Source organism: Desmodus rotundus, chromosome 1, assembly GCF_022682495.2.
Source record: "Desmodus rotundus isolate HL8 chromosome 1, HLdesRot8A.1, whole genome shotgun sequence".
Lineage (NCBI taxonomy): Eukaryota > Metazoa > Chordata > Mammalia > Chiroptera > Phyllostomidae > Desmodus > Desmodus rotundus.
The window spans coordinates 153754514-153898692 of NC_071387.1; the positions used below are offsets into that span (position 1 = coordinate 153754514).

The 144179-nt window shown below is 37.9% G+C and overlaps 1 protein-coding gene, 1 long non-coding RNA gene and 3 pseudogenes across 3 annotated transcripts; 2 read left to right on the plus strand and 3 right to left on the minus strand.

Moving 5' to 3' along the window:
* Window positions 1-1101: 1101 nt before the first annotated feature.
* LOC112307436 (RWD domain-containing protein 1-like) lies at window positions 1102-1946 on the minus strand (annotated as a pseudogene).
* A 23414-nt stretch (window positions 1947-25360) lies between these two features.
* LOC112307570 (SNW domain-containing protein 1-like) lies at window positions 25361-27093 on the plus strand (annotated as a pseudogene).
* A 1345-nt stretch (window positions 27094-28438) lies between these two features.
* Window positions 28439-51860, minus strand: LOC123480096 (uncharacterized). The gene is made up of 7 exons (XR_006655960.2): window positions 51811-51860; window positions 48694-48777; window positions 48404-48477; window positions 46193-46303; window positions 36393-36462; window positions 30744-30930; window positions 28439-29445 (listed from the first exon to the last, which is right to left on the minus strand). It is a non-coding gene; the product is annotated as an uncharacterized lncRNA (long non-coding RNA).
* A 50-nt stretch (window positions 51861-51910) lies between these two features.
* Window positions 51911-66199, plus strand: ARRDC3 (arrestin domain containing 3). 2 transcript variants are annotated; one of them, XR_008425199.1, is made up of 8 exons: window positions 51911-52429; window positions 56238-56319; window positions 58156-58303; window positions 59305-59407; window positions 59986-60242; window positions 60572-60734; window positions 60968-61160; window positions 63532-66199. XR_008425199.1 is itself a non-coding variant. In XM_024563518.3 (8 exons), the coding sequence occupies exons 1-8, from the start codon at window positions 52150-52152 to the stop codon at window positions 63586-63588; spliced, it is 1245 nt and encodes a 414-aa protein (XP_024419286.1). In that variant the 5' UTR covers window positions 51912-52149; the 3' UTR covers window positions 63589-66199. The 2 variants fall into 2 exon arrangements, 1 of the variants encoding a protein (XP_024419286.1); XM_024563518.3 differs by having other exon boundaries at window positions 51912-52429; window positions 61006-61160.
* Window positions 66200-96339: 30140 nt separating this feature from the next.
* On the minus strand, window positions 96340-96459 carry LOC112307583 (small nucleolar RNA SNORA66; annotated as a pseudogene).
* Window positions 96460-144179: the final 47720 nt, after the last annotated feature.

Below are 144179 nucleotides of genomic sequence, written 5' to 3' on the forward strand. Positions count from 1 at the left end.
TCTTTCTCTGACTTATTTCACTTAGCATAATACCCTCAAGATCCAGGCATGCTGTCACAAATGTTATGATTTCATTCTTTTTATGGCCAAGTAAAGTATGCGTATTTATAACATATATATTGTATATATATTTATATATTGTATATTGTATATTTTATTAATATAATATAATATAATCTATACCCCACCACTTTTTCATCCTCTGATCAATTGATGGACACTTGGGTTGCTTCCATACCTTGGCTATTGTAAATAATGCTGTAGTGAACATAGGGGTGCATGTATTCTTTTGAATTAGTGTCTTTGGTTTCTTAGAATATATACCCAGAAGTGGAATCACTGGGTCATAAGGCCATTCCATTGTTAATTTTTGAGGACCCTCCATACTGTCTTCCATAGTAGCTGCACCAATCTGCATTCCCAGCAACAGTGCACTAGGGTTCCCTTTTCTCCACATCCTTGAGAGCATTGTTATTTGTTGATTTATTGATGACAGCTATACTGACAGCTGTAAGGTGACATCTCATTGTGGTTTTAATTTACATTTCTGTAATGATTAATGGTGTTGAGCATCGCATCTTTTCATGTGTCTATGGGCCCTCTGTATGTCTGCTTTGTGACTATTCAGGTCTTCTGCTCATTTTTAATAGGATTGTTTGAGAGATTTTTTGATGTTGTCTTGTATGAGTTGTTTATAAACATTAATCCCTTATCAAGTGAATCATTGACAAATATCTTCTCCCACTCTGTAGGTTGTCTTTCTATTTTGTTGATGGTTTTCTTTGCTGTGCAAAAAAATTTTAGTTTAATGTAGTCCCATTTGGTTATTCTTTCTTTAGTCCCATTATTTATTTTCTCCCTTGCCAATGGGGATATATTAGAAAAAAATATTGCCAAGGAAAATGTTGGAGATTTTTCTGCCTATATTTTTAATATATTTGAAATTTTTAGGTCAGTTTTTAAGTTCATTGATGAAAGCTTTCAGAATACTGTTTTCCTGGAAACTATTTTTTCTTAGGGAAAAAAAGGAAAATCAACACCCTTTCAGCATAGCCACAGATGCTGTGGTCATCAAGCCTCTCTGCAGAAGGGGCTGGTCCATCAGTCAGTCAAGTCACCCTCTGGGTCAGCAGGATTGTAGTCTGGATCATCATCATCACCCTCCAGCTCCAAGCCACCCATTCCTGAATCAAAGACTCACCTCCCTCCCCAGTGTTTAGAGTATCCTCCAAGAACTGGATATCAGAGGTGTCAAGGTTATGATCTGTTTCAAATAGCTGTTTCCCACTTAATTTATTTTTTCCTGTTTGTTCTTCTCTCATTCATTTATTTTTAATTTCCAAGAGTTCTGCATTAAACTCAGCTTCCCAACTTAAGAAACTCTCAATTGCAACAGGAGTGCTATGAAATAGTTGCTTTTCTGTTTCTTCTGCTTCTTGTTCTTTGTGTTTCTTCTCTTCTAGTTTTTATTAGATTCACTATATGAGTTAGTTTTTCTTGAACAGCTGTCACTAAAGTAACAATCATCACCATACCAAGGTTTTCTTCTGCCTGTAATGCTAATAATTTTAAAATGCCTGAGACACCATTATCATCTCGATTTTCAGGGAGAATATTTCACAAGCAGGGGCATCATCTAGGTATTACTCACTTTATGTAAACTTGAAGATAGTCTGGACACTTTAATCATTTCCTTCACCCTCAGATGTCACTGGAATGGTGAAGCTTGGAAGATTTTCTGGTAGTACCAGTTATTGACACTCTCAAACCCTCTTCACTCATCCCCATCACATCCTCAAAGGACAGCTGTACTGCTAGTAAGAGAGAACATGAACAGGACTGGGTCTGCAGATGGGCAGCTGAGAGACATCTGCCTGTAAAGGAGATGGGTAGATGGACTCCAGGGCCTCCAGCTCACTGTGCTGTTCCCCGCCATAATCTGTCATCCTGGCCCTTGCTGCTGCCCATGGATCATCCAGACACCCAGGTGGTGCGCTGCAGCCAGGACCACAGCCATGCTGGGAGAATGGGCAGTAGCCAGGTGGGCACAGGTGCAGAGCCCCCATCTGGGATACCCAGGGCCCAAAGCCAGGCTGGGCATTCTGAGTAACAGCCCTGTGTTGGCCTTAGTTCCTATGTTTTCTTCTAGGTGTTTTATGGTTTCAAGTCTTACATTTAGGTCTTTAATCCATTTTTTTTCTTTTTTACAGTACTTTTCCAATTTTTTTAAAGTCTTTAATCCATTTTCAGTTTATCTTGTGTATGGTGTAAGAACATGGTCTAGTTTCATTTTTTCGCATCTATCTGTCCAATTTTCCCAACACAGTTTATTGAATAGGCTGCCTTTACCCCATTGTATGTTCTTGACTCCTTTGTCATATATTAATTGACCTTATAAGCATGGGTTTATTTCTGGGCTCTGTATTCTATTCCATTGATCTATGTGTCTGTTTTTATGCTAGTACCATGCTGTTTTGATTACCATAGCATTATAGTATAGTTTAATATCAGGCAGTGTGATACCTCCAACTTTGTTCTTCTTTCTCAAGATAGCTGTGGCTATTCCAAGTCTTGTGATTCTGGATACCTTTTTGGATTTGTTCTAGTTTTGAGAAAAATGCCATTGGTATTTAGATAGGAAATGCGTTAAATCTATAGGTTGTTTTGGATAGTACAGACATTGTAATGAGGTTAATTCTTCCTATCCATGAGCACAAATATGCTTCTATTTATGTGTATCTTCTCCAATTTCTTTCTTCAGTGTGTTATAATTTTACAAATACAGATCTTTTACCTCCTTAGTTAAATTTATTTCTAGATATTTTTGATACAATTTAAACAGGATTGTTTTCTTAGTTTCCCTTCCTACTAGTGTATAAAAATGCACCTAATTTCTGTATATTTATTTTGTATCCTGCTACTGTACAGAATTCAGTTATCAGTTCTAATAGTTTTTTTGGTGTGGTTTTGAGCTGTTTTTAACTGTCTAGCTCTCTGCGGCTTTGAGTTTGCAACCCCTTGGCTAGAGTTCACTGTTGTAGGCCTGGAACCACTCACAGTTAAGGTGGCTATGTACCTATCTGAAATGTCCTTTTTGTATTGTTCAACATTTAACTCTCAAATAATAAATTTTATTTCAAACTTCTTAAAGGATGTTACCTCATAGTTACTGTCACACAATAACAACATGAGCTTTGTGTTGCTCTCTAGACTGACACATAAGGAATGGTTGGTTCAGTGGGTCAGAGTTAGTAGAGATGCAGATTTTACTACTTGTGGCACAAATATCTAAACATTAAAGTATTCTGAAAATGGAATGAAAACCAGTCTAGAGTAGTGGTTCTGCCCCACAGGAGTTTTTTCAGAGGACCAAGAGTGTTGTGTCAAAGACTATAGATTAGAGAGTGCACAGTGACCAGCACATAGTAAGTGCTCAAAAAATAACAACTGAAGCAGTGATAGAGAGAAGGTTCCTCTAAGGTCTCATCCAAATCTCGGAGTCTGGAATTTCACCAAGGGACCATTCAGAGTAAAGTCATTTAGTATACCTAACATTTAAATACTTATTATTTTTATTAATATTACTAGTAACAATAATTGCTGCCAACCATTGAAAACTAATATTTCTAAAGCTTTATGCTAAATACCTTACTGTTGCCTCATATAAGTACTTATATGAGGTATGTATCAGCATTCCCACTTTAAAGGTGAGAAAACTGAGGTCCACCCTGTTCACTTGACAAACACAGGATCACACAACTAACTAGTAAGATACAAGGTTCATTCCAAATCTTCCTGGCTCCAAAGTCATACTTATCACCCATTATGCCATTTAAAAGAACAAAATAGCTGATTACCTTTGGGAGAGAAAATGCCAGATGGACAATTTTGAAGTAAGGCAGAGACACAGATGTCCTCAAAGATATACACTTGCACTTGAATGAGGAGGCAGGTACTATTGTTCTTCCTTGATAAGTTCTCATGAAGGGAAGAGATTGCATAGCTAGATCAGAAGGAAATTTTACCCTTGCTGAGCTTCATCCTTGGAAATAAATCACCAAGAGAAAACCCCACTGAGGCTTCCAGCTACCATTTTAAAAGGGAGTTTGGGACTGTGAACCAGAGATCACTGTTAGGAGAATTTGCAAAGTTTGGAACTTTCTTAAGTATATTTATCTCATTAAATTCATTTTTCCAAAGTGATCAGTTGAAAACCCACAAAGAGAAAAGGACCTGGATGCTTGTCTTCAGGTGCAGTAAAGAAAAGGAGAGTTACTCTTTTTAATAACCAGGCTTCATGGGAGGATAAAGAAAACCTTTAATGACACAATTTGCAGTGGAAGCATCCAAAAGAGAGAAACTTAAGTGGCCAAGCTCTGTAGCTTAAAAAAAAAAAAAGGATAACTTTGGCAACTTGGAGCTGCCTGGGGCCTAGCTCAATAAGCAGAACATTTCACTGTCCCCCTGGGACACAGAGGAGACTGACCACAGCCAGGCATGGACACTCAGAGTTGTGCTATCTATAAGGGTCATTCTCAACATGTGGATCCCAGACCAGTACATCATCTTCACCTGGGAACTCACTTGATGTGCGAATGATATGACCCCACTCCTGACCAACTGAATCAAGAACTTGGGGGATGAGGCCCAGCAATTTGTATTTTAACAAGCCTCCAGGTGATTCTGATATATGCTAAAGTTTATAAACTATTGCACTACGTAGCAGAATTTGGCTCATTACAGCATTTCATCTCGGGAGGTACTCTTCCCCCGATAAAAAATGAAAACAAAAGCAAGAAAGTAATTGTGCTGGGAAGGCTACAGAAAACGATTCATGTCACCAACAGGGAGAAAGGGGCTGATCTCCCCATCTCAGGCTGGGCAACAACAGCTTGGGTGTGCGCTCCGGGCTGAAGGGGAAGGGGTCAGCAGCATTAGTGCCCCCTCGCCCTTGTCCCCACGCACTACCCCACCTGCCCCAGACATGTCGCCCACTGTGTTGCAGCCCAGACTGCCCTGGAGAACATCATGTCCTCAACAGAACCAGTCTCCAGAGCACCTGATCAATCACAGGCATTCTCAACAGAAACTATCACAAAAGATGCAAGGTGAACAATCCATTGAGTGATCATGAGTCATCACTCTCAATAGCATCCATCTTCTATATGTACTGCTGTACAACCCGCATTTGTTTGCTGACAGTTTTAGTTGTTACCCAAAACCATGAATACTCACTATAAATGATACAAAAATAGACTTAAAAATAGTGAAACTTACCATATCAGCAATGAGTTTGGCGGAAAACAACATATGCCTAAGATAAACACATAATATTCATTCTAGTTAGGCACTTTAAAGAAAAAAATCAAATTAAAAAAAGTCCAAACTCTGGTTATCAATGGAATATAAGGCACTGGTGTCCTAAAACAAAAGGTCCATTATTCAAATATACTCATGAGTTTGTCTAAAATGTAACAAATCCAGCTACCCTTAGTATACTGGTAAATGTTTGTACATTTTAATGACTTATTAAAAATGGTATAAAATTCACACCCCAAAACATCTGAAACCATGATGTTTTGTTTTCCAGATTTCAATACATGAATTTTAAAATTTAAATTTCTCATAACAAATAACCAGTGTTTTATCATTAAATCATATGGAATCTATTTTCAAACTTTTTCTTCAGTGATTGAGTACACTAAAACAGGAAGAAATATGTTAAAACAAACACTTTTATTGAAGAAAAAAATACCAGGCCTCTCACCATTAGCAGAAGATAATCCATGAGGTGGCAGGAAGCCAAGTCGCAGATAAAAGCAGACTTCCAGCTACAGAACATGACACGAACGTCAATGATGCTGGAATGATGTCAAAGTCCTCAGTGAGAGGCTGGGAATCTGACTCACATTGGTTTACCCAGTGAAAGGGAAGGGGAGCAGTCCTGGAATTCTATAGCCATAGGGAAGATAGGTAGCAGCAGATGTTTCTCATTCTCAGATGCTTAAGATTTTTCCTTTGTTAAAACAATGATAACTCAGAGAAGATACTGATATGGGAAGGGTGAGGCACCAGAGAAGCAAGCAAATTGTTTCAGTTTAGTTCAAACAGTTCTCTTTCCAACCTTGCTGTATTCAGACACCTAATTATAACACCATATGCTTTGAAAAGAACATTTTTTCACTGCATCTAAAACAAGCATATGGTGAAATATTTTTTCAGTGTTATCTTTTAAATGAAGTGAAGAAGAATTGATGTAGTATATAATACTTGTAATATGTAAGGGGCTTAAAGACCTTTGAAATATCACATCAGAATAGATGGATTCATAATTTTCTTGACATATTTTTGCATATTTGATTAATTAATTGGTGTCTTGAGACTATGTCATTTTATATCAAGATTTGAATGTACATGGGTTAATTTACTAGTGAATACCATCTTAATTGGATTCAAAATTGGGGTATATATCTCTAAGGATCATAACTGGTCAGAGTAGTCAAAAGTATTAATTAATACACTTCAGAATATTAATTTATTTTCCAAATGCCTTATGATCCCCCCGAGTTCATAGATTTATGAAAGTTTTCCTCTCAGCACAAAATCGTGCCCGTACATTTGGATTTTATAAAAGATTAGTCAAATGTAAAGTTATGAAAAGTAAAAAAATATTAACATAGGCCTTCTGTTACTGATTTTTAAGTAAGTTTACCAAAAATGCACATATAGTATCTAGGAAAAATTCAACTGTGTGTTTCTTGGATAGATGTCTACACCTATTTTCTACCAAAGAGAAATACATCTACTGGTGTTATCAAATTAAACTATTTAAACAATGATTTTTGTCAATCTGTTTTAGAAATATGGTGTCAAAATATGCATCAAGTAGGTTGGAGGTCAGAAAATGAGCATTAACCTTGACTGTTCATTCGTTACTTTTGCAGCCCTGGCCAAGTTAACCTAACCTCTATAAAATCATTCTGCACTCTCACATTGTCAAAGGTTCATTTAAGTCTGGGTCTATGAAGCCTGCAGGGAGAAGAGACTGTGTCTGTTTGCCAACTTTGTTGTGTTTATTAAGATACCTATCAATCACTCAAGGACACCAAGTACAAAGTACCGCACACCCTGCAGTTTACAGATGTGAGGTCTGAGGAAATTCTGTAACAGTTTTGGACCTAACAATGAGCAGAAGCCAGCCTCACAGTGCTCCAGTGCTCATCAGAGAATCCCAATCTATTTTCAAAACTTCTTGAGGTAAAAAAAAAAAAAAAAAAAGTGGCCCAGGAGTACCTTCCAGGCAACATGCAAGAGATCCTGGACCCATTACCTTCCCATTATGAGTCCTGCCTCCTGAAAAAACAAAGCATAGTCCTGTTTTATTTTCTAGCTTTGTGTCAGTGAGTAAAGACTCTTCAGTGGTATCTAGAACCAGAGAGAGGCAAAGCCTCCAAGTACTGGAGGTGGCCTACAAGGTCCTGTATAATTTGGCCACCTGCCTACCTCCAACTTCACCTCCCGTGGCTAGCAGTGAGGCTCCCCCTGACTCTCCATGCTCCAGTTAGAGAGGCCATCTTGTCCCCTGCTTCAGGACCTCGGCACGTGTGGCTTTCCCTGGAAGGCTCCACTTGCATGGTCCCCAGACCCACACAGTCTTGATCTAGTAACGTGCTCTGACCTCTGTTAAAGTATCACTTTCCCAGGGAAACTTCCCATGACCTGCAGTCTAGATCAGGTATGTATATAATGAACTCTAAAGGACAGTGATCTTTACTTCACTTACCTACGTTTTTAATTATGAATTCATTGGTGGCATTTTTCAATTATGTCTATTTCTCCAATTCATTGGTAACACGCATGAGAGTGTATACTTTGAAACTTTGCCCATCAGTTCTATTATTCAAGTTCATAAATTGCAAGCAAGAGAAACCAATTCTGGCTGATTTACAGAACAGTATAGATAGGAGTTAAAAACCTCTGTCTGGTACCAAGAATTCTGACTCTGCCACTTACCATCTCTATGGCCTTGGACAGGTTCCTTAACATCTGTATGTCTCAGCTTTCTCATTTGTAAATGGGGGTGGTAAGGGGATCTGCCTATTGCAACTGTAGGGAGGACTGAATGAAGTTTTCCATGTAACTTAGTAAGAACAAAACAAAGCAAATGTTAAACATCCAAAAAATGTAGCTATTAGTTAAGCAGAAAATAAATGTATTAGCATTTATTTTAAAGGTTATTAATATTATTACAATAAAATATTATTAAAAGGTTATTTGATAATAGTCTGATTCTGGAAAAGAGAAATAATAGGGACAGGAAACAGATTAGAGTAGATGGGTGTAAATACAAAGAAAAAGCCTGAGAGAACCTGAGGCATGATGAAACTCTTCATTATCATCACTTCATATATTGTCAAAATCGATAGAACTGTCTTCCACCAAGAATGAGTTTACTGTATGCAAGTTTTAAAATGAAGGGTTACTTTATAGTTCATACAATCACTGTAATGTTGGAGAGCGAGGCCTAGACAGTGAGCAGGAACCACGAAGGCCAGTCAATATCGAAGACCACAGCCCAAATCAGTTCAGTGGGGACAAGACACCACCACTGTTGGACACTGAGTCACAGAAGACCACACCACTGTCATCATCCATAACACAGAGTATGCAAAACTGCCATTGGCATTTAGTGCCCTTGCTGTCCCTACTGCTCCAACAGAGTGGATTCTGACACTTCCATAGCAACCAACCACCTGTCAGCAGAGAGGATTTTCTGCCCCTACTTCTTGGGCTACTTACTAGCTACCAATTTAAAGTCTAATGTAGGTGCAAAAGACTGGCCAAGGCTGTATCTTGATTGTCTGTTTCAGCTTTATAATTATAGGTAAATGATTCCTCCAACAACTTAGTAAAATGAAAAATTATCCTGAATATAGAGATGGATTCAGATGATGGAAATCAAAAACTATTACAAAGTAAACATGTCAATGGTAGTTTTCAGTAAATACTTGTTGAATCAGATTGACAACAGAAAGGCAAAATTAGGCCTTTCAGAAATGGGTTCTTGTTAACAACTGTAATGGTAGCTAACTATTTAATCTAAATACGAGATAAATTAGCACTTAACAAGAAGCAGCATGTTATAGTAGAAATGAACCAGGAACCCACTGATCTTGAATTCACAGTCCCCCTTAGGGCTTTACCCCCATGGGCATCAGCAAAGCCCTACACAGGGTTGCTGTGAGAGTGAAATGAGGAGGAAGTTATGAAAGAATTTTTAAAACTCCAAAATCCTATGTAAATGTAAGTTACATAGAATAATATAATACTTTTAAATGAATTCAATCTCCGTGTCCAGAAATAGTAAGATCTCCATGATATGGTTGCTGGAGAAGCAACTGATATCCGTCGACCTCATCTTTCAACATCAGGCCATGAGAGAGGGCATATTCCCACTCATGGTCCCAGGCCATTTCTCCAACCACCTCCCACCTATTCTTCTGCCTCCTATGAGAACTGCTAGTGTCATTAGCCTCATTATCGAATAGAACAGTGACCGAGCTACTGTTCCTTAAAGGCAAGAGTAGGTTGCACAGATTCTCTATTGTCCTTGTTCCTGTCCTGTCTTGTTCTACAGCAGAGCATGGCCTCAAAGGAGGACAGCCATGCTTATCCACAGGCTGACTTGTTAACTGGAGTTAGGAAGGCAGGAGCAAGAAGCCCTGGTGAGACTTCTAGGCCTCTTCCTCGTAGTAGTAGTAGTAGTAGTAGTAGTAGTAGTAGTAGTAGTAAACTGCTACTTCATAGGGAAACCTTCCTTCTCACATGGGCACTTGCCTATCTGTTCTATTTTAGAAGTCATCACTTACACTTTGCCCTCCCCCCTCCAACTGGGTTGTTCCTTAAGTCAAGAGTACTGGAGAGAAGATGGGTCAGTAGTAGGATTTAGTATTAAAATTCTACCCAAACACAGTATTTTTAGTGGAAGAAAGAAAAGCCTTAGAATAATATCTATAATTTTGTTTCAGTCCAAACAAAATGTCCCCAAATTCTGTGTATGTTCTTCTATCATTATGAAAATAATATTTAAAGGTCAGAAAAAATGCAAACCAAACTTTCTTAATCCACACTGAAGATATGTTTGATTTTTTTTATTGTTGTTCAATTACAGTTGTCCCCATTTTCCCCCATTGTTCTCCCCTGCCCATCCAATCCCTGCTCCCAAAGACAATCCTCTCCCCATTGTCCATGTCCATGGGTCCTTTGTACATGTTCTCCTTCTTTCCCCCATGATGCCCCTCTCCCCACCCCCTCTGGTCACTGTCAGTTCGTCCTTTATTTCCATGTCTCTGGTTCTTTTGGGCTCATTTGTTTGTTTTGTTGATTAGGTTCCATTTATAGGTGAGATCATATAGTGTTTGTCTTTCACCACCTGGCTTATTTCACTTAGCAGAACGCTCTCCAGTCCTATCCATGCTGTCATGAAAGGCCGGAGTTCTTTCTGTTACATAGTCTTCCATTGTGTAAATGTACCACAGTTTTTTGATCCACTCATTTACTGATGGGCACTTAGGGTGTTTCCAGCACTTGGCTATTGTAAATAACACTGCTATGAAAACTAGGGTTCATAGGTTCTTTTGAATTGGTGTCTCAGGATTCTTAGAGTATATTCCCAGCAGTGGAATTGCTGGATCAAAAGGCAGTTCCATTTTTAGTCTTTTGAGGACATTCCATACTGTTTTCCACAGTGGTTGCACCAGTCTGCATTCCCACCAACAGTGCACTAGGGTTCCCTTTTCTCCACAACCTCTCCAGCACTTGTTGTTTATTGATTTGTTTATGTTGGCCATTCTGACTGGTGTGAAGTGGTAACTCACTGTGGTTTTAATTTGCATCTCTCTGATGGCTAGTGATGCTGCACATCCTTTCATATACCTACGGGCCCTCTGTATGTACTCCTTGGAGAAGTGTCTGTTCAGGACCTTTGCCCATTTTTTAATTGGATTGCTTGTCTTCCTGCAAACCAAACTCTTTAACTATGCCTGTCATTCAAGTAGAAAATGGGATGGTGGGGGTTAAAAAAGAAGAATGTGAACAGAGACGTTGACTTTTTCCTCTATGTAGTTCTGTATATTGTTTTAATTTTTACAATGAAAATGTATTAATATATTATGTATAAATGTTTTAAAGATCAGGCTTACTAGTTTTTAATACAAAGAAGAACAACTTGCCGAATATCTGAAATCTAAGGAATTACTAATCTCATACACAAAAGATCTCCCTAAGCAGATTTATGATCTTATCTAAAACAAAATCTTCCCTCCCACAAAAAAAATATCTGTAAGAGCTATGAGACTCCATGAACAAAAGTCATTAGAATAGATAATAAAAGGTAATATACAAAGTAATTCCTATTTTAAGTTTTACTCTTGGATTCCTTGGCTTGCTGTCAATTCTGGGCCTTTCCTAGAACTAGACTATTAATCAATAGATATTTCAAGGGATGGAAGAATGGATGAAGGATTATGAATTTCCCCAGAACAAAAGAGAGGGCACAGTTTGCCAAACCAGAACTGATGTTTGTCTTCTGAAGTCAGTATTACCAAGTGCTACACAGTTTTTTGTTCTTTTAGACATTTTTATGTTTTTATTTACTGAATTTATTGGGGTGACACTGGTTAATAAACTTATATAGATTTCAGGTGTACAATTTTATAATACATCATCTGTATACTGAATTGTGCATTCATTACCCCAAGTCATCTACTTCCATCAACATTTACCCCCCCTTTACCCTCTTCCACCCCATCCCTCTGGTAATCACCATACTGTTGTCTGCAATGGCTATATATTATATGTAGACAGACAGTACATATGTGTGTTACATGTGTGTTTATTAATATGATTCACTCAAAATATTACTGAGCTTCCTAAAAGCAAGAACCATGATTTAGCCCTCTGTATCAGAGTACCCAGTACAACAAATTGACATTTTGTTGTCAACTCAAATGTTGTAGACTACAAACAATATTTTAGCTACCACTGATTGAAGAGCACTGTGCTGGCCACTTAAATACATTGTTTTTTAACCTAAAATTTACTAGTTCAGTATTATAGCCTGAATTTTTCCCCCAAAATTCATATTTTGAAATCCTAACCCCCAGTTCCTCTGTACTTTACTACATTTGAAGGCAGGGTCTTTAAGTGGTAATTAAAGTAAAATGAGGTCATATGGCCCTAAGGCAATATGGCTGGCATCCTAATAAATAAAAAGATTTAGACATAGACACACACGGAAGAAAGACCACGTGAAGACATTAGAGGAAGAGAGCCATCTACAAAGCAAGACTCTAGAGATGCTTTACTCCATCTCCAGAATCATGAGGAAAATAAATTTCTGTTGTTTAAACCACCCAGTTTGTGGTAGTTTGTTATGGCAGCCCTAGACAACTATTACAATAGGTAAGTTATTTTACCCTATTATCTGTGCCCCAGTGGACTTGTAATGAATATCTGTTATTTATCTTGCCTTTCATCCCTTTCACTTTATTTTGTTTGTCCTGTTCTTTCTAAACCTTTCATTCCATGGAGTCCTAATAGGTCTACCAACAAGGGTGAACACATGATCAAGACTATGCCGTCCTAAAATTCCTTCCCACTGCATTTGGCCCAGGGGAGACTTCTGGCCCCAGCTTGCAATCAGTCTGTTTCTCTTAGGACCTGAAATCTCAGTACAGTCACACAGGATAGAAGGAATTTGAAGCCGAGGCATTTCATGTCTCTACCCTTAAGAGATTCTCCACAAGTTCTCACCACAAAGATCCCTGGAGCCACCCCAGCTGTTGACCTCCCCAAGGCTTTGAATTTCACCTCTTCCTCTGCTTCTGAACCAATCCATTCCCTTTTTCAGTGTAAGTTCACTAGAGACAGTCTGTTCCTTGAAGCCTCAGTTATACACATATTCTTTTGCACACTTGGGTCTCTCCCATGATAGTTTCTTAATAAATGAGTTAATTACATATTATTGGGTCTATTAAGGAAATGTTTGAGAATGCCTTGCTCAGCAAAACTTTCCATCACACCTATCCAGTGTAGGTAGGTGACAATACCATTTCACAAGTGAAAAAGGTCAAAGAACAGATGCTAACATATAAATAAACTTTTGCAACACATCAAACAGAACTTACTAAGAAAATCTGGGACAGGAGAAAACAGTACATGGAAAATTCAAACTGCAGAAGTAGAGAACGTGCTCAATAACCAGGCTGAAGTGTGCACCTGCAGAGCACAATGACACACAGGTAACAAGGGCCGGGAAGTGACTGCGTGCAGCCATTTTGCAACAGTAACTTGGCCCTACTCTCACACCCCCAAACCAGAAGGTTTCTAAAGAGAGAATCTGCCTCATTAGCCATGTGAATTAATATCATGCCTTGATAAAAGAATTTTAAGATCACTTTCAATAGTAGTGCTTCCTAATAATCCTATACACATGATATGCAAAGAATTTCTTTCCTATTTACCAAAACAGTGAGTTCCCACAATGAAAATTACTTATTCTGCATTTATTATTTACATCACTTGCACTTTGTTGACATTAAATTTATTTTAAAAAATATATTCTCTTAATGCCATATCATTCACAATTTAAAAATTGCCTAGAGCCAGATAATACAATTAAATCTCTGAATTAACATAACCTCTTTCTACTTAATTTCTTTTTAATTTTTATTGCATCTATTGGGGTGACACTGGTTAATCTAATTATATCGGTTTCAGATGTACAATTCTATAATACACCATCTGTATATTATATTGTGTTTTCTCCACCCCAATTCAAGCCTCCTGCCCTCACAATTTACCCCTTTTACCCTCCTCTTCCTCCCTCCACCTGCCTTTCCCTCTGGCGATCACCATAATACTGTTGTCTGTGTCTATTTTTTTCCTTTGCTTAGTCCCTTCACCTTTTTCACCCAGCCCCCAACCCTCCTCCCTTCTAACAGCTGTCAGCCTGTTTTCTGTATCTATGAATCTGTTTCTATTTTGTTTGTTTATTTTGTTCATCAGATTCCACATATAATTGAAATCATATGGTACTTGTTTTTCTCTGACTGGCTTATTTCACTTTCTGTTTAAACTTTAGTCAACATGAATACAGCTCTCATTTATTTTTCCATCCTCCTTCAATATTAGAAATTAAATTTCACTAACTTTTTTTACACCTGGGAGAAATTTCTGCTTGAGGTTTCTGCTTTTCTTTACTCAAAGAACTGCTACAAGAGTTTTACAAAAGTATTATAAGCCACAATCTAAACTGATTTAATTGCTCACAAAACTGGCATCATTCACAATGCCAGCATGCAGCTAATTAGTATTAGGAAACACCTTTCACATTCTAGTGAAGTACTGAATAAATCACCTCCTGAGGAAGGTTAACTAACAGAATCATCAGTAAAGCTTTATCATCACGTCCTATGCCTAAGGAAGTTTGCAGTTGTCCCCATTACTAGCCTCAGAGCTAATACCTACTTATTTCACCCAACTACAAATGTGCAAATTAAAATATTTCCTTCCCTCCCCCTCCCTATCTTCCTACCTTCCCTTCCCCTTACCTTTCTCCCCATCTCCACTGTTTCTCTCTGCTGCCCACATACTCTAAAGAGTGCCAAGACCACATCACAACCCACTCTCCCCTCCTTCCCTTCAGTTGCTGAATGTTTCCATTTCAATGTTCTGGACCAGTCAATCCCAGTTCATCAAATTAGCCCCCAAATAGAGACAAACACAGGAAGAGAAAGTGGTTGTGACTTACAAGATGCCAAAAGCCTCTGTGGTGCTTTTTCCCCTTTAGATAACAGCTAACATTGTCCCAATCTCCCACACTAAATAAACACAAGAGAAGTCTAAGTCTTGGTCTCTCCAGATCAACTCTCTTTAAAATACACAGAGCCTCCATGGTACGTAAACACATGACTAGCCATTAAAATGTAAGGGATCGTGTGCTAGGGATGAAAACCCCAAGCAGTAAGTGGCAGGGACCCAGACATGGAGTTGTGATGTGATCCAGTCATCACTAGAATCCGATTTAAAGACAGGAGGGAAGGAATGAGATGGTACAGTACGAAGTAAGAAATGGCCTGGACTAGGATAAGGAAAGGCTGTGCTCTGAGTTAACTGCTTCAGTGAGAATGGCAGGGGCAGGTCCATGTTTGTGTGGCATGCAGAGTTGTAATTTTTATTAATTGTCACAAAAGTTAATATTTATTTAGAACGAGAAAAGAAATAACAGTGAATTACTCCTTTTTAAAAGTTGGCATATCTGACAGATGTTTTAACACTGTTTTCCACATTTTTTATCTTCCTCTTTGACCATCTCTTCAAATGACAGATAGGTCATATCTTCTAAAGAGAGAGCAGGAAAAAACAATTCAATCTTTCTTCTAGCATGACTTTTGGTTTTTATTACCGATAGATTCTAAAAGTTTCCTTTAGTTTCACAACACCTGCTACATAATGTCAAGTAACTTTTTAGGATTTTTTCAAATTTGACAAAATCTCTCCTGAAGTTTCTTTCATACATGACTAGTTTCTGGTTCAATATATTTCAAATCTTGTTTCTCTCCACTGCCTGCACACTTTCAGTGCCAAGAACATGTTCACATCACAAGATGCCCCTGGTCTTGCACCTTCAAATCCAGCTCTCACTATAGAAAGCAGTTCCTGCATAAGGACAGTAGCTTTGGTCGTGAACCACATGTAAAACAGAACTAACATCAGAGGGCTTTTTCTTTTTATAACATTTCTCTGTAACCAAATCTCAAGATACTGAAGCATTTGAAGTGTCAGCCAATTCTGTACTCACTTTTATTTTTTTTAGCATCTGTTCAAGATGTTTATTTTTTTTCTGTTTTTATTGTATTTTTTCCATTATTATTTATCCCCCTTAGATCCTCTTCCAGCTCAACCTCCCACCCTCCCCCTCACAATTACCACACTGCTGTCTGAGTCCATGAGTCTTTTTTCTTTTTTGCTCAATCCCTCCATCCCAACTCCCCACCGCAGAGCTGTCAGCCTGCTCTCTATCTATGAATCTGTCCCTACTTTGCTTGTTAGTTCAGTTTGTTCATTAGATTCCACATATGGGTGAAATTATATGGTATTTGTCTTTCTCTGACTGGCTTATTTTATTTAGCATAATGTTCTCCAGGTCCACCCATGCTGTCACAAGGGTAAAATTTTCTTCTTTTTTACAGCCAAGTAGAATTCCATAGTACAAATGCACCATAGTTGTTTTATACAACCAAACAATCCCATTTAAAAATGGGCAAAGGACCTAATAGACACTTCTCCAAAGAGGACATACAGACGGCCAAAAGACATATGAAAAGATGCTCAACGTCACTAATCATCAGAGAAATGAAAATTAAAACCACAATGAGATATCATGTCACACCTGGCAAAATGCCTATCATCGAAAAATCAAGAAACATCAAGTGCTGATGAGGATGTGGAGGAAGGGGAACCCTTTTGCACTGTTGGTGGGAATGCAGACTGGTGCAGCCACTGTGGAAAGCAGTATGGAGATACCTCAGAAAAGTTAAACATGAAACTGCCTTATGACCCAGGGATTCCACTTCTGGAAATCTATCTGAAAAAAACCAAAACACTAATTCGAAAGAACATAAGCACCCCTATGTTCATTGCAGCATTATTTACAATCACCAAGATATGGAAGCAGCCCAAGTGTATACCCACGTTTAATTGTATGTTAAATGAAGTAAAATTCATGTGGAACTTGCAAATAATTTTCTCCTCACCGGAGCCATGGCTACGTGTAATTTGGCTCTCTTCCAGGCCTTTTTAGATGGTAGTGATGACCAAATTATTCAGCAAAATCAATGAAGCATTATATCATACTTATTTTCAATAAGTAAATTCATACTGAGCTGCCAAACAAGAAAAGTATTCCTTGTAATGCAAACCAAAATCAAAAAGACATTGTTCACAGAGCGCAGGTAATGAGCCAGAATATCCTGCATTTAAAGCTACCCATCGCAGTACAGGCGACTGTGGACGTACTAATTTGTAGGCAGTAGAGGGATGACCTACCATTCATATTATTTCATCCTTATAAAATGTAATGTTCTACCATAAACTAAACAGTTTAGTAAAAAACTTATAATGGCTCCCAAAATGCCTAATACAGAAGCTAGATTTTAAAGCCATGACATACAAACAGTATTTCCACACTTCATTGAAAGCATCTGTTTACACTCTCCTTAGGGTGGCTATGAAATTTCTGACTTGTGTCACAATGATTTCATAAAATTAAAAAGCTATATGGGCTTTTTACTCTAAATTTAATAATTTATTAAAATCTGGAAACCTAAAAATACCTCTTTATCACTTATTTAGTCTTTTAGAAAAAAGTTTATGTTTAAGATGAAATACATGTTTTAAAACCCTCTTTGATTACAAGCAATAGTAAACCTTTACTTAAAGGCAGCTATTCTCAATCTTGGATGCATATTAAAAAACATCTGGGGAGCTTTTAAACTCCTAATGTCCAAGCCACACTCCAGATAAATTAATTACAATATCTGCATGCCAGATCCTGGCATCAGTACATTTAAGAGTCCCAAGTGATTCTGGTATGTGTTAAAAGTTGAAAACTATTGCTTTACAATGTATTCACAAATAGGTGGCAAGAGCAGGAAAGAATACATTTAAGAGTATTTTCTATGATTTAATTCAGAGGAGAAAGCTGTACAAAGTACCAAAGTCATTCCCAGACTCTCCAGATGGCAAGAGGTTCCTCAAAGTAAGAAGATTCAGGGTTAAGATTATTGCAAGGATGTGGCTATGAAGACTATTTGTTCAGACTTCAGAAAAACTGACCCTGTCCACTAAACCAACAGGCTTCTATAACTAATATGGGTTTTGATGTCAGCCAAGCTAGAAAGGAATCTGTGTTGAAGAAATTTGTGGGTGTGACTTTTACCTAATGGAGCAAACACCAATAAAATTTATAGAAAGCCTACACAACTTTTTAGAAAATTGTACTAACAAAAGTACCATTGGCTCAGACTAAAGGGGGCACGGAATAAGAGACCATAGTGCTACCAATATTCCAGAGTGGATACAAAGCAGGTATGGCCTGCCCAGTGATTACATGGTCCATGGAAAGGAAGGATGATGCGGAGGGCAGATTCAAAGGTCCTGCAGGGCAAAACTAAGAGCACAGACATAATCAAGGAACTGGCAATCTGTGGGCAGCTAGATTTTAGAACTGCTATTGGTCAGGGTACTCATTTCCTATTGCTGCCATTAAAAATTACCGCAAATTTGGTGGATTAAAACAAAACAAATTTATGGTCTTACAGTTCTCTAAATCAGAAGTCCAGAACAAGCTTCACCAAAATAAAACCAATGTTTGGTGGAGCTTTCTAGAAGCTCTAAGAGAGAATCAGTTTCCTTATTGTGGGTTGTTAGCAGAATTCAGTACCTTGACATTCTAGGAATGAGTTCCCCATTTTCTTATTGAACATAAGTAGGGGCTGTCTCTAGCTTCTAGAGGTCATCACATTTCCTTGGCTCATGACCTCTTTCTCCATCTTCAAAGCCAGCAGCAACCTCTCTGACTCACTAATCTGCCTTCTCCCACTTTTAAGAACTGAGGTAACGACACGGGCCCACCTGGCAATCCAGAGTAATCTTCCATCTCAAGTACTTAACCTTAATCACATCTACAAAGTCCCTTCTGCCACATAAATTAACACACTCACAGGTTCTGGGAATTAGGAAGTGGACATCTTTGGGGTAACTTTTTCTACTTACCATAATCACTAAGTGATTAAGCCTCCTGTTCTCCTTTTTAATGGGAATACCTACTGTGAAGATCCTATCTGTCCTACCAGGGTAAGTGTGGGAGTGGGCCAGGGGGGACTGAAGTGGGAAAAAGAACAGAGAGACAACTAATCTCTTTAATGCACAGGTCTTCGGAGCAACTGAATCTAAACTCAAGGAGCTGTGCCCAAGCAACCAGACATGAGGGGCCTCAGTCACATCTCATCTGATTTAGATGAAGAACTCCTGGATTTTGAGCTGATGCTTTCTGTAGTAGAATGACATTTTGTAGGACCTTGAAAGGGGATGCATATGTTTTACAAGTGGGAGAAATGTAAATAATCTGAACCAGAAGGAAGACAGTGGTAGACTGAAGATCACTGCAAATTCTTTATACTCCTTCCATTGAGAGGTAGAGTCTACATCCCACAGCCCCCTCCCACCTTGAATCCTGTGACTCCTTTGACCATGGGAGTATGGCAGAAGTGATGCAATGTGATATCCACGGCCAATTATTGTGGCTGTCAATAAAGAATGCTCAAAAAATGTGCATCAACTGAGTGGATAAATAAAGAACCTATTCTCTGCAGAAGTCAGGGTAACAAATTACTTTAAATATTAATACTTATATACAGTCACATGACCATTTATTGGATGTTTACTATGTGCTAGGAAGTATGCTATGTACTGTTATACATGTATTATAACTGTATTTTATTATGATCATAAAATAAACACTATAATCTGCACTTTATGGATGACAACAGAGAGATTAAATAATGTAAATATAATCATAGTAAGTGTGTTCATGGATATCCAAACCTGGGTGCCTCTAATACCAGTAATTTTCTTCCTTTCTCCTTTCTTTCTTTCTCTTACTTATTTTTAACTTCCTTTTAAGGTAGCAACATAAATGGTAAAAGAAACACACAAACAGTGCAGAAGAGTGTATCATGAAAAGTACATTTCCTTCTCACCTCTGATCCTAGCCTCCCACTGCCCCCCGCTCAAATAAAAGCACTGCTACTAGTTCCCTGTGTATTGTTCTAAATACGTTCTTGGTATATACAAATGTATGTGTCCTTTTCACACAAATGTAGCATTTTAAACTTAATAATTCCACTTTTTTTCATGTAATCATCTGAATCCAAAATCTTTAAACCATGAACTGCATTCCCATACACAGACACACACATACAGGTAAAAACTGAAGAAATATCAAAGTAATATGAAGCAACATATTTGATAAAGAATAAAACATTCATGTGGTCAAAACAAATCAAATATTTTATTCCTCTAGTTTCTTTCAAATAAATTTCTTAAATATCAGTTCTATTCCTGTCACAGTTCAGAGGTAGCAAGTATTATGTTCATTAAACATATGAAAAAAAATGTTATGTAACTTAAGTAATAATATCAAAGATCTATTCAACGTATAGACACCTACAGAATCCTAAACAAAAAATAAATGGCAGAGGTTTAGGTCTGACATTATTTACTAATTTTAACTAACCACTAGGGAAAAAATACAAGAAATTTACAAAGGAAATCGCTAATTATCATATAGAAAAAAATTATCTTGGGTACCCCTTATACTGAGGTAGTTCCCACCTATTACTGATGCAAAATAAAATTTGAGCATAGGTTTTCTGAAGAGGTGGCAGAAAAATATTAGTATAAAAGGAAATTAAAATTTTACAAAATATAAAAGATTTTGCAATATGAAAGATTAATTCAGTATTTCAAGAATTACTCTCCTGGGATAGGCATTTATGTTAAAAAATATGAGAATATTATCAAACTGCATCTTTCTGGATAAATTTGGCTGATAAATGTCATACAGAATAAAGCTATTAATAAACCTATCTTTCTTTAGTAGTAAGAAAAAATGACCTAAATGTTTGCTTATAAATTTTTTATCATACCTAAATAGATTATACATCAAAATGACACCCTAACTAATATACGTACATGAATAATTCACATTTATCTTCATTTGGATTTCCCCCAGAAGCACACTTTGTGACAAAGATTCTAGTACAAGTCGTTGGTTTGGGAGATCTCAGGAAGCACTGTTGTGGGTGCAGTGAGAAGTAAGTGAAGGGGGTTTTATCAAGGCAGTTACCACTGTGGGCAACCAGACTTGATACCAAAGGCAGACTCTGACAGATGGTGTAGAATACGCCCAAATGTGGAACGAGGGAGCTAGGGTATTGACCCACTGTCATCAGTGAAGGGATGCTCCCTGAAAGTGTGGATTCATGGACGCTTCTGAGGCAAGGGTGCTCAGCCAGAGAAAGCCCGCAGATAGTGGCAAGACCTTCCCACTGCAGGGGTGGGGCCTGCGGGGATACGGACAGTCTCCACTGTAAGATTTTAGACCAGGGTAGGCACACATTGTCTGTAAAGGTCAGCGGAGAAAATAGTTTAGGCTTGTGGGCCATTACAATCTCCTTCTGGCTGCTCAACGGCACAGTGCAGCACAAAAGCAGCCATGCACAATACAGATGAGCATGGTTGTCTCAATAAAACTTTATTTATGGGTACTGAAATTTGAATTTCACATAACTTTCATGTGTTATCCTTGAAATGTCATCCTTCTTTTGATATTTTCAACCACTTAAAAATGAGAAAACCATTCTTATTTTGCAGCCATACAAAAACAGGTGGCAGGCTGTATTTGGCCCACTGGCCATAGTTTGTTAACCCTGTTTTAGACTATGAAAATATTCACCAAACATTCATAAAATCCCATGGGAGATGACACTTAATTTGCAAGAATATCCTATGATGATATTTAATAACCAATCTAACATCAAAACTCCCTAGTGTTTTGAAATAGTTTATTTCCGTTTTAGTCCACTGATCTATGCTAGAGATACTAATGAGTTATTAAATCAAGCGAACATGTATATGAAAATGAAGTGATACAAATTACCTCAGCCTTGTTAAAAGCTGATAGAGTTCATTTCATTAACCTGTTCTTTTAAGTCAAAGGAATCTTGTATCTGAGGGCTGCCTCCAAATATGTATGAATTATTATATTACAGTTTTTCATCAGTCTTAAGTGCATTGTGCTAATCTGCATATTTAAATTAACTCTAAGTCTACATAATATAATCTAAATAAGGAAGTACAGAATATCACTTTACAGAAGAAATGTAAGTGGACTGTTGGAAGGTGGGGTTCATCCTGGTTTATTTTTGCCTCACAGGAACATTATTTTTCTTTAGATTATAAATTTATTTGGGATTGGCTTATAGGATAAAGCAGTAATTTTCAACCTTTTTCATCTCATAGCACACATAATCTAATTACTAAATTTCTGTGGCACACCAAAAACTATATTTTTCTTAATCTAACAAAAAACAGGTATAATTTTGATTTACTTACAAAAATAATACTAATAATAATAATTACCTAACCTTTTTGATCCAAAGTGAGACTTTTAAAAGTCAAGTACCTATACTTGCATGTAAGGATTTCTGGTACCAAAAATGAACAAATCAGACACAACCTTATTATGTGACGTGATCAATAAGATGCAACTCTACTATATGACCTATATATTCATGGTTCAAGACAGGGCGTTCACACTGGACGGCTATTGTTGTGATGGATTTTTTTTTTATTTCACAATCTAAGGGAAGAGAGGTCAGTGCTTGCATGTTTTAAAAGTTCTTGTGGCACATTAGTGTGCAGCTTGCAGCACACTGGTTGAACTGCTGGGATAGAGGGAAGAAATGTAGATTATGGAAGGATATAAAGCCTCTTCTTCAAAGTACCCCTTTTTGCCAACACTACAGCAGGCAAAGGAATCAGAGAATCTAAATGCAAACTGTCCCACTGTAAACCTTGGGTTACCCATCTGACCTCTCTGATCACCATTCATTTTGAAAACAGTCACTTAACACCAATTGTAACTATGCAAAAAGCACCTTGCTAGATGTTGGAGATAGGTTCTGTCTTCTAAAAATCCAAAATTTAGTAGACAAATCTCGGTAATTCAAATTGTAAGTGCTTGATTAAATGTGTGTGCAATGTGGTGTGGGATCCCAGAAAAGAGAATGCCAAGCAAGCGTCACAAATAATACTTGAGCTAATTCTTAGCAAAATAAATACGGCATGGTATGCTATGGGAAATAATTTAGAATTTATCCTGCAGACAATAAAGAGATCAAAGGTCTCTGAGACGGGGAGGAACCTGAGCTAAAACACAGGCAGCAAGGGTGAGGTGAGGAAGTAGACTGAGAGACACACCTAGGCTGAAGTTGGTGTACTTCCCTCACGAGACACAGAATGAGCAGAGCCGTAGTCAGTGAGGACTCAAAGTGCTGGCTTGGTGGATTGCGAGGATTGTGTTAACACTGATCGTGATACACTATACAGGAGGAAAGAAGTTCAGAAAGAAAATAACAGTTTGGCTTTTAACAAAGTAGGTTTGTTTCCTGCGTTTTACCCAGTATACTCATAGTGCTAGCCTAAGAGTAAAAGAAATGTCTGGGCTAAAAGGGTTAGAATCAGGAGCCTCCAATCCTTGGAGAGCTGTGTGGGAAAATAGAAGAGGCCAAAGACAAAATCCTGGTAGACACAAAAATGTTCCTGTTTGTAAACAGATATAGTTATGCACCTTAGAGCAAGCATTCTGAATGCACAGATAGGCTTCAAGAGATTCTGCTGCAAGTGTTTATTTGTTAATTCAGTCAGTACTTATCACATACCTTCTAGGTACCAAGCCCAGTGCTAGGTCATAGGTTTGCAGCAAAGAACAAGACAGACAAATCCGAAGACTAATAGAACTTATAGTCTATGAAGACAGACATTTAACAAATGTAAAGAAATAAAATAATTCTAGACTGTTCCAAGTACTAGGAAGAAAATGAGTAAAGGGCTATGATAAAGAGAATAAAAAGGGACCTACTTAGAAATTTTTTAATTATTTTTTTAAAATTATGTTGTGTCAGGATCAAACTTCTCTGAGGAGGTTTCATTTAAGCTGACACCTGAGAGAAAAGATAGAGGAAGCATTCCAGGAAGATGATAGCAAGTGAAAAATCTTTTGTAATGAAGTGCTTTATCTGTTCTCAAAACTGTCAGAATGCCTGCATGACTAGCAGATAGAAAGCAAGATAGAAATGATGGTAGAGATGAAAGCAGGAGACAAACCTTACAAAGTCTTACAAAAGAGGAGGTGAGGATTTGAGAGTTAAAAAAAATAAAAGGAATTGAGGATGACTCCCAGTTTTCTGATTGTATTAACTATATGGATAGTTGTGTGATTTGCAAAGAAAAATGGAGACCCACGAAAAGACAAATTTGGAGCTAAAGTCAAGAATTTGATTTGTGCACATTAGCTCGTAGTGTGTATGGACCAACAAGTGGGAATATCAAATAGACACTTGGATATATGAGTCTCAAGTTCAGAAAAATGTTTTGACTGAAGAAATACTTCAGAGAGTATTTATTCTCTCTGTGATATTGTAAGATATGAGAAAAAAATAAGATCATCTGGGAAGAGTGACACATCATCACTCAAGAAATTTTAGCTAAATGAGTGAACAACCCGTTAAAGGTGTCTTATAAGTCAGACAGATATATATTTAAATCTTGATTGTGCCACTTGTAAGCTGTATGATCTTGGATAAATCACTTAACCATGATGAGCACAATCTCTCACCCGTAAAAATGAAAACAATAACAACTAGCTCACTTAGTTGTTTTTAGAACTAATAGAATTACAGGTATAGCGTGCCTAACAGTGCACGCAACAGAGCAAATTCCAAAAGACACTAAATTTCCAACATCGCACTTCCACAACACCCCAATTCCATAGGTGAAACTTCTTACTATACTGTTACCAAAGCCTTTTTACCTTTTATGTGCCAAGCAGCATACTACTTCCTCTCCCTTCCTGCCTTCTCTTCTCTCCTCCCTTCTCCTCTCTTCTTCCCTCCCTCCCTCCCTCTCTCCCTCTCCCCCTCTCTCTCTCCCCACCTCTCTTCCTCTCTCCCCCTCTGTCAAAACCTATTGACCCTGGCTGGTGTAGCTCAGTGGATTGAGCGCAGGTCTGTGAACCAAAAGGTCACCAGTTCAATTCCCAGTCAGGGCACATGCCTGGGTTGCAGGCCAGGTCCCCAGTAGGGGGGCACTCAAGAGGCAACCACACATTGATGTTTCTCACCCTCTCTTTCTCCTTCCTTTCCCCTCTCTCTAAAAATAAATAAATATAATCTTAAAAAGGAAAGGCCTATTGAGGGCCTACTATACACTTAATGCTTCCTTTGGTTACTGAGGATTCAACAATGAACAAAAGTGTAGTAGGAATGAACAGAAAAAAACAACAACAAAAAAACCCTGTGCCTTTCATCATCCTAAAAATAGAATTAAATCAAATATATACCTACTGTAATTAACAATGATAAAAATCAGTCACTATGAAGAAAAAACTGAAAAATCTGTTAATTCAGTTTGTCTGGCATAGCTTAATAAATAAACAATAGCAAAGCAGCAAAAGATGATGCTCACCAGCTTTTCACCTGCACCTATTCTGCTATCTCAGGACCAGCCTGAGACTGATGAAAAGGCCAGACCCCAGAGATCATGACAGACCTCCCAAAGAGAACCTCCCCCAAACAGGTACCAGAAAGGCTTGATACCTTGCTTATTAGAGGACTTGGAGATGAAGGTTATTTTCCAGAGATCCTTTGTGGCCCAGTGTCCACTGGATATGGGACAAAAGAAAAAAAAGTCAAATGCACTGGTCATTCAGGTGGATGCTGAAAAAAAAATAATAAATATGACACAATTGCTCAACAAGGACAGTCAAAAGGCAGGGTCATTTATAGGAAGAACACTGACCTGGTCCCCAAGAAGTCATAAATGCATATGACCCAGACCTGCAGAGGCCTGATGAGGAAGCTATTACAAAGATAACAGAAAAGACAAGGGTGATGTTAGAAAAATCTGCATCACAGAAGGTTTCGGTGGCCATGCCAGTTTGAGCAGCTGATAAACTGGCTCCTGCTCAGTTTATCCAATACATACCATCTCAATAAGGAGTGGCTTTCAACTCTGGAGCAAAACAGAGGGTAATTCAGATGGTTAGGAATGCAGGAAGATCCTATGGAGCCTCCAAAATTCAAGATTAGTAAGAAAATTCCCCGGGGACAACCTTCTCCTCCTGCACCTGTCATGCATTCTCCTAGGGAAGCTCCCCCTTGTAGTTCAACCTGGAAAAATGTGAAGGGTTACATAATTCCATCAGACAAACGTCTGGCTGCTCACGGAAGAGAACCACAGACAGCTCACATAAATGAAAATTTTGCCATGCTGGCCGAAGCCCTCTACATGCTGATCAGAAGGCTCATGAAGCTGTGGAAGTATGTGTTCAAGTAGAGAGAAAGATGGCTCAAAAAGAAAAGGAGAAACTCAGAAAAATGGTCCAGAAAGCCAGGGAGAGAAGAGCTGGGATCAAAACCCCATGTGGAAAAAGAGGATGGGGAAGCACATGAAATGGATGAAATCCAGCAAGACAGGTGGAAAGAGAGACAGCATGACTGAAATCTTTCCAGAGCAGCTGCTGATAAAATGTCAAAACTGCAGAGAAATGAAAATTGAGATAGTGAGGTCATTTCTCTTGGTGTGTCCAGTACTCAGACTCCTAATGAAGCCAATATGACCAAAGGCTGTTCAACCAATGCAAGGGTATGGACAGTGGTTTGGCAGGTGGAAAAGAGGAAATTTACAATGTTTATGATCAAGCCCAGAGAATGAACAGAAAAAAAAAAGCAAAAAACCCTGTGCCTTTCATCATCCTAAAAATAGAATTAAATCAAATATATACCTACTGTAATTAACAATGATAAAATCAGTCACTATGAAGAAAAAACTGAAATATCTGTTAATTCAGTTTGTCTGGCATAGCTTAATAAATAAACAATAGCAAAGCAGCAACAGATGGTAAAGATACAGCCCAGCATATATACAAGCCCAGTAAAAATCTGGACAAGGACATGTATGGTGCTGATCTAGAAGCCTGTTTTGTTCAGATTTGTTCCTAATACGGAGTTTTCTGGCTTAGAACATAAGCAAAGAGGTCGAGAAGGACCAGTTCAGTTTGAGGAAGATCCTTTTGGTTTGGGCAAGTTTTGAGAAGAAGCCAAACAGCATGGTGGCTCTAAAAGACCCTCAGATAGAAGCCACCCCAAGAAACATGAGCATGAAGGCAAAAAGAGGAGGAAGGAGTAAATAAACCTCTCTTCCAAGTGAATGGATTATCTACAACCCTAATGATGCAAGTCCTATGGGGGAAGACTTTGTAAATCGGCCAAGACAAAAACCAAATCTGAGTCCCCAAACTAGTTTTTATTATAAGAGAAAGGGGGGATGGAATTTTCTAGTTTGAACTATTCAGTTTTTTAAGGAGTGGGTTGTGTTTGTGCTTCTCCCACATTTTGGCATTTATAGAACATACTGCCCACACATGAAATTCAGACCACTTCCTTTTGTTTGACTTTATTACTTTGAGGTTAATATTTTGTGTAAGAATGACTACTTTTGAGTCGTTACCCCAACCACAGTGACTAGAAGGATGTTCATGTATTGGAACTGTCCTGCCAAATGATGTTTTCCCCTATTGTACTCTTGTTTTAATTGGGAGTGGGGAAAATAAGCACTTGCTTGGTGTACCTATTTGTTTCAAATAAACATATTTAGGCAAAAATAAATAAATGAGGAATTTCAATCATTCTATTAAAATAAACTTGGCTTAAGATCTGGAAACATCCCAAATGCCTATCAGTAGATGAATGGATAAAAAAGCTGTGGTATATTTATACAACGAAATACTATACAGCAGTGAAAAAGAAGGAAATCTTACCTTTTGTGACACCATGGATGGACCTGGAGATTATTATGCTAAGTGAAATAATCCAGTCAGAGAAAGAAAAATACCATATGATCTCACTTATATGTGGAATCTACTGAACAAAATAGAAACAGAGGCATGGACACATGGAACAAAACTGACAGCTTTCAGAGTGGAGGGGAGAGGAGGGGACTAGATGAAAGAAGGTGAAGGCATAACCAAATGAAACGGAGGTTCAGCTGTCTGCTGCAACTAAAGCCAAACTTGTGAGGCAGGTGCTGGTGCAAAATGAAAGAAGTTTTATTCAGGTGCCAGGTAACCTGGGAGAATGGTGGACTCTCCTCTTAAAGACCATCTCCAACTTCCTGCTCAAGCTCAAGGTTCTTAAAGGGATAGGGAGGGGAGTGCTCTTTTCCCTATCCAATTATCTTTCTAGCTTTTGAGGTGGGGGTGTGCATGGTCACTATTCATTCATCTTTCTAGCTTTTGATCCTCTCAGTGTAAGAACCTCCCTCTGCCACCACTTTGGCCAATGGGGAAGATTCCCGGGCACCCGACTGAATGTGGTAACAAAGGAATTAGCGAAAGAACATATATGCATAATCCACAGACACAAACAACAGCATGCTGATGGCCAGAGGGAAGGGGGTGGGAGCTAGGTGAAGGTGGGGGAAGGTGGGGAGTGGGGAATGGGGACATCTGTAACAATGTTGACAATAAAAATAAAGTTAAAATAAATAAATAAAATAAACTTGGCTTTCTCCCAAAACATTAGTATATTTATTTAACCTATTAGACATATTTCTTGAGCATTAAAACTGAGACAACATTTACCAATATGAAGGGTGGTTGTGGGTAATAAATAAGACTACTGAAACATACATCTAGCTCAATCTTCTAAAGAAATGTGAAAAAATAAATGTAACATTATTGAATATAGACAAATCTAACTTCTTTTGGGGAAATAATCTTCTATTATATTATGAAATAGGTGGAAGTTTTACTTGTGTAAGGCTCTCCAAAATAAAACGAGTATAAACATTCACTCAAAATTGAAACTGTCATACAACTATAGGTAGCCTACTGTACAGAAATAAGTCTTTGTTTTATATGTATAAGTTCTTTATATTGACATTTAAGATACTTTTACTGACTTGCTTAGTGGTATTTATTAGAAAGTGAAAGTAATTCATAGTATTTCTTGAAAAAAGTCTCAAGAGGGAATCTGAAAAGTTGGTATATGTTTGACCAGCAGATGGCACTAAGCTCCCAAAAATCTTTGTGCCAGGCAAAGAAACCAGCATTCAAAAGTTAATTACCTTATGATTTCACTCAAATGTGGAATATAATGAACTGAACTAACAAGAAAAATAGAGACAGACTCAGACATTGAGAACAGGCTGACAGCTCAGGGATGGAAGGATCAAACAAAAAAGAGACAGAAAAAGAACTCATGGACAGGGACAACAGTGCAGTGATTATAGAGGGGTGGGGGAGTGGAAAAGGTTATGGGGGGATAAATGGTAACAAAAAATACAATTAAAAATAAATAAATAATGAATGACACATTAAAAAAGTTAACTCAGAGCTGAAAGTTAGTCAATTGCTTACTGACTCTTGTGCTTATATGAACACTCATCTTAAGGAATCACGGGAAATTATTTCCTAGAGGTCAAGACTCCTTTATGTAATCCTTCCAGACTCTTGCTTCGCCACTCATATTTCAGTCCAGCCTGTAGAAAGATACAAGCTCAATGAAAAATTTGTACATTAAATGTTAGGCCATGAGTAAAGAAAAAATTGTAAATAAAATCACTCCCAGCTCTCAAATTTCAGATATTTTAAATCTGAAGTAACATGGGAGGAACTGATTCAAACCAGTTTTTGCAGGATCATTAAGATTTGTAGTAGGAAGTGGAAATATTTTAGATGTATTAATGGGACATGGAAATTCTAGTCCTGAGGACTGCATATCTGCTTCTTCTCAAAGGAGTTTAACTTTATATGTATTTTATGAAAGTTTTTGCCACTTTTTCAGTGTTCCACAGTGTATTTTAAAGTATGTTCTACATGTAGCTGGATGATACTATGAGGTTTTGAGTCTTCGTTGTTGATCTCATTGAAACAATTCAAGTTTCAACATTCTATTCTTTATTTTTAAAAATAAGAAATAGAATATAGTGAAAATATAGATATTTGACCTTTTAAATGAATTAAATTAGAAATTATCAATGAAGAAAATTAAGATTTTATTTTTTTTAATTTAAGTTTGTATCGGAGTCAGTAGATTAAGTTATTGCTGACACTACCTACAACCTCCAAAACCTCAGTGATTTAAGAAACAGAGGTTTATTTGTTACTCACACTATAAGTCTATTGCAGGACATTGGGGACTCTCTTCACATCATACTTAATACAGGACCCAAGCCAGGCATTAATTACCAACTGAAACGTTTGTCTCTGAGGCACTGGGAAAAAGAGGTAGTAAACCCACACTTTCTCAAAAGCTTCCACCTGGAAGTAACACTTCACCTGCACAAACCAAATCCAAATCCAGTCACATGGATACACCTAATACCAGGACACTTAAAATGCAGAGAGCTTTGGAAATACATGGCAAAGAGTCACTATAATTTATAAATATTAAATCACTCTACCCATATATAATGCAGTTTCAGGACTATTTTGTATAAAACATTTTATACAAATTTTTATGCCCTTAACCAAATCTTTAAGATCTTTAAGACTTGGTAAGTGCAAAAGTCTTGTATTAAAGAAAATGTAAAAGTTCTTTCTTTTATAGGCATTAAAACTGGTTGGAGAGAAAAGACATGTTTGAAAAATAAAATTCTTATAAAACCAGTATCAGAGATTTTGATAAATACTCTAACAAATGCAAAGGAGGATGGGTAAGGAGGTGCAAAGTGGTAAATATGGAAGACTGGCCGAAGGGCTGGAGATTTGATCGGGACATCACAGGAAGTGTGGAATTGTACTGAAGCAGCAGTGCATTGGAGACAACAGGACTTACGTGCAGTGAATGGCTTGGTGTCACTTGTGTCAGCAGACCCCTTGCTGAAGTCGTTGTATGGGCTCAGTGTTTTCTGGCACAACACCCTGCAGTCAATCAGAACATGCTTTCTGTTCAGGTCTTCCATCACAAAGTAATGCCTTTCCCATCCTATCCACGCACTTATCACACACTGTGGCTGTCGCGTCTGCAGTTCAAGGTGAGACAGCAAAACGAGCACAAATTTATTTTTTCTTCTTCATAATATCATGGAGAGAAGATTCATTATTTCAGAGATCTTAGCAACCTCACTTAGAGGAAGCACTTTATAGCTTCTCTTTGGCATATGTGAATTGCCGGCATCACAACTCCTATGCTTTTTGACCATTAAGTAAAATAAGCAATAATTTTAACATAAGCACTGCAATATTGTGACAGTTGTATCTGATAACCAAGACAGCTACTAAGTGACTAATAGCTGTGGAGGCACAGGACAAATGGATGATTCGTGTCCCAGGCAGGACAGTGAAGTAGCAACTATTGGCATTTATGGTACTTTTTAAATGCCTTGGAAATATTAATTATATTAATCCACTTATTCTTCACAACAATCCTGTGAAGTAGTTATCATATCTACCTACATTATACCAGTGAGAAAACTGGCACACAGAAAGGCTAAATCATATGCCCAAGGTCTCACAGCTAAAAAGTGATAGAGGCAGGACTCGACAAAACAGATGTGGCTCCAGAAGCACCACACTTTCTTATCCCATCAGGAGCATCTCAAATGGGGCATAACATTTGAGGAAGATGCATGTGAAAAAGAGTCTCTGCAAACAACAGGTGAACCAGAAGAGAGAAAAAAATAAGGTAAGCAATGAATTGTGGTAGGTGTGGGCATGGGTATGGGTGCACTGATACATTTGTGTGAGCTTCTCTCTCTCCCTTTCTCTCTCTCTCTCCTCCTTCCTCTTTTCTAATTCTCTCTCCCTCTTTCACCCCTCCTCCTTTCTCCCTCTCTGTTGGGAGTATAAATGGGTACAACTTCTCAAATAGGAAATGTCTATCAATCTTACAACTGCATATATCGTGCCCAACAATACCACTACTGAGAATTTATTCTATGAGTATGCATGCATTAAAGCAAAACAAGCTCAGTATAAGTTTACTCATTACAATATTGTTGTAAATGCAAATAATCAAAAATAACCCAATGTCCACAATAGGTTCAATTAATTAGGGTACATCAATAAAATGGAACACAGTGGGACAATGAAAAATAATTATTCAATAGAAAGCTCTCAACGTAGTGATAGAAAAAATGTTTAAAATACAATGAAAAACAAGGTACAGAACAATGTATGTAATATGTTAAATTTGGTGTGAACACACAGAGGAACAAAATAAAAATCAATACTCATATTGCTTATATGAGCATGAAGAAATCTGAAAGGGTACATAAGAAAACAATAACAGGATGTTAAGGAGACTTTACAGTCCATGTTTTTATGCTTCTGTTGAAATATTATCACTATCATCTATTCAAAACTTAATTTTAAAAATCCCTCATTTGATATTTTTATTATTCAAAATCACTCCTTAACCAAGTGGCTATTCCTTCTCCTCCTTCTCTAAAGGGTCTGCCAAACAGGCTCCTTACCCTTCCTAGCACTCCCCAGAAACTCTTATTCCATTCTCCTCATAAATACCCCAGACCTTGGCCCTCTCCTAAATTCCACCTCCAAACCTACTTACCAGCTCCTTAGGGAAGCCACCAAAGCAAGGATCCTACATGGAGGGCAACTCTACCTAATGGAGGGGAGTTGAGGGGACATCTGACAACTATGCTTAAGTACTTCATTTAAGTATGTTTCTAAATACCTACATACATTCTTTGCCTAAGAGAAACTCTGATAAGTGGGATTTCCTCCACCTCCTGAAATACTCACTTACTCCCTCACTAGTGGTGTCCCTCTTTCTGCACAACACAGCATTACCTAGCCAGTGATGGTCTCCTTCCCACTCTTCATTTTGGTGGGTACTGATACTCATGGGCCACCTCCCATCTCTCTTATCTAACACTGAACTAAGCTACATCTATCTCCAAATAGGCCAAAGGCTCTGCCCAAATTTAGAGAATCACTGCAGATTCTCTAAATTTGGGCAGAATCCTAGTCAAAACTGAGGATTTTTGGCTCACATTCATAATGAGAGGGGTAAACAAACACTGCCCAAATGGAATATACTTCTCATATATTTTCCTTTCTAGCTAAAGCCAAATGTTTGGATATTTCTCAAATTACCTCTGATGAAATTTGCCACAATATTTTGCCTTTCAAGTAGATGAACTTATATTTACATTGTTAATAGATTTATTTCAATGCATAGTATTTTTTCACTTTGTTTTTCATGGGATATCATGAATCTCTACCGTGGCTGGCCTGATGGAGGTCTATCCTTTGACAGACTGACACATCTGCTCCCTGGGCCACACGTGTACAAAATCAATTACAGGAGCCTCCAACCGATCAGAATACCATCTCACACAATGTTTTGCCATTATTTTTATCCCTACCATGGATATAGGGAAGCCAGGGGAAAGGAATCTGTGATATTAGGGAACAGTTAACACCATCAATGGAAAAAGTGGTCTTCCAACTTGATCATATTTCAAAATACTCACAATACTAACAATCCATGTCGGCAGTGAATTTCAGAATCCACTGTAGGCATTGTCCCATTTGATTTCCACAATTTGAGATGCACATAATTATTTCCATTCTATAAATCAGGAAATGAAGACTCAGAGATGATAACTGAATTTCCCCAGATCACATGGCTAAGAAGAAACAAGCATGTGAGGTGCCTGAATTAAATTTATCTTCAGTGATCTCAGAGTAAATTTCTGTGATTATTAAATTTAATAAATCTATCAGTAATGGGTATTTCCAAATTCAAATGAGTTTAAAATTTTATGAGACTATCTCATTCCTGGAGAACAGAGTCTACAGAGGTTGGGAATTCCAGAAAATAGGAGCTAAAAAGGTTAATTTATTCTGACAGAAGGATGATTAATACAAGGTAAAATTACCTGTCTCTAATTAACCTAGTCCATTATTGAATTCTTAACATGAAGGATATGGATAGCAGAAATGTCACTCACAAAAAATTCAGATGAGAAAGTTTGAAGAGAGTATCACTCTGGGAATAATAATCATTATATTTGTTAGCCATTGGGAATGTTTAAAATCACTTTCATATTTAAACCAGAACCAAAAATACTTCTTTATCCAATCCTCTGTTAAGAGGACTATAAGGCATATGATTAACAAGTACATTTTAACATCTACTAATTTTTTTAATGTTTTTCAAAGGTGTTAAAGTCTGTTTATTTTTTTTAAATCGATGCCAATCCTGCTTAGTACCTTCAAAGCCTTTCTAATAAAAAATTAAACATTGTTACTGAGCTATATTCTTGACTGACCAGTGACTTAACAATAGGCCTATCCTCTCTCCAACATTCCAGTAGCCACTTACACTTGCCATACTGCAATAGGAAGTCAGACAGAACGACTACATTATTCATTAGAAGTACTTCTACTGACCTTGGAAAACTAATGATGCTTTAAACTTCCCTAACTTAAAATCTTAGACACTGAAAAGATCTGATTTGCCATATCCTGTGGGTAAGGTTGTGTTTTTTTTTTCTTTTCATTGTAGACTATAGTATCAAATTAGAATGAAGGATATTATTTGGTTTAGTTTTAAGCTATAATAGTAGATGTTGAATGGGATTTCTTTGCTGTCTTGGAATTGATTATTCTGACTAAAAAATGATGACAAAAAGGCATAAAAATTCCAGGCATTTAAAGACCTCTCCAACCATTTAGGCCAAAAGCCTTTTCTGAGGACGTCTTTAAAGGTAGGAGAATCACTTCTGCTACCCCCAACTAACATCTCAGCCCTGCATGGGCAGGAAAATATTTCCTCTAAACCCACCAGATACCAAGTGAAGTCAGAATTTCAATGGAATATTGAGTGCTGGCAAGGAGAAAAGATTCACAATCCACACTGAATGCCTGCACAGTCAGGGACCTAAAGACCAATCCAAAGCCTGCCTTCCAAGGGCAGTGAGCCCTGTGAGGGGAAACTTTCTAGGGGAAAACTTGACTTGTGTCCCTTGACATTTGGGAGCCTTTCTGAATGCCAAGAATCATGCCCATTTCTTTCCCGGAGATTTTGAAGTAGGGGCACTTGCTGGCTGAAACAAGGAAAGTGGGATAAAAAGAGACCATGCTCCAGAGAATTTAAGAAGGAGGTGAAGGAATTCTCTAACCCATTCCAGGTTTCCTAATCTATCAGAGGGTGAAGAGGAGGACTTCCATGTTTGACTTAATGGGAAGGGATATAGAGAAGAGAGGAGAAAGCCCAAACCATGGGGTACCAGACAGCTGCTTCTTAAGGGGGTTGGGATGTGGACCAAAGGCAGACTAAACAAAGATATGAGGGCTCCCTGTGTAGGTGCTCACAGTCATGTGGTGGACCCAGGTGAAGCTAAACAACCCTAAAAATTCAGAAAGTTATGAGGAAACCAACACATCCTCAGTGACCCCCAGAGCAGCAACAGAATCATGCATAGTCCTGTGGGGCGTTCTTCCTCACCTCCAAAAAGCAACCACTGCCATCTCTCATATTTCTCCTCCTCAACACAGGACTTAGATGCTAGTAGAAGGAACTGAGAGGCATAAGTCTGAATCATATTTCAGATTGGACTTTTACAATGGAGTGAAATTAGTTTGGTTTTGCCTTTTTAAGTAACTGAAAAGTGGTGAGAAAGTTCTGGAATGTACCCAAGAAATTATCTTGGGATAGTCTATAAAGCACTATTGGGAATTGTCATTAGAAAAAATAAAAACACTATCGTGTTAATGTCCACCAAATTGAGTTTACTCCATAAAACTGTTTACACGTTGACTTTCTAAAGCAGGCTGGGAGAGAGATATTTTTTTTTCCAGGAGGAAGGGGTTACACATTATCTCAAAAATAGTGGACAAAAAGGTAAAGTGAGTAAGCACAAAAAAAAAAAACCCTCATGTTGTAGATACAGGCAACAGTACGGTGATTACCAGAGGAAAATGGGGTGGGGGAGGTAGAAAAGGGTAAAGCAGGGGGAGAAATAGTGGCAGAAGGAGACTTGACTTTGGGTGGTGAACACATAATACAATATGCAGATGATATATTATAGAATTGTACGCCTAAAACCTATATAATTTTATTAACTAATGTCACCCCAATAAATTCAATAAAAATTTTTAAAAATAGTAGACAATGAAAAGAACAACAATAATGAAAAACAAGTCATGTCTTAAATGTAGGATTCTGGAAGAATATTTTAAAAGAATTTTAAAAATCATACCAAATTGACTTAATTATATAAGTTGAAGACACATACTTACCTATGTCTTTTCCAAAATGACACATTTTTAGTAAAATCAACCTTGAATTTGTTTAAGACACATTAAAGTTTTCAATGTGCTGTATATTTTAACTTATGTGTGAGAGAACAAACGCTCATAATTCACTTTCATATCCACAGTTTACATAACAGATCTGAACCACAAAGAATGTTCAAACCATGATTTTCAAATCAATCTATTACCTTGTACCCACCTTTCCCCCCTTTGCTGCCACACTGGTCATTGTTCCACATTCATAGAAGACTCCACACTGCCAACCTGTCCTAAAATATGCAAGATAGAACAGGTACATCAAAAGGATGAAGTAATTTAAAAAAAGCCAAAATAACTTAAGGTTAAAATTAAAGTTGAAGAAGGGGGAGGAGGAGCCCTGCATGGGTGGCTCAGCTGGTTGGAGCATCGTCCCATACACCAAAAGGTTGCAGATTTGATTTCCAGTCAAGACACATCCTAGGTTTCAGGTTTAATCCCTGGTCAGAGCACATACAGAGGCAACCAATTGCTGTTTCTCTCTCATCAGTATTTCTCTCTCTCTCTCTCTCTTTCTCTCTCTCTCTCTCTCTTCCCCCCCTCCCTCCCTCTCCCTCCCTCCCTCTCTCATCAATAAAACATATCCTTGGATAAGGATTTTTTAACAATATTTTTAAAGGTGGAGGAGGAAGGGGAGAAGTCTTTGTTACACAAGTACAAATATTTTCTTGTACTTAAAAAAAGAACTATTCACTTCAAACTTTCCATATTCAACATTCATTCATTTCTTCATTTCAATCTCTATCTAGCCAATATCCTCACCTTACTTTCCCATGCCTTTATATTTAACTGTTTGCCTGATAAAAACTGCCTTTTCCACTCCTAGCACTGGGGCTGCTGGAGAAAACACTATAACTGTTTAGGTTAGTGTCTCAACTGATTTTCAGTTTCTATTCTCAGATCTTCCATATCCCTCAAAAGTCTTTCTGGGTTCTTTGCTCATTTCACTTTCTCATTCTTTACAGTGATTTCAGAACTCTCCACTTTCCTCAAATCTCTAACTAAATCACTCTTTCCCAGCAATATCTGCACAGAGAAAGTAAGATCCATGGATGGAAATTCACTTTCCTGCCAGGAAAGTTTCAAACCAACCTGTACTGAACCCATTCTTCCCTACCTTTTTCTATTAAAGTGGAATGTGGCCTTCTTCATGCTTAAACCTAATCCTCAGGACTGCACTCTAGATCCAATCCCTTTCTATCTTCTGAGAGAAGTAGCTCTATCAATTATCTCTGTCTCTCATATCTTTAACCTCAACTACTAGATTGGCACCTTATCAAAAACAATTCTTTCCTGAGTGAGTCTCCTTTTAGCTTCTGGCTTTTCTTTTCTCATTCACAGCTAAATTGAAATAGTTGTATAGCTACTCTACTTGTGGAAAAAGGGGCAGGGACAGGGGATGTGGAAGCGGCACAAGAGTCAGGGCCAACCTGATACAGGTGCAGAAGGCATCTGACAAAGGTCAGGAGAGGCCAAGCCTGCATAAGGTGAGAATATGTCCATGTAGAGGATGTATTCCCCATGCATCTACATAAGAGAGGATAGCTCTCCTCTCCATCTACAGTGGAGAAGAGAGATTGATTGCACACAGGGGGGTTGATCAAATAAGGACATATATTAAGGCCAATGGGAGCCAGGTTTCTCAGTGTCAAAAAAGAGGGTTACATATACGGAAAGGAAGATAATCAGAACACTGAGGTACTGAGGTGCTGGACTAGAACTCATGGTATTAGTGTACACTCATGACTAGATAGAGGATAGATTGATGGATAAATATATCAGATGAGAAAGAAAGAAAGAAAAAGAGGAAGGAAGGAAGGAAGGAAGGAAGGAAATGTGTGTATACATTATCATAGCTCTCTCCACTGAGAAATGCTTGAAGCACTATACTCCAAAAGCAAAGAGCACACCTAATGCCCAGATCTTGAACTCTAAATGTTATTCTCCACTACAAAGACTCAGAGGTAAAATGGCTGATTCTGGGCCTCAGACAGAGAAAATACAAGATGAATTTGTTGGTATCTTGTGCCAGAAAGAAAAAAGTCAAAAAGTGATGGAGGACTACCAATTAAGATGAAGGCACAGGTAAACATTACTCGCCTCTCGCACAACGACATGAAAATTACAACTAACCTATAGAGCAACCATCACCTAGAACTGTCAGAAATCGAGTTGAATGGAAGTCAGACAACTATAGCCTTAATGAAGCCACAACTATCCAGACTGGTAGGAGGGGCAGAGACACAGAACAGGCTGGTCCCACATTCCCGTGGGGTGGATAAAAATTCAGGAGGTATATTTCAGGAGTGAGGAGTCCCAGCCCCACTCCAGGCCCCTGAGCCCAGGGTTGCAGTGCCAGGAAAATAAGTCCCCATAACTTCTGGCTGCAAAAATCAATGGGGTTTGAGTCGGTTGAAGGAATTTCTATAGTCCCAAGCAGTTCATCTTAAACAACCCATACACAGACTTACTCAGACTCACTCCCTCTGAGCTCCAGCACCTGGCTAGCAGCTTGAAAGGCACCAGTGGCATAAAGGGAGGAACTGAAGTGTCTGGCATCAAGTTGAGAGGTGGGGGTCAGCTTTCTCCCAGGCAGAAAGGCGGGCAAGACCTTGTTTCTTTTCTGAACCAGAGGACACTGTCCCTTTTCTGAACCCTCCCACCACAGAGCCACAGAGCTGGTAGGCAGGTGCCACATCTGAGATTCTATCAATCTGACTAACACTATTTGCCCTGATCTGGAGATCCCCTGAGACTCCATCCCACCCCACTTACAGGCCCACCTAAACTGTTAAAAGTGGCTTTCCATATGAATGGCTGGTCTTGGCTCATGCTTCACAACTCCCTAACTCTGCTCAAACAAGCAACAGCCAACCACAGTGAACACCAGCTCCCATACTACTTGCTAAGTAGCCCCAGGCTCAGCACTCAAGGAAGCCAGCATAGGCTCACAGCTTGGCTTCACAATTTTGGGAACCTCCAATCCCAAAACAAGTAGCACCCATCTCAGATTGCTTTATAGCTCATGCAGGGTAGCCCTGGGCAGAACACACGTGGGGACTGACCTTGGCCTGCACCACCCAGGAAACCCTAGGGCTGTGCACCCAGTGGATTGCTACAAACCACATCAGGGCAGCACCACCCTGCCACTGCACAGCTGATCCTCCACGGAGGGCAGAACTTGGTGGTGAGTGGTCACAGCCAGTCCTTGCAGCTGACTGGCCTGGGTAAATCCTTCCCATTGACCTGCCAACAGCAATCAAGGCTCAACTACAAGAGGAGGGTGTATTCAGCCCACAGGAAGGCTTCACCTCAAGCACTCCGCTTGGATGAAAGCAGAGGATGTGCCACTGAACCCTACAGGACACCTACTGTATTAGGCCACACTACCAAAACAGGGAGTCATAGCAGCTCTACCTCATACATAGAAACAAACACAGGGAGGCTTCAAAATGAAGAGACAAAGAAACATGGCTCAAATGAAAGAAGAGAATAAAACTCTAGAAAAAGAGCTAAATGAAATGGATATAAGCAATCTATCAGATGCAGAGTTCAAAACATTGGTTATAAGGATGCTCAAGGAACTTAGTGAGTATCTCAACAGCATTAAAAAAATCCAGCTACAAATGAAGGATACACTAATTAAAATAGAGAATAATTTATAGGGAAACAACAGTAGAGTGGATGAAGCCGAGAATCAAATCAATGATTTGGAACATAAGGAAGCAAAAAACAACCAATCAGAACAACGAGAAGAAAAAAGGATCCAAACAAATGAGAATAGTATAAGCAGCCTCTGGGACAACTTCAAGCCATCCAACATTCACATCATAGGGGTGGCAGAAGAAGAAGAGAAAGAGCAAGAAATTGGAAGTCTGTTTGAAAAAATAATGAAAGAAAACTTCCCTAATTTGGTAAAGAAAATAGACATGCAAGTTCAGGAAGCACAGAGTCCCAAAACAGATGGATGCAAAGAGGCCTGCTCCAATACACATTATACTTAAAATGCCAAATGTTAAACATAAAGAGATAATCTTAAAAGTAGCCAGAGAAAAGAAGATAGTTACCTACAGGGGAGTTCTCATAACACTGTCAGCTGACTTCTCAAAAGAAACTTTGCAGGCTGGAAGGGATTGGCAAGACATATTCAAATTCATGAAAAAGCAGGGACCTACAGCCATGATTTCTCTACCCAGCAAAGCTATCACTTAGAATCAAAGGGCAGATAAGGAGCTTCCCAGACAAGAAAAAAACTAAAGGAGTTCATCATCACCAAACCATTATTATACGATATGTTAAAGGGACTTATTTAAGAAAAAGAAGCAGCCTTGGTTGGTATGGCTCAGTGGATTGAGCACCAGCCTGCAAACCAAAGGGTTGCCAGTTTAATTTCCAGTTAGGGCCCAGTTTCAGGGGAGGTCCCCAGTAGGGGATGTGTGAGAGGCAACCACACATTGATATTTTTCTCCCTCTCATTCTCCCTTCTTTCCCCTCTGAACAAACTAAGCAAAAAGAGCAGATCCAGAATCATGGATAAAGAGAGCATTTTGATGGTTGCCAGATGGAAGTGGGGTGTGGGAAAATGAGTGAAGAGGTGAGGGGATTAAAAAGTACAAATAGGTAGTCACAGAATAGCCATGGGGATGTAAAGTATAGTATAGGAAATGGAGTAGCCAAAGAACTCATATACATGACCAATGGACATGAACAATGGTGATGGGATTGCCTGAGAGAGAGGGGGGTGCTGGGTGGAGGGAGGCAAAAGGGGAAAAATTGGGACAACTGTAATAGCATAATCAATAAAATATAATTTTTAGAAAAGTGATGGAGACATATCAAGAAAACATATAAGCCACATAGAAGGGGCTTCCAGTAGCTAAATTACAAACAATTTGAACATCAAGATAAATAATGATAGTAATTAAGGCTTATAATTATCAATAGTACAATTAATTAATTCAAAAATAAAAAGTTTAATGAGGGATAGGATACTTGCAAAGTCTCAAAGAACTTCCCTACAAAATATTTACTAATTACCAAGGGAGAAAAAACTAACTTAATATCTGAGAATCCTGATAGACACATCCTTAGTCAAGCGACCAAAAATGTAGGACAAATTAAAATTGTGTGTCATATGATATGACTCACTGAGAATTAAACAGGACTACTTTCAAGATATTCCTCTCAAAATCTAATTGTCTTTTTTTAATGGAAAAACAGAACGGTGACTACTTTCTCAACTTTCTCAAGAATGTTACATAATTAATATCATTCTAGATATTGAAAGAAGTTAAGTTGTTCATATAATAAATGCTGAAGGATGTTAGGGCTTAATTCTTTTCCAGAATCCTGGTTAGAAAACTCTCAGAGGTACATTCCATTAAATAACTGGTCTGTGATCTTCAAAATGTTAAAGTCATGAAAGATTGTGTGGTTGCTCCCAGTTGAAGGAGACTAACAGATGATTTGAAACTGTATTCATTTCCTTTAGGGACAGTATTGAGACAACCAGTGAAACCTGATTGGGATTTAAGGATTAGATGGTAGCAATGTAATGTTAATGACTTGACATTCATGGTCGTTTTATGGTTGTGTAAGCAACTGTCCTTATCTGTTGGTAATAAGCAGTAAAGAAGTATTCAAGGTGGTGGAGCATCATACTGTCAAATTACTTTCAAATGGGTCAGGGAAAAAAGGACTGCATACTGTGCCTGTAGATTTTCTATAAATTTTTATTGTTTCAAATATATAAAAATGAATAAATATAAAGCTGAACAAATATAAATTTATCATCCTCGCTCCTTCCCCACGTTCCTCATCTCAATGAGTGACTCCACCACTTACACTGCCTAAGTCAGAAATCCAATATCCTTGACACCCCTTCCCTCCACTACAATATACATCCAATTAATGTCTCCCTCTGAACTCATATCTAATTACACACCACATTCTATTGATTCTACATCCTCAATATCTCTTAAACTTACCCATTTCTTTCTAGCTTCTCTGATACAATACAATTCTGGCCACCATATCATTATCCTGTATCACTGAAACATCCTCCTATTTTAGTCTCCTATTTGAGCTTTATTCTAAAGCACAGATCTGATCATGTTATTCCCCTTAAAATTCCTTCAGCATTCTTGATTGCTCCTAGAATAAAGTCCAAACTCCTTACTTTGCCATACACCTTGGTTTTCCCAGGACAGTTTTTGCTTATGTCTATTGTACCAACATGGTTATTATCAGCCTCTTTTTCACTCTCAAATGTCCCAACTATAACAATCAATTGTATGTTCTGGCTAGGTATAAGGTTCCAATAACCTGGCCCCTATTTACTGCTCTAGATTAATTATTTAGCACTTCCTCAATTTCCCTTTCCTCTCTAGTGAACTCTTCTGGAAAGGCTCAGCCTGAGCACTGTACCAGGATTTATTAGCTTTGCTAGATGTTCCCTAACATTATACTAATACAATTGGTAACATTTATCTATTGCATACAAATCTCTACTGGAACTATTTGTTTATATTCTGTCTTAAACTGTAAATTCTGAAAAGGTAACTCACTTAGGATGTGTCCCTGAGCAAGTTACTCAACCTTTCTAGACCTCAGTTTCCCCATCTTAAAAGGAAGACAATTTCATTATTGTTCAGATCAAATGATCTAAAGCATGTAAAGAGCTTAACCCACCATCTTCATCATTTTACGTTTTAAAAATTATGTGAATAGTCAAATGTATTTTTCTCTCTAGAGCTCCTTAAAATTGTCTTCTTCTCATATCTAATCTTTTGATTTTGTTTTATGTACCCTATTAATCAAGTGGGGAGAGTTAAATTTTGCTTCAACTTAACACAAATATATAACAAGTCTCACCATAGGAGTTCTTTTTCATTTTATTTCTTTAAAGAAAATGTACTTACAGAAAGTTTTCTTCTGGAAAATGAGGTAATACCAGGAACTATTAGCACTGCCCAGGCAAGGAATATTACTTTACTCCCTGCCCTTGTGAGTAAATACATGAAAGTCCCCACAGCAAATTGTACATATACACTGCATAGCAACAAGTGTATTATAAGAAAATATATTTAAACATATTCCAAAACAATGAGGACCAAATACATAAATCTGTGGAAAACAATGTTTTCTATCAATTAAATAGTTGTTTACTAATAACTAAACATTGTTTAGTAGAAAATAGCCCTATTGTAAAAGAGAATAAGAATTCAACTGATTAATAATGGGCCTCACATACAGACTAAACATTGAATATAGTATATTTAAAGTTCTTTTAAGTCTCATAATTTTTAAGAAAAATATGTAGGTATTTTCTCTCTAACTTAGAGTGTGTCTCTCATAAAATTTAAGCTAAGAATTCCAGCTTCTCAAAGTGAAAAGTTTAAATTACGTGATTGTACGTTTCTACTCACTGAACACACTCTTTCTCTAAATTTAACTATCATGTTTTACTTTTGTTACATATATGATTTTATCATAGAGCTCCTTTGTTTAGTATAGCATGTAAGATAATACACTAAACACATGCCTAGAATTTTTCTTTTAATCATAAAGGGAAAATTAATTCATCTTTTTGAGAGTTAAATTTATAAAAACAAACAATCCACAGTACTCATTGCTCATTTTCTTTCTTTTCCATTTATTTTCTTGTTTGTGTTTCTGATTTTATCCAACAGAATTGAATGTCTTTTTCTTAATTTTTAATAGTTTATTTTTATTGTGTTTTTTTCATTACCATTTATCCCCCTTATACCCTCTTCCATCTCTACCCAACCCTCAGCCCCTGCAATCATGTTTTCTGATATCTTACAAAAATCCAGAATGTTACATCCCATTTCCATTCATAAATCCATGCAAATTAGCTTCTCTACAGCAAATACTGAATTATTTTCCACCTAATTATTTCATTGTTTATAAAATAAAAATGTTTTAAAATATAAATAAAATATTTTAAAATAAAATATATATTTTAGTCACCAGAGTTTCTTCACATACCTGATTGTTGACTTACCAAACCTATGTATGAATAAACATTTGTCTTCAGAAATATTTTCAGTGATTTTAATTTCTGAAAGACAATGCCTATACATAATTTCAATATACAGAGCAAATAAAATATTACATAGTCAAGACTTTTGAAATAAACCTTTCTGTTCCCTGCTTGCAAAGCTGTTCAGAATTATTAAATGTCAGCTATAAACTATATTAAAAATACAGATAAAGAATGTTGGAACCGCCCTGCTGGTTTCAGAGACTGTAACCCTCCATGGCTAAGGCTGAGTGAGAGACCTTGGGACCCTAAGCCACTAAGGAGACAAAGCTTATCTCCCTGGCAGGAGCACCACCTCTGCCCACTTTATTTCACCCTGCCTGGCCCCAAGTGCATAACCAGTTAGCCAATGACAGAATGGGTAAGATTCTTCAAGGGAGGGACAACCTAAGACAGGCATGGTCATGAGGGGGTCCTCAGGGAAGGACTTGGGGGGCTATGGAGAAAGGGGGTGATGGACTCTCGCCCCTTGGCTTTGACATGGCCTGTGTCCTCATTCTGTCTGCAAGAAGTCTCCTAATCTCTTGGCTGCCTTACTTCCCCTAGTTGACCTAAGCCTAAAACAATGCTGTAGGTAGGTGTGGCCCTGTGCTGGAAAGGGTGGGTTCCCTGGGGTGATCAGGCCTAAGAAAGAATGCATAAAATCCTGTGAAACCTGCTTTGCTAATACCCTCAATTTAAATGACAAGGGTCCAAGCATGAAATGAGTTTGTTTCCCCAAAGTTTTATGGTCCATTAGCTATCTGACCTGACTCAAAATAAGCCCTCAGAGTTCTTTGAATGTTATCTATTTGATTATTACTGCCTAACAATGATTGATACGCTTTCCATACACACCCTGTATTCCTATGCAGATTAAGCCAAGAAAAGCCTGTCAAGGCAAGGGTCAGGGTGCTCTCCTCTTGAGAGAGTGGCCATGCCATCCCTCTTCCTCCACAGGACTCAGTAGTCTGTGTGAATTTGTCTCATCTCAGTCACATCACTGCAGACACTGCTTGCCAGGGTCCGCATAAAAAGAATATTTCAAGTTTCATTTAACTTTCCCAAATTCTTACAGTCAGTTATTTTGCTCTCTGCTATGATACACAATTGCATTTTTCCTAAGCAATCAAAAGCAGTCTGGAAGACTTTTGTTCATCAGTAGTAAATAATATACTAAATTTAATAGCAATAGAAAAAGGCTGAACAGGGATATATGTATTTTTAATATGATTTTTACTTTCTAACTACAAAACTTTATTTTTAGCACAGGTCTGTAATTCTTATTTCCTTTGACTGGAATTGGACAAAAACGTATCATGAGGTGACCTTTTGGCTACCAGCATACATTTACAAAATTATGGTCTAAACTTAAATTGTATGTTTAATTCATCAGTCTCATGTAGTGTAACATGGTTACTTGGAAAAACTTCCCATAAGATTCTACAACCTTACAATAAAAAATGCTTAAAAATAACATTACATTATCAATTTATCATATTTCAATAAACATTTATTGAGTGTATATTATGTGTCAAGCACTATGCTAAGTGCTGGAAATATAAAAATGATTAACACTTGAGTGTTAGATAAATGAAGAGTGCACTTGAGGAGCTTGGAATATTATGAAAGAGACAAATGTAAAAACTACATAAAAGATTGTTCAGAAATAGAATTTTTAAAATGCTCTGTGAACACAGATGAGAAAAACCCCAATCCCCCCAAAAAGTCTTCTTGACTTCCTGTCATTAGTAGACTTGCCTGTACCATATCCATTCTTTGAATGTGAACCTGACCACTGAGGAATCTCTGGACTATGTCTTTCTACCATCACTCTCCTCTTTCTCTGTCCCCACATCCTCCAGAGGGTATATCTCTTGCACTTCACCCTCATACTACTCTCTGAGGGTTTTTCTTACCTTTAATTTTGTAATTTTTAGGTACTTTACTTAACCAGCTTTGTCCTCCAACTACTGGCTACCATGAGCCAATCAATGGCCAACATTTCATTTCATTTGGAGTGAACATCACTGCAGAGACAGACAGAAAAAAATAAGGTGATTGACACACAAAAGCATTGAGGTTTCTGAAGATGAGAAAGACTAGTGCTAAAAATAGAAAATGGTATGGCCTTTTGTTCTTTCCCACAATGTCCTCTTTACGAACAGGACTATTTTATAATCAGTGTTTCCTTGCAACAATCTCCCATTAGCCACTTGTCTATCTAACAAGTCTTTCTGAAAGGTTCTCTTCTTCTTCACTTGCAGAAAAACCTAAGCGTGAGGGCAGGGCTCAGCTCAGTTTCTTCTTACACATTCACCTTTCTAAGGACTTTTACAAAATTTCACAAGAATGAATCCAAATAATAGCAAAAATAATAATTATAAATGAAAAATTAAAGTTGAAAGACTTCTCCCTATTCCAGTGGCCCATAGTAAAAATAAAGTGTTCCTCATTTCTAAGAGTGTACATGATGATTTGGACAATAGAATTATTATGTAAAATGGTATCTACTCTAGCTTCCAAATTTTGTTTTTAAGTCATACCCTATAAAACTATTTTGGCTTTACTGTAGCCTTACTCTCACTTTCTAAAAATGAAGACAGATTATATTATTTTAATTTGTAAATCTTCCATGATTTAATTCTGTTCCTTACTTTGGTTATTTTGCTCTGGGCATGTATACCACCATGCCCGTAAAACCCTTCATATGTTTCAAAGTCCAAAATATTAAAGCACTGAATTTCTATCAGATTCCCTGCACCAAAATAATTCGAAATTCATATGTAACTATGAAAATGTTATATCAGTTTGAAGTAGAAAATTTCCATTGCTTCATGTTTCCACTAAAATATATCGAAATACTTTATACATGAACTAAAGAAATGTTTATCATAAACAACAAGTATAAAACCAATTGCTAATTATCCAAATGTGAAATTACTAGACCATAAATTAAATATGTGATTTTAAGGTTTAGTCATCACCTAACCTGAAATAAAAGTTCATCTGAAACACTTAAAATTCTGGAGGCATTGAGTTCTCAACAAAGTTTTAAACTTGTCCTTCCTTACAGTTTCTCTTTAACATAACTACTTCTTCAATGTGGGAGCAAGTAAAATTCCCCAACAGGAAAGATAGTAATATGAGAACTGAGCTGATTACAGATGGGTGAGAAGTAATAAATCTCTCTTATAATTTTTAAGTTAGTATAACATAAGGATAATAATTAACAACAGTAAATAAAACTAACAACATTAGGGGGAAGGCACTTGAAAAGTGCTTCCATTAAACAGTGTTGAGAAGATAGAAACAGTAAATAACAAATTTGGGGTTTTTTTAATCATTTATAATAATTTTCTCTTCATCAACAGAGAAAATGTAGATGAGTAGAAGGACAATATTATCCAAGTAAGATACAGAATATAAAATTCCAGTTAACCAAATACAAATTTGATATAAAAAAACTGATAACTGGTTCCTTTCAACTATACTTTGCCACTAAAACTCAATGTCCATCAAAAAGATATTAGTTATTATAATTAGAATGTTCTTACCCTTGTTACATAAAGTTGTGCTTGGTCAAAATTCATAAAATAGTTCAGAACAGAAATTTAGCATTTCTGATCCTTGTAGGCCCAGTGCCACTTGAGCCAGAATGAATACATTTTACCAATTCATCTAAGGTAGCAAGCCTTAAGTGTTACAAATCCATTCAAGAGACTATCCCTTGGAGGCACTAATCAAATCTACAGTCGAAGAATTCTCATGATAAAAAGCATTGCCATAGTTTCACTGGCAGTGGTCTTGTTTCTCAGTTATACATCTAGATGGAAATGCACCAAAATGTTGACAGTGGTATATATCTGGGTGGGTAGTAGAATTATAGATGATTTTACTTTAAACCCATATAAGATTAAATAAAAGATTAAATGATGTTGACATGACATATATCACACTATTTTCTAATGAGGAAGAACAGAACCAAATTCGGTACTGAATTTTCTCATGAAATCAACAACACATTTAAATGTCTATTAAGTATGAAGAATGCCACAAACATAAATAATTAACTATCGAATATAAAAAACAAGTCTTACTCATTTTGCTAAAAGTATAGCAAGTCTTACCTCCAGTCTCCACACCAAAGTCAAACTTGTTGCATTCTAATGATATTAAGGAGTCAAGTCAGAGTTATAAAATCCTGAAATATAGAACAAAGACTTCAAAAAACAAAAAAACTTCCTTTACTTCTATAGCACTCAAGCCTGTCTGGTGTTAGCTAAAATAAGAATTAGTCATGGATTTCACATTTTTTTTTAAGAAACAGGTTCTGGCTCTAGCCAAGTAACTGAGTTGGTTGGAGCATCATCCCATACAGCAAAAGGTTGAGGGTTCAGTTCCCAGTCAGGACACATACCTAGATTGCTGGTTCCAGCCTCAGTAGGGCATATGCGGGAGGCAACCAAGATAGATGTTTCTCTCTCGTGCGCACCCTCTCTCTCTAAAATCAATAAAAACATATCCTCAGGTGAAGATTAAAACACTACAAATAAAAAATAGAAAAGAAACAGGTTCTGACTGTTAGTATGGTTTTTCTTACAACCATATACCAACACTTTGCAGTTGAGATGACTTCCTTTTTTCTTTTTTGTAACAATTGAGTATTTTGATATAACTGGTAACAAACTCCAAACTTGGCAGTGGAACAACCATTGAATTAAAAATTCAGGTACCAAATACCATAAAAAGAGATTTCTTTTTAAGGTCTGAAAATGCTACAGAAAGGGGAGGAGGACTTGTTATCCCATCCAGTAGGAATTATAAGTTTTGTCAACTGAATCTAGTAAGAGGTTAGAAGAAGGGAAAGGAGATGACACAGCAGTGAGATGTTGTTCTGGGCACAGAAAGCAGCAAGTAACTGCACATTAGCAACAGTGAGACAAGCTAACAAAGGGGACAGAAGATGTACTTGACAGTAGTATAAAGAGTTAGCAGATGAGTAGGAGGAAGTGGCATAAGAGATAGGCTGGGATGCAGTAGGAAAGATCCTTGGTAGTAAAGATAAATAGCTTCAATTTAATGCAAACTACACTAAGGACCCAGTGAAGCCAAGTCCAGAAGCCCAAGATAACGAACGCTGCAGCACAGCATTTCAAGCTGCCTAAAGGATAGATATTTAGACAAGGATCCTGTCTTTAAAGGGAAGATTATAAAAGTCACAAGAAGAACATTCAAAATTTGTTTTATTTTCTTTCAGAAATAAACACATAAACAAAGACTTCAGAAACACCAAAGCTGTTTGTTGTTTGTTACTGGTGTTTTCATCATTTGAATAAATAGGAAGAAAACAAAATGAAATAAACTCAAGTTTATAAACTTAAGAAACTCGAGTCACATAACTGAATTCAAAGAGAAGAAAGGTAATAATTAGAGTGAGTAGGTTTGTAAGGGAACATGATAGAGGATAAAAAAAAACCCTTGGCAACTTGTCAGTTACTAAAAGTGTTTAGAAAGACACAGTAAAAAGACAATAAGGAAAAATAGCAAAATAAATAATAAAGATAATGATTTGTGATATCCTAAAGGCTTCAAACAGAAAGAATAACGTAAGATAGTGACAGGAATGAACGATTTAATGTGTTAAAACAATTCTCCAACTTACAAATAAATCCCTTAGGATTCTTTTTGGTTAAATGCAATTCTAGGTTATTTAAACAGCTGATTCTTATTTTTTCACAAATGTTGTATTTCAATTGAAGAAATTTTACCAAAAATTCTGAAGAACTTAGCCATAGTTCTCTAACCCTTAATAATTTAAAACAAATTGAGCACCGAAGACTTCACTGTGTACTACACTGTTAAACTCGTTCCTTGCCTAGTGTCATTGGAATGCTTAATACCATTTGACTTTAAGGCTGAGAAGCTGACATTTTAGCAAATTCACCACGTCTACCACTAGGTGGCGAAAAAACCCTAGTATCTGTTACCAAAACTAGTACAAGATCCTTAAGTATTTGAACCAGAATTTCCACCAGGTGTCAACCAAGAGGGGAAAAGGAGACTATTTTCTCCACTCACACACACGAATTCAGTTTTATTATAAGCTAATACATAAAACTGACGGCTGGTAACCATCTAAAATATCAGAGATAAATGGCCTGCCCATTAACTGTCCAAATATTTTGCTTATTTATACCTTCGTATAATACTGTTGAGTCCAAGATACTGCCTTGTCAACAAAAATACAACTGAATAAAATTTCATTTCTTCCCAAAAAGAAAAAACAGCAAGCCCAATGAGTGTAGTTTATTGTGACTCATAGGTTCAACCTGTGTAAATATACAGGACAAAAGAATCTAACATGTTTTAGACATGGATAGTCAAAACTCTTCAAAGTATACTTGGAGATATATATAGGTCTCCAGATTCATATTTTTTCTTTCTATATCTCTTTTAAGCAGATCTGTTGATGGCCAAAAAAACCCTATATAAATTTATGCTATTATGCTTTGAATCTCAGTGGTTTTATGAAAGTATTGCTGTTACGAAACTTTCACAATATACAAATGTACCTGCTTCCAAGATGTATTAGAATTATGTTGAACAGTCCAAGATTGAAAATTAAAATTACAGTTTTACAGAATTAAGCCCCATTTATATATCAAATCATGCATTAAAAAAAGTTAAGCTCTTCACTAATTTCTAACAAAGATTTTCTGATCTTGTAAACATTATGTCAGCTAAAGTACTGTCATGCTGCCTTTTATAAGGTGGTACTTTTTATAGCCGAACTCTATTCTTAATCCTCTGGACACAGGAATTATAATCATCTCATACCCTACAAATCTAGCTGTATAGGTGGTGTCTTAAAAAAGGTCTTTTTCTTCCTTCGAGGAAGTGGTCAAGCCTTTTCCCCCCAGTGTCATCATGCAAACAACTTGGTTGTTTTCGTTGCCATCTAATTATGAGATGGGAAAGAAAGCAGTTGAACAAAAAGCAAAACCTACTGATTATGTTTGGTTCTCTTCCTTGCTCTTTATAGTATTCTTCCTTAAAGTTCCTTTGCCCTCAACTGAGGTCGTTTTCACCCTGCCTGCAAAACTCCTGTCAGAAAACATTATTTCTTGTCTAGTTTTATTACATTTTCTTTTAAAAGTCGTTAGCTTATGCTAAGCAACCAGTCCCTTGACCAACTGGTTATTCCCCTTCCCCCATCTCTCTTCGCACATCACTTTTTCCTTTTTCCAGCAAGGCCTTGGTCAAAATCCTGCAGTGACGGTAAAGGACGCTTCGTGCAGGTCACTCAGCAGTTTATCCTTACTAGGCTTTGGAAACAGCTCCCTACGCAACCCCTTCTCCCCAGGGCCCCCTCAGCCATTATCTTTAAACAGAGTGTGCTGGTAAGGGGCTCCAGGCTGCACGTCGAGGATTTACGGCAGCCCGACTACCAATAGGAGCCCACAATGAAGAGAAGTCGGGTTCAGGCTCCCGGCAGCCCCAGTGTCCTCTCCCCCAAGCTGTGCACCTACTGTACCCGAGAGCTAGGGAGCGAGCCCGGCGCCGGAGGGCGGGCAGCAGCCGCGGCGTGCGCATGCGCAGTGGGGTTGTTTTTCACAAAGCTGCACTTAAAGTGAGCTGGCAAGATCCAGTCGCCGTCTTTGTAAGGAGACCACTGAGACTAGCAGGACCGCGGAGCAGCAGTCTCTTTGCTGCCCTGACTTTTTAAGAAATTTCAATGAACTATTTGTAAAGAATCACTGATCTTGCCCGTAAGCTTTTTGCACGGCAAATACATCGATCAGTGTTAAGGTCACATTTTATATGTGATCTTGACTTGTCTTACATTTTATTTTTATACATTTTTGTTATAAACATGGTGCTGGGAAAGGTGAAGAGTTTGACAATAAGCTTGGACTGTCTTAATGACAGCAATGTCCCTGTGTATTCTAGTGGGGATACAGTCTCAGGAAGGGTGAATTTAGAAGTTACTGGGGAAATCAGAGTAAAATCTCTTAAAATTCATGCAAGAGGACATGCAAAAGTACGCTGGACCGAATCTAGAAACGCCGGCTCCAATACTGCCTACACACAGAATTATACTGAAGAAGTAGAGTATTTCAACCATAAAGACATCTTAATTGGACACGAAAGAGGTAAGTTTTTATATCATTCAAAAATGATAACACTGTTTTCTTTGGGAATGTACCTTTTAAATTTTTCTGAATTAATATAATCCTATTCCTAGCATACACACAGCAGTTTGATAAAAGATTAGCAAAGTTGGAAGATTTTGATTCTCCTTGACATTCATCGTGAGTTAAATCGTAATGTATGCAGGCATCTGCAAAGTGACTGCAAACTGCACTTATTCAAGTACCTCTATAGCCGGCGCGGTAAGTGCCACACGCACTTGCCATCCATTTGCACCTTACTTACAAATTCTGCTCAAACCTGTTTCAATCATTTTACTGTTTTCAACTGAATTGCTAAAAGCTGTAGTCCAGTGTTAGATTTTTTTGCCTGTAGTCTACAACCTTAGATCTTAAAATCTAAGATTCAGTCAAGAAATGGAATAACATTTTTAAATGGGTTAATAGGTGTATTTCATTTTTAATATTGACACGCAAAAAACTAAAGAATTGATCATTGTTCTTTGATAAAGGGTGTCAGTGCCTTATTTTGACATATGGAATCAACACCCCACGTGTTTTTTCCCTATTCTTTTCAATTCTTTAAGAAATTTATAAGGACATTATCTATCATTGTGATAGGTTTCAAATCAGTTTTAGAAGCCATTCATGGTCAGTAATTTTCCTTTTCGAGCATCATGCCTAACTTTGAAACATGCATTCATTGAAACCCATGCCAGTCAAATGAAATTGAAAAGTATTTGGCACATTGGATTTGATTTTTGGTTAGAAAAGAGAGATAAGGGGTTGTCAGACGTTGAAGGGGTCCCAAGATTTCCAATCTATTGTTTAAATCGTTACATTGGGGAAATATAGACGACTCTAAGCTTGTTTTTCTAAGTTTCCACCCTTTGTTAGAAGCGGTTCAATCCTGTTTCGGACCAGTTCTGGGGGGTGGTGAGGAGGGGCGCTTGTTCAGCTCTCAGCAGATTGGTTGCACGCGTCAGGTGGTGGCGATGACTTAATTCCTAGACCAAGAAGAATATAATGTTAAAACTGGTTATGTAATTTTGTACTTCTCCTTTTTAATGCAATATTTAGTTCAAATGTGGACTATTTTTCAAAGAGTAGAGTAGATTTTTACCCTCGTTTTTAATATTAAAATATCCACATGCCTGAGGAATGCGAATTGAGCTTAGGCAAGTGTAGAAATGAAGGATGCTTTCAGTTAACAGCATTAATGCACTTTCTAAAAATATTAAGTCAATTATTTAATAAGGTTTTAGTTACACATAAGTAATTAACATCCTCTCAAGTAATTCTTAGTTAATCTCAACCAAGCAGTAACGCTGATAAGAAGTGCTGATGCCTAATGACAATCATCTTATGTGTTGAAAAGCAGAAAAATGAGTTTGAACCTTTCTGGATATTGCAGCTTTCTATAAAATGGTGAGAGCAAAGGTTTTTATGAAAGAGTTGAGACTCGAAATGGGGTAGAAGTAGAATAACAACTTATGGAGACAAACTCAATTTTATTAGCTGCTTCATGATTTCCGGGTAAAACAAGCTATGTGCCCTGTAACTCCACAAAATACCCCTCAAACCCCTTTAAAGCATAAACGAGATCTTAGCCTGGAACAGTTTCAATGACTTTAAACCGGGACCTCTCAAACTAGCCTAGTGAGTGAGACCCCGCCCCGGGCGATCAGCGATAGGCGGAGCTCGGTTTGTTAGCCTGTTGCTAAGGCGATGCCAGGCTCTGATTGGATTGGGCGCGGGCGGGTGGGGAGAGTGGGTCGCGCCCGTGGGGGCGAGGCTTGAAACCGGCGTGCGCCGGTAAAGGTCCCTCCAGAGTGGTCGCCCCCGCCCTAACTCGCTTCTATTCCCTTGCTTTTGGAGGTGATTGTAGCCTGTGTCACGTCATACTCTGTTGCCTCATAATGTCGGTCTGTTTTGGGCCTCGAAATTAGTGATTTCAGGCATCAAAAGAGTAGATGGGAGAAGCTCCTGCTGGTCTTAAGGTGCCGAACGGCCTGCGGCGTAACTTTAGCTGACAGTCCTACCCAGAGGGAACTTGGCGTGGACAGGCCTCGCGGAACCCCATTTTCCTATTTTTCCAGTGGAAGATGTCACGTAGTTTCTGTGACCGTTTGTTTTTCTCTTAGCTAAAACAAAGCGTAGTTCCCGAACTACGTAGGCATGAGATCCGCTACCTTGATTTAACGTGAGAGCGCAAAGGCTGGCCAGAAAGGGAAGGAAAGTGATTGTAACATCTAAGGCTGGGCGAGGGCCTCCCCTTGCCCATTGTTACCCCGGGCGTTTGCCCTTCCCCAACCCTTCACCGCCCACCTCTCACCGCAACTGTAAAGGTGTTGGGGTGGCCCAAGCCAGCTAGAACCGGTCACCGGCTGGGGCGTGTTAAGCGGAAGCGCCGCTGCACGGTCGCCCCGCCCCCGGTCCAGCAGGCTAGGCTGCGCGGGCGCGAGCGCCTGCGACGTATGCTGTATGTATAGCGGGGCGCGCGGGCGACGGCGGCGCGCGGGCGGGCCGGCTGGGATCTGCTGGCGCCGGTTTAGGCCGGTCCTCTCCTGCTCCGTTCTAGTTCTTGATTGACAGCCCGGCACTTGTTTACCACGGCGCGGCTGCCGTGGCTCGCCTCAATGAGACTGCTGAGCTGGCACATAAAGGGAGCGAGAAGGGAAAGGGAGGCAAACTTTGGGTTCTCTCAAGGGGAGCGGATTTAAATGGCCCTCCGCTCACCAGCCAGGTTTTGGTGCTGAAATCCGTTTGGAGGATTTTTCACAGGGGTCGGGGAAAATATTACTGAGATGAAAGCGAGTCATCGAGGTTTTGGGATAAAAATATCCGTATATAGGCGCTTTATTTCTTCTTTATAAGGGGACCATCATGGTTTTTGTGTATATTCACGAATTTGGTGAGGGAAAGTTAAATGATAATTCTAGTTTCATCAAGTTTTGTGATAAAGGTATTATGATACCGATAAAACTACATTAAAAAGACAGTTACCTGTTTAGAACCCTAAAAAGAAATCATTCTTAAAAATCCAGACCCCCCCTTTTTTTTAGTTAATATATTTTGGGGACACTTTTAAAATAATCTGACCAAAAGCAGTTGGTTGCAAAATCAAAGGTCATTCCTTTTCTCAAGTGGAAACAACCCAGTGAGACTATATCTTTCAAGGATGTAGTTGTTGCCCAGTTAACAGGCACCTTTTAAATCTCAGATATATTTTATATATATATGCAAACTTTAGAATGTTGCTGGGACAGACTCACTGTCATCGTTATCCATGAAACTGACATTACAATCGCCGTTCCTTTTTTTTTTAATTCCAACATCTATTTGACAGTTTTCTAATGATTTTATAATTGTAACATTCTCATTTGCATCAACTGACATGTTTAAAGGTTTACGTGAACAGTTTTTAATTCCGTGTGTGTGTGTATGTATGTATGTAGTCTTAATATGATGAATTTAAGGAAATAGTTGATGACATAGATAACACTTTGGCCTGAGATCTGAATCTTTAGTTGAACATATTGCTTTGTTAGATACAGAGTTCGGGTCATTCTCCACTAAAGGACGCTTATGAGGTATAAATATTAATTATCCCCATGTCACTGATGAAGCAACTGAACACTTGGGATTTTTATTTTATCCAGAGAAGTGAAGTTTGAGTTAGAACTTGTATATCTCAGACTCTAAAACTTAGGGCCTTAATTATTATATGAGCATCTTTAAAGATATGACACTATGAAGAGTGTGTAAAGGTTTGATAACAGGTTTTTTGTTTTCTTTTTCTGTGTTTTAGATGATGATAATTCCGAAGAAGGCTTTAACACCATTCATTCAGGAAGGCATGAATATGCATTTAGCTTCGAGCTTCCACAGACGTAAGTATTACAAGTAACTGGCTTCGTAGATATTCATTCTTTTCAAATTAAAATTAATATAAGTTTAAATATTTTTAGTTTAAAAAAAAAAACCTTTTCATTACTGAATCTTGCTTAGAGGAAAACAATGTACTAAAAAAGCTATTTTTTTACAAAGTTTGGTGAAATTATAGAAGGCAAAGCTTAATTCTTCGTACTCTGCCTCAAGATTTATGAGGTTTATAAAACTTTAGTATTTCATTTAACATGGATGAATTGAAAGATGCTATTAAATAGTTAAGCCCTGTGTGCTTAGCTTACCATCAGTTAGCATTAGCAGAAAAGGTAAAACATTTACTAAATCTCTTTTCAGTAATTTATAAAAATTCAGTATTCTATCTTTTTTTTCTATTGTTAACCAACAGCAGCAGTAAGCTGAGATCATGAACATAATTAGGAATACTCTAACTTTAGGAGTGATGTCCTTTTGATATGCAATAGCTTCTGTGCGAAGAGCTTTTGAGAAGGTCACACAAGAGATGTTATGACTTGGTCTTAGAAGAAAACATCCATCATAGATATCTTAATGTAAGGCTTGGGATCTAGTAGGAAAGAAAGAAGGAAAGGGGTATATTTTTAACATAATACAAGATTGTTACAAAAAATTATAATTTCTTTTTTAAAAAGAATGCTTTTAACAGATATTATAACGTAAGGTAGCACTTGTGCTCAATGTCCTGGAGGATAAACTTACATTACAGAAGAATTTATCAAGTGCAATATGTACATGATTTTATATTCGTTAATTTAGTACCAAGTTGTTTTCTGTGAATAAGAGTTTATAAATGGTATTTTTCAATGTTCTACTTATCATGTTACTTAACATCATTTTAAATATAATGCCCTAAGCTACTTTCTGAGAGAAATATTTTAAGTTTGTGAATACAGTAAGGCTAAAACTGGGCCTAGCAAAATACTGCATTTTATTTTTCTGTGATATATAAGTTAATGCAAGAGTCTAAATGCGAAAAAGACAATTTTTGTGAAAACACTACTACTCTCCATACTAATCTAAGCTAGAGCTCTAGCTTGTAAATAACTGAACATTGGGCACTTTTCTAATGAAATTATGAAAAAGAAACTAAAATAAAATTTTTCACAAGTAATAAAACCTAGCAAGGTTGAACACAGTTTTGATTCCCTTGATACAGGTCAATAGAAATTATTCTTTTTCATTTTTCAGTCTATAAAGTAAGAAACATGGCCAAAAAAGAGAACATGAGTAAACTGGGAAATATAAAAAGTTCCTTAGCATTTCAGTGGACTTTATCAAAATATGAAGTTTTTGAAACTATAGTAACTGTTGTAGCCTTTTCCAGACCTCCTTAAGTAGTTGCTACAACTAGAGGTAGTAATTCATAGCAAATGAATAGTGGAGCACTGTAAGGAATTTGGTCTGAATGTTTATCCAGTGTCTATAATTTCTCAATTGAAATAGTTAAGCCATTCTCAATTTTATTTTTTAATCAAATTCTTGATCTTTTCAAGAATTATTCATTTCCAAATTTTCATAATTTTGCCACCAACATTAAAAGTAGCTTCTTCTTTGTTTAAAGGGATTGTATTCTTGTGCCTTTTTTAAAACAAAACTTCTGTAATATTTACAAAGATCTTTTGTTATTTGGAAACAGTATTTTCCCCCAATGACTTATCCCTTTGGAAATTTATAAAAATTATATGTTTGCTACCTCACTGATATATAAATAGTACAATATATTAATATTTCTATGCTGATCTACTGTATAATTACTAGAAAGAGGTATAAGATTAATATATTGACCTTTATATTCTGCACAGACCACTTGCTACCTCATTCGAAGGCCGACATGGCAGTGTGCGCTATTGGGTGAAAGCCGAATTGCACAGGCCTTGGCTTCTACCAGTAAAATTAAAGAAGGAATTTACAGTCTTTGAGCATATAGATATCAACACTCCTTCATTACTGGTAAGAATTGACTGAATTCTTCATTCTTTGTTTTCGGTGTATCAATAATACCAAAGAAGAATCACCTAAGCTGTAATTTTACAATTTTTAAATAGTGATTTTATTTTAAATTTTTATAAATACTAATTAAAAAAATATAGTTAAACAGGCATACAAACTATGAAGAATGTGGTCATATTCCCTGATACTGTAATGACATTAAATAAATTTTAAAAGACCAATATATGATAGGAAATTTCTCTACTCAGAAGATAACACCAATAACAAAAAATCTGTTTCCTGGATAATTTTAGTAGAAGAGTAATGGTAGTGTTCATATATTAAGACAGTATCACTTAACTTGAAATTACAATGTAAAGTTTATATTGCTTTACATTATTCCATTGCAGGGATGTCATACAATGGGGAGATTACCACTTTTGGCAAAAAACTTAATTGCATTTTAAAATAAATTCTTTTCAGTTTTTTTTTCACAGAATTCAAATTTGACTTCAAAAACATCAATTGGTTTAAACAAATAATATCTTTAAGCAAATAAGAATTAATCTTTAAAATGAGCAGTTTTCCTTTTTTTTACATACTGATTTTTTTCATATTGTCAAAGAAAGACGTTAACATATGTGATTATAACCAAGTTGCTTTCCAAGCTGTGTTTTTATTTAAGGCAGTTTAAATGGAATGTGGAAAGGGTTTTTCTTGGTGGGTCGGTTGGTTGGTTGGTTGGTTTTTAATTACTATATATATAAATAGTGTGGGCTAAAACTATGTTTGTGGAATATGGTGTTAAGCCCTGTACCTTTTTTTCTTTAATTGAATGAAAGCTTATATAAAAACAAAAATCATATAATGCAGTATAAAAAAAAGTATATATGACTTACAATAAAAAAGCAGCACTGCTTTTACTTTTAAATACTCCAAGAACTTAGAATTGTATTTTAAAACATTTTATTACTGAACTGACTCAGAACATTGATCTTTATCTCTAAATTTATTTCTTACAGTCACCCCAAGCAGGCACAAAAGAAAAGACTCTCTGTTGCTGGTTCTGTACCTCAGGCCCAATATCCTTAAGTGCCAAAATCGAAAGGAAGGGCTATACCCCAGGTATGTATGAAGTGAATTCCCACAGAAAACAATCTTTTCTTCACTTAGCTTTTTTGTTTAAATTCATAATATTTCTAATAAATTCAAACAGGATACAGCATTCTTTGATAAAGTAACCCAAGTTGAGGTTATCCAATTTTCATTCATAAATTGGAATGTAGTCTCCTTTTTTTTTTTTTCTTTCTTTTTTAAGATTTTATTTATTTTGAGAGGGAAAGGGAGGGAGAGAAAGAGAGAGAGAGAAACTTTGATTGGTTGCTTCTTCTATACACCCTGACTGGGGATGGAACCTGCAACCCAGGCATGTGCTCTGACCAGGAATACAATCAGTGACCCCTCACTTTGTGGATTGATGCCCACTGAGCCACACCAGTCAGGGTTCTTGTTTACTTTTTTAAAGAACTGCTGTAAATGCCTAGTTCATTTTTATAACTCCTAAGTTACTTGCCACTCATAGGACAGCTTTTCATCCATGTAATCTGCTGAACTTCTCAATGTTAGGGTAGGAATCTGCATTTGTTTTGGCAGTTTTGTTTGTTTTATTTTCTTAACAATAGAAATTTTTTTTTCTTCTCTAGGTGAATCAATTCAGATATTTGCTGAGATTGAGAACTGCTCTTCCCGAGTGGTGGTGCCAAAGGCAGCCATTTACCAAACACAGGCCTTCTATGCCAAAGGGAAAATGAAGGAAGTAAAACAGCTTGTGGCTAACTTGCGTGGGGAATCCTTATCATCTGGAAAGACAGAGACGTGGAATGGCAAGTTGCTGAAAATTCCGCCTGTTTCTCCATCTATCCTCGACTGTAGTATAATCCGTGTGGAATATTCACTAATGGTATGCATAAATTTAAGGGTTTTTTTCCTTTTTGAACTCTTAAAGTCATGAGGATACAATTTTGTCTTATATCCAGTATTTGATTTTTATATTCCATATATGATATACAAATATAAATCTTTACATAGTCTGAATTGTAATTACTAATTTACCTTGTATGTGTATAAATGTACTATATATACAGTATTATAATGAATAAAGTTTCCTTGTATATCATACATATATAAGTAAAAAATGAGGACCTCTGATAACATTAAAATTTGGGTTATTAGTATTTAAAAAGGAAATGTACTTCCATTCTAAACCTAGCATCTCCTTTTATTGTTTAGGTATATGTGGATATTCCTGGAGCTATGGATTTATTTCTTAATTTGCCTCTTGTCATTGGTACCATTCCTCTACATCCATTTGGTAGCAGAACCTCAAGTGTAAGCAGTCAGTGTAGCATGAATATGAACTGGCTTGGTTTGTCCCTACCTGAAAGACCTGAAGGTAATTTGACATAATGTATATCTAAGTTTAATCTCTTGTTATTTTTAAGAACATACATAATTTTGCTCTTGCTATTTTGTAAGTAGATAGATATTTGTTATATCTGAAGAGTAGATGTGCCCCTGTTAGATTTAAAACATACATCCCCCTAGTTTTGAACACAGAACAATTATTATTTTACCTTGATATTTCTTTTTAATACCTACTATTCTGTGTATTTTGACATGCATAAGAACATGCTGTTCGAATTGCGTGTATCTTTTTCCTTCAGCACCACCCAGCTATGCAGAAGTGGTAACAGAAGAACAAAGGCGGAACAATCTTGCTCCTGTGAATGCTTGTGATGACTTTGAGAGAGCACTTCAAGGACCACTGTTTGCATATATCCAGGAGTTTCGGTTCTTGCCTCCACCTCTTTATTCAGAGGTAAGCACCAACTCAAGTATAAAATGGGCTGGCTGTCTTGGGAAACACCATTGCAGACTTTTAAAAAATAAAGTTAGTTTTTGATTATCATGTTAATTATAGAAAAACAATTTAAAAGCACAGATTAATGGTTAGGTTACTAAGTATGACCCAGAAGTATAACTGTTCAATTCTATTATTGGGAAAATAAAGATAATGATCTCATCTCATGCTTTCCAAAATGCCAAGTAAAGGAATAATTTATATTTTTAAGCATCAATAGGACAGGCATTTTTGTAAGCATTGACTAACAGATAGTATTTATCTTACTCATCATCCTTTTCCAATTTAATTCTTGCATATTTTAACATTCTCAGCCATGAAGGAAAATGACATTTGCAATAACATCTTAAACAACATCCTTACACTGTTAGAGATTTTTTTTTTCTATCTCATGTTAATTTAAGACAGTTAAGCCCTTACGTGAATAAAACATGGCCCTTGCTTGGGAGGAGTCCACAGTCTGGTGAAAAAAACAAACTTAGAAGCAAAATATTATTTAACAGTGAGAAAAGAATGCACAGACTTCCCTGAGAAAGGTGATAAGCTAAATCTTGAAAAATAGTACTCTTCAAAAGGTAGGGTAGTTCAGGCAGAAAGAACATGTGCAAAGGCAAGTAAGTGTTGGGGGTTGGGGCATGCAGCAATTTCAATTCAGAACACGTCAGAAAGCATCTATATGTAATACACGTTTTGAGGGGCTTTCAAGTTATCCTTGATAACAATAAAATACCAAATTTTGTAAATCACTAAAATTAGCTTTTTCCTTTCGGTTACTATAGTTTATAGATAGCTATTTCACACTGAAATATTACTTCCAAATAAGAATGAAAGGATTATTTCTTCAACAAATTTCTCTTAATCCTCTTCCCGCCATCACCATGCCATGACTAGAAGAGTTGGTTTTCCTTTGGATGTAGCTAATATGAGATATACTTTATTCATTGATTATAGGATATTCACAATTCTTGCAAATTCTTGATTAGACACAATTTTTCTATCCAACTATTCCTTATTCATAAAATTTTCCATTAGATGCCAAAAATAGTCTCCCACTTGTTACAGATTTAGTTGCCATATTTTTATTCTATAAGACCCTCTGTCTTACTAATTCCATCATTTCTTATTGGCTCTGAGGCTTCTCCACTGTCCAGGCATTTTAAAAGAATAGTAATTTATCTACTTTTAAGTAATTTGTCATAAAATTCTACCTCCTTTCAAAAAATGAGCTAAAGAAAATGAAGAGAATTAAAAACTTTCAAAACTCTAAATTGGTTCAGGTTGTGATTTAATTACCATCTAACCACATAGAGGGGAGATTAACAAGCTATATTAAATTTTTACTTTTTTTTTCTTTAAAAGATAGTCATTTAAAGAAAGAAAAGTTACGTAGCTTTTTTCTTTCAAAAATGTGTTTTACCTAAAGTGTCTGAGGCACTTTGAGTTGTCCCACTTGTAAATGCAAGTACATAGATTATCCAATAGATCTTTCAATAAAAGAAATGAATTAAAACCAACAATTTGCCTTCTGTGCTTTTTCTTCTTGAACCTGAGATGCAACTAAAATACATGCACTTTTAATAAATGTATGCATATGTGGAAGTCACTCCAGAGATAAAGTGGGAAGCTTCTCTGTCTCTGGTGGGTTCAGCATTGCTATTTTATTTTCTTTTTAAAGATTTTATTTATTTACTTTCAGAGAGAGGGGAGAAGGAAGGGAGAAAGAAGGAGAGAAACATCAATGTATGAGAGATACATTGATCTGTTGCCTCTCGCCTGCTCCAAACTGGGAACCTGGCCCTCAACCCATGCCCTGACTGTGAATCAAACCAGCAACCTTTAGATTGGCAGGCCAGCACTCAGTCCACTGAGCCACACCAGCCAGGGCAGCATTGCTATTTCTTGAGATTCACACTATTCCTGGTCCCTTTATGAGGCTTTACACCCATGAGCTACTACCTCACGTAGTACCGAGAACATTACACAACTGCATTCTTCCTAAAGCCTACTGAAGAGGGATACTTTACGAAAACTGCTATAAAGATGTTTTACATTATGTATTTGAATGTAATAACCACCAGGTGCTGAGTAAAACTCCATTCACTGGTAAAATTTAATCATTAGCTTTTCAGTCAGACCTTTATAAATTTTATTGTTAATTTAGTAATTGGGTATCAGGTACTTTGTAGATAATACTAATAATGTTTCCTCCCCATCCAGGCTTCTGTGTATTCTTTCTAATTAGATTTCTCATCTAATACTCAAAACTTTAGTCAAATGCTGCATTTGCTCTAGACCTTATCAAATAACTAACTTGTTTTCCTTTTTCTAGATTGATCCAAATCCTGATCAGTCAGCAGAGGATAGACCATCCTGCCCCTCTCGTTGAAGGAACATCGCGGTTAAATCAAGTTGATATGGATTCCAAACTGTATCTCTTCCTGGCTGAGAACAGAGAAGTATCTTGGAGACATGTTTTCAGAGGAAGTGGAATTGCTTTTGCCCAGAAAGATGGCGAATACGTGAAACAACCAGTGATCATGCTTTAGAAGCCTACAGCAACATTCTGGGACTGCTCCAACATGCTTGAAGATCTAAGCTTTTCTCCTTTAAGACTGGCACATACCAGGAGCAGTCTTCTTAGCCTATGGTCATACGTGTCAAGACACCATGTTATAAAGAGGGATGATTTCCTTCTTTTGATTTGAAAATTTGCACATGCTCAATGCTTACATTGTGCGGTTCATTGTCACTACAGCTTCTTTTTTTCCTTTTATGCCAGACTCTTGATACTCTTTTTAAAACTTGTTTGTGGTCAGCACAACAAGGAACAAAAGAAAGCTTTGAAAGAAACTTTAACATGAAAAAAAACGCACTGACTTTTTAATTTAATATAGCCTGGACTTTACCTGCGTATGCACATGCTCAGAAATTGTCCTACTAGGCTGACCATGTATCACCTCTTCAGCTTGGATCCTATGTGGATTTATTTACAAACATCAAATGCCTTCAAGCCAATCCTTCTTGCTGTATGTTTTGCAGCCTACTGTAGTAGATACGCAACAGATATGTGGGGAAAGGATAGGAAGAAGCTAATAAGAGACTTTGTCAAGATTGTATACCTTCTTGGTTTCTTTTAAGAATTTGTTGCCTTTCTACTATAACAGCAAAGCAGCATTTTGTTACTGACTGCCTAAAATCACTTAATCTCAGGTGAACGCATCACTTGCCAAACTGTTGGAATGCTATTTTGTGTTTTGTTGCACTGTTATTTTTTTTTTGTTTGGTTGGTTGGCTTTTTGGAGAGGGAAATTTAGAAAAGGGACATACACAAAAGTGATAACCCACCCGCATTCCCTTTTTATCATTACATATGAGAAGAAAGTAGAAGAGCTAAGAATGGAGTAAAGAAAGGCAGTACGTCAGGCACCAGCAAAGAGTTAAGGGCTGTTGCTCTTTAAAATTACTGTTATTTTTATTACTTTAAAAGTGGAAGTTTTCCAGTCACTAAAGAGAAGGAGAAAATGCATTTATTTTTATACAGAGTTACTTAATTACCTCCAAACACACATGTTGGGAATCATTTTTGCTGGTGCATGTTCTGGTTATGATTAGAGAGCTCAATTTATATATTTCCTATCCTGCTCAAGCTTGACAGAGCTTGGAAACCCAAGTTTATTCTAAAAGTGTATAACTGCAAAATTATGAATAGTAGAATCTGTCCTGGAATAATAAATGTTTTATATTTTTGTGTTTTTCTTAATGAGAATATTTTTTCCATTACCTAAAGAACATTTTGCTAAACATGAGAAATCACTGACTTTGAGTATATGTAGATAAGATAGGAAAAATGACTATATCAGTAAATTATAGTTTATATTAAAGATAATTTACAGTTGGCTTAAAAAATACACCAGCATTCATGATGACACTTAGAATGGCGTTTTCCAAGGTACCAAGTGTACTGATTGTCTTACTTTAGAAGGAATTCAGCTCTGATATTTTCAATGAAAACCAGCATCTCTGATGTTACAACATACGTGTGAAATGGGTGTTAGATCTATCCTGCCATTTAACACCCCACATTTAATAAAAGTGACTGAAAATAATTGTAACTCTGGCTTGGTGCTTGACCTGGTTAAATACTGTCTTAAAACTTCATACAAAACAAATAGGCTTTTCCATAAGTGGCCTTTAAGAAAACATGGAAGATAATTCATGTTTGAAAAATGCTGACAGGGTGAAGAAAGCCCAGTGTAAAAATGAATCACGTTTTAAGTGATTCAGTTAAAGGGTTTGGGCTCCTATAGCAAACTAATACTAGATAATAAGGAAATGGGGGTGAAATATTTTTTTATTGTTAAATCATTTTGTGAATGTCCCCCTCAAAAAAGCTAATGGAATATTTGGCATAAAGGGCATTTGGTGGTTTTATTTTTGTTTGGGGCGGGGTGGGGATTGTCAGAAAAATCCCTTTTCTTACGTCTAACTTTTAGGGAACAATTGATATGCATAACATTGGAGTATTTACCACCACATATTCATAAATAACACAGGAAAGCAAGAATGACCAATAGTCTGGCAATTGGCATTGGGTCACAAAATAAAATATAAAATTATACGTATATGAAACTTTATGAAATAAAGTTTTATTTTCCCCATTGAAGTATTTCTTTTATTTAGAGGCATTTTAATCTTTCCTAAATATTGGTCAATTCCTGATATAAGATGTGAGGTTCACAGTCGTATTCCAGTATTCAACATAGATTCCTGATTTTTCAATTAGGAAAAGTAAAATCCAAAATGTTAGTAAAACAAAGTGCAATATTAAATGTTTGCTTTATAGGTTATACTCTGGCTGTTTGTAATTTCTCTTTTTTCCCTTTTTTATTTGGTGCTGAATATGTCCTTGTAGGCTCTGTTTTAAGAAAACAATATGTGGGAAATTTCATTTTTCCTATTGCTCTTCCTTGTGGAAAATAAAGTGTTCTGTTTTTTTCCTTTTTTGTAAAGTTGTTTGAAGATTTATTTGAATCTTAGATTATAATTAATAACTCATACATGCAAACACTTAATTACTATTATAACTCGTAAACCATCCTGGCTAACAATTGTTTCTAGACTCTACTAAAGGAAAATTACTGAAGGCTTAAAAGGAATTTCGAATACCAATTGTTTCACTTAAATCATTAAACTAAGGATACTTTATAAAACTTGTCTTAAGAACCAAACTTAAGCAGGTAGTTCAACTTAAATACAAATCCCTCTCACTGTGCTATGTCCAAGTTTCTAGTATTTCATGAGCACATAAATTTAAAAGCTACCATATTCTAATGTTATAAAGACAATTCTTCTAACTTTTAAAAGTAAATTTTTGAGAATTTTTATCTGAATTTTATAGTGATATATAACATTAGAATTTATCTTCCAGTGTTTATACATATATGTGGATGAGCCGTCTAGTATCTGTGCCTTACTAAGTGACCCTCCCATATTCTCAAAATGTAATTGACAAAAAAAAATTACAAAGAGACATTTAGATGTTTATAATCAATTCCATGGAAGTACACTGTCATTCTTGTTTAAAAGCCAGAAATCTACAACATCCTAGTACAATAAGGAGAGAGGTAGGTTCTGTGTTCTATGGCTAGAAGAGTCCTTGAACAAGATGTGTGCATTTTGATTTCTTCATCTACAAAGTAGAAAAGTAGCTATCCAAAGTCCTTTTCATCCCTGGAAGTGTGAGGTTGTAATACATCTTAAAGAAATAATGTTATAAGTCAATTATAACATTGGAAATTAAGTACATTGCTTCTAAATTTGTATTAGAATACCTTCAGACTGATTTAAATACCTCTCAAGTTCAAGAGTGGCAGTTACCTGGCTTGGCTTTTGCATTAAATCATCTGTCATTACCCAATTCCCCCGGTCATTATGGCCAAGCTTGGTATATTTATTAGGACTTTTGACTAACAAGAAACTCTGACCAGCTTAAGTAAAATCTAGTGATTTCAGGGATAAACTTTATTAAGCACATTTAGATCCAGAAATCCAAATAATGCCCTGGGGATACATTCATCTCTCATCTGTTTACTTACCCTTTTTCATATTAGCCTTATTTTTTCATGTTAGATGGGCCAGGAAAAATGACCCCAGCTTTCATAGCTCATGGAAGAAATGTCATCTAGAGTCCCCAAATCACTTGTTTGGGGACATTCTGATTGGCTAGTATGTTGAGTCATGTTTCATAACACATAATATGGGTTTCCCAATAGAAAATGTATTTCCAGAAGAAGGGAGAAAAGAGGTCACGACATTCTTGCTATTTCAAGTGTCCAAAACAGTAGTAATGGCATGACCTGAGATCTCGTTAGAAAAGCAGAGTGTCAGTATTTGTCCCAGAATCGGGACCCAACCTACCTGTGTACATGAATCCCAGGTGATTTGTAACTACAGTAGAGTTTGAGAAGCTCTACATAACACCAAAGAAAAGTAAGAGATGAAAACACTACAGAGTAGGCAACTTTGTTTTCATGAATCCCAAGCTGTAACCCAGTTGAGGACTTGGGGTACTTAGGTGAATAATACACCATTTTTAATCCCAAACCATATTATGACTTGATATGTTTGAGACTGAACTCCATAACTACTGAGATGGTGACAATGATATGGTCTTGGAATTCAAATTCCTATACTAACAATCAGCAATCCAAAACTTCCATGACTGAATGATTAAATGTGCCTTTTCACATCTTTATTTCAAAAGAAATACAGAAGGGAGATACATTTTTCGATTCATGAGAAAAATCTTATTGATACAACAGGTCCTCAAATAATGTTTTGTTACAATGTTGATGAGGAAAAAAAATTGATTCCTGCCCTCCCCATGTTTGTGTGGGTTTTCTCTGAGTTTCAGATTTCCTCCCACATCTCAATGATGTGCATGTGAGGTGAATTTGTGTATGTACATCGTCCCAGTCTGAGTAAGAGTGGGTGTGGGTGTGAGTGTGCCCTGCAATGGAAGGGAGGCCTGGCCAGGGTAGGGACCTACTTTGCACCCTAAGCTGCAGAAACAGGTTCCTTCCAGCTACCACCCTGAACTCGAATAAGCAGGTTGGAAAAGAATGATCTTACTTGTTTTTATTCGCTTTTTCTTAAATGTATTTATAGTTCACATTTATTTCATTGTTTGATAATAGAAGTGTTTGGGGTCTTTATTTAGATGTTTGGTGATGTGTTTGTGACCAGAAATATGCCATGAGAACTTAACTCTTGTGTATAGCAATTGGCCTGTGGTAAAATCGGTTCCATTACACATCATTTTGCTTAAAGTCACATTTCCAAGAAACCATCAATGACGTAAAGTGAGGGCTTACTGTTGCTGTATAAGGAAATTTATTTTGACTTTTGAGGAATGTAGTCTTCAACCTTTTTTAAAAAATTTAAAAAAATAAACCAGGAGATGTGGTAAACACATGAACATGGAAAGGTCACTTCAAATCCAAAACAAGTAGTAGTTTAAAATCCAAAAACACAGGCCCAACTGGAAATAGAACCAGTATCACTGTCTTTGACTATTGAATGGCACAAAGTCAAACATATAACAAAAAAAATTTTTTTTCAAACCAGCTTCACAAATACCAACTTAGACAAATGATGTTAAGATGCTATATAGAGCAAAAAGCAATAAAGTTGCTTTACAATACTTTCTAGCATTTATATGTTAAAAGTATACAGCCTAATGTTAGTCAAGTAAACAGATGTTTATGACATTTGTATTTAAAAAGTCTGATACATCATAGCTAATCCTACTGGAGATCAATTTTGCTACTTCTAAATTCAAAACTTATTGACCTCTCAACATCACTTTCCAATCCAAACAAAATGATTATTACCTCTGGCCCTGACAGGTCTCAGGGAACATCAATCAAGTTAAAATAATGAGCTAGAACTTTGTATAATTTAGAGGTTTGTTTATTATTTACACAAACAGTCTTACCAGTGAACAGAGGGATATAAAAGATTAAAATATACTTCCATAATTTTTATCTTATAAGATAATATTAATGTTGCCAACTCGGAAGTCTAACAGTAATGATACTAGTGAAAATCAAAGTACTACACTGCTACGACTTTTGATGACATGACTTTTTGTAAAAAGGAAAAACTATCTGATCCTTATTGCATAGAGGAATTTGTACTTGTTTTGGCCATTTTTGTCAAATGAATTAATAGCTTAACTAGTGACAGAAATACAAAAAACAATGTTAGAATAAGCAGCCAGTTTCTATTTGCTGTTGGGTTTTTTTTTTTTTTTTTTAAGGAAATAGACATTTCCACCTTCTAGTGCAAGGCACGCTTTTATAATCTAGACATCTTGACAGGTCTGAATCCCAAAGAGTGGTACTCAAGATGTTTAGAATAATAGGAAAATGACAGGAAACTAAGATACAGCACATGCATCATGCAAACAAACAGTATGCAGGCAACCTATAAAAGCATACTCAGAACCTACAGCAACAAAATCGCGTGTGTGTTCTTCTCCAAATTATTAATTCCAAAGTTGCAAAAGCAGAGGAGAAATGTTTCCTCTCCTTCACTGTTCTTCTCATTTGGACAGCCTACTCTAGGAAACCCTTGTGAAGAGACAGCAGTGGACAAATGTCTCTGGCTGGTGATCCTTTCTGAGTGCCTTGAGCAGATTGATCAGGAAAAGCCCAATAAATGCCCTCACTCCACTGTCTCCTGTATTAGTGTCCTATGGCTACCTTAACAAAGTTCCACAAACAGAAGACTTAAAATAACCAAAATCTATTCTCTAACAGTTCTGTGGGCTAGAAGTTCAAAATCATGGCAGGGCCATATTTCTTGTGAAGACTAGAGAGGAAAATCTTTCTTTGCCTCTTCTTGTTTCTGGTGGTGGCTGGCAATTTTTAGCTTTTATTGACTTGCAGATGATCACTGGGATCTCTGCCTCTGTTATCTAATGGCCATCTTGTCCTGGCATATCCCTGTCTCTACACAGCATTCTCTAGGAGTCTCTCCTCTTCTTATAAGGACACAGCCATATTGAATTAAAGGCCTACCCTACTCCAGTATGACCTTATGTTAGCTAATTACATCTGCAATGTCCCTTGTCTAAATATAGTCACATTCTGAGATATTGGAAATTAGAGCTTCACCATATTTTTTTTGAACCCAGAACATTCTCCTTCCCTCTAAAAACTGAATAATTTAACAAACAGAAGCCTACATACATAGAACAGACTAAAAGCTGTCAGAGGGAAGGGAGATTGGAAGGGCTGAGTGAAAAAAGGTGAAAGGACTTTTAAAAAGGGGGGAAAATATATATATATATACAGGGGTGGGCAAAAGTAGGTCTACAGTTGTTTGTATGGGAAAAGACAGGCAGGTTGTGATGATTACAAAAGGTTTATTAACTCTGTGTTTCATATACTCACAACTGTAAACCTCCTTTTGCTCACCCCTGTATATTCCTGAATTTCTAGTAATGCTCTGAAGCATTTTAATTCTTTATCCTAACATTAGAAGTACATGTTGAAATTGTTCAATGCAGAGCACACTCTCCCTTCCCACAAAATAATGAAGATTGCATCCCACTAGCTGAGCTAAAACACCAGAGTCTCACCACAGCAGAGGGAAGTAGACCACCACAGAGTGGATCAAATCCCCTCTATGCAAAGCAGAGCAGCACAGAGCAGAACAGAGCAGAGCAGAGCAGACCATGGAGGAGCAGGCCAGAGCTGTTTCAAAGAGAGGCTCCTGGCCTCAGAGCTCTTCTACCACTACGTTCTTTTTCAGCAAGGCTGTAGCACTATTGAGCTGTTTGCATTGAATAAAATTTCCTGCTTCACTGCACCTCCCACCCCAAAAATTTGCTCAATGGTAGGTAAAAATACGTAACTTCAGGCTACAATTGGGAAGAGCCTAGTTACTTAAGTATGAAAGAGACTTACCCCTAAATAACCAAACCAAATTCAAATTACATGGTTCGATTAGGTGGCATTCTGAAAGTAGGGTCCCACCTTAATTTAATCCCCATTGAATAAAAGGTAAACTATTTGGCTATAAGAAATTGAAGAAATCATGGAAAAATATCAACTTTAATGATGAAGAATAAAGAAACTGAGGTCCATGGAGTTTACTAATGTATGTATTATAATCAGCTAGCTAGAGAAAGATTGGAATCTAGGGTTCCTTTTTCTAAAAATAACTTCTATTTTTCAATTACAGTTGACATATAATATTATTATTAGTTATAGGTGTACAACCCAGTGATTAGACATAATATAATTACTAAGTGATGATCGCAATAAATCCAGTACCCGTCTGACACCATATATAGTTATTAGAATATTATTGATTATATTTCCTATGCTATACTTCACATCCCCGTGACTACTTTTTTTAATATATTTTATTGATTATGCTATTACAGTTGTCCCATTTCCCCCTTTTATTCCCCTCTGTCCTACACGTGCCCTCCCACCCACATTCCTCCCCCTTAGTTAACATCCATGGGTCATACATATAAGTTCTTTGGCTTCTCCATTTTCTATACTATTCTTACCTTCCCCCTATTTTGTACCAACCATTTATGCTTCTTATTCCCTGTACCTTTTCCCCCATTCTCCCCTCTCACCCTCCCCACTGATAATCCTCCCTGTGGTCTCCATTTCTGTGATTCTGTTCCCATTATATTTGTTTGCTTAGTTTGTTTTTGTTTTTTTAGGTTCAGTTGTTGATAGTTCTGAGTTTGTTGTCATTTTACCATTCATAGTTTTGATCATCTTCTTTTTCTAAGTAAGTCCCTTTAACATTTCATGTAAAAAGGGCTTGGTGATGATGAGCTCCTTTAACTTGACTTTATCTGGAAAACACTTTATTTGTCCTTCCATTCTAAATGATAGCTTTGCTGGAAGAGTAATCTTGAATATAGGTCCTTGCCTTTCATGACTTTGAATACTTGTTTCCAGTCTCTTCTGCCTGCAAGGTTTCTTTTGAGAAATCAGCCAATAGTCTAATGGGAACTCCTTTGTAGTTAACTGTCTCCTTTTCTCTTGCTGCTTTTAAGATTCTCTCCTTATCTTTAATCTTGACTAATGTAATTATGACATGCCTTGGTGTGTGCTTCCTTGGGTCCAACTTCTTTGGGACTCTGAGCTTCCTGGACTTTCTGAAGTCTATTTCCTTTGCCACATTTGGGGAGTTCTCCTTCATTATGTTTTCAAATAAGTTTTCCATTTCTTGCTTTTCTTCCTCTCCTTCTGGCACCCCTGTGATTCAGATGTTGGAATGTTTAAAGTTGTCCCAGAGGTTGTTAAGCCTCTCCTCATTTTTTTTCAATTCTTGTTTCTTCATTCTGTTCTAGTTGAATGTTTATTTCTTCCTTCTGTTCCAAATCAATGATTTGAGCCCCTGTTTCCTTCCTGTCATTGTTGGTTCCCTGTACATTTTTCTTTATTTCACTTTTCACAGCCTTCACTTCTTCCTCTATTTTTGACCATACTCAACCAATTATGTGAGCATCCTGATTACCAGTGTTTTGAATTCTGCATCTGATAGATTGGCTATCTCTTCAACACTTAGGTCTATTTTTAGAGCTTTGATATGTTCTTTCATTAAGGCCATATTTTTTTTTTGTCTCAGCTCAGCTGTTACATTGTAAGGGGTGGAGCCTTAGGTATTCATCAGGATGGGGCAACCCACCGTTGCTGCTTTGTGCAGCTGTGTTTGGGGTCTGAGAGAGAACAAAGCCACTTCCTCTCAGCTCTCCACTGGCTTTCAGTCACTTCCCCAGCTACCCACAATCAAATTGGGCCCTTCTGGTGCTGATTCCCAGGTGGGTGGGTTTGTGTACATTCTATGACCTGTGGGTCTCTCCAAAAAACTCTCCTGCCACCAGAACCTCTACTGGTTTTTACTGCTAGAAGTCTTGAAGCTTTATTTCTCCACACTGGAACCCTGGTTGCGTGGTCTATCTCACTCCCCAGTTTTTCCTCCTGGTTTTTCTGCATGTAAATGTGTGACCACCCAGCTGCCACCTTGACCATTCCAGTCCTCCAGCTGCCTTGTCATGTGTCCTCTCCACCCCAGCTGCCTGTCTCTGCCCCATCTACCAGTCTGAATGAATGTTTCCTCTTTAAGTCCTTGGTTGTCAGACTTCCACACAGTTCTATTTCTGGCAGTTCTGGTTATTTTTTGTTTTTAAATTTGTTGTTGTCCTTCTTTTGGTTGTGTGAGAAGGCAAAGTGTTTCTACTTATACCTTTATCTTGGATGGAAGTCCCCATGACTATTCTGTAACTATCAATTTGTACTTCTTAATCCATTCACATTTTCACCTATCCCTCCAAACCCCCCTGCCATCTGGCAACCATCAAAATGTTCTCCATATCTATGAGTCTCTTTCTATTCTGCTTATTTGTTTATTTTGCTGTTTAGATTTAGTTATTGATTGATATGCATTTATTGCCATTTTATTATTTGGGATCTAGGATTCTTGATTCCTGACACAGTGTGTCTCCTAAAGCACTGTGGTTACTGGATGATAGTTTGGCTAGCTTTAAAGAACATGGTGATCTTTTACTATATTTTTTGGTCTCTTTTATTTTCTTTTTAAAATTTTTTTCTTTTTCCTACTTTTTAAAAATTTGTTATCTTTGATCTTTTTCTGTTTTGAAATAGTGGCCTACATAGTAGTACTACAAACAATTTCCTAGAGTGAAATTAAATTGTGTAAGTTTTAAGCTCCATTATTAGTTTAAATATGAGATATTATCAATTTTACAATAATATAACATCTTGAAGACCAGAGTTTGAACATAAAGCTATGGCATTTTTAATTCTATTACATATTTGCTTTTATAAAACTTACGACAGCAAACTTTAATCCACTGAAGGAGCAGTTGAGTCTTACTTGGTACAAGAGCCAGAAGAGTAAAACTTCTGAAGATTTCACTAGTACTCAGAAGCAGTTGTAAAGTCACCTGCCTGCTTATTTATGGTAAAGATATTGGTGATTCTAGTTACACAAATGGAGGGAGGAAAATGAAAAGGCAAATTGAAATGTTCCTTTGAGGGAAAGTTGAATATTTCTCTGTTCACCTTAACATTGTTTATTTCAAAAATAATCTCCAATTTAGTGTTAGTTAACACTAGATTTTTTCAAGAGGAAAAGTAAACAGTGGAATACCCATTTGGGACAATGCTAGTGTGATACAAAGTAGAAAAACACAATATAAAGTCTCAGACATAATCCTCCCTTACTACATACTGAAATGTCCTTCCAAAATACCCTTGGCTCAACTCTAATGGAATAAAATGTAATATAGTCTTGTTACCTTAGTGTTTTATCTACACCATTCTATGCCTCTTTGACAGTTAGCTTTCTTGATTCAATAGAGGAAAAGAAAATTGCTCCAATTTAAGGAAAATCTATTAACTCCTTTAGTTCTCTAAGGTACTATTCTTCAGTATGCTGAAGCACTAGCTTACAAATAATATCAGAGAAATCAAAAAGCTCTAACCAGGTAGAACTTGGAGTATATATTCCTAAATTAGGGACAAGATTGTATGTCTGTCTGCCTTAATCTTTTTCCTCCTAGGCCCATGCAGAGAGACTTGTGGAGAAATGGCACACGTGTACTTTTCTTTGGCCTATCATATAAATACCATCCGATGAAGCTCCTACAATATGTCAGGTTGTATGCAAGGCCTCTTATGTATATCGTCCTTACAGCCACTCTCAAAGATCTTTTTTTTTTTTTTTTTTTTTTTGGCTGGGGAAGCTATATCTAAGAAAGATTGAGGAACTGTCTCAAATCACACACCAGTCACATTAAAGACTAGTCATTCATATCCAGGATTTAAAGCCATGGCATTTTACTATAACACTACATAATTGTTGTAGTGTTATAATTGTTAATTAACCCCTTGTCTGAACCAACGCTTCATCTTCAGAAAGCCCCCAGTTATCATAAAATTCATTGATGCATACAAGGCCCCACAAGAACAAAACACTAGAATGGTAAGTATTGCTAGTAGGAGACGAGAAGATGTTGGAGAACGTAAAATATGGGTTGTGATTGTGAGCTGCCCTAAGTTCCTAAGAGAGGAATAAAAAATTTAAAGGCAGACCACTGCATAAGGTCTTCAGAGGTAACTAAGACCTGACTCTCAGCAGCACTATCTGGTACAGGGAGAGAAGACAGTGAGAGCAGAATGACAAGGGAAGAGGACCTAATACCAAGGAAAAAACTAGGTCACAAGGCAGCACCATGCTCTCCCAGGCTCCTTGCCCCCGGGGAATGCCTCAGCAAATGTACCTGAACTAGCTGGACAGGCAGAGGATTCCTCTGACACTGAGCTAATTAACCCCTTCGTGTGATAGCAGAACTATTTTAGCTAATTATTTCTTCAGTGTATGAGTAACAAATAATGCTCAAAACACTTAATTAAATGGAAATGGGAAAGCCACTTGACTTCAAAACATTTCTGAGGCACACCAGGCATTTTGGATTTGAAACTTCTAATAGTCATTCATTCAACCATCAAGCAAACCAGCCAATGTTTATTTTCCATAGTATAAAGTGCTGTGTATACCCTGAGAAAATCAGAACTCAATCCATTAAATGTTCAGTAGTCTTACACCATTATGCTATTTGCTATCACTAGATCTTTCAGGATGATGATAATGGCTGTTAGCTCTTTTTCTATACATCTCTCCACATATTTTCTCAAAGAGATCATTTATTTCCTTAGCTTAAATTATCAACCCAATGATAATAATTCAAATATCCATTCCCTCTGATCCTATGTTTTATCATCTCTTTGCCATTATTCTCCATGACATTACAGATATTTTATTCAGTAAACTCATCCATTTCTAAAACAAATATTTCTGAAATAAACTCATTTTTGCCCATGTACCTAAGCCCACCTTCATACTTTCCCTTCTTCTAGAATTTCTTATTTCCATGAAAAGAACCATTCTTCTCACCTATTCACTCTATGCCTCAGTTATTAAGTCCTCTCTGTATCAATCAGTTATAAAGTTTTCTCAGTGTTCTCTATAAGAGTTCTATGCTTTCTGGCCCCTTTCCTCCTTTCCCATTGCTAACCTCCTGATCTAGGTTTTTATCCTGTCATACACTTACTTTCTTCCACCCAAAATCCCAACTTAAGCCTCAACTCCTCCATAAAGTTCTCTGGACCACTCCAACCCTCGTTGCCCCTTGCCACTTGGGAGTTTCCTCAGCATTTGTTCTGCTTCACAGAATTTGTTCTATATAGTTTATGATCTGCTGGTCTTGCCTCCCTGGTATTTCATCTTACTCCACTCTACTCCCAATTATCACAATGCCTGATCCAGCCTGAGTACAGTTAAGATGCTCAAAAAATACTTAGGCAATGATTAACATTTGGGCACTGCTGTATACTGAATGCACCCCTGCTCCAATTCATATGTTGAAATCCTAATGCTTCAAACAGAGACAGACTCATAGATGGAGAACAGATGACAGCTAGTGGGTGGGGGAGGTTAGGGGGAGCAGGGATTGAGCAAAAAAGAAAAAGGACTCATGGACATGGACTACAGTGTGGTATTGCTGGGGGGTAGGGGGTATAAGGGGACTAAATGGTAATGGGAACAAATATAATAAAAATTATTTTTTAAAAATCCTAATGCTCAATGCAACTATCTGAAGATAGGATCTTTAGAAGGGAATTAAGGACAACTGAGATCAAAAATGTGGGACCCTAGTCGGATAGGACTATGGCCTTATAAGAAGAGGATGATCTCTCTCCCTGCTGCATGAGGAAACAACCAAAAAGTAGCTATGTGCAAGCCACGAAGAAAGCCCTCACCAGAACTCAACAGTGCTGGCACCCTGATCTCGAATATCCACCCTCCAGTCAGTGAGAAAACAACTTTCTGTTGTTTAAATCACCCAATCTATCGTATTTTTGAAATTTTTTATTTATTGATTTTAGAGAGAGAAAGGAGAGAGAGAAGGAAACACTGATTTACTGCTTCAAATTTTTATGCATTCATTAGTTGATTCTTATATGTGCCCTGAACATGGATTGAACCCACAGCCATAGCAGATCAGGACAAGGCTCTAACCCAGTGGTCCCCAACAATTTTGACACCAGGGACTGGTTCCGTGGAAGACAATTTTTCCACAGACCCATGGTGGGGGGCAGGGATGGCTTTATAGCCTGCCACCAGGTGCAGCTTAATTGTCACTTGCCACTCAGTCACATCTCTCTGCTAATGATAATCTGTATTTGCAGCCACTCCCCAGCACTAGCACCACCACCTCGGATCATCAGACATGAATTCCCATGAGGAGTGTGCAACCTAGATCCCTCACATGTGCAGTTCACAGTAGGGTTGGTGCTCCTGTGAGAATCTATTGCCACTGTTGATCTGACAGGAGGTGGGGCTCAGGCAGTAATTCAAACAATGGGGAGTGGCTGTAAGGACAGATGAAGCTTCGATTGCTCACCTGTCACTTACATCCTGCTGTGAAGCCTGGCTCCTAATAGGCCACAGACCAATACTGGTCCATGGCACCGGGGGTTGGGGATCCATGCTCTAACCAACTAAGCTACTTGGCCAGGACTTTGTTTAAATTTTTAAATTGCAGCTTACATTCAGTATTATTTTGTATTTGTCTCAGGTGTACAGCATAGTGGTGAGCCAATCATATACTTTACTAAGTGTTCCCCTCAATATTTCCAGTCCTCAGCAGAAACCATACAGAGTTATCACAATATTATTTACATTTCCTCTGCTATGCTTTGTTCCTCAAAACTATTTTGCAGTTACCAATCTGTACTTCTGAATCCCTTCATCTTTTTCAACCAGTTTCCCAAGCCCCCTACCCTCTGGCAAGCATCAGTCTATTCTTTGTGTCTGTGTCTGTTTCCACTTTGTTTGCTTATACTGTTCTTTAGATTCTACATATAAGTGAAATCGTGTGATACGGCAGCCTGAGCTGGCAGGCATTGAAGAAACTAGTGTTTCCGGTACGGCTTTCCTTCTCCTGTTATGATCAATGCTTTACCCTTGTGAAGAAAAGAGAAGAAGGGCTGCCACATAAAATATTTGTTCTATACATGAAGTAGCAACTGAAAGAATCATCATAAATAGTGAAGGTTCTTCCTGGCTGCATTACTTCTAAAAAAGGTGTCTCAGTCCCATTTTCTAGGACTCCTCTATGGTAATAGTTTTCCCTACCCCATGCCTTTAGCCATGAGGTATGGATGAGCTAATAAAGAGTAAGACCTGCATAGTGCAGTTTTGAAAACATGGCCGTATGAAACATTCAAAGATGGGCACATAACCCAGTGCTGACCAGAGTAATACAAGAAGAATTTTGTGGGAAAAGTCTGGGAAACTTCCTTTCTCTCCCTAAAGAGTTGGTAGGACAGGTATTTGTATGAGGAAGTTGTTGTACGTGGAACTACTTCAGCTGTTAATTTACTGTGTAGGAAACCTGGCTAAAAATAAAGTGGATGCAGAAAGGGGCAGAGCTGGAGCTTTAATCTGATTACCCCTGAAGCCTGACCATCCCCTGCATGTTTTGGCTGTGTGAGCTAGTAAATTTCCTTCATTGCCAATTTGAGTCTGACTTCAACTACTTGCAACCAGAAACATCTTTCTTATGGACAAGAGAGCTAAGCCCATTACAACAAGGAAATTATTATTCATGGGAGAAAATTCAGACCTCTCACTCTTTGTGTCTCAATCTGACCCCAAATGCTTTGTAAGGACATCTGTCCCTTCTCTCCAGTACTGTACTTCTGTGAGTGCTGGTCAATGCCGCAGCCTGAGGCACTTGACTCTGAGTACACTAAACAACGTACATTAGTTTTTCCTCTCAGAACAACAAGCTGAAGCCTCAGATCAAATAACTAAGACAATAGAATGAAGATCTGAAGGGCAATGCAAGGGTATATATTTAGGCAGACCAAAATTCGACTAAGAAGAATTGAAAGTTCACCGAAAAAAAGCCTGGGTCCTGTGTTCTTAACAGCACAATGGGAATTAGCAGTGTTAAAGCAAGATTTTCAAGCAGGTTGTTCCATACAAAATAGACATATATGAAACAGAGACATGTGATTTTATTATATGGGGTGTAGCTTGATATTTTCTATCAGATTCCACTGTTTTATCCTATCCTATATATACATACATATGTGTGTGTGTATTTTTAAACAATTTCTTTTAAGTTATATTCTTTTTTTAGATTTTATTTATTTATTTTTTAGAGAGAGAGGAAGGGAGGGAGAAAGAGAAGAAGGGAAACATCGATGTGTGAGAGAAGGCTGCCTTTTCACTCCCCCAATGGGGAACCCGGCCTGCAACCCAGGCATGTGCCCTGAAACATATATTTTTTTAATGCTCGTCATGACTCATTAAATAGATTTTATAACCCCATAATCAGTTATGACATATTAGTTTGAAGAATTAAAACACTTCTTTTAAATTTTTGTTCAAGCCATTTCTATTATATAGGTATTTAAAAAGTATCTTTGCATCTCTTCAAGGAACTGAACAAGAAGAAAAAAAATCTGTAAATGTTGCTTGAAGAATGTAGGTCAGCAGAAATGATAGTTATAGTTAGGAGTTGAGCACTTCCAATTTTCCAGGAGTATGTTAACCACCTATGCTCTAGGACCAGACTGCAAGATTCTGTTCCCAACAGAGCCACCTACAAGCTGTGAAACCTTGGGCAAGTTACTTAACCTCTCTGTGCCCAGTTTCCATACCTGTAAAATGGAGATAACAATAATACAAATGCCTCATGGGGCTTTTGTGAGGATTGCTTATACACAAAGCTGTATATGTACAAAACAATGCATTGTACACAATAAGTAGAAGTGTCGTTGATGTGATAATTACTAAGTACTTCATAGGAGTTGTAGCATTTAGCTTTCTAATAATCCTGTGGGATAATATAGCAGAACTGTTAGGTGGCCCAGTTTACAGTCATTCCCACCTACTTCTTCATTGACCGAATTCCTATTTATTCAGGACTTCCATTCTTCGAAAATGACTCAGGAGTGAAACATTGTTGGTAAGGTGATCACAATAAACCATCTCCCCTTGCTAGTGATGGATTAAGGAAGAACACGTGAATCCATTCTGGCCAAAGAACCACAAGGCATCTCGGAAATGTTTCCTCTCCCTTAAAGTAAAACAGGAGGAGGAAACAACCTGTCATCTTGCACTGATGCTGTTATGTCCAGAGGTGATGCCAGAAACTGCAGTGTGCATTCTGCCATCAAGAGAGAAGCCTGTAGAGAATGAGTGGAGGGATAAAACAGGCACATGAAATTTCCAAGTCACGCTCAAGAAGGTACCTATTCTTTATCCACCGTGCTGTTGGGGACCACTCTGTGTGGTTTCAGAGATTGCAGCCCCGAGAGAGCAGGCTCTGAAAGGGACTAGTAAGTCTCCCTGGAAAACCAGGTAACGTAGGTGGCAGACATGACCTGACTCTAACACCAAGGGTTCCCATGGGAATCAGGCCTGGTAAATACATTGTATCTTTTGATGCTTGCTCTGCTTTGCTTTGTATGACTCTGTTGATATAAACCGGATGTTTAAGTTCAAGGCATAAGGAGTAAAGTCCTTATCTCATGAAACACGTCTTAAAGACCCTCCCTCTATTAAGACCTTCTATTGAGATTACAATAGCCCCATTTTTAAAGAACACACAAATGTTTTTTATGCCCTAAAGATGTGACTTGATAGATATGGAAAACATTATAGAATCAGTTGCCCATCTCGAGTCCTTTAATGTCAGTTAAGATGGTAATTTGTTGAAGGTAGATATGTTGTATGTTGTTAATATGTACAGCATTTACATGTTTACTTTGTGCCATACTCTGCCACTTGTACATGTTTATTACTTTGTAGTTATTTTCCTCTTATTACCTATCTATGGATTAGTTACACTCTAACTAAGCTGTCAATTCCATAATTAACCTGGTCAATAATCTTAACCCATGGTGTTATTAACTAGTAATAGATTAACACATTCCTGTTGCCAGAAGGTCTATGTTTTTAACATGCATCTTCCATAAAAGAATTTAAATATTTTAGAATTTCAGAGAGTTTGGCAGGCATATAAGAGATATTTGGGGAACAAGGTAACCACTTTGACCCCTAAAACTAACACCCTTTACAAAGCTGTCTCAGACTTTCTTCTAAAATATAGCAGTAATAATATTCCCTATGGCAACCTCTCTTATTAGTCCAGTGAACAGAAGAACAACTAAGTAAAAAAAAAGCATTATATAAGTATGATGTTTAAAATTACTAGGTCATTTTACAAATTCACATCAACAACAATAGGGATTTTTTTAATGTTTTACAGTTGTTCCAATTATTTTACCCGTTGCCCCTCTCTGCCCAGCCAGCCCCCCCCTGGTTTTTTAAATTAACATTTTGATTCTAAGAGACACACTTCCATTTCACATTTCACCATATCTGAAGTCAGAAAGTATCTTGCGATAATTGCTGGCCAGGCAGGAATCATGATGCAGTTACAACTGACTGTACACACACAAACTTAGTCACTTCTGGTGGAAAGTGGAGAAGTCTAACCTTACGTCATTTCAGGACCTCCTGAGTTGCAGTTATTATCTAAAAACCTTCTGCTGATATCTTTTGGTAAGACGAAGTAAGCCACAGCATTAAAATTTGAAAAAAGGTATAGAAGCATGGGGGAACTTGCATAATAACAATAGTAAAGCAGTCTTTTTGAAAATGCTGCACCAACATCCACAGGCATTGATAAATCTGATTCAAACGTGAATCTGGAAAGCTGGACTCCAGAGAAATTTTAGGAATACCTCAATTAATTATGTGGTTTCTGTTTTCCTTCCTCTTTCACAAGCAAAAATAAATAATTCTAAGTGATAAAAAGAATTGTGTCATAGTCTGTCATCATTTTTTCTTAGTAATAACATTAATAATGCATCATCAAGTCAATGACATCATGAAGTCTATGAATCTATTATTCATAGAAAGCAAATAGAATCAGAAAGACTAAATAACTTAAACACAGAGTTTCCACAGGTCTAGCAGACAGGTCTTTTCTATGCACCGCGGTATTTTGCCTCCTCTGTGGTGAGCTTCTGGGCATGCACCAGTTTCCTAAGGCTCCCTCTGATCCAAGGACTCAATTTGGAGACAGTGTTTGCCACCCGTCAAAAGTTTTATGTATATTTTCTCTAAGACACAGTTCATATGAACTGTAAGATGACATGGTAAAGGTAGTGTCTGTTCTGATAGTGCAAATCGCTGTGAGGAAAGAAGTGGATTGTCCACACTGCAGGCAGGGACTACAGTTGTGTGAGACACACACTGCGTATGTCAGAGGGAAATCGTGTTGTGCACAGGCACTCTGTGTGCTATGAGAAACCATCAGAGCCTATCAGCCCCCAGAGAAAGTCGCATCCCATTGCTAGGCTGACGTGCAAAACACAGTGCAAGATGTTCTGATGGTCTCCAGATTATATTTCAGTGTTTAGCTTCAGGGATCCATTGCATAAACGAGTGATCAAAATCTCCCTAGTTTTTAATTCTGAAAGTGCCTAAAGGGAAGTGTAGTTTGATCCCACAGTGTCTGTAAGCTCAGATTCTTACAAGCCTCTGTTGGAACACAAGTAAACATTTCTTTGAAAAAAGAAAAAAATGTCCTGGGAGAAAAGTTGGAAACAACATAGGAGCTCTTGGACTGTGTGATGGTGCAGAAGTGCTCTCTGGGCTGAAGAACGCAGCCTGTCAAAGACTGCACTTTGTAGTCTACGTTCAGACTGCACTGTATTCTGAGCATTAAAAAAATTAGAAACAATAAATCTTTCTAAACTCCAGTTATCTACCAATAATGATTTGGAACTGAATCACAGATCATTCAGTCAAACATATCTATGGAACGGAAAGGACAAAATCCAAGAGAATTTTCCCTTCCATGAGGCCTTTGGGAGCAGTCTGCCAAAAGGACAGTTCATGGTCATCGGAACTTAGGGGTGGGGCCTGGGACAAGGGGAAACCTCTTACTCTAAAAATACTAACAGATCCACTCTCAATCAGACAAATGATATTGAAGTCCTATACCAATTTAATTTTACTTTCTTTAAAGCAAATTATAAACTATTTGAAGAACTAATTTATGTCTAGATTTTCTTCCCCAGTGTAATCTCAATAGCTAGTCAGATTTAGAAATTTTTAGATAGTAATTTATTCAACACAATTTTTTGCTAGTCCTAAATTATAAAGTGTTAAGTGGAATCTCTACTGCCTTAAACATGAATTATTTTTCATGTGAATCCAAAATATCCAGGCCCTATGTTCAAGAAGAGGAAAAAATCATCATCTGTCAAAATTCTGCTAAGTTACTGTCTGTATCTGTGTTTGCAGTGTGCCTGCTTCCTCTGAGGAAATGCTATGTAAATAATCAGGAGCATATCTCAGTCATTCTGGAGAGGATGTCAAAGTTAAAAGAAGAAAACCTGGAGAAATATCTTTAAAAGTTTCAGCATAAAAGGGTTTTTTTGGTGTGTGTTTTTTTTTCCTGTAGTGATAGAAGGGTTGTAGAAAACTTAGTTTGAAATAATGAAACAACATTTGATAATGGACAATTATATTTCACTGTTTAGCTTCAGTGATCAATTCTATAAATGAGTGATCAAAATCTCCAAAGCTTTTAAATTTCCAGACCAGTTTCCTTTTTCCTTATTATTTGTACTAATTGAAATTTTATTGTAGAATGCCTCCAAAAGCATTCAGTTTTGTTGTGATTTTCATCTTAGTCATTTTCAGAAAAGCTATTCTGGAAATTCTTAACATTTTTTTTCACAGAATTAAATATATATATCTGTGTTCATATAGACCAATGGTTCTCAACAGGAGTGATTTATTGTCCCCCCTCCTTTTGCCAAGCCCCCAGGGACATTTGTCATTGTCTGGGTAGGTTTTGGGTTGTCATAACTGAGGAAGAGGAGGAGGTTCTACTGGTGGGGAGAAATCTGGGAAGCTGCTGAACATCCTGCAGTGTACAGCACACCCCCCTATATTAAGGTCAATATCCTAAGACACCCTGAAGAATCTACTTGTCCCTGTTCTCATCCTCCTTCCCTCTCTCTCACCTCAAACCAAAATTGCCTTTTAGTTGCTCATGTGGCCATGATTTCCTGCACCTCAGGTCCTTTAAGTTTTGCCCCCACCCCTCTTTATCCCTTCTCATCTTTCAGATATAATAATCTCAGTTTCAGAAAGCCTTCTTTAATCCATCTTCTCTAGATGAGGTCAATCTGTTATAAACTCTCATAACCTCCTGTACTTTTTTCTTGATATTATTCATAATTTGCATTATATACTTGTGTAAATTTTTAAAAAATAATATCTATCCATGAGGTTGACCATATGTGTGCGGATTCAGAGTCACTACCCTAATTTGTTCATTGTTCCCTCTCCAAGCCCAGCGAAGTACCTGATATAGTAGCTTAATTAATAAAGGAATGAATCCCAGCTTTTGCCTTCTAGGATAGTTAACACATACTGATGGGGTTGAAATAAATGTCTCTTATGTTTATCATACCTTAATGAATCTGCTTGTTAAGGAAGGAACATTTAAAGGCAAAGTTTAGATGGGAAGAGTTTAGCTCAAGTGTTAAGCTGCTTTGCATAATAAAATAAAAAATAGAGGTTTGAACATAGGAGGTGACTTTGGAGAGGAAAGACCTGGGACCTTAAAAATATAACTGGCAGTGATGAATTCTGGAGTCAGAAATCCTATATGACAGGGACTAACTGCTAGATTTTAGGGGGATGATGGTAATGATTTTGACGATGTTTCCTGTACTGTATAAGTCTGTAACTCTTTATTGTTAATATAAATTCCAGTATAACCTTTGTAAACTTGACCTTATATTAGTGGCGTTTGTGAAATGGGAGTAATGCAAGCTGTGTCCAATGTTAGGAACTGGATGGAAAAAAGGTATCAGAGAAGGGTGGAGTCTGAGATCTCAACAGATAACAGCAAATTGGAGTAGGATGAAGAGAAATATAAGTCCCTCAAAGATTACTGAAGATATTGAGATAGATGCTGAGTTTCCCCCATGTTTATAAAAAGGGCTTGAGACCTTATGTCAATATTAGAAGTCTAGCTGCTCCTAAGCAGGTGACACCTGGGCACTGGCATCTGGGTTACATAACAATGTGAAACTACTACAGGAAGGGTTAAGCTAGATGCTATCTAAGGTCTCTTTTTCAAACATTCCCCCTCTTTATTCTAGCATAATCAAAGGCTGAATCATGAATCTGAGAATAACTGCTTTTAATTTTAATATTTGAATGGTGGACATTTCCTCTGACCAAAATATTATTTTTTTCATTCCTTAAATATTCATCTGACAAACTGGCAAATGGAAATCACACTTAGCCTTTATTCTGAAGTTCCCAGAAAGGTTTATAGCTTCCTAACTAAAAGTCACTAAGTGACTCCCTGTGGGAAAAAATGGGAAAAACCAATCTTAGGGATATGGGAAAAAGGGAGTTGCAACTTTTTCACATTTAGCGTGTTACAGTACTGTTAGCTAACATCTATATGCTAGGTCCTGTTTTTAAGTGCTTTCATATATCAATGCACTGAATGTCATCAGCTCCATGAAGTAGGTACTATCATTATGCCCATTTCACATAAAAAGAATTTGAGGCACAGAAAAGTTAAGTAACTCGCTCAGGGTCATAAAGTTAGTATGTGGTGAGTCAAGATTAGAACCTAGGCAGCCAGCCTCCAGAGGCTACACACTTAACCAATGTGCATTCATGCCTTAATCTAATTAAGTTCATACTTATTAGTAGGCTTGCAGACTTTTGAGTATGGTGCAGTGCTAGGTAAAACAAAGATAACATCTCAGTTAATAGCACCTCTGTCCTTTATTCACTCAATCCAGGGGCACATCTATGAATTCCAACTTTCCTTTACATCCCACATCTAAACTGTTAGGAAACGCTGATGGCTCTGTCTCCAAAATCTATCAAAATTTTAACCACTTCTCACCATCTTCATTATTACCATCATCTAAGTCACTGTCACCTTCCCAATGGATCATGGCAATAATCTCCCATTTTCTCTGCTCCCACCCTTGCCCTCTAACAAGGTATTCTCAACATGACAGTCAGAGTGATCCTTTAAAAATAAAAGTCAGATCAAGTAACATATCTGCTCAAAACCATTCAGTGGTTCCCTATTTCACTTAGAGCAAAAGCCAAAATTGCTATAATGGTCTAGGAGATTCTGTACACTCACCTCATCTCCTCCCATTCTCCCCAACACACAGAACCATCCAACCACACCTGACAACTTGCTCTTCTTCTCCTTCAATATTCCACACAGGCTTTCTTTAAAAAAAAAAATCCCTAACTAAGGATGTGTTTATTGATTTTAGAGTGAGTGAGAGGGAGAGGGAGAGAGAGAATCATCAATCAGTTGTCTCCTGCATATGCCCCAACCAGGAATCGAACCAGCAACCTAGGTATGTGTACTGACCAGGAATGCCCCACTGTATCTGTGTATGCATATTAAGTAAATCTGCTATTTCTCCCATCTTGGTAACCTAGTCTTATGCAGTAGGTGTCCTGTGGGTTTCAGTGGTGCATTCTCCCTGACCTGAACTAGGTGCTCCCAGGAATGTCACTTGTACAATTATGTGAGCCCTCCTACTACAGTTTAGTCTTGATTGTTTTGGGCCTTTCCACGGGTGGGGTTGTCCTTCAGGTTGGCTGACTGTGAGGATTGACCCCAACCACAATATATGAACTGCTGTGTATTGACTGACCCCACAAAGTAGAATTTGCTCCAGCAGGGTCTGGTGCCTGCTGAAATATTCCTTTGAGTGTGCCACTTGTTGAGCTAATTGTGTTGTGCTCTAATGTGGTCTGAAGCTAACAACTTGATGTGTTGGTTCTGGGGCCTTTTGAGAGAGACTGTGGTACAAGTCAATGTCAGACACTGTGACTGGCCCTGGGCTACCTGTTAGGAGCTACAAAGCTATCCATGGTTGTTAGTTTTCTCTGCTGGGCATGGGAGAGGCCAAGCTGTATACCAAGATTAACTTCCACCACTACGCAGGCTGGGCAAGTCAGCAAAAGGCCCAAGGCACTCACTCCAAGATCCACCTTGATCTGCCAGCTGCCTATTAGTCTCAGCCACTGATAGAGCCTCTTATGGTACTCAAGTTGTGTGAGCCAAGTTCTAAGTCACCAGGTAGGGGCAAGTGGTATTCACCAGATTGATACAGATTCAAACTTGGCACCACGGCTGGGTCTGAATTTTAAATTTAAATTTAGAGGCAATTAATATACATTTAGAAGCAACTGATATTATCACTTTAATCTTGAAATGTCCCATTTCAGCATTATATTGACATACCCTCCTTCCATTCACTTATACACCCCCAAAATAACAGAAAAAGTTATAGAAAATTATTCATGGACAAATTTTGTTTTCAGAACCCTTCATTCTTCCAGTCTACTCAGCACACCCTTGTAAGGTTTTTTTTTTCCTCTCAGAAAACCACTCTATTTATTCATTATATCCTCAGAATAATGCATGGGAATGCATTTGGGGGAGTGGCAAGGAAGGACCCTATTAGCAGGACTCTAATTTCTTCCTTCCAAAATGTCTCCTCATTCAAGTCATATACAGAGTAAGGAAAAAGTAGGTTTATAGTTGTGGGTATGTGAAACACATTTTATTCTGTTATTATTATTAATTAATTATTGTATTATTTTTTCATACAAACAACCGTATACCTGCTCTTGCCACAGCTTCTATTCAGAAGTAAAACCTATGTTCCTATACACCATGTTTCTGTTTTACTACACCACCAACCAGGTTGACCTAGACAAAACAAAGAGAACTCTAGTTAGAGTGGCATAAATTAGATCTGGCTTTGATTCTTAATATTTGCTAGGTTCTATCAAATATTGATATAACTAGGTACTTCTGGTATTTATAGGAATAAAGTTATTCTGAGAATTCCAATACTCCTCTTTGTGTAGAATTTCACTAAACAGCAAGTATTTTTAAAGCAAGCTCTGATACAAACACAGTTGATTCTCATGATTCATGGCACTTATGTTCCATAAAGTCACCGTGAACACAGAATTACTAAACATTGAACCATTGCTCCCTAGAATTAGGTTATTGCAAGCCTTTCAGTCAACTGATGAATGCATAACTTTGTTTATGAGCTTTTCTGTATAAAAACAACTTATTTGCCCTGACTGGTGTGGCTCAGGGGGTTGGGAGTCATCCTGCAAACCAAAAGGTTGCTGGTTCAGTTCCTGGTCAGGGCATATGCCTGGATTGGGGGGCCAGGTCCCCATTTGGGAACATGTGAGAGGCAACCAATCAGTGTTCCTCTTGCACATCAATGTTTCTATCCTCCTCTTTCTCCCTCACTTCTCCTCTTTCTAAAAGTAAATAAATAAAATCTTTAAAAACATAAGAAACAAAAACTACTTATTTAGTAATAATGTCGTGGCCATCAGTCCTATGATTTGTGCCACACTGAAACTGATCTAACACATGTATTTTCTCCATAAGACTCAACGTAGCCTTCTTGTTCTTGGGAAAACACTTCAGTACTATGTTTGAGTACCATTTTAAACAGTGAAATTTCTGACCAAAATCACAAAAATAGTGCCACAAATATGTCACTAAATAGACCACAAAAAGGACATGAGAGCTGAGACAAAAAGGCATAACATCACCTTTTTTGACATCAGTAGAAACACGCACTTCAGGTACCTCAGATTTTTCACTGCTCCACGCAAACAAACATTTGTGTGCAAATGACTGTAGAAGTGCCAAAGTATGGGTTTTAGGTTATGAGTAAATTGTAGCCAGTAGGCAAATTCATAAAAATATTATAAGTGAATAATACAGATTAACTGTATTTTTTAAATAAAACACTAATAATAAAAATATAGCTACCACTCATTGCAGGCCTATCTTGGGTCAAGCACATTTATTAACTGAATTTTTTTTTCTAATTTTATTGTTATTCAAGTACAGTTCTCTGCCTTTTCCCCCCACCCCAGCCTAATAGCCAGCCCTCCCCCCTCCCATTTCTGCCCCCTCCGTTATTGTCCATGTGTCCTTTATAGTTGTTCCTAAAAACCCTTCACCCTTTTCCCCTGAAATTCCCTCCTCTCTCCCCTCTGGTCACTGTTGGCCTTTTTTCTATTTCAGTGTCTTGGTTATATTTTGCTTGCTTATTTGTTTTGTTGATTAGGTTCCTGTTAAAGGTGAGATCATATGGTATTTGTCTTTCACCGCCTGGCTTATTTCACTTAGCATAATGCTTTCCAGTTCCATCTATGCTGTCACAAAGGCTAAGAGCTCCTTCTTTCTTTCTGCTGCATAGAATTCCATTGTGTAAATGTACCATAGTTTTTGATCCATTCATTTACTGATGGGCACCTAGGTTGCTTCCATCACTTGGCTATTGTAAATTCTGCTGCTATGAACATTGGGGTACATAGGTTTTTTTGGATTGGTGTCTCAGGGTTCTTAGGATATAATCCTAGAAGTGGAATTGCTGGGTCAAATGGCAGATCCATTTTTAGCTTTCTGAGGAAATTCCATACTGTTTTCCATAGTGTCTTCACCAGTCTACAATCCCATCAACAGTGCACTAAGGTTCCCTTTTCTCCACAACCTCTCCAACACTTGTTGTTTGTTGCTTTGGTTATGATGGCCATTCTGACCACTGTGAGGTGGTATCTCATTGTGCTTTTAATTTGCATCTCTCTGATAGCTAATGATACTGAGCATCTTTTCATATGTCTTTGGGCCCTCTGTATGTCCTCCTTGGAGAAGTGTCTGTTCAAGTCCTTAGCCCATTTTTTAATTGGGTTGTTTGTCTTCTTAGAATGGAGTTGTGTGAGTTCTTTATATATTTTGGAGATTAAACCTTTGTCTGAGGTATCATTGGCAAATATGTTTTTCCATACAGTTGGTTCTCTTTTTATTTTAATGCTGTTTTCTTTGGCCATGCAGAAGCTTTTTATTTTGATGAGATGCCATTTGTTTATTCTTTCCTTTATGTCCCTTGCTCTAGGAGACATATCAGTGAAAATACTGCTGCATGAGATATCTGAGATTTTCCTGCCTATGTTCTCCTCTAGGGCTTTAATGGTGTCACGACTTATATTTAAGTCTTTTATCCACCTTGAATTTATTTTTGTGTATGGCGTAAGTTGGTGATCGAGTTTCATTTTTCTGCACATAGCTGTCCAGATCTCCCAACACCATCTGTTGAAGAGGCTGTTTTTGCTCCATTCTATGCTCCTGCCTCCTTTGTCAAATATTAATTGACCGTAAAGACTTGAGTTTATTTCTGGGCTCTCTGTTCTGTTCCATTGGTCTATGTGCCTGTTTTTATGCCAGTACCAGGCTGTTTTGATTACAGTGGCCTTGTAATACAGTTTGATGTCAGGTATTGTGATCTCTCCTGCTTTGCTCTTCTTTCTCAAAATTGCAGCAGCTATTCGGGGTCGTTTATGGTTCCATATAAATTTTTGAAGTGTTTGCTCTATATCTGTGAAATATGTCATGGGTACTCTAATAGGGATTGCATTGAATCTATAAATTGCATTGCGTAGTATGGCCATTTTGATGGTGTTAATTCTTCCAATCCATGAACATAGTATTTGTTTGTGTCTTCCTTAATTTCTTTCTTCAGTGTTGTGTAGTTTTCTGAGTACAGGTCTTTTACCTCCTTGGTTAGGTTTATTCCTAGGTATTTTATTTTTCTTGTTGCTGTATCAAATGGGATTTTTTTTCCTGATTTCTGCTTCTGATGGTTCATTGATGGTATACAAAAATGCCTTTGATTTCTGGATATTGACTTTGTATCCCGCTGTTATGACAAATTCATTTATTAGGTCAAGCAGTTTTGGGGCAGAGTCTATAGGATTTTCTATGGACACTATCATGTCATCTGCAAACAATGACAGTTTTGTTTCCTCCTTTCCAATTTGGATGTCTTTTATTTCCTTTTCTTGTCTTATTGCTGTGGCTAAAACTTCCAATACTATGTTGAATAGAAGTGGTGAAAGTGGACACCCTTGTCTTGTTCCTGATCTTAGTGGGAAAGCTCTAAGTTTTTGTCCATTGAGTATGATATTGGCTGTAGGTCTCTCATATATGGCCTTTATTATGTTGAGGAATGCTCCCTCTATTCCCACTTTGCTGAGTGTTTTTATTATAAATGGTTGCTGTATCTTATCAAATGTTTTTTCTGCATCTATTGATATAATCATGTGATTTTTGTCTTTGCTGTTGTTTATGTGATGTATTATGTTTATTGACTTGTGAATATTGTACCATCCTTGCATCCCTGGGATGAATTGCACTTGATCATGGTGTATGATCTTTTTAATGTATTGCTGGATGCGGTTTGCCAATATTTTGTTGAGAATTTTAGCATCTATGTTCATCAGCAATATTGGCCTGAAGTTTTCTTTCTTCATTGTGTCTTTATCTGGTTTGGAGATTAGGATGATGCTGGCTTCATAAAAAAAGTTTGGGAGTCTTCCATCATTTTGGACTTTTTGGAATAGTCTGTGAAGGATAGGGGTTACTCTTCCTTAAATGTTTTATGGAATTCTCCTGTGAAACCATCTGGTCCAGGGCTTTTGTGTGTTGGGAGTTTTTTGATGACTGCTGTTTCAATTTCATCTGCTGTTATTAGTCTATTCTGGCTTTCTGCTTCTTCTTCATTCAGTTTTGGAAGATTATATTTTTCTAGAAATGTGTCCATTTCACCTAGGTTTTCAAATTTCTTGGCATACAGTTCTTCGCCGTAATTTCTTACAATCCTTTGTATTTCTGTGGTATCAGTTGTAATCTCTCCTCTTTCATTTCTAATTCTGTTTATTTGGATCTTCTCTCTTTTTTTCTTGATGAGCTTGCTTAAAGGCTTGTTGATTTTGTTTATTTTTTCAAAGAACCAGCTCCTAGATTCATTGATCCTTAGAATTGTGCTTTTAGTCTCTATGTCATTTAACTCTGCTTTGATCTTGGTTATTTCCTTCCTGCTACTTGCTCTGGGCTGTCTTTGTTGTTGTTCCTCGAGTTCTTGTAGGCGTAGGGTTAGGTTGTTTGTTTGAAATGTTTCTATCTTTTTAAGGTGGGCCTCTATTGCTATGAACTGCCCTCTCAGGACTGCCTTTGCTGTGTCCAATAAGTTTGGGGTTGTTGTGAGTTCATTTTCGTTTGTTTCCAGAAACTTTTTGATTTCTTCCCTAATCTCGTTCTTGACCCATTCATTGTTTAATAACATGCTATTCAATCTCCATGATTTCGAGTGTTTTGGGTTTTTTCCTTTGGGGTTGGTTTCTAGTTTCAGTCCCTTGTGGTCAGAGAAAATGCTTGATGTGATTTCAATTTTCTTGAGTTTGTTGAGGCTTGTTTTGTGTTCTATCATGTGGTCTATCTTTGAAAATGTTCCATGTACACTTGAAAAGAATGTGCATTTTGCTTCTTTGGGATGAAAGGCTCTCTATATATATCAGTTAAGTCCATTTCATCTAGGGTATTGTTAAATGACACAATATCTTTGCTGATATTTTGTTGGGAAGATCTGTCCATTTTTGACAGTGGGGTGTTAAAATCCCCTACTGTAATTGTGGTGCTGTCAATATCTTTCTTGAAGTCCTCCAAGATTTTCTTCATGTATTTGGGTGCTCCTATGTTGGGCGCATATATATTTACAATGTTTATGTCTTCATGGTGGATTCTTCTTTTGAGTATTATGAACTAACCTTCTGGGTCTCTCTTTATGGCCCTTCTTTGGAAGTCTATTTTGTCTGATATGAGTATTGCTACCCCTGCTTTTTTTTCCTGTCCGTTTGCTTGGAAAATTTGTTTCCAGCCCTTCACTTTCAGTCTGTGTAAGTCTTTTGTCCTGAGGTGGGTATCTTGTAGGCAGCATATGTGTGGGTCATGCTTTCTTATCCATTCAGCTATTCTATGTCTTTTGATTGGAGCATTTAATCCATTTACGTTTAAGGTTATTATTGATAGGTAGTTATTCATTGCCATTTTTTCATACTTGTGTTCTTCTCTCTTTCTCTTTTCCTTCCTTTCCTTAAGGCAGTCCCTTTAGCATCTCTTGCAGAGCTGTTTGGTGGAAGCGTATTCTTTTAGAATCTTTTGTCTGGGAAGCTCTTTATTTGGCCTTCTATCTTGATTGAGAGCCTTGTTGGGTGAATAGCCTTGGTCGCAGGCCTCTGGTTCTCATTACTTGGAATATTTTTTGCCATTCTCTTCTGGCTTGGAGCGTTTCCATTGAGAAGTCAGTTGCTAACCTTATTGGGGCTCCCTTGTATGTTACTTCCTGTTTCTCCCTTGCTGCATTTATGATTCTCTCTTTGTCTTGGAATTTTGCCATTTTAATTATTATGTGTCTTGAAGTGAGACTTTTTGGGTTCCTCTTGCTTGGGACTCTCTGTGTTTTCTGGATTAGTGTGATTTTTTTCTCTCATCAGATTAGGGAAGTTTTCCATCATTACTTTTTCAAACAGGTTTTCTTTCCCTTGCTCTTCTTCTTCTGGTATCCGTATTATACGGATATTATTATGTTTCATGTTGTCTTGCATTTCCCTTAATCCCTCTTCATTCTTTCTGAGCCTCTTTTCCTTTTCTTGCTCTTTCTGGGTGTTTTTTTCTACTTTGTCCTCCAGCTCGCTGATCTGATCCTCTGCTTCATCAAGCCTGTTTTTGATTCCTTCTACTGCGTTCTTCAGTTCAGAAATTGTATTCTTCATTTCCTCTTGGCCCTTGTTGATAGTTTCTATTTCCTTTTTAATGTTGATATAGTTTGCAGTGAGTTCATTGTAGTTTCCCTGTAATTTCTGGTAATTCTCTGTGAGCTCAGTGAGCTTTTGATAACCATTGCTTTGAACTCAGTATCTGATAGTTGACTTGCCTCTATTTCAGTTAGCATTCTTTCTGAGGCTTCCTCTTTTCCTTTCATTTGGGGATTGTTTCTTTGTCTTCCCATTGTTTGTGAGACTCTTCTTGTTAGCCTCTGCTTTTTAAATTGATCTGTTCTGACTCCCTCAGTTTATGGTGTGAACTTCTATGGTAGAATGCCAATGGGATTCAGTGGTGCCGTCTCCTTAATCTCCTGAGCTCTCTGACCTTGGGCTGTTATTTATGTTGGCTCTCTGTATGTATTTGGGTTTTGATTGTTGTTGGGTCTTTCTTTTATGGATCCTTCCCTCGAGCTGGTTAATTGAGGGTCACTCCGTCCACCATGTCTCGTATTCTGTTGTGCAGATGTGGACAGTTTGTGTTGAAGCTGATTCTTCTGTGTGTACAAGGTTTTGAGGCTTCTCTCTCACTGCTGTTCAGATGTTTGTTCTTAGTAATTTCTCCACTATTTAGTTGTATTTCCAGATCAGTCCTGGATTGAGGTTAGTGTGGCTTCCACTCCCTCTTTCACCTTCTTCTGTTGTTATCTGTTGGTGGTTCCTTTGTTGGTGGGTTTCCTCTTCCAGCAGGTGTACTGGTGTTCACCTCTCCCACCTCGCAAGTTCTCTGGAGTAGCAACATGAAATTTGCCTCACTGTCTCAGTTGTTAGGATGACCCCTATTTGGGTCTAACTCTGGTCTTTTCACAGCTCCAGGTTTTATTGTCTCACCTGTGGGAAAAAGAGGGGAAAAAAAGAGAAAGGGAAGGAAGGAAAAAGGAATAGAAAAGGAAAGGGAGGAAGGAAAGAAGGAAGAAGGAATGAAAAAGATCGGAGGAAAGAAAGGAAGAAGGAATTTTAACAAAAATTAAAATAAAAAATAAATGAGAGAGGCAGGAAGAAGGAATAAAAAAAGTGAAGGAAGGAAGGAAGAAAGAATTAAAAAAAGAAAGAAGGACAGAAAGGAAGAAGGAATTAAAAAAAAAATCTTCTGAAGTCTTTAAACCGGTCAGTCCAGTTCTGCTAGTCTTCCTGTCTGTGAAATGGGAGATGGGGCAGCGGTTGGAGGGATTGGTTTCACTTTTCTCCCTTCCTGAGCCACACTCTTTGCTGTTGTCCAGCCTCAAGTCCAGTTCCTCAGGGTCCTTCTGCTCCTAGGCCTTTAGTCCACCAGTTGTGCTGTCCTTGAGATGAACCAATTAAGGACAACTCACACTCCACCTTCTTGCTCTTTGCTGTCCTAGATGCTAGGGGCTCTGGTGCTCCTTCAGGGTAGTTCAGCCCCCTACTGAGTCAAGTCTTTCTGGGGACTGCCATCTCCCCTAACCCTGCAGCTCCCCTCTGCTGGGCATTCTGCCTTCCTCCTAGAGAGTGAGTAGGCCCTGCAGGGCTCTGTGCGCAGGGGCTAGGTGGGAGGTGTTCAGTCCCAGGTGCTTCAGGTGTGGTCGCCCATGGGCAGCCTGGCCGCTGACTGTCGTGCACACCCTCCCGGGGCTTTGGGTTTGTGTGCCCGGGTAGCCCGGCCGCTGATCGGGGTGCCCACCGACCTGTGGTGTGTGCACCTGGGCTGTAGGGCCGCTGATCTGGGTGCTCACCCACCTGGGCTTCAGGTGTGTGCTGGAGCTGCTTATCTGGTGTTCACAGTCCAGGGGCTGTGGGGGTGGGGGCGCAAGAGGCCAAGGCTGCTGCAGAGAATTCTCTGAACAGCCGCTGAGTGCCTCTATATTCTCTTTTTCTTTTTGAGAAATTCCTCCTATTCAAGCCCCCAAGTCCAAACAAGTACCTGGCCTCTCACACAGCCTAGCCTGGCTCTCTCCCAAGAACCTTGCAGCAGACCCTGCAGGCAGGCCTGGGGCTTCAGCTGCCCTGGTGCCTGTGCTGGTCCCAGGGACCTTAGTGTCCTTAAGCACTCTTCTTACTGTCTGGTTTTTCAATGTCCTCTACAATTTTTGGTCTTCGATCTTCATATATGCTGGAATACCATTGGCTGTTCGCTCTGTTCCTCAGATCAGCTAGGCTTTCACCAGTGCACAGGGGGAAGCGGACTCTGCTCCCACCTATCTGGCTGCCATCTTCCAGTTGTCTCTCTTTTTTTGTTGTTGTTGTTCACTGTACTGAGATAGAATGAACCACCTTAGTAGCTTCTGAGGTTACTACATTTCTATCACTACAATTACTTTAGCAAACCTGGCTCCCCTCATCACTAACTTAGTTCTTAAGAGAGCAACCCAAATTTATAGCGAAAGAAATTGGGATTTGGAGAGATTATTTTTCTCAAGATCACAGCACTCTAAATATTAAAGCAGGATTCAAAAATTCAAGATTTATTTGAAGACAACTTAAATATTTATCCAAGACATATACTGGGTTTATTTTGCTTAAAAAAAAAGAACTTAATTCAAACATTATCACCTTGAAGGTAATAGAATAAATTTTTCTGATATTCTGTCATATCAGTGGGAAACCTGAAGCACAATGACATTAAATGACTAACCAGATTCACAAATTCTATTTGTTAAAACAGGACTTTCTACATCCAGTGGCACAACCCAGGCATAATGAAAATTTTATTCTGTGGATAAAAACAGAATAGCACTTCTAGAAAAATAAGTGGCATGTCATTTAAATTTGAATTTACCAAACTGTCCTTAACACTAAATTAGACTGGCAATGCTTTTCCGAGGACAAGCATCATTGCATGACAGCATAACATAAGCTTCACAATTTAGCACTTCTAGATTGAAAGACTAGGAAACACCACATAGTACTCCTAGTGAAACAGTTCAATAAATACTTAAGAACTAATTCCTCTCTCTATGTTGCTCCCATAGCACTTTGCGCCAGTCTTTATTTTACAATGTACTCCATGATATCATAATGATATGCTTACATCTTACCATCCCACCACTGTATAAATGCCACAGTGGCTAGGACCCCATTTTACTCACATTTGCATTGCCTCATACAGTGTCTGACTCATAGGAAGTACTCAGTGAAAGTTGTTGAATAAATTTGTGAATGGATGATGGGTGGATGAATGGATTAATGATTGACTAAATGAGGTTTGCCATATTTGATGCCTTGAAGAGTGAAACTTGGTTGAATGTTTGGTTTCCACTTTGCTCACATATTTAATATACATTTCTTGAGCACTACTATGTGCCAGCCACTGCACTCGGTACAGGAGAAAATGCAGTGTGAAAGGTAAAAGAGGTCACTGTCTTATGAAACTTAATGTTTTAATATTTTTAGTGAAAGAGAATATACTAAATAAATACAAAAATGACTTCAAGTAGTAAATAGTGTAATGGAGTGAAAAAAAACCAAAACAGGGTCATGTGGGCAGTGACTGGACCAGAGGTTAAGGGGTTCCTTGAGTTGGTGACATTTGGACCAAAACCTAAATGATGATGGGGAACTGGTCATGCAAAGATAAGAAGGCTCATTTTCTCAGCCCAGAAGTGACACATCTTCCTCATGCTCACATTTCATTGGCTAGCATGGGTCACATGGCTTTATGGGAGCACAAGTGGGCTAACAAGTATCATCTCATTTACATCCAAGAAAGAGAAGACAGATAATGGTGAACCAGTAGTATCTACCCAGTGGCTCAAAGAAAAGAAAATGGCTAAACAATAACTTTACTGTTTGAAAATACAGTATTTAGTATTTGGTGTGATTTAAGAAATCAGAGGGACAATTGTTTCAGGCAAAGGGAGCAGTGAGTGGTTGGCATGTAAAAGGAAAAGGAAAAAGGCCAGTGCATGGCTGGAACATGGTGACTGAAAGCAGCATGGCAGGGCATGAGGAGCTGCAGGATATAGCACAATGTGGGCCAAGCCAAGGGGTGTGGATTGTACTCTAAGTTCAGAGAGAGGCCTTTATACGCTTTTAAGAAGGGGAGTCAGGTGATCTCATTTAAAATTTAAAATATGTCCCTGCCGGTGTGCTTCAGTTGGTTAGGCATCATCCCATGAACCAAAAGGTTGCCAGGCCAATTCCCAGTCAAAGCGCATGCCTGGATTGCAGGTAAGGTCCCCTGGGTGCATGCGGAAGGCAACCAATTGATGTTTCTCTCTCACATTGATGCTTCTCACCCTTTCTTTCTCCCTCCCTTCTCCTTTCTGTAAAATAAAAGTTAAAATCAAATGTTAAAAAATATTAAAAATATGTCTTTGACTGTTGTGCGCAAAATAGATTATGGGGGAGGGGAGGCAAGAGTAAAAGTGGGAAGACAAGTCAGGGCCGCTGCATTACTGCAGCTGGGAGAGGGTGGAAAACAGGCCTGGGGAGGGTAACAAAAAGATAATAGAGAGATCTTTAATGTAGAATAGATAGGACTTCCTGGTGGATGGGATATCAGGGTGTGGAACATAGAGATATCCTTCACTCATAAGTAAGTGCTAGACACTTATTTTCCTCCCCAATAACACTGCCTGTGCGAGAAACTTTTCTTTTAACTTTAAGATAGTCATTTACCAAGGTGATATACTAAGGGGATTTAACCAGATGAAAATAAGGATGCCAGAATATATGCTATACTACGTTCTTCACTGTAAAAGTTTTATGAACTATATTAAATAAAGTAGATTAGACATAGTGAAGGTAGTAGCAATCTTAAACTTGAAAATGAAGTGGATTTACTCGTGTTGGCCAAGCCATTTTTTTTTAATAGAGACTACTCTTGATTTACAATATATCATATGATTCAGGGTGCACAACTGCAGAATGTAAATTTGCAATGAAAGTTTTCTAGAAGTTAATGATCTCCTGGTGTGGTCCATATATTAGAGTAGCAATTGAATTTTGTAAATCTCTGCATTTATTATCAATGCCAGTTACCTGCTACACATGCAATTTCATAACTCATTACAATCATTAGTGGCTTTGTAATCACATTGTTAAGGGCAAAGTTCTTAACCTTATATTTAGAAATGCTAACTGCTGCTGTGTGTCCTTTTTCATTCTGTATGGAAACATACAGGTTATTTTTCTATAACATGTTTTAATGTTCACAGATTTTAATGAGTGGAGAGGTAGGCAAAAATGAAATTTAAGCATTGGCTCTGCAGATATATATTGAGGTTTGCATTTGTGTTTCATTCTAGGCAACACTGAGTCGCAACAGACGGGCAATTTGGTGTATGAACCATCAATATACAGGGCTAAACTGAAGTAGGGCTATGGAAATTTCTGTTTATTTTGTTGTAGTGTGACCAGACATGTTCAAAATGCAACAGAAGGTGAGTCACATCTTCCATGAGGCCGAGCACCAGTGGAAGCCGCTTCTTCGGTAACATCACAAGACAAGGCTCACAGTAAGAGGTGGCTGGCAATATTTTATCTATTTTTCCACGTTTTAAGCAGGATTCCAGATCTATCTGTAAATAGTTTTTGAAGCACATTACATACGAATTTCTTATCAGATGTGGAAACCAGTCCAGGGAGACAGAGAAGGTTCCAGGCTGATGTAGAGACCTGCTAATCTGTCGCTCTTTGCTTGTGTGAGCCTGGCTGAGGCTTGGAGTGAGTGGGCATCATTCTATTAGGGGCACAGATTACTGGCCTGGTTGTCAGGTTTGTGCTGGTAAGACTAGATTGGTTTCAGTAACGCTGACTCTGGGAAAAACTCGTATTTTTAGTTTAATATAGTGAAGATCTAAGGGGATTTACCAAAGTGAAAGACACAGTGGAGAGAAAATTAGAATGTCAACACTGAAGAGGAAAGGAAAATTAGGGCGAGGGGACATTCCAAGTTTTGAGGGTTTTGTTTGGTTTGGTTTGGGTTCTTTTGAGAAATGACTTTGTAACTTTTTGAGGGGAGGTTTTATATCTTCCTCTTTTTTAGATTTGGAATGTGTCTGTTTGTAAGGTAAGGAGTTACTGTAAATGCATACGTCTATTTCTCCTTTTTTGTGTGTGTGTGTGCAGAAAAGTGCCATTAAACATGCTGCTGTTGCTCCCTTATGTTACACCAAGTAAATGTTTAAATATTTTAAGATAAACATGTTCAGCTGACTGCTGGGTGAGATTCATTACTGCCAGGAGGAATTCAGTGGGACTGTTCAAGGAGATCTGGTTAATATCCCCATGATTTATGCTTGTGGTAGAAATTGCACTAATATTTACACAAACGGCCTGGTTTGGGGGCGATGGCAAGGCCTGACTGAAGTGGGAATTTGCACGGTGAATGCCCACTAACGAAAATAGCTACAGCTCAGTGCCCTTTCCAAAAGCATAATTAGGCCCTTTGAATGACATGTTATTTTCAAATTTTTACTCTTAAGCTGCAAACTTCTTGCCATCCAGTGCCTGCATTGAGACAATTACTTTGCAAAAATAACTGAGCAAGGTATTATTAGGCTGCTGGATAACTTCTAATAAATGTATTTTGGATTTTCTTTGATGAACTTTACCAATTACGATTTTCTTGATGGTTATATTTTAAAAAATAAAAACAATGACTTGTGAGTTATCCTTATAGTGTCTGAGCAATACTGTAGACCTGCATTTCTTGGCACTCTAAACACTAGAATAGTTCCACGTGGATGGAAAAGAAACTTCAGACCAAAAGTTATATTGAAAACACAGTTCTGCTAAACTCCTTGCAGGTTTCCTCATTTAAGTGACGAGTGAGCCAGTAGGAAATCTCTGACAGTGGGTTTGCCAGGTTTTTACTTTTTCTTTGTTCTTGTTTTCCAAGTTCAATGTCTCTCTAATTTGTTCAGGAAGCAGAACATCCTGGAAGTTAAGGAACTCTGTGTCACATGATGTATTTGTTTCTTCCAATCCGAAAAACTCTGATTAAGTATAAGACTTACCTAGATACAGATATCTCTCTATATATGAATATTATCCATTTATTTTATTTTTCAACAATATGTAATGTTGGTGAGGAAATCACACTCCCTTGACCTTATATTTATAAACAAAACAGGGCTGCTTCCTTGTTTTCAAGTAAGGCTATTTCCATCTTTTCCATTTGTATTTATTTGCTACTGTTCACTCATTTTTGTACCTGACAAATAAGCCACAATCTGATGTTTGAAGAAAAATTAAGGAGAGGAAACTCTAAATAATTTCAAAGATTCTGTTCACTTATTTGAGATTTCTCACAAAGTTGGGAAAATTCCATTATTTGATGTTAGCACTCAAGACCTTAGTCCAGCTCATATTTCAGCAATAATAGATTTGCACATAGCTTGAAAACTGGTCTAATTTGAAGTTGAGACCCATTACAATATCTAATTGCTATTCAGAAGACAGAAAAGGGGCATTAATATTGGTCTAGGTTAACTGGAAGGCAGCTATGGATAGCTTCCTTTTTATTTTATTTTTTTAATCTTCATTGAGCTCTAATTATTAGCCAGGCATTGATTTAAACCCTTTACATGTATTAATATTTTTAACTTTCAAAACTCGAAGAAGCAGGTAATACCATTCGCGCTTTATTAATGCATTTATACTAAATACCAGGACTTATTCTAAGCCCTGGTGGTAGAACATGAACAGAACAGTCTCTGTTCTGCTCCTCATCTGTATAAATCTCATCAAGCTTTCAATCAAACCTCTGCTCTACCCCAACAAGCTCTGTGACCTTGGACAGATTACATAATCTCTCTGTACCTTAGCTTCTTGATCTGTAAGTAAAGATGGTAACAGTTCCTACCTTAGATGGTTAATATGAAGTTATATGATGGCATTAATGAGTTAATAGTTATAAAGCTCTTAAAATAGCTACTGGGCAAACAGTAAGCATTATGTAAGTCCCTGTTCATTGTCCTGATCATTGTCAACATAAAGTGCTTCCTCTGTGTCAGCCACTCTTCTACACATGCAACAAATATATGTGGTGGTAATAAATGATATAAAGAAAAGTAAAACTGGGTACAGAATATAGAGAAGGACTAGAACAGACGTGGGGTGTTCATTGTATACAGATGGCTAGGGAAAGCCTCACTGTGATGATAACATTTGTGGATGAAAAAGGGATTCTGTAATAAATCACAAATTCCTAACTGGGCAGGTCCTGGTGGATAGTCACACCCCAGACATGTAACTTCTTTCCTAAAAGGCTTATCTTTGCCTAAACAAGCCTTGTCCACTGTTTCTGTGTATTTAGATTAACACACCTTAGAAATGCCCATTTTGAGACCCCTCCTTCTAAAGTGTGAGAGCACAGAATATTAACTAGTTTGTAATCCAATCCTGGCCTTTCTTTCTCCCACCCTCAGGTAACCTTGCTTACATTCTCTCCTTAACTTCAAATGCATAAAAGAAACTGCAAAACTGATTCCCCAGAGCATTTCAGTTCTTGTTCCCGGCCATTGTAATCAGTTTGGCTCAAATAAACTCTTACAAAAATTCTCTGCAGGTTTGGACATTTCCTATGTAGACAAGCATAATTCCTTGTGCATGGAAAAACTTTGGGAACTCTAGAATATTAATCGTGGTTATTTCTGGGTTGTGAGATCAGAGATGTTTAGTTTCTTCTGTGTGTTTATTGACACATTAAGAAATGTCTATAATAAACTCATGAAACAAGGTGATGGTTTACTCTATTTCATTTTTTAGTAGTGTTAAAAATTATTATAAGCAATCCAAAATGTGTTTCCTAAGGACTCATAACTATAGCATGTCTCAAAGCAGGAAAAGTAAAAATTGCAAGTAAATTAGAATCACAAAAAGATCTGAACATTTTTTCTGTTTAATTCTGTTACCCAACATTTATCTCAAGTGGAACATTTCTCTCTGGGCTCCAAAAGGGATTTGTAGAATTACTACCATCTGCCAGCAGAAATTATTATCGCAAATAATAATTACGTTGACAATGAAAACCTTGGGGGTTAAACAAAAGCCACAATTCACAATTATTCTTGAGTGGAATCTGCACATGTTAGAAGCACTTGGACAGGTCCTCTTTCAAATTCAGATCAAATAAGCAGTAATAAACACCAGTACATGTACGGGACCCACTGAACTAAACTCTGAGGAAACACAAAATGTGTGAACAATTCCTAGCTCACCAGTGACTATAGAGGAGTCCCCCCTTATCTGAGGGGGATGCATCCCAAGACTCCCAGTGGATGCTGAACCACAAATAGTACTGAACCCTACAAATACTTTGTTTGTTGCCACACATACAGGCCTATGATTAAGTTTAATTTATAAATTAGGCACAGTAAGAGGTTATAGGCACAGTTATAACAATAAACTGTAATAAGAGTTATGTGAATGTGGTCTCTTCCTCTCTCTCGCACAAAATATCTGATGGTACTGTACTCACTATTCTTCTTGTGGTCATGTGAGATGATACAGTACCCACGTGACGAAACGCAGTGAGGTGAGTAACTTAGGCGTTGTGACAGAGCCATAGGCTGGTACGGACCTCCTGATGATGAAGGTTACTTGAACAAAAACACCGTGATGCATGATAAAGGCCTGATAACCTCAGTGACTAGCTGGTGGCCTCTGTAAACAGAGTGGAGACACTGGACAATTCCTGTCAGGGTGGACAGAGCGGGACGGTGCAATATTTCATCAGGCTACTCAGATAATGTTGTGAAATTTAAAACTTTTGAGTTGTTTATTTCTGGAATTTTCCATTTAATATTTTCAGACTGAGGTTGACTGCCAGCAACTAAAACCACCGAAACTGCTGTACAGATACAGCTGAGGAATTTTCATCAGAAAAGTTGTTTGGGGTGAATGGGAAGGATGGTATTAGAGATAAAGAGTGGGTCTGTGGTTGGTATGGGTTATTCCCTTCATCCAAGCCAGGGTTTGCAAAAATGTGATGTGAAAGCTGAATCAGACCTGCAAGCATTTAAACAGTTAGAGTGCTTAAAATTAAAAGTTGGACAATTTTTTTAGTCATTTTCAGGCATAGCATTTTGCAGGTAGTCCAACTCACAAATTTAATTTATGAGCTCTTGCAGGTAGACTTTTTAAAAAGTTTTTTATAAGTTTATTTAAGCTGAACTGACAACATATGCCAAGGAGCAAGATCTCGAACGCTCCCCTTGCTGGTATGCATTGTGATCCTTGAATCTAAGCGATTCGTGGATCCCTACTGGAAAGTTGACCAGCATTTGTTAAACAAAAAATCCAGAGAACGCTATTCTTAAATGACCAATATGAAAGTGTTGTGTTGCTAAATTTTAATAACGGTAACTTCTGCAGTTCTCAGGAAATAGCTACTAGATAGGATTTCCTCCCAGACCTCTTTCTTACAGCTTTGTCCTGCCACTGTTTATCTACCAGGTACAAAAACAAAGAAACAAACAGTAGCAAGCCAGCCCTCGGAGAGAACAAAAATCAAAACAAAGAGTCTATCATTCAGCAAAAACAGGCATAGATCAGTTTTTGCATGACCTCATTTGCCAGGATACCAGTCTTTGACTTTATCCTGAAGATGGTCAGGAGTCCTTAAATTTCAGTAATGGGACCCTTTCATAAGAGTCCATTTTAAAAAAGAATCTCCATGCTTGGGGCTAGAGATCATGCCTACCAAACCATATCTGTCAGTCCCCAGATTAGCGATGGGTGACTTGGCACTCTGGCCGATGGGCTGGCAGGGAAGGAGCTATCAGAGCCACAGACACCCAGGGCAATGTGAGTAGTCACTTAAAAGAGGCTGCCCAAGAGCATCCCATCATCTGGCTGCTGAGTCATCCACTCTCAGTAACTATTTAAACAGAAGCCTCCAGCAGACACGCATCAGCACTGCACTCTGACAATGCCCAGGCATCCAGAAATCGTGTGTCCAGCATGGATGGCCCACAACAAGTACGATTTTCAAAACAGTTTCCGTTCTCTTTTCCCCATATTGTCACACTAGGGATTTGACTTCTAGCTCCTTTCCTCAAAACGAGCCTACCCAGCCAGGCTTCCCATGAGACCTTGGCACCAGTTCTTGTTTCAAACTTTCTCCTGGTCTTTCTGCCTTGACTTTTTGTATTTCTTTCATGTCAGCAAACATTGATTGAACACATGTTATGGATTAGGCACTGAGTTACAGGTAAGGGTTGGTTACAAGATAAAGAAGGCACAATCCTTGCCTTTAGCAGCTCAGAATCTAGTGGAAGAGTCAGGTAACCAGGCTATGACAATATGTGAAGTGGTGACTCTACGACAGGTAAGTACAAGATGACATTCTGGACCCTCTGTGAATGGCCATCTGGGAGGAACTGAAGAGACATGGGAGGCATCACAGGGATATGGGAGGATGGATGTTTTAAAAGGGCTTTTCAAATGTCACAGTACATTAGCATTTTCCACCTGTCTGCCAACTGTTGCCTTGTTTGACCTGGGCCCTCATGGCTGTGAGGTGTGTCAGATGAGGACTCCCTTCACATTTGGCTGTCATCTGTCAGCCACAACTGTCCTGTCCAGAAGAGCCAGCTTTGGCTTTAAAGCCTGCTCCCTGGCTGGGGCTTCTCTACTGCTCCATTAAGTAGACTATTTAGTATCACATGTACTGCAGGTTCTGTTGAAAGTGCTAAAGGAGCTGGACGTGACTGACGTCTTTGGGAAGGACGTGACATAGTGTGCCCACACAGTTGCCGTGTCCAAATTCTGTTCTTTCCTCCCAATGAAAAGGTATTGTAAATAAAGAGAAAGGGCACTAGCTTATTGAAACACCAAATATGAGCTAGAAGCCATCCTAAACACTATGTAAAAGCTTTATCTGGTTCTCACAGTAATCTTATCCTTATTTTATATTCCCATTTTATAGACCGAGGAAATTATGGCTCAGAAAGTTTAGGAGACTTAACCAGGGACACAGAGCCCTGCAATTCTTTGTTGAGCTTGAATCTGAACACAGATCTATGTGACTTTCAATCTTTTGTTTTTTAAACTATAGGAATAGTTCACAGAAGGAGCTGTGGAATATTAACTTGACAGTAAGATTGCCGATTCTAGGCTAATTATTAGTCTTCAAGAGTTATAAAAGTACAGGACATACAGCACGAGTTTCTTGATCTTTGTTCTGCAACATCAAACCGTCAAGTACAAATTGGAATAGAAGAAAGCAACAATACTAGAATCTAATTTATCAGATGAAAATATGGATAAATATGTTCATAGTTCCAGAACTTTTATTATTGAAGAACAAAAAGCACACTGGGAAAAATATGAGGGGAAAATACGCCTGTTTTTATGACTTGTTGATATCTATGGGGTTTTCCTTAAGCCTCAAAACAATTCACAGCATTGCCAGCAGCATTCAGTACATTCAGAACAGAATCATTTCACCCATAGCTGAACTAGGGCCATGCTCGGGCCAGCACGGAGAACAGCCTTCCAGCAGACATGCCAGGTCAGTGAGTGAAGAGGAGAGCAGGCCACTTAAAGCAACACTGTTTATGTAAGTGTGATCTGATTGCTTCCACTGGAAATGGGTCAGATTTGAATCAAGAGAACCAGGGTCCTTAATGACCCAGGTGAAATCGGACTACTCCTTTCAACCTCCTCAGAGAATATTGCCCTGTGATAAAATTATGATGCTTGGATTCATTTCAATTTGCCATGTTTCCCACACCTTTCTTGTCTCATCATAGTTGATTTGCTAATTGTTTTTCTTTTTCATTAAACTAAACAGGATATATTATCTGACTGTGATAAATTTACTATTGGGAATAAGGAAATAGTGTGGGATAAAGAAGTAGGTCTTTTTTGCCTCTCACAGCTGTGATTCAGTTGTGACTCAAAAGGAAATGTGCCACCTACTGAATCACAGAAACCACTTCCTGTAGCTGTTTGGTTTATTCTAAAGGGGCATTAGGCCAAGTACTGCCCTGCCATGACCCTGACTGGCTCTTCAGAGCCAAGGCGTTCACAGCTTGAGGTGGTTTGGCCGTGGACTCTGAGAACACTGCATATTAAATTACAAGTGTTTCGTTTCCTAGCAAGGAGTCTTTAGCAACATGAAATGAACATGTGTTATTTGCAAACTCAGTGTATCATTACTCAACCTGAATATCCTTATTTTTTCATACGGTATATATTTTGGATGACCACTCTCAAGATCTGAATGTACACTGGTTCTGTTTTTCCTGAGGCCAACTTGGGCAGTCTGTAGGGTAGCATTAATGAGTTGAAGCTTCAAGAGTAACCTTTCATCAGTGAAGCGATACTGGGCTTGTATGCGTTAATTCAGTATATTTTTGGAGCACATGATTATTGCCATGTACTATGCTGGGTAGGTGTAGAGGCTACAGTTGCAAACAAGACTGTATGACCTTTGACCTCATGGTGCATATGTTCTACACTATATGGAAATCACTCTTTGCCCTCTAGAGACAGGTGCTGTGCTCTACACATCATTAAAAGGAATACCAACTGAAAGAAAACTGCTGTTTCCTCTCTAGCCACAAAACACTTTTGATACCAGATGTGTGGTTTTCTCCACACCAAGCAATTCTTCAATTCTCAGCAAACACTGATTGAATATACCCCAGTTTAACTCAATTCTGGCATTGATCGCCCAGGGTTAGCACAGACCCCTCTGGTTAAGTGCACAGTCCCACAAGATTGCTTCCTACTTCAGATGCCAATCATAAGACCCAGGTTGTCACCTGTACTTCTGACCAGTTGGTTAACTGAGCTTTCCCATGATCTCCTCCTGGGGTTTGTTAAATTGTCAGAATGGCTCATAGAACTCGGAATAACACTTTACTTATGTTTACAGTTTAGTATGAAGGATGCAATTCACAAACAGCCAGATAGAATGATACTATGTTATTCCTTTGGTGATCCATGTCCAACAGATATGTCAAGGAATGGCTGCAAACCTGTTTAACATTGAGCAAGTAATTTACCCACCTCATAGAAGAGTTGTGAGAATTCAATGAAACGGTGTCTAGATTGGAACTTGGAACACAGTAGGCTCCTTGTAAGTAGTAGCCATCATGACTACAACTTCTCTTATTATCGTTACCATTACTACTTCTACTATTATATTACTTACGTTACTCCTGATAACACTAGCAGTTTTTCCAAGAAATGACCAATAACCTTATGTTTAATGAAAGAATTCTATATGGCTCAGTGTGTCTCAGACTTCCTAAATGCATGCTCTTCTTTTGACAATCACAAAAATCTTAAATTGACCTCCAGTTCAAAAGCCCTGCCGAGAAGATATTCTCTAGGTTACTTACAGTGTTTAATTTATGAGGATAATATTTTTACCCCCAAATAAAATTATAATGTTGAATTTTTTAAAAAAAATATGTAACACAAATATAACTAGTGAAAAGAATAAACGGGGGCATATTAAAAATTTTAAGAATTTATCTGAACCAAAGTCTATTCTAATCGAGCAGCACCAAACTGGAAGTACTTAGGAGTATTCCGCCTACAGGAGCAAGGGGCAGGACTATAGAGAAGAGGTGAAAAACAAATCAAGAAAATGACTTGATTGGCCATAGCTTAAGTGGTTGCATTGTTACAGAAAGCTTAGTTGTCCTTTTGTGATTGATTGTCCTTAGGTTTTGATGTCTTAACCTTGAGGCATTTACAGGCTAGGTTTTAGTGTACTTACTAAGCTGCTGACGTATTAGAACCTCAGTCCAATGGCCTCCAGGTTTGATTAATTTAGCTTTAGGTTATTTTGCCCCTGCCCTATAGCTAGCCTCTACTACACACTTGACATAAAAGAAGAGAAAGAAGGAAAAGAAGAAGAAGAGGAAGAGAAATAGGAAGAGAAACACAGGGCAAAAATAAAATAAAATAAAATACTGAATACTTTTGCCCCACCCTAAATACTGAAGGTATGAAAGTTTTACCTAAGTTTTCGTAAGCACTGCTGAAGTGAGGCATTGATAATGCACCTCATACCACAGAGAGAAGTGTCATCTTGTTTACACCTTGACCAGTTCCCCTTTCTACAGGAATCCCAAAATTTCCTTCACAAAGATTCTTCCTTACTTGGATGACACTTTTCGTTCCATTTCCTACAAATTTTCATCAATTCCTCGGTTTTCACAAAGATCAACTTAACCTCCCCTCAGCTCCCTTGCTTCTCCTCAACTATCATATATCATTGGGTTCAACAAAAAGACAGGAAGTTAGATCCTCACCCAAGTATTCAAAATAGAGGGAATTATAATAGCTGTTTAGCCAACAATTATGATAGTAACTACAGCAAGCAAATAAAGTAGTTTACAAAAGAGTCTCAGAAGCCCAACTGTAATTTAAACCCTCATCTCCATGCACAGTTTTGTGACCATTTTTGTTTTGTTCACCGACGTATCCACAGTGCCTATAGGAGTACTTGGCATAAATATTTATTGAATAAATAAACCCAAATCAATTTGAAAGATAACATTTTAAGTAAGACAAAATGCCAGTAGGTTATAGTTTCTACTTTTTCTCTTTGTGTGAGGCAGTCACACATACATTCATAGGAAAGGACACAACGCTCTGTCATTAATTTTTTTTATTATGTCACTTTAGACCAAGAGTCACAGAAAATTATATTGAACTCTTGACCAATCCATCTATTTTTTCCATTGGAATACTGGCCCAACTAAGGAAAAAAACATCAAGGAAAAATTATTTTTTGGCAGAAAAATGCCCTTTCTAAATTCTTGTGTGTTTTGTTTTGATTTTTTCCTTAGTGACTAGAGGTCAGTTTCAATCCACTAAAGCACAGATTCCAAATTTTCAGTCTGGTTTCTCGAGTCCTGACTGAATGCCAAGAATGAGGCAATGACACAACATCACTACCAAGACATTCACACACACATGAGAATCCAGGGCATGTTCTGGTGACATGCAAGCCTCTGCCCTGTAATACTCTCAAAAATCATACCTTTTAGTTTCAAAAGCGTCTACCCCCTCTCTCCCTAGCCAATTGTCATGATCTTATTTTTTGTCGAATACACTGGTTAGTGTATTCCAAGCCCTAAAAGATATAATGAAACCATCTTCAGACTAAAGATAATGTGGTGTCTACTTATTCTTTCTTGCTTCCCTTTAAAATTTCAGTTTCCATATGCTTGGGAGTGGATCAATGACCATAAATGCAATTACTGAAGAAATAATCATTTTATTTTAGTCTTAGGAAAAAAGAAACTGAATATTTTTTGGCAGCCCCCAAAGAATCCCATACTTAATGTACCAAAGGGGCCGTGTGCCCTAAAGGAAAGGGTAACATGCTGGGCAGCCAAAAGAACAGACGTCCATAGAAGTAACATGAGCAGCAGGTTTGGATGAAACCCATCTGTGCCATGAGACTTGGGACAATTCACTTAATCTGAGCTTTAGTTTCTTTAGCTATGACTAGAGATACCAATACCTGCTGCTTATTTTCTGAATCTCCTTTCTAAAGTTAACTCTATCTGTTGTTCCATGATTCTATAAATCTCAGAACAAGCCTTTCTTGTTATATCAAGTTCTCTACCATTGACAGAGATATCTTCACCTGGTTATTTTGGCTTCTCTAGTTCTGCTGGTGAGAACACCTCCAAAAGCTTTTGGTCAGGAGCTGACAATAACATTTAAGGTCACTGAGCTCTTGGTAGAAAAGGAGAATAATTTGAAAGGAGACCAGGATCTAACCACCAATAATATATTTTTTATTTAGAACTAGTAGCTTCCCTGATAATGATATTTAGCTTATATTTGTTAAGTCCTTATTACATGACAAACCCTTCTTATGCCTCATATCATTTAATTATTACAGTATTCCTTTGTGTTAGGGTACCAGGGTGTTTGACTATAAATTACAGGGGGGAAAAGCCCAACCGACTAAAATGAAAAGGAAATTTGTTGATTTACATAACTTTTAGTCTAAAGAAAGGGAAGCTTTAGGGTTGGTTGATATATCTAGTGGCTCCACCTTGTCACCAGGTCCCCAATTTCTCTGTCCTGACATCCAGTGTTGGATTCCTAATGCCAATTTTCCTCTGTAGGATGGCCATCAGCAGGAAACCTTCTTCTTTATTCATATCTAGCCAAGGTGAGAGAGTACCTTCACAAACAAGGAAGAAAGTGAAAAGAACTTCTGTCTCCCTCTTATGATCAGCCTAATTTTAGCCAGCTGCTTATTTCTGAAACAGTAGCTATTGGGGGTAGAGGTGAGAAGAGGAGGAATACTATTGTGTAATTAATTCACCTTCCTGAACCCAGAACGTTAGAATTATCTTGATTGATTTAGATGAATTAGAATTTACTCATGGAGCTGGGGCAATTCTCTGAACCATATTAGTTACTCTACAATGAAAGAGGAATAGATTAAATTTAGGGGAGACAAATACAATGGGCACTGCAGGTAAATTCTGCTAATTCCCAATTTCCAGATGAGAAAATCGAAGCATGAGCAGGGAGGTTAAATAATTTGCCCAAGATCATAATTGTATCTACATTCTAACAATTTAATTATCTCCTACTTGCATTTTTTGAGAGTTTGTGATGTTTAAAGAATTCCAAGATAAGGAGAGGGTGAATAGGGGAAAGATTCCAAACTTCCCTCTCCCACTTACTAGCTATATGATTTATTTGACAATGGGAATAATGAAACATACTTACTGCAGCAGTAGCAAATATTCAAGTAGAAACCCTACAGAATACTGGCATCACTTGGGAACTTGTTGGAAATGCAAACTCTCTGCCTCACCCCAGATCATTTAATCAGAAGCTCTGGGTGTGGATCCAGGAATTTGTACTTACTTATAAAGCCCTGAGGTGATTCTGATGCTTGAGAACCACTGGTTTGGCACATTGTCTCAGCTTTTATTTACTGTTACTCTTCTAAAGATAATGAGTACTTTCATTTCTCTAAGAGTTCACAATCTAGGGAGAAAGACAAAGTTCTGTATTAAGTTCTTTAATACAGGACCATACCCATTGCTAAATGCTCCAATACAGTTCAATGCAATTTGAAAACTTGCAAGGGGTTGAATTTATTTGTAACAAAATGAATATCAAAAGTCTTTGTAAATTAGATAAGAAATGGAAGAGAGAGAAAATAGATATGAACTGTAAAGCAGCACAGAGAGTTAAACTTTTAATGATTACCACAAAGTTGTATCTAGAAACTTAACTTAAAATATATAAACACATACAAATAGACTAGAGACCTCATATGTTATGGGAATGGAATTCCAACAAAAGTCAGAAGATGAAGATTTTAGTCCTTATGTTGCATTTACCAGCTGGCTCTCAATGTGCTATTTCATATAAAAGGGAAAAGATTGGTCTAGATCCCTGAATCTTAACCAGAAATAAATAAGATGGAGCCAGGACATGTGAAGACTTAAGGATTGCACAGGGGTTAAATTTACCCCTAGGTACTTTTTTTGTTGTTGTTGCTATAGTGAATGATATTTCTTTCTTAGTTTTTCTTTCTAATAGGTCATTGTTGGTGCACAAAAATGCTGCCGATTTCTGAATATTGACTTTGTATCCTGCTACTTTGCTGAATTCACTTACTAGGTTGAGTAGTTTTTTGGTGGAGTCTATAGTGTTTTCTATGTACACTATCATGTCTGAAAATAAGGACAGTTTTATTTCCTTCTTTCCAATTTGGATGCCTCTTATTTCTTCTTGTCTGATTACTGTGGCTAGAACTTTCAGTACTATGTTCAATAAGAGTGGCAAAAGTGGACACCCTTGTCTTATTCCTGATCTTAAGAAAAACACTTTTAGTTTTGTCTATTGAGTATGATGTTGGAAGGAGGGTTTTAATATATGGCCTTTATTGTGTTGCAGTATGCTCCCTCTATTCCCACTTTGCTCAGTGTTTTTATGATAAATGGGTGTTAGATTTTGTCAAATGCTTTTTCAATATCTGTTGTTATAATCACGTGATTTTTGTCTTTCTCTGTTTATGTGATGTGTTACATTTATTGATTTGCGAATATTGAACCATCTTTTCATCCCTGGAATAAATCCCACTTGATCATGCTGTATGATCTTTTTAATGTATTGCTGGATCCAGATTGCTAATATTGTGTTGAGGATTTTAGCATCTATGTTCATCAGAAATATTGGCCTGTAATTTTATTTCTTTGTTGTGTCTTTACTTGGTTTTGGAATTTGGGTAATACTGGCCTGTAAAAAGAGTTTGGGAGTGTTTCTTCTTCTTGTACTCAGAAAACTACAGAACACTGAAGAAAGAAATTGAGGAAGATACAAATAAATGGAAGTATATACCCTGTTTATGGATTGAAAGAATTAACATCATTAAAATGTCCATATTACCCAAAGTAATCTATAGATTTAATGCAATTCCTATTAAAAAAAACCAATGGTACATTTCACAGATGTAGAACAAATACTCCAAAAATTCATGTGGAACCAAAAAACATCCCAAATAGCCTCAGCAATCTTGAGGAAGAACACAAAGTTGGAAGGACCAAAATACCTGATATCAAACTATACTACAAGGCCAATGCAATCAAAACAGCCTGGTACTGACATAAAAACAGACATAGATCAATGGAACAGAATAGAGAGCCAGAAATAAATCCACGTCTTTATGATCAATTAATATTTGACAAAGACCTGGCTGGTGTGTCTCAGTGGATTGAGTGCTGGCCTGAGAACCAAAGGGTCACTGGTTCAGTTCACTGGCATGGCACATGTCTGGGTTGCAGGCCAGGTCCCCAGTTGGGTCACGTGAGAGATAATCACACATTGATGTTTTTTTTCCTCTCTTTCTCCTTCCCTTCCCTTCTCTCTAAAAATAAATAAATAAAATCTTTAGAAAATATTCAACAAAGGGGGCATGAGCATACAATAGAGTACAGATAGTCTGTTCAATAAATGGTGTTGGGAGAAATGAAAAAAATCAAACTAGACCACCAACCTACACCATACACCAGAATAAACTCAAAATGGATAAAAGACTTAAGTATAAGTTGTAATACCATAAAACCCTAGCAGACAACATAGGCAATAAAATTTCAGATATCTCACATAGCAGTATTTTTGCCAATATATCTGCTAGGGCAAGGGAAATATATGAAAAAATAAACAAATGGGCCTACATCAAACCAAAAAGCTTCTGCACGTCTAAAGAAACCATCATCAAAATGAAAAGGAAATCCACCATATGGGAGAACATATTTGTCAATGATACATAGGACAAGGTTTAATCTCCAAAATATATAAAGAACTCATATGAATCAACACCAGGAAGACAAATAATCCAATTTAAAAATGGGCAAAGGACCTGAATAGATACTTCTCCAAGGAGGATGTACAGAGGACCCATACACATATGAAAACATGCTCAAAATCACCAACCATCCGAGAGATGCAAATTAAAGCCACAATGGGGTATCACTTCACACGGGCCAAAATGGCTATTGTTAATAAATCAACAAACAACAAGTGCTGGTGAGGATGTGGAGAAAAGGAAACCCTATTGCACTGTTGGTGGGAATGCAGACTAGTGTAGCCACTGTGGAAACAGTATGGAATGTCCTCAAAAAATTAAAAATGAAAGTACATTTTAACCCAGTGAGTCCATGTTGGAAATATAACTTCAGTTCCCAAAAACACCAATTCAAAAGAACTTATGCACCCCTATGTTCACAATAGTGTTTTTTACAGTAGCCAAGAGTTGTAAACAGCCTAAGTGCCCATCAGTGGATGAGTGGTTTAAAAAACTGTGGTATGTTTACACAATGGGATATTACACAGCAGAAAAAAAAGGAAGGAATTCTTACCTTTTGTGACAGCATGGATGGAACTGAAAAACATCATGCTAAGTGAAATAAACCAGGCAGTGAAAGACAAATATCATATGACCTCACTTATAAGAGGAATCTAATGAAAAAAATAAACTAATGAGCAAAATAGAACCAGAGGCATAGAATCATGGAATAGACTGATAGTGGTAAGAGGGGAGAAGGGAGGTCACAACTGTTTTAAAGAGAGTGAAGGGATTAGTCTAGGAACATATATGAAGGACCCATGGACATGGACAACAGTGTGGGATTGACTATGGAAGTAGGCAGAGGTCTGGGTGGAGTGGGACAACTGGGTGGGACAAAGGGGGAAAAATTGGGACAACTGTAACGTCATAAAGAATAATAAATAATAATAATAAAATAAAATATAAGGCATAAAAAAATAAAGATTTCACAGGGGAATATGGGTACACCCTGGTTAAAAAGCCTTGGACTAAGTAGTCCCTAATCTGTAGATTACAGAATAATCAAATAAAAAGTTAGTATGTTAAGGAAGCATGTGAATATTATTAAAAGTCTCTAAGTCAATCTTTGCCTTTTCTTTTTATTTACTTAATATCTCTGAATGTGTTCCAGTACCTGAACACCCAGTTAATCAAACGGAAACATCTGTCATATGTAGCAACTAAAATATCACCTTTCTTGCATGGATCACAAAGTCCTTGGCAATCCCTTCTATACTAGACTAGCAAGTGTTGTTGTTTTCATTTTCCAGATGGATAATCAGAGGATAAAGGCGTTGTTCAGTGTCAGACATTTCAGTCACCAAGTGAGACACAATAGATGTCAGTCTTCTCATCCCTTCAACAATAAAGAGCTTTCAAGCCCTTGCAGTGAAAAAGAACTTTCAGTAAGATCACGCTGGCTAAAAAGGCGTCTGTACAGATGACATCCACAAATAGGGAAATCAACTTCAAGCTGAGTGCCTAATCTTGCTGACTCTCAGCAGCAGAGACAGAAGAAAAGTAAAGTTTTAGTAAAGAGGGTATGAAGGAAAATAAATTAAACGTAGCTAATTTTCAAGGGCTGTTTTAACTAAGTAAAAAAGGGTAAAATTATTTTCCTTAGGTAGTAATTCTTATTTCTTGGTTCATTGATTGTGTCATTCATTTATTTATTTAAGAAACGCTGACTGATTGCCTTTTACATGTTATCTCTGTACTGGAAATGTAATAATGACCAAAGAAGATAATAATAGCAATAATAGCTAATATAATAGGGACTAATAATACAGTAATATATAATTATTTCTTGAAAAAAATGTTAGAACTCAGTGTGAAATAGTGAATTCTTTGGGGCTTCATCCATTAGTTATATAACACAGGTAATCATTTTGAAATTCTCCGGTTTCCAGTCTAGCAGAAGAAGCTGCTACTGGGCTTGCCCTTTGCTGGTGATATATCCATCAACAAGAATCAGTTTATGCTCACTGTTCTTGGAAAGGCAACCAGAACTGAGAGCGCTGTGATTTTTAGTATTACTAGAACCAGCTCTTCTAACTTTATTTCTTTGTTTCCTACATACTCAAATACTGGGATATGTAAAATAAAACAAATGCCATCTTAATATTTTTTAACATAAAACTATAGTGTTTTTTTCAATTGAGATGGAATAAAACACAAGTGTATTTGAGATTGATTTTCAAATGATAAATTCATTCATATATGACCTTGAAGAATAAGTGCTTTGGGACTTAAAAAAAACTCTTAATGTTTTAAAACATCAATTTACTCACACTGACGATGCTCTAAGACATTAGGAAATCTTTTAAGAAAGACAGTGGGAGAAGATTGTGTGTGGTGGGGGATGGGGAGTAGAGTGATGCAATATTTCTTAGTGTCATGTTATTTCACAATTTGTTTTTCAGTCTGTTTGGACTTCCAGAAAGGAAGACTCTCATATGTCAACAAACTCATGAACTTAAGCTTAAAATACAAGAAACAAAACCATAGCATTCAGATATATACCATAGATGTATTCACATTCCTTGTGGGGTGCTAGCTGGCATTAATGTTCAGTCTCCTGAGAAGTATATTTTTTTCTCTGGCAGATTTACTAGCTTGTTTCATCTGAACCCATGAATTATAAACAATGTCTAATAAGAAAAGTTTCTGTCTTCTCCAAGGTCAAAGATAGAACAAGCAGACAAAATTCAGTTTTCTGTACTTAACAGCGTTCATCCTTCTTGTAGCCAGTGTGCTCACGAAGAATGCAAACCTCATATTTAGTACAAAGTTGCTGAAAATTTTCAGAGCTAGAATATAAACCTATGAAATTGGAGAGATGTAAAAATATTGCTATTAACCTCTTACAGTCCCAGATTTAAAGTTCAAACTCTATGCTCTCTTTTTTCAGAAAAAGTCAACATTCTTGTAAACAAGAAAGCAGATTCTTTCTTTCATGTTCTACCAGTCTGAGCACTTACGAGAATTTCTGCTGGTATTTAGCTGTTAACCTACTCATGCTTTCCAAGGCTCAGGGGTTTTTTGGTTTGGGTTTTTTTTTTTTCCTCCTCTGCTGAGCATTTCTGATACAGTAAAGATGCCTTGGTGAAAATAGGTAAGTGAGGAGGAAAGAAAAAAATTAAAGTTCCGAAATGGCATTAAGAACGCAGCAATAAAACATAATTGTCTGGAAATGGTAGCCTTAAAGGCAGGTCGGTCAAATAAATTGGAGACTTGGTTTACAGTCGGGAGATGGGTGGAATTTGTCTTTACTGAGTATCTATTAGGTAAACTATAGCTAGTTAACTTTTCTGTGACTCTTGATTTTTAAAATAAGACTAAAGGAAAATGAAGAAAAAATTATTTTTTAAAATAATTTTCCCAGTTAAATATAATTTGGCATGAATAGATTATATGGAAATAAAATTCAATTAAGTATTTTGTTGCCAGACCCAGAAGCAAGGCTTTGAAAGAGTCTTCATTAGAATTGCAGAATACTTCACTGCATATTCTTCCAATATTCTTACCTTTTTTGTCATCTTTATAATATCACTTTACCACATTTATCGCAAGCATGTTTATTTACTTCAAGTCATTGTTAACTTTTCTGTATAGATAAAGAGATGTTTTCCCCTACAGCTCTGGCTGTCACAGCACTTTAAGTCTTATGCATTGAACACTTGTTTGGAGAAAAAGAACACCACCACACTGGAATTGCTATGATGATATGGTGTACACATCAATAGCAAGTTATTATATAAAGGTTTAAGTGCAGATATGGCCCTAAAAGTAAAATCCCATCTACCCTAAAAGTCTTCTAGCCTCTGCAGACATCATTTGGAAATAAATGCTGAGTGTAGTTTTTCCACATTTAAAAACTTTTTTTTCTTTTAATTACAGTTTACAATTTCCATATTTTGATAGTGTAAAAGTATGAACACACTTTGAAAAGAGTGCAACTCATTACCAGGTAGTAAGTCAAGCAAAGGAAGAAATTTGACTGGACCAATGATTTGTCAATGAGGCCTGAATTACAGAAAGTTGGTCTCTGGTGTATCCTCCCGGTCCACAAAGTAGGAGGTGGTGGTCCAGTGAGCCAGAAATTGCCTGGAAGCATCAACATCCTGGCTGTTGCTCAGGGTAGATTGCATTTTTTGGCTTTTGCTCCTGAACCAAAAGTTCAAGTGTGAAAACCATGACTGAAGCCTCTTCTCTGCTGCAGCCAAGACACCCCCAGTTCAGCCAGAAGTTAGTTTGAGGGTGGAGTGCCCCGGCATTCCAGGAGTGGCACATGTCAGCAGGAGTTATGCCAGGGCTATGTCCCAACTGCAGAGCTGGGCTTGCCACACATCCTTCACTTCACTGATACACTCACTGGGTTTGTGGGCAACTGGGCAGAGACACTATTGAGACTGAATCAAGATGTTGACCTAGCTGCTGAGTCTATTATCTCAGCTTTGGGAGGCATGTATTGGGGAAGAGCCAGGCTGTCACCTGGAGACTACAGACCTCCTCCACAGTATACCTGGAAGGTTCTCCTGTACCCTTTTGTTTGACCTTTTTTTAGGACTAAAGGACTTATTCTTTCTCTTTGCTCCTTTGGTATAACCAAACTCTTCTACAACAGTGTTCCCAAAGCTGACATTGCATTAGAAGGAAGGGAATGCCTCCCAACCTACCCTTGTAGTGTGACCTGTCCTTTTATAATGCTGGCATTTGAGGTTCTCTTTCATAAAAATAATTTTAGAAAATACAATGTAGACCATAGTTATAGGGGAAAATTCAGAACAGCACAGAGTTATATAAATTGAGTGCAGCCCACCTCACCACCCTTCAGCACCCTCACTCTCTAAAGGTAATTACTGGTAACATTTTGAGTGTGGTTTTCTGGACCTTTTATAAACACATGGGAATATGCTCCTTTCCCTCTCAGGCTTGCCCTGTGCGCTGGCTTCCTATGAGCTCATAAGAGAGGACAGCTTTCTCATGTAGTGTCTAGGACCTGAGCCACTCAGCAGAGGTGTTGTCAGCGACACAGGGAATGTCTGGTTTTCAAATACAAGTCGTGGAGCCAAGACTCAAGATACTTGTGTTTCAGTGCTTAGCAGAGTCCAGTATCAGATTGATTTCAACCAGCTAGTGAGGAGCATGTGAATGGATTTGTGATAAGCGATTCAGCTGGAAATGTCAATGATTTGAACATAATGAAATTAAACTTTATGATTCATCTTTGGCACTGCTCTTGGCACAAAAGGCAATTAGGACATATGTACAAAATGGTAGCCTGATTAATATTTACACACACAAACATATACAGTCCTTTTCACACATCTTAACTGCTTTTCTGCTCTCAGGAATGTGAGACTGCCCGTCATAAAAGTGTAGTATCCTCTTACGTGTTAGTCCCATTTCATTAACAGGTAATATGTCCCAAATGCTGTTGAAATGTGACTAAAAGACATTTTTTGGGAAAGCTGAGGTTAAGACACTGCTCTCGTAGAACACAATTATAAAGAATTACTGTTCACATGATGCACATATCTCTGTACAGAAATACTATGAGTTACTATTTTGAGTTAATGTCTGAGGTTTATCCTTCTAGCTTTTATCTTGTTTGCCCATATCAACCAGTAGGTTAGGGGAAAAAACTGCCTCAGAATGAGGGCGGACAGCTTACAGAAGTAAATTGAACTACTCAGTCGCTTTTCTGAAGGCTAACGTGGATAGGATCATCTTGAAAGGCAACAGAAGAGAAGAAAGGGTGTTTGAGCTGCCTAAAGGAGCAGGAGTCCCAGAGTTTTTATCATAACCATAGAGAGGGTAACATGGCTGGTTCTCCCACCACTATGAAAGGAGATAAAAGTTTCTCCAGTTTGAAAAGGGAGTGATTCAAAGAGATACCTGGTGAGTGTTTACATGTTGCCCAGGGCATCGAGAGGTGACAGTAGAAACCCCACCATGGAGAATGTGAGTTTTGCACCTATTCTCAGAGCATAGCCAGAGGAGGCTCTAAGCCTTTCATATAAATGCCACATCCAGCAAGACAGCAGAGCACAGAGGATGAGGGACGACCTGGGTCAGCTAAACTGAAAGGAGTCTCAGCCCACAGAAGGCAGGGGAATACCCATTGATGCCACAGTTCTCAAGGGGAGCTCCAGGTTGGCTGAGAGTAGCCAGGGGACCCAAAGGAACTGGGGCAGGATGAGGAGGATACAGAATGCCCGGGCCTGACATCTGCAACCTGTGGACTGCGGCCATCAGCAGCGGAGGCCAGCAGGGCTACAGGATAATTGAAGACCAGGGGCTCCATGCCTACCTGATGTCAGGATAATATTTGTGCCCCACTCTCCCTTGACCATCTCACCCCAGAAAAGGGGATGGGAGAGGTCAGAGACAAAGTAATCTTATGGTAAGTGGAAACGACTCAAAAGCAAATGAGTTTCGAATTGGCAAAATACAGTTTTCCACTGGCAGTGGAACTAGGGCTCTTAGCAAGGCCAAGGTCAGTGATAGAGAAAAAAAGTCACATGTAGTGTGGGGAGGAACAAATTTTCCTCTACTCTTCTGGCTGGTCTAACAATTAGATCGGTATGACATACGTCAGCAAGAGAAAGTAACCACATTTTGAGCACACACATACATATAAGAACCGCATATACACAAGGGAGTCAGAGACAGAGATAAAACGAGGTATATAGGAAGTACATTCTGAGCTAATGATGTGGTCTTGGGGCTTCAGAGCAAAGAAAGGTCATTCGTAGGCCAATAAAGACAAGCAAATGTTCAGTAACTAGTAGTTTGCCCTGCCATAAAAAGTTATTTTTGGTAAGAAGTCTTACTGTGACCCAGGCCCCAGATTAAATTCTTTAAGAAGAGGTAAAAAACTCTCATGAGTCCACAGGGTCTCTATTGCCTTCAGCCCCAAATAACCCACATGACAGACTGGCATGTCTTGAGGAGGCCTGTTCTGTGTCCCTTCACTAGCGTACCTGAGTCTGCTTCTGCATAGGGGCTTTTCACACCCTATGTATAGACACACACTTACATGTATGACTAAACAAAAATTTGTGTCGATGTCTTTTTGCATAATATCATAGACTTTGGAGGCAAACAGACCTGAGTTTGAAAGTTGTCTCCTCCCCTTAATACCTGGATGATATTGGGTAAATTTCTTGATCCTAGATTCTGTTTCTGTGAACTAGGAATAATGTCTTATAGACTTGTTACATGATTAAATGAGATATAGAGATTATCCTAAGGCTTGGCAAATGGTAAGCCCTAAATAAATGTTTTTACCACAATCATAATAACCATTGTATGAATGGGAAAAGAAGGGGTTCTGTGGAAAATAATCTCGCAAGGTGATCTGATCATAAATTCCTAACTGGGCAGGTTGTGGTGGGTAGTCACGCCCCAGGCCTATATAATAGTTTCTTTAGTAAAAGGCTTATCTTTGCCCTTTGCCATAAGTAAGGCCTGTCCATTGTTTCTGTTCATCTAAATTAACATGCCTTTGAAATGCTCCCTTTCAGACCCCTCCTTCTAAAGAGTGAGAGCACATAATCTTATCTACTTTGGAATGGAGTCCCTGCCTTGCTTTCTCCCACCTCCTTGTAATCTTCCTAGATTCTGTCCTGAATTTCAAATGCATAAAAGAAGCTGCAAGGCTGTTATTCTTCGGAGTGTTTCCCTTGCTCCCTGGCATGTGTCATCAGTTTGGCCCAAATAGACTTTTATAAAAATTCTCTACAGGCTTGGACGTTTCTTCCATCAACAATTGTGTTTGCTCATTTTGACTGTGAGTCTGAACTAATGATTGGCAGTATGGAATTACCTATTGTACACTCATAGCATAACACTTTCAACACTTTTTTACAATTATTTACATCATAATGATAAAAAATCTACAATATTTACCAATATTGTAAAACACTTAGAGGCTGTAGGGCCATTCATGCACAGGTCTTTAATGACAGAATCTAAGGTACACTCCCTTTTACATGCTTATTTTTTTTTTTCACCAATAATTTTATTTATTTATTTATTGCCTGGTAGATTCCTTTTTAAAAAATTTTTTACCGTTGTTCAGTTACAGTTGTCCCCGTTTCCTGCCCATGACTCTCCCCTGCCCTCCCCTGCCCCCCCACTATGTTTGTTTAATTTTGAGAGTGCTCTCAGGGAGGGATATGTGCCTCTAGATTTGGAGAAATTAGGTAAAATTCCTCTTGAGTCAAGACAGAAATCTAAATTGTGAATGAGGCAGGTCTGTTCCTTAGCCCCACCCCCATGATTTAGGAGGCAGTGTGGTGGGTGGCCCAAAAGTTCCTCTAGGCCAAGCTCACTAAGCACTTCCTCAAAAGCACTCCTTTATACGTGGCTTCCTGAAGGCTCCTCTAGGAGACACAGTCATGTTGTGCTTGTATTAGTGCATTGCCCTAATGCAGGGTGGGGCAGTGGTAGGTTTACAGTTGTCTGTATGGAAAATAACAATAATTAATAAATAATAATGCAAGAATAAACTCTGTTTCCTGTTTGTAATCCAATCTCTGCCTTGCTTTCTCCCACCTCCTTGTAATCTTCCTTACATCCCCTTCTTAATTTTGGTAGCTGTATCTCCAGGGCTTCCTTCTGATCTGAGAGATTTCACCACACAAAGCATTCAAGACACCTAACCACATCTCTGGCCTAAGCATTCTTATTTAAGGGGGAGGGTGGGCAATCCTAGTTCCACCCCTAATGTTATCAAAGTGCAAAGCCTGCAGTAATCCCCCTTTCACAGCCAAAGGGGCTAATAGTCCCTATTGTGTTCTGCCAGAAAAGGCATAATGATGTCTTTGCTTGATCTCTGGGTGGCCTCAAATAAAGCATCTAATTGCTGGACTCAGTTAACTTATCTTTAAAAGGAGGATAATGATATTGTGTCTCAAGGGGGTATTATAGGATACACTGTTGAAGGGCAAAGCACTATGCAAATGATGTGATTATCATTAACCAGAATGAATTTTATTCATATGGTGAATCAGTTTGTTTATTGTTTACTACAGCCATTCCTTACAGTCATGTGAATTGTAGATAATAGCATTTTCACTGTAGGCCTCTAGATTTTATTCAAGACAAATAATTCATTTGGGTCTCTGAGTCTTTCTCCTAGATCCTGAAGAAAACCAACAACATTTTCCACTAGCTAGGACGTTCTCTCCTTCAAAGTCTGTACTTTAGAGACAAAGGTTGGCCAGATGAAAGAGGACAAATGCAAGTGGCCTGGTGTCAGCTGAATTGGGCCTGTCCTCACACACAGATCTTTTACTTTTCCTGATGATACTGTTGAAAAAAAAAAAAACCAAGGGGGAGGGTGGAAGAACGGGAGGGAGGTGGGTTTGGTTGGGGTGGGGTAGAGAGGTGGGGAGAAAATGCAGACAACTGTAATTGAACAACAATAAAATAATTGAAAAATTGAAGAAAAAAAAAGAAAGTTGTATGTAGATCAACACCTGGCAAGTACTTTACTAAGCAGGACTACAGGTTGTTTTTGTTTTGTTATTTTACGATTCTAAGGATAAATGTTCCTTGGCATGTATATGTTATTAGAGAACCCAGAAATTCCTGTATTCTTCAGAACTCATCTAGAAATGGTAGTGAATCTTATTCTCCACTCATACTTTACAAAAACATATGCTGTGTATACTTGTGGAATAAACACATTCAATATTGCAAATTATCATTTTTAACTCTAAAGGCACCTCTGATCTCTATCTGACATTAGAAGCCATGGGAAAGAGTCTGTGGTAGGGTGTTTTTTGTTGTTTGCTTGGGTTTTTTTGCTATTACTCAACTCTCCTCATAGTCTGTGGAACTCCTGAGGAGACTTAAAACATGCCCTGGGATGAGTGCCAGCTTTATACTTCAGTTTGACTATGGAAAATCCCAGAGTAGATCTAGGAATATCTTGGTTTGCGACAAGTGATTAGATCATCACCATCATCATCCTTCTAGTGTAGATCCCTCCCATCAACATTGCTTCTTCCTCACAGAGGGCTCTAGGGAAGGCCTTCATCACCACAATGCAGCCCTCACTGACTTCAGACCTGAAAGACAAGGAGACCTAAGAAGTCTGGGTGGAGTCCTTTCTGGTTTCAAGACCACAGTCAAGGATAGTCCTGGTAGGCCCTAGCCTTTCCTTCTTGACTTTGTTTTCTAAAGTATATTACACAGCAGGTGGGGGCCAATGGCTATTCCTTTATGTATTTCATGGACTATACTCTCAGAGCTTCTCCTTCCCTGAGGAAAAGGGGGTCTGGGATGATTCAAATTGGAACTCAGAACAGGAAGCCATGTTTATTTTTTCTTGCATAGAAAGATGACATGAACTGTCATTATTCCGTGTTGATCTGATTAAGAGGGAATATATTTTACATACTACTTTTCTCAATAAACTGCCCCCCAAAAAAGTAGGTTCATATTCTATAGTGACTGCCACCCATCATGCACTGCACTGATATGTTTTTACAATTATGCTACTAAAATCTATCAGACCCTTTCACTGACTTTTGTTTAGAATTCGTGAAACATAGAAGAACTTTGGAAAACATTTTTAAAATAAAAGATAAACTCATTTATTTATTCAACAAACACAATTAACTATATTCATTGTTGGGCTACATTCAATACCAATATATTCATTGAAATAGGCTGAAACAACCCATTCTGAATTCTGAATATTCTTTGATAAAATAGATACCCAAAGAACATGGCAGTGTAGGCAGACATGGCTCGCCTCCTCCCATGACCACATAAAAATCAAAATTACAACTAAAATATAGAAAAATGATAACTCAGAACCATCAGAAATCAAGCCGAATGGAAGTCTGACAACTACAGAATTAAAGAATCTACATCCATCCAGACTGGTAGGAGGGGCTCAGATGCAGAACAGCCTGATCCCATATCTATGTGTTGTGGATAAATATTTGGGAGGGATATCTCGGGAGTGAGGAGTCCCAGCCCAACACCAGGCCCCCCAGACTGGGATTTCGGTACCAGGAAGGTAATTTCCCACAACTTTTGACTGCCAAAACCAGTGGGATTGAATCAGTGGAAGAAATTTCTGGAGCCCTAAGCAGTTCCTCTTAAAGAACTCATATATGGACTCAACTACTCAGACTCACTCTTTCTGAGCTCCAGCACTGGGGTAACAGATGGAAAGGTACCAGTGGCATGCAGGGAAGAACTGAAGTGGCTGGCATCAAGGTGAGCAGAGGCTATTGTCCCTTTCCTGAACCCTCTCCCCACAGACCTGGCAAGTTTGTGCCCAATCTGAGGCTCCATCAACCTGGCTAACACTGTTTGACCTACCTTAGAAATCCCCTGATACTCCACCCCACCCAATTTAAGGGCCTACCCAAGCTACTTTTCCATATGAATGGCTGGCCTTAGCTTGTGCTTCACAACTTCCTAAATCATCTTAAATTCACAACAGCTGGCCTCAGTGAGCCCCAGGCCTGGCCCTAGCAGCAGCCAGCCTAGCTTCATAGCTGGGCTTTAGTGAGGACCGCAACAGCATAAAAAAGGTACAGCCAGAAATGAAGGATACACTAACAGAAATAAGGAACAATTTACAGGGAAATAACAGTACAGTGGTTGAAGCCAAGAATCAAATCAATAATTTGGAACATAAGGAAGCAAAAAGCAATCAGAACAACAAGAAGAAAAAAAATCCAAAAAAAGGAGGATAGTATAAGCAGCCTCTGGGACAACTTTAAGCCATCCATCATTCATAGGGGTACCAGAAGGAGAAGAGAAAGAGCAAGAAATTTGAAATCTATTTGAAAAAATAATGAAAGAAAACTTCCCTAATTTGGTGATGGAAATAGACATGCAAGTCCAGGAAGCACAGAGCATCCCAAACAAGATGGGTGCAAAGAAGTCCACATCAAGAAATATCACAATTAAAATTGCAAAGGTTAAAGATAATCTTAAAAGCAGCAAGATAAAAACAGGTAGCTACCTACAGCAGAGGACCCATAAAACTCAGCTGATTTCTCAAAAGAAAGTTTGCAGGCTTGAAGGGTTTGGCAAGACATATTCAAAGTCATGAAAAGCAGGGACTTACAGCCAAGATTGCTCTACCCAGCAAAGTTAGCATCTAGAATCAAAGGGCAGATAAAGCCCTTCCTAGACAAGAAAAAACTAAAGGAGTTCATCATCACCAAACCTGTTGTAAATGTAAAGGAGTTCATCATCACCAAACCATTATTACATGGAATGTTAAAGGGACTTATTTAAGAACAAGAAGAAGATCAAAGCTATGAACAATAAAATGGCAACAAATACATATTTATCAACAACTGAATCTAAAAATCAAACTATGCAAATAAGAACAGAGACAGAATTATAGATATGGAGAGTGTTTTGATGGTTGCCAGATGGGAGGGGGAGCAGTGGGGGAATGGGTGAAGCAGTGAGGGGATTAACAAGTACAAATAGGTAGTTACAGAATAGCCATGGGGATGTAAAGTACAGTGTAGGAAACAGAGCAGCCAAAGAACTTATACTCCTGACCCATGGTCATGAACAATGATTGGAGGATTGTCTGAGGGAGTAGGGAGTGCTGGGTAGAGGGGGGCAAAGGGAAAAAAAACAGGACAACTCTAATAGTAAAATCAATAAAATGTAACTAAAACAAAAATATATATGCCTGAGGCATATTATAAGGTTTTATAATCTAGGCCTACTTCTACCAATTCCCAGATCACTTGTGGGTATGATGACAAGGTGTAAATCCTTTCATCTGTCAAATGAGAAATGGAGGCTCCAAAGTAAAGGATCTTGCCCAACATCACTGAACACACATAGGTACATGTGATGTGTGTTGATGTATGTTCCCAAAGCTGTTATGAGTTCTATGATCAAAGAGAGTCCTAGATCTTTGTGACCTAATCTACTGTTTTCCAAATATATGGAGTGTTAAACTAGGTGATCACCAAGTAAAAATGCCAGTGATTGCAGCGCTATTTATTGAACTCTTTTGTGTTCAGAGAATGCTGCTAGATATTAGATGTTATAATGGGCATATCAGAATCTGTTTCTGGTCCCAAGAGGGTTTACAGTTTAATTTACAGAGACACACATAAACATTTATGAAACATGTAAACCATAGGTATAGCTACACGACCTGGCCAAAATTAAAATGTCAAATGGATTGGACATGAGCAATGAATGTATGTTACAAGGTCCATCTGGCATGGGGGTTAGTGATGGTTTCATAGAGAAAATAGGACTTCACTTGTGCATTAAGATTGAGCTGGATTTGAATACATAAAGAGGAGAGGGAAGGGCATCATATGCTTTGCAATAGCCTGTACAAAAATTACAAAGGTAGAGATCGCATTAAATAAGGGGCATTCACTTAAGCACTTAAGACCCTCTCAGGATAAACTTCTATTTTCACAAGCAGCAGTGGGTGTTTTTACAAGTATGTGTGCATGTGTGTATGTACATGCACATGTGTGTCAGAACTCTTGACTTTAAATATTGGTGCGGGAAACAGCACCAAGACCTCGTGACTCCCCAAATCCTCAACAGCCAGGAAAGTAAATGTCATCTGTTTGCTCTTGACTCTTACTGCTTTTGACTCTCACTCCAATCTATCAGCTCATTCAGGTTCTTTTATGTCCAGCATATATCTCGGATTCATCCACTCCTCTTTATTTCCACTGCCCCAATATCAGCCTTCATTATCTATTGTTGCATGTATGCTACAGGCACCCCCATTCTATTCCCGTCTTCTGCAATGCGTTCTCCACACAACAGTAACCTGACAATGTAAATCACATCATGAGACCCCCTGCTGAAAACCTTTCAATGGCTGCCAATTGTACTGAGTATGGAACCCAAACTGTTTGCAGTAAGGCCTTTAAGGCTTTCTGCAGGATGTGGCTTGCTTGCTCTTTAGACCTCAGGTCATGTTACTCAGCCTCACAGAAACAAGCAAAGGTGCTTCTCTATTCAAGGACTTTGTGCTTGTTGGGTGCCCTCTGCCTGAGATGTTATTCTTCCTGTGTTGTGTTGTGCAGCCTTCTCACCCTTCAAGCTTCAGCTTATGTCACCTCCTCACAGAGGCCTTCTAAATTACTTCCCTCTGCTATTCTCTAAGGTGATGCCCTGTAAAATTTCCTTTCTAACACTTATCAATGTTTGGAGAATTTCTGATACCGAATTTGTTTCTTAACTTTTTAAAAATGGTACTAAGTTCCTATTTACTTCTTCATTTAAAAAATTTCAAATTGATTTGAGAGAGAGAGAGAAACATTGACTTGTTGTTCCACTTATTCATGCATTCCTTGGTTGATTCTTATGTTCCCTGACCAGGGATCGAACCTGCAACCTTAGCGTATCAGGACAACACTCTAACTAACTGAGCTACCCAGTTGGAGCTGTTTCTTAACTTTTCAAATGTGTGTTTTCTCTACCAGTACATAACTTCTATGATCAGGGGCCTATCTTGTTCTTCACTCAGTCTTGAGGATCCAGTACTGAAGACTGCAGAGGCTGAATATATTTATGAAAAGAAATGAATGGAAAACTATAATAGCAAATAATTCTCATAAAATGCAGGTGCTTGAGTGAGCACGTTCTCATCTTGATTCTGTAAATTCATGACTACAGTCATTTACAAAGCAGTTACTTTCTTTTAGAGGATATTTCTAAAAGAAATATTTATCTTATGTCAAGAGAATGACCATTTTCTCTTATGAGTAGGGCTCAGAGCTTCTTAGAGAGTTTGATAGGAGATTGGTCCATGTAATCTCTCATTATCTTTATACCCAGAAAGAAACAAATTTCTACATCCACAAAATATCAAATTACTGCATGTTAGGACTGTTGATTTAAGTTAAAGAGCAAGTGTTATATTCTCACTGCCCAGTAACTGCTGTACCGAGTTCTCAAGTTGCTCTCTCTGAGAACTGAAGAAAGGGTTCCTGCCTGGCTATTTTGCATCACTTTAATAGTTTTCTGGACGACTAATGATTGTAGGCACCCTCTTAATTTGGATTTCCATTTTCTTTCAGCTCTCTTCTCATAAAGAATATGAAATACTCGCCAGGTGTTTTACAATCTTACCCAAAAATCTTGCTCAAGGTCACGAATAACAGCCAAAGCTGTTATTAGTTCTATGAGCTGGACAAAATACTACCTCTCTGCAACCAAATCAATAGTTTAATCAAGTTCTATAATAATGACAACAGAATACAAACTTTCATTCACTGAGGGATTTTTAAAAATGTGCCTGGCACTGTGCTAAATCTTTTATAGGCATCATCACTTTTAATTCTGCCTGTAAACACATGAAATAGTGATTATAATTTACATTTCATGGAGGAAGAAATGGAAGCTGAATAAAGCTAAGTAGCCCAAGTTATCACTGTTATAAAATGAACTTGTGTTTCAAACTGAAGTTTATCTAACTTCATAAGTGCTGAGGTCAATATGGATAATAATTTTAAAAAGTTAATAATAATGAATCAGAATCAAGCACAGCTTTTAAAACATGAAATTATGTATATACATACTTAATTTTTAAATAATTCCATATGAGAACAATTTCACATCTTTTTTTAAAGGCAAGCACATAAGTATAGCTCTGGTTATGAGTAGTTCAGTATGTTAGATTCCATTTCTGGTCCATACTACTCCTTTTGTTTTGCTAGGTTCTCATAATCTCTCACATTTTTATGTTTCCTTACTTTGTTTGTTTGGTGGGTTTTCCCTCCTTTAAAAAAATTGAGTAGTCATGCTTCACTCTAACCTTTATGATTTAGTTCAACCTCTAATTACTTCAGTCTCCTTTTTTGTAGGAAAAGCAAGAACCAAGCGTTGTGCATCATCTCACACCGACACAGGGTTGAGGCCGGACAGAATTCTCCCAAAGAAGCAGAACAATGGGCAGCAGCTGGCAGAATGACTTCCAAAGAGCTAGTCTGAGGTTGTCTTGAAAATCTGCCTCAAACTGCCTCTCAATATTAACTACCCCACTGTAGCAGGACTATCCCACTGACTAGCTACCCTTAATGCAAATACCTGCTATTGACTTTCAGCATAGATGTAATTGTTGCCATTAATATTTTGTAAGACCAACGAAGTATCATTTGTACCTCAGGATAGCTGAATATTAATTATAGTATTAGGCATACAAAGACGTGATTCCCCTGGTCCTTGGTAAGCCCACATCACATTATTATCAAATACATCTTCCATTTTTAGAATAACTCAGTTATTAGAAAAGGTGATTGGACAAAATAGCAAAGATTTGTTTTTTGTTTTAGTACTAACAAAAGGCAAATCAGAACAGTTAATAAGTCTTTTACCCCAGTTACCCAGCATTCAAAATTACAATTGTGGCCACCTTATAATTTTAGACCCCGAAGCAGTGTGGTGATTTGATGTATAATTTCCAACACGTTTTACCAATCCATTCTTCATTTAAAATATTGGAAGTTATTTTTTTAAATATTGGCAACTAAAAAGATCAACATGTTACTCCCCTGCCAGGAAAAAAGAAAAGAAAGGAAGAAAGAAAGAAATGAACAAGCTAACAAACACGAAAAAAGCCAGAGCAACTAGAATCTCAGTTTGGAGGAAACATATGGGATTGAAGCATCCGCCCGAGCTCTGTAACCATCACACGTGACTCTTCCCCTCCGCGCTGAGTCCTGGATGTCATAAGACTGGGACCAGGAGGTTGTGCGTGCAGACCAGTGTGTGACTGACCACAGGAGTTCTGGACGTGGAGGGGATGCCGTCCTCCCCGCATCCGGGGGGAGGGTCTTACTGGAAGACCAGAGCTCGGCTGACTTAGCCCGCTCCAGGTCCCCGTCCGAGCAGCGCTGGCCTGCACGTAGGCTGCAGCGTGACTCAGTGCTGACTCACCTGGCGCCGGCTTCTGCACCCGAGCCGCTGCTGGTAGATTTTCCCAGTCAGCGACTCAGGCTCCAACTGTCCTTGCAGACCCCTGCTCCCTGAGTCCCCTCCTGCACCCCAGACCAGTCCCAGGGTTTTAAACAGAGCAGGGCAGATTTTACAGCTTTTGAATCTCCACCGAGCAGGGAACTGACTGGCTTTGTTTTCTTTAAGCGCTTAATAGTCCACTAATCAATTCTTTCATTAAAGGCTTGTTGGAACAAATCCCTAACATCTCCTTTCGCAACGACTTGGAGATGACCTCTACTCAGATTTTGCTTCTGTGTACCAAGCTCATGTCTTACTTTTGTCTCACATTTTGTAAGGTTCTCTTTTCAATGTCTGATAACCATCCTTGGCACAAACCTACTATCGCGGTGATGCAAATCAGGTTGAAACTTGGCATCATGTGTGGGCCTTGACTGACTTACTGTAAAAAACAGGGAACACTTCATCATGATCTTATTTGTTGTCTCAGTTGCTTATAGATGCCATGCTCATTTTCAGCCTGTCACTACTCTTTGAAAAGCCCTGTAATAGATTTAGGCTGTTAAAATCTGCATTCTTGAGCTGTCATGCTCATTTCTTCCTCTCCAGGGGTCCATACAGAATAACAGTAAGGCAGTATTTCTGCAACAGTAGCCATGGACCACCTGCTTGGAGAGTGCTGGGTATATTTGGTAAAAATCCACTTGGAACTACAGACTGAGAATATCCGGGGGTGGGTGGGGCCTGGAAACTGATTGAGCAGTCCATTGGGAATTCCTGCACAGGTAGGTTTAAAACGACTAGCCAGAGGATGGGGGTGTGAGACATTATTCTGTGAAGACCCTGGGAGAAATCCTTACAATTGAGAACCCTTTGATCTAAAAATGATTTTGAAGTTCTGATATCAGGCAATCATATTTCTAAAATTGGTTACATATAATATTGTGATTGCTTTATCTATATTTTAATATTTCTTTTAATTAGAAATTTGGGTGTAAAATAAAATGAAGTACCTGTATATTTTTAAATTTCAGACTAGTATTTCTTAAACCTAAGTTGGCATCTCAATTACCCAATTACCCTTAAAACACTCCTCGGCCAAACTCCATGTCTAAAGAAACATATCTCTGAGGGTGAATACAAACAGCCACTGTTCCCAAGTACAACAGAAACTTTACTAACTCCAGGGTAGCTGACCTGTATTGTTCTGTTATGGTAGTTACTCATTTCCCAGTCTGCATTGTTTCCTTTGAAATAATCATTGAAAAAATTAAAATTAAAAGTGACCACATAAAATATCAACTTACTATTACATATTTATATGTATTCACTTTTTTAGAAAGCAAGTTTGAAATCACTGTATCCTAAAGGTTTTGGGGGAGGTGAGAGTGGGAGTGATTGGAAAATAATAGAGGGATCTATTTTTAACCTTTCCTTATTCTTTTTCCCTTGGGTTTTGTATTTGTTTATTTATTTTCTTTCCATGTCACTGCATGTTTTTCTACTTCATCTCTGTTAACGTTGTAGCAAAAGCCTAGATCTGACACACACTTGACACAGACATTTCCTTGTTGACTCTTCTTTACTGTATATTGTCTACCCAGAAAAAGTCCAGCCATTGTTAATATAACGAGAACAGTTTGTGGGACATCGATGTGACCTGGCAGCCAAGGAGAGTGGACTGCAATGTGCATACATAAACAATGGTGATTTCACTGTGCTAGTCAGTGGGGGCAGTAGACACTGTTGAGTGAGCATGTGTACTGTGTGGCCCTCACTCTCAAAATGACTGAGCAAGTATAGCAATAAATCTGCATCAAATTTTGCATTTAGCTTGAACATTCCTCTGCGGAAACTATTCAGATGGTTCAGAAGGCTTTTGGGGATGATGCAATGAATGCAGCACAAATAAAAGTGTGGCATAAATGCTTCAAGGATGGTTGAGAATCTGTTGAAAGTGATCCATGTTCTGGAAGGCCTGCGACAAGCAGAACACCTGAGAAGGTTGAACATGTACAAGCTGCAATCAGCAAAGATCAGTGAATGACAGTGAGAGAACTAGAAGCTGATTTGAGAATTCCAAAAACTACTGTGTCCGAGATTCTGATGCAGGATCTTGGCATGAAACGTGTTGTGGCAAAATTCATCCCACAGCTCCTGCTGCCAGAGCAGAAGGAACCTGGTGCTACAGTTGCTAATGACTTGATTCAAACCACTACCAATGAACCAGATATCCTTAAGAACATCATAATCATAACCAGAGGTGAATTGTGGGTGTACAGCTATAATCTGGAAATGAAGGTCCAGTAATCCCAATGGAAGTCACCTGGTTCTCCATACCTGAAGAAGGCACAGCAAAGTTGCAGCAAGATCAAGATCATGTTTACTGTGTTTTTGGGAAGGTCTTATCCATCATGAGTATGACCCTCCAGGCCAAACAATTAACAAGGAGTACTACCTCAATATTCTTTGTCAGTTGAGAGATGCAATATGATGAAAACATCCATAGCTGTGCGCAACTGGTGATTGGCAGCTTCATCACAACAACATGCCTGCTCATGCATCACATCTTATGTAGAGATTTTTGGCAGAACATCAAATCACCCACGTGATTCAGCCCACCTACAGCCCAGATTTGGTGCCTTGTGACTTCTGGTTATTCCTAAAACTAAAGTCAGCTTTGAAAGGGAAGAGATTTCAGACCACTGATGAAATTCAGGAAAATACAATGGGGCAGCTGATGGTGATTCCAACAAAGGATTTTGCAGTGTTTTGAACAGTAGAAGAGACACTAGGAAAACTGTGTGAGGTCCCAAGGTACCTATTTTGAAGGGGACTGAGGCGTCATTGTCTTATGTACAATGTTTCTTGTGTCTTGTATCTTCAATAAATGTCTCTATTTTTCATGGTACATGGCTGAATACTTTCTGGACTGACCTTGTATAGACTTGCTTCTCCAAGTCTGACCTTTAGGACCAACAGCATGAATATTACCTGGGAACTTCTAAGAAATGTAGACTCTCAGTCCCCATCCAGGATATTGAATCACAATTAACACTTCAGCAAAACCCTCAAGTGATTTTTGTATATATTAAGATTTAGGAAGCACTGTCTTAAAGTAATTGTAGGAGTTATAATATGGGGCCAATGGAGGAAAAAAGAAAAAATAGGTGGGTGTGTATTAGTTTTCTGTAACTGCCATACAAAGTAGACACTGGGTAAAACAATAAATATCTATTATTCCACAGTCCTGGAGGCTAGAAATCCAAAATCAAGATGTCAGTGGGACCATGCTTCCCCTGAGACTTCGGGGAGAATCCTTCCATGCCTCTTTCTAGCTTTTTCTATTGGTGGCCATGAATCCTCTGCCTTCATTGGCTTGTAGGCAAATCATTCCAATCTTTGCCTTTGTTATCACATGGCATTCTCTCTCCCTGGGTGTCTCTGTCCTTAACATCTCTTCTTACAGGAGACTCATCATATTGGATAATGACCCCATGTGAAATTGATTACACATGCAAAGACTATTTTTAAATAAGGTCACACTCACAGGTACCGTTGGTTAGGACTTCAACATATATCTTTGGGGAACACAATTCAATCCATAACAGGGAGATCTAGAGATTCTACTTTCAATAAGTGCATATATAATATGTGAAAAATTATAATTAAATATGAGCATAATTTTAAAATAACCTGATCATATTTTATAAAATAATTATAAATCATTCTCTATTATTAGCTGTTATTTCACACTTTTGTCTTGTATTCTCTCAGCTAGATAATAAACTCTTCAAGGGCAACTTTCTCTGCAACTCATAAGATGATACTGAGTTTACAGTAAGAACACAGTAGTTATTAATTATGATAATCAAGTTATAAAGTACTACTGGACATATATACAAACTCTCACTTGTTTGAATCTCTCTCTGGTATAGATTAAGACAAAATTCTACCACAAAGATTAGTCTGACCACAAAAATTAAGTGCTAAAATAAAGGAAAAAGTAATTATAGTTAAAATTATAAACACATTGACAGGCAAACTGAAAATATCTTAGGACCAGGGCATGAAAGTGAAGGGAATCCTTATAACCACAGGAAAGGATAAGAAAGAAGAGGACCAGAGCAGAGGTTCTAAGATAGTAATATATTCTTTAAAGTTCTTGACAGTTTATAGTGGGCATCCATTTTTGTTTGCCCAGCTTTCATTCTCTCTGTTTCCTTTGAGAACGCTCTTGTCATATTCTGCAACATTCCTGTGTAGCATGTCAACCAGTGTTCCCCTACCCCCTTCCTTCCAAGGGTAAAATACAGGACTCTCTACTTTCTGCCCTGCGTGTCTAACTCTGGATGAGTTTCAAAACTGCAGAAAGTGGTTAAATCTAAGTCGTTTCAGTGGTAGTGCTCGAAGATACTCAGCAGGCGTTTGTTTGTTTGTTTTACCACGGAGAGCACCGGAGTAAACCTGGTTGCTGTCTTCCCCATGTTCCAGTTGTTCAATTCTTCCTTTTGTTCCGAGTTACCCATTATTTTCCGCAATATTATTAATGAAAAATTTTTAATTTCAGTGTTTATTTTTAACTTATTGCTTTCTATTCTTATTGTTAATTTTATTAAAACTTACTGTTGGTTATTTTTATGAGGCCAAGAATAAGCTCCAGTTGGTTTCTATTGCTTATAAGCAAAGGAACACAACTGCTGTGAAAACACTGATGGGGAGAACAAACATTGCCTGCAGCCACCACACTAAGACACCCTGAAACAGTAGTCTTCATTCATGACACATATGATATCTACTCTTGAAATATAACAAAGATCTTTTCAGTTAGTTTCAACTGATTTTACCAACTACCATTATTGCTCTGTATTTCAAGCTGAGTCATTTTTCCTTTCTGAACCACCCAAATTGCCAGGAGGTGCAAAAGAGAGAATCACTCTTGTTATGATACTTGTAGGCACCACTAATCTTCTTTACGTTGCCTCCAGTTTCTCATTTTGGTTGTCATGATATTTGCAACATTGGGGAGATTAAAGAAAAGTTCTCCAAAGTTTCTAAATAGAGCTATTTTACCAGGGGGCTAATTGAAACAAGAGTCCCTGTTATGCCAGGCTAAATGTGATCACTCTTCGGCAAGCAAAGAACAGCCTAAAGCTGTCATATTAGCCAACACTAAACGTGTTTCTTTTGAGGTCTACTGATGAAATTTAACTTGATCAAGGTATACCAGCTTCTCAAAATCCTTGCTCTTTCCTCTCAGCAATCTCCTTCCCTTCCTATGCTCGTGCCAGTGGTTGCATGGTGGATATGGTTTTGTTTGGCTGGAGTGGGGAACATACAGGGAGAGTGAGCCCCCACCTCCACAGCTGTTTTTGAAATTCTAGTGAATCATGAATATCATGGTGAACATTTTGTACTTAATTGTAATTCTTGAATGTTTTTAAATTAAGACTAAGAAGTGGCATTTATGGAGTGTGTATTCTGATCCTGGAACTACATTACCCCTTGTTCCATATTTATGATAGGTAAAGATTTAGCTCACTTACACTATCTATGATGTTAAGTAAGATATTTAAGTCTCAAAAGACTTTTTTAATCCATAGCCAACAATATGAATACAGTAAGTCCCACCATCTCTGCATTTTGCTTTCTGCAGTTTCAGTCATCCACCATCATCCATGGTCCAAAAATATTAAATGAGTACTCCACAGATAAACAATCCATAAGTTTTAAATTGCACACATCTGAATAGCATGATGAAATCTTGCCTGGGACGTGACTCATCCCTTTGTCTGGAGTATTCATGCAGCATACACTACCCGCTCCTTAGTCACTTAGCCATCTCATTTATCAGACAATTGCTGTGTCACCGTGCATGTGTTTAAGTAGCCCTTACACAAGCCTAATGTTTTGTCACAATGCCTACACTATGCACCGCACTGCATCTCATCACACAGTCACTTTATCATCTCACACCATCACAAGAAGGAGGGTGAGTACTCTAGTACAATAAAATACTTTGAGAGAGACTATATTCACATAACTTTTATTACAGTATATTATTGTAACTGTTCTATTTTATTACTAGTATTGTTGTTAATCCCCTACTGTGCTTGACTTATAAATTAAACTTTATGATAGGAATGTATGTACAGGAAAAAAGGAAGTGTATGTAGAGTTCAGTATTATCTGCAGGTTCAAGCATCCACTGTGGGTTATGGAACATGTCCCAGCAGATAAGGAGGGACTACTGTATTTCCTTTGTTGGGAGGGAGTATATACTGCCCATCTTTCTCTTTGCTTCTTTTTTGCTTGTATCAAACTCTGTCATCTCTATGATTCATTTTACCTTATGGGGATTGATAACATTTACATAGATAACTATTCTAGAGTTTGTCTACATGTTTGATAATGAACATTTTTAAACAACATTTACATTATTAAAATATATAGATGTTCTTCATAATAGAGAAAATAATGTAGTACAATTACATTTTTTCTTCTATAATCTATTGGCTTTTTGTCAAGATTCTAGTCCTCTCTGTCTCTCCCTTCATTGTCTCCCATGTTTTCTTCCAAAATTGTCAAACATATTACTTAGTCTCTGGAAGCTTTATTTTCTAGGAGACCTCCAGCTATTGGCACTCCTTCAGCCTCTGCACTGACTGCTCTCTAGGCCCATTGCACAGCTATCACTCTGAGACTCCTGTGCATTGCATACTAGGTTAGAGCCACAGTTTTTTTGATCATTTATCTTTAATTTTATCTCTATTTTTTTCTAAATCCTCAACCGAGGACACAGTTATTGGTTTTAGAGAGAGAGAAAGAAAGAGAGAGAGAGAGAGAGAGAGAGAAACATCAATGTAAGAGAGAAACATTGATCGGTTGCCTCCTGCACACACCCTGACTAGGGATTGAACCCAAAACCTCTGTATGTGCCTTGACCAGGGATCAGACTTGCAACCTAGTGTACAGGATGATGCTACAACCAACTGAGCCTCCTGGCCAGGGCTTGGATCCTATATCTTTGTTTCTTAATTTATTTCCTATACTCTCAAGTATCTTTTAGAGAGAGATTCCTAGGACATAATCCTGTATGACTGAAAATGTTTTTATTCTACCTTTAAATCTATTTGATATTTAAGCTGAGTATAGAATTCTTGATTGAAAATCATTTTTCTTCAAATACTTTGACAGCACCGTTCCATTGTTTTTTAACAGCTTTGCAGATGAGAAGGCAGATGAAAGCCTGAATTTCAATCCTTTGTTTTCTCCTCTTCAACCTTTCTTTTTCTTCGCTTTATTCTCAGCTTTCTGTAATTTTATGGTGGTGTTTTTCTAGTGGTAGGCATTAAACTTAGCATAAAATTTCAATCTGAGACTCAAGGCTCCCTTCAGCTCTTTGAATATTGTCCATGTCCATTTTCTCTGGCCTCTCTTTCTGTAACTGCTATTATTTAGATCTTGAATCTCTATGTGAACGCTAAGTTCCTGTTTTTGAAAACCATTTTTATTTTTCAGTAACAGTTGATGTACAATATTATATTACTTTCAGGTGTACAACCCAGTGATTAGACATTTATGTAACTTCTGAAGTGATCACCCTGAAAGTCTAGTATCCATCTGACACCGTACATAGCTATTACAGCATTACTAACTGTATTCCCTATGCTGTACTTTACATCCCTATGACTATTCTGTAACAACCAACGTGTACTTCTGAATCTTTCACCTTTTTCACTCATCCTCCTAACTCCCCTCCCATCTGGCAATCATCAAAATGTTGTCTGTACATCTGTGAGTCTGTTTTTGATCTGCTTGTACATTTATTTTGTTTTTTAGGTTCCATATATAAGTGAAATCACATGGACTTTTTCTTTTTTATTTTTTTGTTCTCGAACTCACTTTTATTTTTTTAATTTTTATAAGTATTTTTATTGATTATGCTACTACAGTTTTTCCAATTTTCTCCCCCTTATCCCCCCTCCACCCTGCCCCCCCAACCCTCCCTTAAATCCCCCCTTAGTACCCACCCCTTAGTTCATGTCCATGGGTTGTACATATAAGTTTTTTGAGTCCTCTGTTTCCTACGCCATTTTTTATCTCTCTCCATCTATTTTATGCCTACTAATTATGCTTCTTCTTCCCTGTACCTTTCCCCCACATTCCTCCCTTCCCCCCCCCCCCCCACTGAAATCCCTCCGTGTGAAGTCTATTCCTCTGATTCTGTTCCTGTTCTGGTTGTTTGCTTAGTTTTTGTTTTTGCTGTTTTTCTCTTCTTTTAGGTTCATTTGTTGATAGTTGTGAGTTTGTTGTCATTTTATTGTTTATATTTTTTATCTTTTTTTCTTAGATAAGTCCCTTTAACATTTCATATAATAATGGCTTGGTGGTGACGAACTCCTTTAACTTGACCGTATCTGGGAAGCACTTTGTCTGCCTTCTCTTCTAAATGAAAGCTTTGCTGGATAGAGTACCCTTGCCTTCATGACTTCAAATACTTCTTTCCAGCCCCTTCTTGGCTGCAAGGTCTCTTTTGAGAAATCAGCTGATAGTCTAATGGGAACACCTTTGTAGGTGACTGTCTCCTTTTCTCTGGCTTCTTTTAGGATTCTCTCCTTAACTTTAATCTTGGGTAACTTAATGATGATGTGCCTTAATGTGTTCCTCTTTGGGCCCAACTTCTTTGGGACTCTCTGGGCTTCCTGGACTTCCTGAAAGTCTATTTCCTTTGCCAGATTGGGGAAGTTTTCCTTCATTATTTGTTCAAATAAGTTTTCAATTTCTTACTGTTGTTCTCCTTCGGGCACCCCAATAATTCTGATATTGGAAGGTTTCAGGTTGTCCCAGAGGCTTGTAAGAGTCCCTTTACTTTTTCAAATTCTTGTTTCTTCATTTTCTTCTGAATGGATGTTTATTTTTTCCTCTTTTTCCAAATCGTTGCTTTGAGTCCTCATTTCCTTCCTGTCACCATTGGTTCCCTGAATATTTTGCTTTATTTCACTTTGGGTATCCTTCATTTGTTTTTTTCATTTTTTGAACAAGCTCAATCAGATCTGTGAGCATTTTGATTACCAGGGCTTTAAATTCTCCATCAGGTAGGTTGGCGATCTGCTCATTACTTAGTTCTGAGGTTATACTCTGTTCTTTCATTTGGACCATATTTCTTTGTCTTGGCACAGCTGATAAGTTGTCAACTTTTTCTGTTTGGCTTATTTCACTCAGCACAATAACCTCTAGGTCCATCCATGTTGCAGATGGCAAAATTTCATTTTTTTAATGGCTGAGTCATATTTCATTGTATATATGCATCACATTTTTATTTACTTACCTATTCATGGACACTTAGGTTGCTTCCATGTCTTGGCTATGGTAAATAATGCTGCAATTAGCATATGGATGCATATGTCTTTCCACTTAGTGCTTTGGGATTCTTCAGATAAATACTCAGAAGTGGAACTGCTGGGTTTTTCATTGTCTCTTGTTTTAAAGTCTATTTTGTGTGGTATAAGTATTGCTATGCCAGTTTTTCTTTTTTTTTTTTAACTTCCATTTCTATGAAACATATTTTTCCATCCCTTTACTTTTAGTCTGTGCATCTAAAGTGAGTCTTTTATAGGCAGCATATGTAAGGGCCTTATTTTCTTACCCATTCAACCATCGTATGTCTTTTAATTGAAGCATTTAATCTATTTACAGTTAAAGTGATTGTTGATAAATATGCATTTATTGCCATTTTATTATTCATCTTTTTAATTTTTTCTTCTTCTTAAAGAAGACCTTTTAACATTTCATGCAATCCTGGTTTGGTGAGATAAACTCCTTTCGCTTGTTCTTGTCTGGGAAGCTCTTTATCTGTCCTTGATTCTAAATGATACCTTTCCTGGGTAGAGTAATCTTTGTTATAGGTCCTTGCTTTTTATCACTTTGAATATTTTGTGCCAATCTCTTGTGGTCTGCAAAGTTTCTGTTGAGAAATCATCTGATAGTCTTATGGGAGCTCTTATGTGGGTAACTGCTGCTTTTCTCTTGTTGCTTTTAAGATTCTCTCTTTGTGTTTAATCTTTGGCATTTTAATTATGATGTGTCTTGATGTGGTCCTCTTCAGGTTCATCTTGTTCAGAACTCTGTTCTTCCTAGACTTGTATGCCTATTTCCTTCACCAGGTTAGGAAATTTTATTGTCATTATTTTTTTCAAACAGGTTTTCAATTCCTTGCTCTCTCTCTTCCCTTCTGGCATCCCCATGATGCAAATGTTGGAATGCTTGAAGTTGTCCCAGAGGCTTCTTAAACTATCCTCATTTTTTGGATTCTTTTTTGTTTTTGCCATTCTGATTGGGTGTTTTCTGCTTCCTTATCTTCCAAATTGCTGATCTGATCCTCTGCTTCATCTACTCTCTGTTGATTCCTTGTAATGTATTCTACATTTCAGTAATTGCAGTCTTCATTTCTAATAGGTTCTTTCTTATGCCTTCTACCTCCATCTTTATGTTCCCTTTCTCTGTGTTGAAGTTCTTACTACATTGTTCTCATAAATTCATTGAGCATTCTTATAATGAGTGTTTTAAACTTTGTATCCAGTAGATTGCTTGTCTCAATTTTATTTAGTTCTTTTTCTGGAGTTTTTGTTCTTTCATTTGGGACTTGTTTCTTTGTCTCCTCATTTTGTCTGTCTACCTATGTTTGTTTCTATTTATTAGGTAGAACTGCTATGTCTCTTGGTCTTGGTAGAGTGCCCTTATGTAGTAGGTGTCCTGTAGGGTCCAGTGGCATAGCCTACTTAATCATTCAATCTAGGTGCTTCAGATGCGCTTCCCCATGTGCACCCTCCTCTTGTAGTTGAAACTTGATTGCTATTGGGACATCGATGGTAGGGATTTACACATGACTGATTGTCTGTGAGGACTTACCATGACCATTGTGGTGGATCTGTTGTGCAAGGCACAACCCCACGGAGCAGTATTTGGTTCAGCAGGGCTCTGGTGCATGCTGAGTCTGCCCCTTCAGTGTGTCACTTATGAAGGTGGTTGGGCTTTGCTCCAGCATGGTCTGAAGCTATTCACTGGGCTCTGAGGACTCCTGGGAGGTACCAGCAAAGATCAGTTGCTGCCTGTGCCCTGCACGGGCCACCTGGTGTGAACTACAGAATGATCTGAAGATGGCTGTTACTTCTGCTGGGCTTGTAGCACAAGGAGAGGCCAAGCAGCAAAGTAAGGTTGGATCCCTCTAGTGCTAGGATTGGGGCCACTTAGCAAGGGGTGCGTGGCACACTGAGGCCAGATACTGCATGTTTGGCATTGGTGAACCTGTGAGAGATTTTGGGAAAGTCCGAAGCATGAGCCAAGACAGGCCATTTGTATGGAAAAGCCACTGGAAACAGCTTGGGTGGGCCCATATTCTGGGTGGGGTGTGTTCTTAGGGAATCACCAGGGCCAGGCAAGCAGTGTTAGCACAATTGATGGAGCCGCAGATGTGGTGCTTGCCTCTTGGCTCTGTTGGGGAGGGATCAGCAAAGGAGCAATGGCCTCTGCCAACATTTCTGTCTTGAAGAAAGCTGCCCCAACCCCCAGCTCTTGCCCTGAAGCCTGACAGTTCAGTTTCTCCCCATATGTCCCTGGTGCCTTTCAAACTGTTGCCTCAGTGCTGGAGCTCAGAGTGAGTGAGCCTGTCACTGATTAAGTCCATGTGTGAGCCTTATAAGAGGAATACTTGGGACTTTAGTAGCCCTCTGTCTCAGCCACAATCTCTGCCATTTTTTATAGTCAGAAGTCATGGGGACTTATTTTCTTGGCACTAGGACCATGGGCTGTGGGTCCTGATGTGGGGCTGGGAGTCCTCATTCCTTAGGGGGGGCCTCCACAACCAAGATATCCATTCTGATTTTTAACCACCACAGGTAGGTATAGATCCAGCCTATTTCACATCTTTAACCCTCCTACCAGTCTCAATGTGGTTTCTTCCTTATATATTTAGGTGAAGGACTTCTGTTCAGCTAAATTTCAGGAAGTTCTGAATGGTTGTTCTGTAGCTTAGTTGTAATTCTGATGTGGTTGTGTGAGTACCACATTTACCCACTCTGCCTTCTTGACCAGAAGCTCCAACTCTAAATTTCTTGTACCTTTTCTTCTATCTCATGTTTTCTTGATTCTTTGCTCTGTATTTTGAGAATTTTCCTTAATTTTACTTTCTAATTCTTCCATTTATATTTTTATTTTTGCAATTTTATTTTTAGTTTCCTAGGATTTTAACTTAATTAAAATCTGATTAAAAGTCTGATTATTCTTTTACTACATCCTATTAGTTTGAATATCTCTGATAAACTTTTTAGAGCTTTTTAAAAAAAGAGTTCCTTGTTCCCTAAATTATTTATTTTTCTTTATGCCAGGGGTTCTATTGATGTGTTTCTTTTCATTTTGTAGATTTTCTTCAAATATCTTGGGGTCCTGGACTGTGGTTTTTTGTTTAATTTTTTGTTTGTTTTTAAGAAAGAAGCACCAGAAAGGCGTTGATTTAGGACACATAGGCACTTATGTCCTCAAATTCCAGAATGGTTTTATTCCAGTGTGCTACTTAGCTGCCATAGTGTCCCCAGACAGAATTTTCAATGCCTCTAGATGAGAATCTTTAGCATTTTGTTTGTTTGTTTGATTTTGACTAGGGCAATTGCTTAATCATCAGATATTTTGATGTAGGTGGTTGGAAGTAGAAAAAGGGGTATCATTCTCTGTGGTTCACTATTCTCTTAGGACCTTCCTAAGAGAATCTGGATGCTTTAGTCTCCCTTCTTACTATTACCCTTTCTTATATCTCTCAGTTTCTGAAAAGGGAGGCTTTCTGGGTACTGCAAATAGAC

Bases quoted from the DNA above. Each gene is read 5' to 3' on its own strand.
- ARRDC3 (XM_024563518.3), top strand. From the start codon at position 52,150: ATGGTGCTGGGAAAGGTGAAGAGTTTGACAATAAGCTTGGACTGTCTT. The intron at 56,320-58,155 runs GTAAGTATTACA...TATTCTGCACAG, and splicing joins AGCTTCGAGCTTCCACAGAC to ACCACTTGCTACCTCATTCG. The intron at 60,735-61,005 runs GTAATTTGACAT...TTTTTCCTTCAG, and splicing joins CCTACCTGAAAGACCTGAAG to CACCACCCAGCTATGCAGAA.